Raw genomic sequence first — 144179 nt, 5'->3', positions numbered from 1 at the left:
TTGGTGCGTCCGTGAAGGCTCCTGTCTGCCAGCCCAACCTGCCTTGATAATGAGCCCCTGGCCACTGGGACGCTGGTAATGTGGCAAGTGATGGCCAATGAGGTGCCCTGTCTTCTCTTTCCCTCTGGGATAGCAAGAGGGTGAAGGGTAGGGGCGGCGAGGGAGGATAATCAGATCCTAACTGAATTTCCTGAAGACATTAAGATTGCTAGATGGAAAGAAAACTTAACATAGGAACTGAAGCACCAGTTTTGTGATGTCTACAGAGAAATAAGTCATCTAAAGGCTGGGACTCTTTTCTGAGCCATGAGTTCCTTTAGCAGTCTGCAGAAACTTACAGATCCATTCTTGGAATAATGGTTTGAAATGACTTAAGCAAAGGGCATTGAATTACCAATCAATAATATCAAAATTCATGGATCAAAACATTTCTAAAACAACCAGCGGGGAGCCTGCGTGGCTCAGTGGATTAAGCGCCCGACCTTAGCTCAGGTCATGATCTCACGGCTCATGAGTTCGAGCCCCATGTCAGGCTCTGTGTTGACAACTCAGAACCTGGAGCCTACTTTAGATTCTGTGTCTCCCTGACACTGCCCCTCCCCCACTCATGCTCTCTCTCTCTCTCTCTCTCTCTCAAAAATAAACACTAAAAAAAATTTAAAAATAATAAAAATTAAAAAATAAAACAACCATTAACATATTAATACATGAGCTTCTTTTTTTTTAAGTTTGCTTATTTATTTTGAGAGAGACAGAGGCAATGCGAGTGGGGTAGGGACAGAGGGAGAGGGAGAGAGAGTGAGAATTCCAAGCATTCCAAGAATGCCAGCTGTGGAGCCCCAACATGGGGCTCAAACCCACGAACTTGGAGATCATAACCTGAGCCAAGACCAAGAGTTGGACGCTTAACCAACTGACCCACCCAAGTGCCCCTACATGTGCCTCTTTATTAGTTCTTAAAATTGCAAGATCCAATGGTAGGGTTCAGCAGCCACTATGATTCAGAAGTGCTGCGGAGTATTACTAGCTCCAGGAATCTACAGCAGTGGTCGACAATATGTGGGTATCTGAGATTTCCATTGGTGACAAGGTCAAAGCTAGTGCGGTTATAATTGTGGTTGGCTCCTTATATGCATAATTGAAGGAAATGCTGCATTGCAGCTAGATGTTGAAAATCGACATGATTTTTTTCCCCACTCAAGTGCACGGATGCCTCTGTTAAGAGCCTCCCTCCTAAAGAAGACATTTCCAGGCAGCCAAGTGGGGCTCAGTAGCAAAGACTCGATAAGAGACTCAGTGCCGACTAATGAGATTCTTTTTTTTTCTTTTTCTTTTTTATTTATTTATTTTTCTTTCATTTTTTAAATGTATATCCAAGTTAGTTAGCATATAGCGCAACATTGATTTCAGGAGTAGATTCCTTAGTGCCTCTTACCTATTTAGCCCGCCCACCCCCCCCCAAACCCCTCCAGCAACCCTCTGTTTGTTCTCCACATTTAAGAGTCTCTTATGTTTTGTCCTCTTCCCTGTTTTTATATTATTTTTGCTTCCCTTCCCTTATATTCATCTGTTCTGTCTGACCAATGAGATTCTGACCTCAGACTTGTTCCTCGAATCTTCTCATGAAGAAAAAAATGGTAGGAACCATTTCCCTAAGAGCTGCTTGAGACACTGTGCACTTTGCACTGAACTATGCTTTAAGACCTCTCTGCAGACTATGAAACAAACACATACTCTCTTGCCCTCAGTAGCAGACGCCCTGGTCGGGATGGCAGTGGTACCAGATGGAAGCTGATGGGCTAGAGACCCATGATCTAAGTGTTAGCGGTGCTTGGCCAAAGAAGACAGTACCCAGTGGGGGTAGAATAGGCAGAAGAAAAGAAGGAGATGGGGAAAGAAAAAAAAACCCTGCAGTGTCTTCACTGGGTTGATTGAACTGGCTTACAAATGTCTTTTTCTGGGCGGGCTTGGAAATCCATGTGGTGAAGGAGGCTTCCCTGGATTGGGTCCTGTATTAACAGTAGTAAGTATCAGGAAACACTGTGAATGGGCTTTGTCGGTTGCCCACCTGGCTTCCATCCCCACCCTTCATTTTCTAGCAGTACCCAGAGCCTCATAACACAACCACCCCACCTCTGCCCGGCCCACGTGGTCTCCGTCTGGGGAAAAGCTTCAGGAGCAGGGCATGACCAACTTAGGCTGACCGTTGTGTTCCCTTCCGGCCACAGTTACTGGTTGAGGGGCAGGCATGTCACCCAAGCCGCTGCAAGCTAAGTGATTTTCAGGACTCTGGCTGGGAAGTCCGGGAAGGTGCATCCTCTTTACCCCTGAGCTGGCAGGATGGAGATATGAAGGTGAACCGGCAAATGGTAATTTTGCTACCAAAAAGGCGGCCAACCTGGTGACGAAGACAACACAGAGAGCAGGGCAGAATCGAAGGAGTCTCGGAGAAATGAGCCAGGGCCCCTGGTTGAAGCAAACCCCAAGGCTGAGCTTACGGCTGGATTTCCAGATAGATCAATGAGTTCTCCTCTCTTTTAAAGCAGTATGAGTTAGGCTTTCTGTTACTTACAACCTGAACATCCTCAATGACAAAGCAGACTTCCTGACATTATTATGCATTATTATGCAGCACTGTGTTCTCCAGGGAATCCCCAGCGTTTCCCAAAGCTTTACCCAAACGTCTACGGCTCTGTCTATTCTTCCATATTGCATCTTGACGGGGCGGACATAGATGTGCCTCAGAGTGCTAACTCCCAGTGGGAATTCTCACTTCCATCACTAACTTACCTCTCTCAGCTCTGATGTCATCATTGTAAAATTAGGCCACGATGTGGGCAGCTGGACTAATGATCCTCAAAGCCTTTTCTACTTCACAGAGATCTAGGCATGTTACAGAGCGAAAGACTGGCTCTAGTAGTCAACCGGGTTTGAAAGATGGCTTGGAAAAGTGGTTACCTCCCTAAGATACATTTGCAGCTGCGTTGCTGTTATGGAACTGAGGATTTTATGTGACCATGAATGTTAGTAGCCCAGAGAAGATAAGATGTTTCATTTAGAGATTTTCGGTCATTCATTCAGCAAGTTCTATACACCAGGAATTGCAGCAGACAGCAAGGACATAGAAATGAAAGAAAGACTCAAGTCTTTGTCTTGAAGCAGCTTGGGTGACATGCCTTGCTAATTGCAAGAAAGACGTCTGGATTGCTGTGTACAGTTATGCAGGTTGCACACTGAACAACTTTGGGGCTTGTTTTTCATGCCAATGTCTATGTGATAGCTCAGGGAGACAAACAAGTAAAAAATAATTATATAAAGAGCAAGATGTTAGACAGGATGTACTCTAGGACTCCACCTGTATAAGAAAAGGATGGGGAGACCTGGAGATCTATATCTATACTTCAGATAATCTCTATAAAGAGGTCCATGAGACTGTTAGCAGAGGTCAGCTCTGAGAAATGGGACTGGAGGAAAGGTGGGATGGAGAAAATAGAAACTGTCGCCATGTACTTTTTATCATTCTGTCCAATTTTTTTGTTTCCTATGAGAAAAATTTACCATATATCAAGATGTGACTTTCAAAAGTTAATAATCACAACCTAGTTGAGTAAGTGTTCTTTAGAGATATCCCTGAACCTCATGGAGGCACATCCAAGCTTGCCTGGAATGATGATTAATGTTATGTGTCAACTGGACTAAGTTAAGGGACGCCCAGATGGCTGATAAAACATTGTTTCTGGATGTGTTCTGGAAGAGATTAGCATTTGAATCTGTAGACTGAGTAAAGAAGAGTGCCAGACCAATGCAGGTGCACATCATCCAATCTGTCAAGGACTTTAATAGAACCAAAAGGTAGAGGAAGGGAGAATTTACTCTCTCTCTGCCTGAGCTGGAATGCCCATTTTTCCTTAGGCCTTTGGACTTGGACAGAATTATACTACCAGCTTTCCTGGATCTCCAGCTTGCATAATCTTGGTCTCTATAATCAAGTGAGTCAATTCCTAGAATAAATGAATGGATGGATGGATGAATGGATGGATAAATGGATGGATGGATGGATGGATGGATGGATGGATGGATGGTTGGATAAATGAATAAATGAATTTGGTTTTGTCTCTCTCCCTGACCAATAGACCCAGAATAATAACCAAAGGATTCTCAGAGAGGTGATGTTTTGGTTGAGCCTTAAAGAATGAATAGAAGCCATTCAAGTGAAGGAGGGAGGGAAAAGTGTTTTTGACAGAGGAAACTGCATGTACAAAGCACAGAAGCAAGGGAGGTGGTTACTTGTCCAAACACTGAGAATTTGGCATAGCTGAAGCATGGAGGGTATGTCAAGATAGCAAAGATGATACAGAGCTCAATATTTGATCACATTAAGGCAGGTGGTCTGGATCCACAGCAGCGTTTCAAATAGGGAGTGACAAGTTAATATTTGGGTCCTAGATCATTCTCACAATAATAAAGAGGCTGAAATGGAAAACAAGCATACACACATACGTGTGCACATGTAAAACCTGCATCAGGAATGTCACGGAAACTTGTAACTTTCCCTCGCTGTTTTGTCTTCCTTTGCTTTACTTTCTTTTTAATAGTCAAATCTTCAACCTACTTAGATTTTGCGCACATTTATAGTGTTAAGTGGCTTTGCTTTGCTTCCAAATGTTTAATTACTGGTCGCAGTACCATTAATTGAATAGTTTATTCTTGTTTTCACCCACCTGAAACACCATCCTTGTCACATATTAAATTTCCATAGTCACCAGGGATAGCTTCTGAACCTGTTCTTTTCCAGTACGTGGTCTATTTTGTGCCTGCTTTTTCAAACCCCAAAGCTTTATAGTATTTGTTGATATCTGATTACTCAAACTTTCCCTTATTATCTTCTTTCCCAAAACTGTCTTAACTAGTTTCATAAATGTATGAAACAGATTAACTTTACAATCAATTTGCCAAGTGAGAAAGAAAGAAATCTCTGGATTTGTTGGGGAGGGTGGGGATTGCATTTAATATGTACATTACTTCGGGCAGAATTTAACACTTTTACTATTATAAATTCTTAATTTCATTTTAATTTGAGATAGTGAGTCCATCCTTCACTTTTTAAAAAGGAAATAATAACTTTCCAAAGTGTCTTTTATTTTTTTTTTAATTTTTTTTTAACGTTTATTTATTTTTGAGACAGAGAGAGACAGAGCATGAACAGGGGAGGGGCAGAGAGAGAGGGAGACACAGAATCTGAAATGGGCTCCAGGCTCTGAGCTGTCAGCACAGAGCCTGACGTGGGGCTCGAACTCACGGACCGTGAGATCATGACCTGAGCCGAAGTCGGACGCTTAACCAACTGAGCCACCCAGGTGCCCCCCAAAGTGTCTTTTAAAAAGAGAACAGAAGTAATGGAAGTATCTGGTGCCCCCTCCCCCACCAATGTTTAACATGATCCTTCACTATGGAGGTTTGGTACCGAAACCCCAGCACTCTGTGAAATCACCAGCACAGAGCAATGATAAGCCCATTACCGCCACGACACATTTCTTCATAAAGCTTTCCAGAAGTCAGCAAATCATCTGAACGGTTGTAGTCACTTTTGAAGTGAAAGTCTCTCTGGCAAAACAAAGCCACTAAACTTTCAGGTGGAACTTTTTTCTTCTTGTTTTCCTTCCCATGGGCCGGTCCTCCCCCAAACTCCAAAATAGTGTCTTCTGTGAATAGGGAGGTCTTAGCAGCTTGGGGACAGTCACCTATGTTCTAAGGGCGACGATTATGGTTTTGTTTAATTCCAACACTTCTCTCTGCCAGATACTAAGACAATTTCACTCCCCGTGCCGCAAGTGATGGGGAGAGAAACGCTTTTCTTTAGGACTGTAGAACCGTTGCCAAATGTAATGACATCTGCCAAGCGAGTGTTGGGAAAGACACACAGAAGGTCCGCGGCCACATTCCACGTTAACAGCTGGTGGATCCCAGGTGCTGTCAGGAAAGCCTCCAGCCCCCGCTTACATGTTCCAGAAAGTTCTTTATTATTTTAAACACCACGTTTGGAGAGTGCTTAATTTGCTCGAATTCAAAACATTCCTCACGGGCAAAGTGCAATGTAAACAACGTTCCAGGAGAAAGTCACGTCAACCTAATTTTTTATTTGCAAACAGGATGGTTAAAAACAAAGTACTGAAGTGTTTTCTGACAGTGAGGTTACCACGTAGGCATTTAGGAAGGTTATGAAGGAAAAACACTCTCTTAGTTAAGCCGACCGTAATGTGCGCTCTTCGACATTAGCTGGGGAAGATAGAGGTTTCTGGACCAATCTGTCTTTGCGGGGCCAGCGTGAGGAGGGACAAGATTCACAGCAGGAGACTGCTGACTATCCAAGAGTCAGGAAGGTTGCAGCTTTCAGGGTCCACCAGCATTTGGAAGGGACTCTGGGATCTCCCGTCCCACTTCTGCATGTTGCCCGTGACTGAGCGAGTGGAAATAATCACTCAGAGGCATGGAGCCCAAGTGTTCTAAATGTCACTTTGCATCAGAACATATCTGAGACCATGTGCGTTGTCATTGTACCTGAGCAGGGCTTCCCTGTTCAGACACCTGATTTAATCTGGCCTCTACTATGACATACAGGTTCGTTCATTCTTTCTTTTAATTTTCAAATATGGGTTGAACAACTACCGAATTCCAGGCCCTGTGCTAGAGTAGAGACACACGATGGAGACCAGACACTGTCCTTATCCTTGAGGGGCTGTGGCTGAGTGAGGGACAGACAAGAAACAATAGTTACAGCACAGAGGAATCAACACTCCCAGACACAAAACTGGGAGGGATGGTCCAGGTCAGAGCCTCCCCCCTTAGCCATGTCTGTGCCCCCCACCACACTTCCAGAAACGGCTCCAGCCCCAGGGCCTCAGGGGACAATTGATGTCACCTCTCTGACCAGAGTGATTGTTCTGGGAATACCTGGTGACCAGCCTGTCACCCCAGCTGGGAAAAACGAAGGTGGTTTTCTTCTGACTGTTCCTTCTCTCAGCTCACCCTCTAGGCTGTCAAAGTCACTAACACTTAAGCTTATTTGAATTGGGACTCTGTCCCTTGTCATCAAGAGAGTGCTGTTCACTCCATGTACCAAAATATGGGTAAGTATGGGCAGGGTCATGGAGTGAGTGTTCAGGAACAGAAGTAAAGCAGGAGGATGCTTCGGAGCTCGGGATGATGTGGATTTTACATTGTTGAGATGCCTTTGGCATCTCTGTGAATGGCCAAGGTGCTGCCATATCAAACAGACCAGGAGGTGACCCCACCAGTCCTGCGATGGTCGCAGGCCCAGCCAAGCCCGTTCCTTCCAAGCACCACGCTGCCTGTGTTTGCCTCCCCAACCCCCGCCCACCATGACCCACCTCCATTGCTCCCCGGGGAAGAGGGGGAGACCCATCCTGAATGTGACAGGGGTCCAGTGGCAGGACAAGGCAGGGAAGGGCATTTCACCAGTGGGAACCAGACGTGCCAAGTCATGGGAGCACAAAACAGCATGCCGTGTCCAGAGAAGCCAAGTGGTGCTACTGTTGGGAATCGCAGGTTGCCCAAAATGCATGTGCACATGACCTTGAAAGGATGCATCGGGGAACGTGTTTTTACAGTTGTAAAGTGCTCCACAGACACCATTTTCTGTTTTGGTGCACACTGCAGGGTGGTTGTGAGACCCCAGTGAGATCACATAAAGTGGCTTGGGAGGCTGGAACAGTATCGTGCGAACGCTCATTAACAGAGCTTGGGGCGTGGCCGGATTACATCTCAGACCACAAAGTAATAGTCCGAATTGAACTGACAGCAAATTTCTCTCGAATCCATAGTATTAAATGTGTTCGTACACTGGTCACTTCAATTACAATACTTCCCATCCCCTCTTTACAGATACATGATCAATTTCAGTGTCTCTTAAAAATAATTTCCTGTTAACAATTAAGTAGACCACCAAGCTTCAGGTTGCGGCGCAGAGAGTCATTTTTGTCGACCTACCACATCACCAAAATCACTCAGTCTGGCATTTAAAATGCATACGTGTGTGCGTGTGCATGTGCGCGTATTTTTTTGTTTTCGGATCTGTAGCCACGATCATGGTTTAGGATGCCATTCCTTCCCCCTTGAGAGGCTGCAATGGTGTGTTAGCTGCTCTGTCTCCTGCCTCTGCCTGTGTTCTCACGTCTTTGTTCCCACACCTTCTCAGAAACACTGCAGCCTTTTCATCATTACACCCAGATTAGCTGTAATATGCCTTCTTTCACTGTGATCACCCGTAAACTAGACATGCAAAGCATAGCTATAAGAAGAGGAAAATTATCACTTCTTCCAGGTGGTAGGATCATTTGCTTAGATGCCCAAGAAAATTAGCTCCAACATCACTGGCACTAATGGGGAAAATTTGGTAACATTACCTGCTATCCAATAAATACCAAAAGGACCATTGTTCCCCTCCCGACATGCAAATAAGTCAGAACTTATTATGGCAAATAAAAGTCATCCGTGTTTGGGGAATCAGAGAGGTGCTGAGTGTTGACCCTTTGGGCTCCAAAGAATTCTGATTTTGCTCACAGCCTCACAAAGCCTCCCATGAAAACAGTTTCTTTGGTTTCTAGTCTCTTCTCTGACCCAGAGGCCCTGACTCAGCTCCAAGATCAAGACAGGACACAGATGGCTTACTCATCCGGACACCTCTCCAAAAGCAATCTAAAAATAAAAGAAGTGTACAAAGACGCATCCCTACCTCCTTGAGAGAAATACCTTTGTCTTTCTCGCAGAGCGATGTTAGCACCTCAGAACAGCTTCTCTGTAGCATGTGCAGACTGCAGACTCTGTTTCTACACACATCTACCCAGTGCTTCCTCGGGGTGGTTTGCTCAGAACAGAAGGACAGGCTGCCCTCAAGAAGCATCTAAGTCCCCTCCTCCTGCCAAATATCAATGCTTGAGGCTTTCAATAACAGATTGTTTTCCATTTCTACCCACCAGGTTGGCAAAATTGTAAAGCACCTGCCTGCCATGATATGGCTACAGGGGCTCCCTCCCAGTTCAAGTCCCCAGTTGCATTTAACCTTGTTTAAGAGGAGACTTGAAGGACAGAAGCGCATCCAGAGGAGGATAGGAGGGGAGGGAGAGTGGCCTTGACGGAGAACAGTCTGGTGGGAAGAAGCACACGGTGGGAGAGAAACCCCTCCGGCAGGTCAGGCTAGCTGCAACAGGCAGACTAGGTCGAGATGGAGAAGCAGGAGGGTGGCTGCTGACTGAAAGTGACCAGGGAACAGACTGAAGATACAAGTAGTAGGTCCAGACCCTAAAGGTTAAGAAAACACTACATTGTCACTTCCCTCCGTCAGACTATTTCCTGTACTGTCAGCTCTGGCTGTGCAGGAAGAGGCCAATGGGAAAATACTCTTTTACTGTCCTTGGGCTAACTCACGCAAGACGCTTCTTGGCTCTGTCGTTCTCCCAAAAGGGAATAGAGGTAATGATGACAATAGCTATTGAGAGATCAAGAAAAATCCCATGCACCATAATCCCTGTTCTTCAAATCGTAGGATTCACTGTTCCTGCCATGACAGCAAATCCGGAAGTAGCAACCACAGTCAGAAAAGCTGGCATAGATTAGTGACGTCTCAACACTTCTAGGGGAATTTTGTGGGGTTTTGTGGCTTCCCCCCTACAAAACGCAAACTTTTTGTTCCTAATGCTTGTTCTCATTGAGGCCGATCTCAACTATGGTCATTGACAGAGTCAGTATGCCCAGGACCCAAGTTGGCAATATGCACCAAGATCTTTGATACATGAATCAACTATATCAAATAGAAAATTTTACTTAAAGGAATTCGTTGTGGCAATATATAAGCTTTTTTAAAAAAGAAACAATCTCAAAGTCAGACAGCAGATAGGTTTTTTTTATCTTACTTTATTTTAATGTTTATTTTTGAGAGAGAGAACGAGTGGGGGAGGGGGAGGGGAGCTAGAGGGAACAGAAGATCTGAAGCAGGCTCCGTGCTAACAGCAGAGAGCCTGATGCGGGGCTCGAAAAACCATGAGATCATGACCTGAGCTGAAGTTGGACACTTAACCAAGTGAGCCAACCAGGTGCCCCCAGCAGATAGTTTTTAAAAATCTATCCTTCTAGTGTAGCCCCCAAATGAAAACCTGAAAATCTTGCGTTTGAGTAATATTTAACAATAGGGAACAATTCTCAAAATCGATCATGTGAAAACGTGATTATCAACAATATACTGATTATAATTTCCATCTTCCCATACCCGTACTATAGAGGTATAAAACTTAGAAGGCAATACTGTAAAATATTAACATTCATTTTCCCTGAAAACTGCAGCTTTGGGTGGTTTGCGTTACTGGCCATCCTTTTTCTGGTTCTTTCCAAGTGTTTAAAAAAAATTTTTTTTTAACTGCTACAGTCAGAAAAAAGGAGGAAAAATACGCATGCAAGCCCGTGTTTTACATGGCAAAGTGTAACCCTGACTGGGTGTTCATCTGAATCACACGGCGGTCTTCGCACAAATAAACAAAGGTCTGGTTTTCCTAAGTGCTCCAGAAAAATTAGATGTTGCTGTGAGATTATCTGTCCATGTCTTTCCATGATCAAGAAAACACAGACACAAACACACATGTTGTTTCTGTGGCACCGCCTAGAGTATTTGGGAGTTTGGATCCAAGTCCAGAATTCCAGTTACCTCCTCCAAATCTGGGAACCTTTTGCGTCTGTGAAACGTAAGCGACAGTCCCCCCGGGAGAAGACACTCCTCGGCTTCCTGCCTCATCGCAAAGAAAACTGCCCTGTGTGCACAGGCCTTACCACGAGGGCAGAAAATGAGAACCGCTTGGAAAAACAGCAAGATGCTTGCCATCGTTTGTTTGGTGTCTCCGAAAATAAAATCCATCTTTCTTCACCAGATGAGAGTCATTGCTTGCAGATGATTTGGAGGGGGAATCATTCCCTTTGCTGAAACCGGAAAGCTGGCTGGGTTTCCAGGACTATGTTTTCATAGACACGATGGAGCATTTTCGGAGAAAATGGGAAATGTGATCATCGGAGACATGATTTGTATAGGATTTTTACCTCCTGTAGATTCGCCCGGATGTTGGGGATATCCGTGTAATCAGAAGCTCCAGCGAGGGGGCTCTGCCGTCTATATTTTAGTAAGATCTACAGGTGATTCAGATATAGGGCCAAATTTGGGAACATCTGTAGAGAGACACCAAGGGGGGGGGGTTTGCTCACGCAGGAAATCCGCGTCAGTTACAGCACGCCTCAGCATTTCAAGTAGAGGTGTTTAAAATACAGCCTTAGAAATTATTTCGTTTTAAAGACCGTCTCCTTTGCTGGAAGGGGTTCCATGCCTTTATTTCACCTCATTCACAGATTCCTCTCACAGCCTGAATAGAAACAATAAAACAACCCAGGGGCACACTCAGCCCCAGCCATAGGATGCCACATAAATCAGCTGAGGGCAAACCGACCCAAGCGAGGGTGAACACTGCCGGGGCAGAACAGCCCGTCTGGTGACCAAACGCTTTTGGCCTCTTAGCTGCACGTGTTGACTTTGTGCGGGGACCTGGAGAGTCCAGTCACCACAAACCCAAGGGTCAACAGCCACTCGGCAACCTCTTTCATGGAGCAAATGCTGAATTAAATAAGACCAGCGTTGAAACAGCCCAGCGTGCTGCCAGAAGTTCCTCTTCGTCATTGGGTGAGCACACGTCCTGATGGGTGCCGAGAGCTTAAACCCATTCTCCATGTGTAATTATTAATAGGGCCCTTTCACTCAGACGTACCCAGGTGTGTGGACAAAGCACGTGGGCACCTAACATCAAGGTCAACGGCACGTTGGCTAAGGGACCTGTGGGAAGAATAAGGTTTCATGACTCCCCCAAACAGTCCTGAAGCAGTAACTAGAGCTTCCACAGCCAGCGCCCCTCGCTTAGTAAGCAGTAAAAATAACTGCTTGGGAAGCTTCCCCCAACCCTTGCTCAGCATCCCCCCCCCCCCCACACACACACACACACACTGCCCTCCACTGTATATATTGTTAACTCTTGGAGTTTCTTTACTATCCATCATCGTCTGTGCAGCGCAGGGCAGTGACTATATGTCAATTTTCACTTTGCAGCGTGCACGCTTTCTTCCCAAATTACCCCAGTAACCCAAATAAGAAAGGAGAAAACGCACAAAGAATTACTGTGGCCATCTGGAATGCATAATGTGGAAAGATCTGCAATACATTACATGGTCTGGAAAGTGGCTGGTCGAATTCCAGAGGGTAAGACAGACTTCAAAGTCTGGCTGTACATCAGTGAGACTGCTGATCGGCTCCGATATTTAAAGTGGGTGTAGATGAATGAATTTATTACAGTTTTTATCTTCTGGGCTCAGATGGGGAAATGGGATCATAGTCAGGTTCTCTTTCAATTTCATGCCGTATTTCTTTTCTCAGATTTTATTTTCCTCCTTTTTAGTGCTGTGCTATATCTCATTTTTTTCTAACTGAAACATCCCTTCTTTATCTCCACTATGATCCTAAAAACTGACTCATTTGTATGAATAACTTAACTCTGCAGAAACTGATGACCTGATCCTGAGATGTTTGTACAAAATGTCTCAATTCAAACAGCAGATATAACTTCATAGTCTTTTTTTTCTTTTGATTTTACTCTCTAGTAGAGAAAGTCATTAGCTGGGATGTGACCTCAGGGAATGTATTTCTAAAACTGAATTGGGGTGATGGCTAGCTGTATTTCCTGATTAGAAATATTTTATGAGTAAAACCTGGGCTCAGTAAATATTTGCAAACACTTAATTTGAGGATTGTTGTCAGAAACTCCCTTTAGGAAGGGATGAAACACAGTTCTTTGGTCAACAGCCTCGAAATCCCTTTGAGAAACAAGCATCTTCTCCTCTCTGCCAACTGGATTGCTTTTATCTTCATACAAATTTATCTTGACCCTCAAAAGAATCTCAACAAATAGAATTCGAAGCCAGAGAAAATGTCTGCACTCCTCCACCTTCAAGAGCTCTTAAGGTTCATTTCTAAGCGCTAAACACAAGCTCATTAGCAATGAAGAAGGATTGCATTGGGTCTCTTTTGGGACTGGGAAAGAAAGAATTACTTTTCGCACACACAGGAAGGAAAAAAGCAAGGTTAATAGTCTCACGATAGCCGACAGTGACTGCTTACTTTCTCTACTGTGCCAAATATGCATTTGAAATTTCTTGGATCTCTACAGCAATTAGATTTCTAAAACATAGCTGAAGTTCCGACGAAAATATTCAAGACCAGCCCAGAACAAGATGATAGAATCATTTAGGGCTTCGCATCCAGGTTCCTTCTTGAGTTCCTGGCCTCTTTTTTATTTTCAGGGGCTCTTTCTCTATCTCTTTCCCCAGTAATCAAAGACCAAGATATGAATTCTTCAGTGGATTGCTCTTGTCTTTCATGAATCTTTTGCCTTTTAAAGGGGAGTTGAGGGCTTAGACTATGTTTTGCCCAAAGGGATGAATCTCTCACGATAAGACATGGAAAAAGAAAATTGTGGGGGCATAAGGGCCCTCTGACATTCTTCAAATCATGTCCTGATAGTGTTTTTCTATATTCAAAGATTGGTGTTAGCTAGAGCAATGTTTAGAGCTCAATTTTGCTATTTGGATGCCCTTAGAAGGAAAACGTAGTTCAATATATGTGTGCTCTATTTCCACTTATGTGTTACATTTCCAACTCATTATAGACTTTTTCAAAAAATAGCTAACAGTGGTGTCCTAAGATGCCATAAAAACGTGCCACAAAATGGATGGCTTAAAGCAACAGAAATTAATTATCTCACAGACACCTGGAGGCCAGGGGTCTGAACTCAGAGTGTGAGGGGGGCCATGTTCCCTCCAAAGCCTCCAGAAGAGCATCCTTCTTTGCTTCTTCCGGCCCTGGCTTTGCGTGGCTCATGGCAGCATGACTCCAATGTCTGTCTCACATGGCCACCTTCAGGCCACATGCCTCTTCATTATCTGCCCTCTGTGTGTATCTGCCTCTGTGTCCACATCTTCCTTTCTTGTGTGGATGCCAACCGTGGTGGACTAGGGCACACTCTTATGACCTCATCTGTCTTAAGTGTATCTCAAAGATTCTATTTCTAAATGAGGTCATCTTCACAGGTATTAGGGGTTAGGAATTCAACATATCTTTTGACAGGGAAATGATTCAATCCGTAACATGCTCCTAGACCAGAACAATTAACAAATGAAGATGGCAATCATCTCCTACGGGACAGCCCTTAGTTCCACCTTGTTGGAAAGATGTAATTCAAACTTGAAAAGCCAAAGACAAGTCCCATGATAATTCTAGAGACTCTCGACAGCTCTGGACCAGTTAGGAGACAGGTGATTTCATGTCGGCCACATCTTGGAGCCTTAGTCTTCACGTGTGTAAAGCAGGGACCCCAAAGTTTATTTGTCCTGTTTCCGCAGAGCTACATAAATGTGACTCGTCACAACTGTGACTCACCTCTGGGACATCCTGAGACAAGCTGGAGGGGTTGATCCTGGTTCGTACTTTGGATGATTCTGGCCAAACCTGGTTTCGGTTAAAAATTAGAGATAAAATTCTGCTTCGTGGAAAAAAAAAAAATTCTGCTTAATGTCACCAATAAAAAGGTGCATTTTTTTAAACTTAGTTTTATTATTTTTCTTTTTTATTTTAGAGAGAGAGAGAGAGAGAGCATGAACAGGGGAGATGGGCAGAGGAAGAGAAAAAGCAGATCTGAAGCAGATTCCATGCTCAGCATGGAGGCTAACGTGGGGCTCAATCCCACTACCCTGGGATCATGACCTGAGCTGATATCAGGGGTCGGACACTAAACTGACTGAGCCATCCAGGTGCCCTGAAAGGTGTACTTTTTTTAAACACTACAGTCGGAACTGTCCATTTGGGTTCCAAGGTACAGGTACACGCTTCTTGAGGGCCGGAGTCATGTTAAACTCATCTTCGTAGTCCCATTGCCCACCAGGAACTCAGGAAAAGCTGGATTAATACGTCCAGGCCTTCTTTTGCAGATAAACTGGAGTTTAAGTCACTTGCCCTGGAGGCACAACTGGGAATTTGAATTCAGGACTTCTGCATCCAAACTGGGAAATCTTTTCACCATACCAGGGGTCCTCCAGGAGAATCTTCTGAAGGGCTCGTGAAAAAACAGATGGCTGTCCCCCCCCACCGCCCAGATCTTCTGATTCACTAGGACTAGAGAGGGGCTCATCATTTCCATTTTTAATGTTTCCGGGTGACACCAGTGCCGTTGCTCAAGGAATATACCACTGCACACTGGTTGCACATTAGAGTTACTTGAGAAGCTTTCAGATGTCACTGCTCCGGGGTGTGGCTTGGCTTCTGGCGGTTCCAAAAGCTCAGTGGGTGGTTCAGCAGGCAGCCAGATTTGGAGACTGCATTTGCCACTCAGCTACCTGACAGCTGGCCTCTGGTGAACATTGACCCGAAGCTCCACTTGGGAAGAAGGAAGGACTGTTCAATGCCCTGGGGTAGTCAGTGTATCCCAGGTGCAACCATTCGGCTTCTCCCCACCCCCTATTTCCCCAGTCACTTCCACCTTGACTTCAACCATTCTCTTAAGAGAAGAGAAACAGACCCCTAGGAATATGTATTTGGACTCTGTGGAGAGTGGGGAGGGATCCAGAAAGTAAGAAAGAGTATCTATTTCTCCCACATTGACATGTTGATCCCTCACCTAACTAAATACCTTCTTCTGTCTAAATTCACAAAATACCCTACCTAGTGCTCTGCAACTGACAAATCTCTCTCCATCACATCCCGATATATATTCCACCATTTGTATATCCCAGAACATATTTAGCAGAGCATATAGCTAATATAACATTTTCAGCTTCAAAAAGTCCTCCCTGATTTGTTGACTCTGAGGCCTAAAATTTTTCTGGAAGAGAACCCATCCTTCCCAGGTCAAATACTCATTGTGACTCCCTGGGGCTCACAGAACAAAACTTTAGCTTGATATTCACAGCCCTCAATAGCATGATTCCCACCTACTTCCCTTGGGCCACTGTCTGTTTGCATTGTCTCATTTCCCCTCTGTGCTGGTAATTTGGATCACTCCTCTTCTCCATTCCACACATACTAGCCCTCTTCTTTACTAAATGTTTTTCAAGTTATTCCCTTTGCCTGGGATTACTTGAACTCCAGTATACGTGTTTACATTCTGCCTATTTAAACCCCAAGTTTCTTTTAGGGTGTGCTCACGTTACCCTTCCCAGCCTCCCAATTAGAATCAATTGGTCCCACCAATCATTCATAGCAGCTGGTTCTGACCTAACATGTCCTATCTTGCTGGAGTTATTTATACTTTTCTACCATCACCACCCTTTGCTACTCTGTCAAAACATAAGGGCTCAATTTACCCATTTTAGCATCCTCTCCCTAAACTAAGCTCAGAGTTTGCATATAATAAATACTCATAAAAACTCTAGTTCAGTACTGAATAAAATTCAGCTCAGGCTTTGATCTCTGTTCCTAATATAAACTATACCAAGGTATTGGCATTTTGTTAGCCATTTACACTTTAGTATAAATGTGTTTCCAGCCTTCTATGAGACTGTGTTGTAAATATTACAAAACATGAGTATATGATGACAAAGGTGGGAAGGAAGAATTGAGATGAAATGGATTCTATTGATCAACTTTCCCCTGTACTCTTAGGAGACAGGGCCCTTGTTGAGGTGGATAGCTCATTCTGCTGCCTATGAACTAACTTGTGACCAAGGTGGGTTCACAGCTAAAGGCTTGCATAAGAAATGATTTTCTTTCAGTAATTACATTTTGGTGTTTCTCATTAGCCCCCGGAATCATTCTCTTTCTCTTTGGCAAATTTGTACCAAAGATCCCTCATCCAGCAAGTGGTTCCTTCCCATTTGGCAAGTTCTCTGTTTTACTCTCACATGATTCTTGGTTTCTGCACATTTTCTGTCCTGTGGCTGAAGCCTTGCTGATAGAAAGGGAAGGGAGCCTTCCAGTAGATTTGCATTCAACCTTTAGGACAAGTTTCACATGATATCATGCTCTATAGGAACTTTAAAAATAAAGATTCAAAGTTTTCCCCCTGGTCTTAATTACATGGTGGTATAATTTACATTCTTTCAAAGCTGCCATGTTCTGGGACCAAGGGAGAGTCACATTACCCTCACTGATTTGTTCAGGTGAAAACACCACAGACTTCGAGAACGACAAGACCATGTGATGATCTTTGAGAGAAGTGCTATAAAAGGAACTTGCCAGCTGATGACCCTTCCAATGGCCTGCATTTCATCTCATTCCAAGTGAATTCCGTTCTAACTGAGCATGTTCAGGTATATCTGTGGAAGGGAATTACAGTGACCATCTGGTCCAGAGCCATGTCAGGAGATGATCTCCAAAACATCTAGAATTAATAGTTCAGTGGGGCAGGCCATAGTGCTTGAAGCCAGTCACAGCTGTGGGGCCTGCAAGCCTCAGTGGTCTTGTGGGGATAGACCATGACCCCACAGAGCTGTGGGGATAGACCATGACCAGGTAAGTAGCATGCCTATCACAAGGCCTAGCCCACATTAAGTGCTCAAAATATAGTCTTGCTCTTTGTCCTACCATTTCTCTTCCACTGGCCATCCCTGCAGGTTGAGATTCCATGGCTTCCTTCTGTTGTCCATCCCAGGATTTTACTTTCCCAATTAGAGGAAAACTTTCCTCGTGTCCAATCCAAATCTCCCTACTTTATTTATGTTCATGGAGACCAGCAGAATAGTTCATCTTTTCCTTTTCTTCTATTCCTAAAACAAACCAACACCTCAGCATCTCTGGTTGGCCTGTGAAAATTAGGAAAAATCATTTCTATCCTGTCCCACAGCTCTGTGGTGAGATTAAATTATGTAAAGTACATGCAAATGCTTTGGAATTTGGAAGAGTTTAGGCCAACATATTATTCCCCGGCCTCACTTCCTTAGTTGAAATCTTTGTGGCTCCTGTCTGGATATAACAAGCACTCCTTATCTGGTCCCTCACACCCACTGCTGGTTCCCTCTGCCCCATATGCTCACCACACAAATACCAAACCCCACTGTCATTAATTTTCTCCCTCATTCTTCAGGCTTCTTACCACGGCTTAGAGTGGGGGGGGGGGGGGGGGGAAGAAACCTAAAGAAAATATCTCCAGTGTAGAAAACTGGCAAGGGATTTTTTAATAACAACCAGTGCTGTTCAATAGAACTCAATAGAACTCTCTACAATGAGGGTGATGTTCTACATCTGTACTGTCCAATGCAGTAGCCACTAGCCATACGTGGCTAGAGTGGCCGAAGAACTACATTTTAAGTTAATTTTTAATTTATCATTATTTTAAATTTTATTCTAATTAATATAAATTTATACAGGCTAGTAGCTACCATGTGGGGCAGCAAAGATATAGACCAATGCTTCTCAAGCTTTATGATTCACAGGGATCTTGTCAAAATGCAGGTTCTGATTTGGTAGATCTGGGTTACAGCCTGAGATTCTGCCTTTCTAACACATGATTAGATGCTGCTGGACCAGAGACACTTCTTTACAAAGAACTTTTTTTTTTTTTTTCCGGAGAAAGAAAAACAGCAACCTGAAAAAGTGTAGAGAAAGGATATGAACAGGTAATTCACAAAAGAGGAGCCCCAAAAGGCTTTTAAGCATATAAAGATGTTCAAACTTACTGATCAGGCTAGTGATCAGTATAGACCAAATAAACAGCAACGTTATATTGCTTGACAACTGAGACTGGCGGTAATCAGAAGGCTAGGTACCCCAAGTGTTCAGTAGGGATCACGTCCCGCTGATGGATGCGTAGGCTGGTGCAGCCATTCTGGAAAGAAATCTGGCGCTACTGATTTAAATTCAGTAGCTGCCTACCTATGACCTAGTCCCTAATGTCTTGTGTATATACTGCAAAGGAGTTCTCACACAGGTCAGGTAAGAAGGTTGTGATGGGGGAAGTGGAGCCAAGACAGGCATCCATCACTGGGAGAGCAGATGGTAAAGTGCGGTGAATGCCCGGCACAGGATAATACGCAGCGTTTGCAAGCAATGTCTCTGATGTGCATGTACCGGTGTGGAGGGATCTTAAAGATGATAGTGCTGAATGAAAAAATATATATATATGAGTCAGAATGAGACATACCATACGATACCATGTTCAGAAATTAAAATACTCTCTACACAATCACAAGTCCTGTTTGGTAGACACACGTAAGTTTTCAAAACTACATCGTTGTTACTCTAGATCGATTGTATACAGTGGGAGCGAGGTGGCAGAATGGAAGCATGGAACAAAATCAAGAAAGACAGGGCCTTGCAAGGACTGTGAAGATGTGGCATGCGGCGAAGGAGAAGTCTGGAATTCAGCAGCCCGGACAAACTGGCCCCAGTGGCCTGACCGGCCTCATTTCCTGCTGTGTCCTCCATGTTAACACTCCCGGGACTGCTGACAAATTGGTCCTACTGCTCTCCTCCAGACGTGCACGGGCCATTCCTTCACAGACTCCTTTTTGCAGTGTGGAATCTCCCTCAGCCCCAGAACTAAGCTGCATCCAGGTGAACCCTGGCCTCTTTCATTCATGAAGTCTCCCTGATCATCAAAACCAGAATAAACACCTCTTTCTCTGATATCTGCCACAACGGTATTCCGCACCTCTCCCTCGGCCCTGATCACATACTGATTTACATCATTGGCCGCCATTTTGTAAAGACATAAAATAAAGGAACAGCCAGAAATCAACATCAACAAGACCGGTACTCCGAGCTTGTAAGCTCCTGGAACACAGGGTCAGTGTCTCCATTCTTTTCAGGATCCTCATCAGCATCTATTAGCATATATTTCAAAGACCTGCTTAATAGGAGCTGACTAATTTGGTTAACCATGCCTTTATGAAGAGAACGCGCAGCATTTGCTTCTCAACTAGAAGACAGTGTAGTTGAACAGAGCATTCAGAGTTGAAGCAGTCAGGAGTGTGTGGAAAAATAGGGTTTGCAGACCAATGTCATTAGCCATCCTTATAAATATTTTTTTATATCCACTAAATTAAAGCAATAAAGATAACACATTCAGTAAAGATAACGTCAACAGCGCTTTATACATCCTAAACTAATCACAGTGAACACTGTTCAGTTAATTACAATTTACCATTGCCTGTTGTTCAGAATCTCTTCAGGATATCTTTCTTCTGCAGTTTTAGTGGGAGGCTTGTAAAGTTGGTATCCTCTGTTTACAAACACTGAGCATAATAACTACCATTTGTTGAGTATCTAGTCTATTTCCAGCTGTCCAGCCTTCAGCCCGTTTTTCCCCCACAATCCCTTTTTTAAGACTGAGGAGATAGAGGGTCAAAAGCAGCAAAACAACTTCTTCAAGGTTATCAGCGAGTAAGCGACAAAGCAAGCGTGGTTTCAAACCAGGTTCATCTGACACCCAAACTGAAACCCTGTCCACTCTCCACTTGTGCCAAAGAGCTGTCTAGTATCCGATTCTCCAAGCGAATATCTGTTCGATAGCATGCCCCTGAACGTCTAACTCATAGAAAAAAAGTGCTTCTGATTTGTATAAACAATGGTTCTCAAATATGCATGCACTTTGGAACCATCGGTGAATGCTACTGAATCGGTCCGGAGGCGGAGCTTAAGCATCACATCATTTTGAAAGCTTCCAGATGACTCTAATGCGCAGCCAGGGTTGAGACCCCCTGGCACAGACTCAGGATAGGTGGCCAGATGCAAGTCCACACGTGCCAGGATGGGAAAATGGTTTGCATAATAAAAACTGCCCTCATCCCTTTTTTTCAAAATTGAATTTCTGTAGGGACAAGATTTCCATCTTTTTTACGAGATGTTTACTAACTTTCTCTCATCCCTCTCCAGCTTCTTCTTGCCTCTTTGGAACACAAACAGCAATACAGGAAGTAAATATCCTACTAAGAGTCTGATAAGTGCAGACCTTCACAGCAGGGCTATTTTCTGAGCTGCCTTGGTCAGGGACGTCCACCTGCTATATGACGAACCACCCAAACTCTCGGTGACTTTACACGACTGAAGTTTGTCTCTGGCTCTCATTACTGTTCAGCAGGCAGCCTTCCACATGGTGACTCCGGGACCCAGATTCTCCACACCTTGTGGCTTCACCCCTGTAGCCACTGACTCTTTTGCCGGATCCTTGCTGTCTGGCGGGCAGATGAGGAAAAGAAACATCGCAGAGAATCTCCCCTTAGGGAGGAGGATTTTACAGGCCAGGCTTGGAAAGCTGCATGTCCTTTCTTCCTATGTTACTGTTTAATTCACCTCGAGGTCACTTAGGACCTTTGGAAGTTTTCCCAAGACTTACATTCAAGTCCTCTTACCTACTCTAGATGGAAATTAATTTAATAGTTTCTGAGTGCCCACTAAGTTGCAGACGAGTTATGTTATATACATTCTCTCACTGCATCATCACAATAATCCCATAAAGGATGTGCTGTTTTTACAGAGGACAGTGAAACTAATGGAATTTAAGTGACCTGACCATACTGAGATATTAGATACCAGAGCTCAGACCGGAACCTTGGTCTTCTATGACTTTCCATTGGTGTGTTCAATTTTGATCTTTAAGACCATTATACTGAAACTTTGATCTTAACATAATCTGATCAGATTACAAGAGAGTAGTTTTCAGAAGTGGACTCTCTCTCCCACTCTGCTTCCCAAGACCATGCAGAGTCCTCTGGCTCTCTCTGCCCCTGCACATGGTCACCTTTATTAGATGGCATCAAAACGTCTGGGGCTCCTGGGTGGCTCAGTCTGTTAAATGTCTGACTCTTGGTTTTGACTCAGGTCATAATCTCACAACTCGTGGGTTCGAGCCCCGTGGCCAGGATCCTACCTCCCTATCTGCCCCTGCCCTGCTCGCGTGCATACGCTCTCTCAAAATAAATAATTTTAAATAGACCAAAATAAATAAATAATTTAAAATAGGCCAAAATGTCTTACTCTTTGTTATTCTTTAATCTTTGTTTGAAAAGAAAAACAAAAGGCTTTCAATATCAAAATCTAGTTTGTTGTTAGGTATTAATTTCCATTTTATCAAACACGGACTAGCCTAGGATTAAGATGGGTTACCTCAGAGGCTTTCAACCTCCAATAAATCTGAGTGAATGTTTTGGCCCCATTGGATGAGAAGTTGCTTCATTCAGAATGCAGAATTCCTGTATGTAATCTGCCAGAAGAAAAGCTCCAGCCTGGGAACATTCCCCCACATGTCCAACCAAATTTCTCGTTTCAAATCTCTTCCTTCTTAATTCTTAAATATGCAAACCTGCTTTTGTACTTCTTTTAAAAAGATACTGCTAAAAAAAAATTTAAAAAAATTAAAACAAAAAGACACTGCTAGACTTTTCATTCACTCATTCAACAAATTTTAATCAAGTGCCCACTTGGAGTCAGCACAGAACTAGATTTCTGGGAGGGATGCAGTGATGGAGAAGGCCCCAGAAATCACCTTTGGTGAGCTCACGATTTATTATAAGGAAGGAATACACAACCCCCCATGATATGCCGCTATATTCACTCAAAGATAGAGGTGTGCTGGGAGGTGCAGGGCCCTAAGGGAGGGAGAAACCAATTCTGCTGGAGAGGAAAGTAATGAAGTGACATTAGACGCAGCATTTATAGGGGTGCCTGGGTGGCTCAGTCAGTTAAGTGTCTGACTTCGGCTCAGGTCATAATCTCGCAGCTTGTGGGTTCGAGCCCTGCATCACTCTGTGCTGACGGCTCAGAGCCTGGAGCCCACTTCAGATTCTGTGTCTCCCCCTCGCTGTCCCTCCCCCGCTCATGCTCTGTCTCTCTCTCTCTCTCTCTCTCAGAAAAATAAAGACCTATTTAAAAAAAAATTTTTTTTTTAATAAAAGGTGGAGCATTTGCTGTGGGCATTAAAGGGAAATGGGAGATTTTAAATCACAGGATGAGAAGAATGGCATTCTAGGCAGAAGGAATGGCAGAACCAAAGGCTCAGAAGCACATGGCCTGGAATGGCCCAAAACTCAGATTTGGCACTCAAGGAGGAGGGTGGGAGAGATTTTGCTAGGGGAAACAGTGAGAAGTCATTACAGTTTTCTGCTGCTACTATTATTTTCTTATTATTGTTTTTGATGTTCTGTTATAAAACGCAGATAGGAGGGGTGCTTGGGTGGCTCAGTCGGTTAACCACCCGGTTTCAGCTCAGGTCATGATCTCACAGTCCACGAGTTCGAGCCCCACATTGGGCTCTGCACGGGCAGTGTGGACTCTGCTTGGGTTCTCTCTCTCTCTCTCTCTCTCTCTCTCTCTCTGCCCCTCCCCTGCTCCCTCTCTCTTCTCTCTCTCACTCTCTGTCAAAATAAATAAATAAGCTTAAAAAAAATAGATAAGAAAAAAACATGGGGAGCTAAGATGACCAATGAGTAAACGACTGTGGCAGTCAGTCCTGGAAAGGAAATGATGAGGGACTGAGTGAGCTTTGGGGGGCCAAGGAAGAGTAACAAGAGGGGATCCTGGGTGGCTCAGTCAGTTGAACGTCCAACTTCAGTTCAGGTCATGATCTCACGGTTCATGGGTTCGAACCCTGCATCAGGCTCTCTTCTGCCAGCAGAGAGCCCACTTCAGATCCTCTGTCCCCGCCTCTCTCCGCGCCCCGCCCCCCACACTTCTGCGTGCTCTCTTTTAAAAATAAAATAAACATTAAAATAATAAGATATAAGAGATATTTCAAAGATACGATTGAGAAAACGTAAGGTCCCCGAGGGATCGGGGACAGGAAGCAGCAAGCTCCCATGTCCTGGGACCGGACATTGGAAATGTGGCGGCCCCCTTCACCCGCGGAGCCAAAGTCAGAGGAGGTCAGGAGAGGAAGAGGGGTGACACGAGTGCAGACAGGATGGGGGCTGTAACATGGGAGGATACACGAAACAGCTACCTGCGTAGCACCACCAGGATGGTGACCCATGGTCTGGAGCCCCATTGCAACCAAACGCTGACTGTGCCCTTTGCCGACAGCTTAGCGACAAGACAGGCTGTCGCACTTGGTTGTAAGACTAGGAACTGAGGACAGGCTCTAGCTCTGATCTGCTATTAGCTCCATGGCCATAAGAAACTCGCCACTTAACTTCTGTGTTTCAGAACATTCCTCTTGAAACTCAAGCTTGTAATAGGTCACTTCCAAGTCATGGTTCTAAAATCTTCCTCTGGGGACTCACACTGGTTCATAATGAAAGATCTACGGAAAAAAAAAAAAAATGAGGAAAATTAGTGAGTGTTCTACAGAGAATTATTTAGGTAGACTTTCCACAATTACTAGATAACTAGATAGACAGGGTAGGTGAATGGGTGAGGAGAGAGAGAGAGAGAGAGGGAGGGAACTGTTATGTGGAAACTCCAGTTTGCATTTTCTGAAAAGAACTTTCCTTTTATCCAAGAACATATCCTTCCTTCACTTTTGGTGTTGAAAAGCCCCTTCTTTCGTTCAAGACTGGTGATAGTGATAGTGATTGCTTGAAACCGTAATAGCAATCTTGGAATTTTCCAGCCTTCCATCGTTCTCACCTGTTTTGTTTGCCTTCTTAAAATTTTCTTAATCCATAACAGTGAAGAGTCCGAGAACCAATGTCCTAGCACGTCTCCCATCTGAGAGGCACGGGCCGGGCTACAACAGCAGAGCGATTGTTTTCTTTTCACAGACCCTGACCCTGTACTTCATACTCACCTTTCCGGTATGAGCGGCGGTTGTCTCCCGAGCACCACGGCCCACTGATTGTAATGTGACCCCGCCAACCCAGAAATTGGGGGATTTGCTTCTGGGGACCTTCAAAGAACACCATGTTTCCTTTCCTGACTTTTTTCTTTTCTTCCTCTTATTTTCTCCCATTAAAAAAAAAAAAAGAAGAAGAAGAAAGAAAAGAAAAAGAAAGGCAAGAAAATCAGTGAGAGGACAGAAAATTCGTTCTCCAGATGATACTCCTGTTCATCCTGGGATTCTTTACACCCCCACATCCCAAGCCACCCGCCCCCGGCCTCCCACTGGAGCTGAATTGAGGTTTCTGGTTGTACAACTGTTGGCCGGAACACTATCCTCCCTTCCAAAAAAGATGGTTTTCAGGTGGAGGATATAGAGATTGGTTATGCTAAATCTTCACTACATGATCAGATAACAGAGATTAAGTTGGGGTATGCCCGGATCTCAGTCTGTGGGGCAATTATGGGATATCTCCACTGAAACCGGTAAAGAAACAGCTATTTGCTCCCTACAGGGAAACTCAGGACTGTAGCACAGGTTATACATTGGCCCTAACCCTACTGTGTACCTCCTAGTCATGATGGGCTTAATGGTTAATAATAGCTGTTATTTTTCAGGCATTTACTATGGACGAAACACACTTATACCAACCTCTAAAGTAAGAATCATTCCTCAATTTACAGAGAGAGCTGAGGGGGAGGGGAATTATTTCCTTGCCCCTATTACACAATTAGTAATGGAGGTGGGGTCTGAATCCAGATCTGTCCGATTACAAGCTCTAATTATTGGGCATTTTGGAGTAAATCCCCCACCATCAGAAGGTCTAGACCCATTGCCAAAGCACAAAGAGACGATGGAATGAAAAAAGGGTCCCTCTCATGATCTGACAGGGGAGCTAGACTTTTCAACAATTAATTAGACTATCCGGCACATTCAGAGGTGGGCTGGAATGCTGGGGCAAAGCAAGACGCAATTGTCACCTCAGAGAAGCCTTCCATCAGGGTTTCTATCTGAGGGTCGGTTGGTATGAACTTAGATGAGAAATCAATGTTCCTAAGAACAATAATGCCATGATTATTATTTCATAAGGAGGGTTGTCAACATCATGTTTGAAGGCAGAATTCAGGCTTTTTTTTTTTTTTAAGTTTATTTTTGAGAGAGACCGAAACAACGCGGGTGGGAGAGGGGCAGAGAGAGAGGAAGAGAGAGAGAATCCCAAGCAGGGTCCCCATGCTGTCAGCACAGAGCCCAACCCGGGGCTCAAACTCATGAAACCGTGAGATCATGACTGGAGCTGAAACCAAGCATGAGATACTTACCTAGTGGAGCCACCCAGAAGCCCCGAGGCTTCCTTTTCTTTTTAATTGAAGTATAGTGGACACAGAATGTCACATTAGTTTGTCTCCTCCACTTTCTTCCTGTGCTCTGGTTGGTTTCTCCCTGGCTTGGTTCACAGTCTCTTCAGCCTTGCCCTACACCCTGGAATCGCCAGAGAGACTGTTGCATTGGCCTTCACGTAAAGGTCTTGGGAGTGAGAAATACAGGTTTCCTTGATCTGGAAAGAATTGGCTTTGAGTGAAATTCCTGGGACTCTCCAGAGAGATTGAGGTCCCTGCGCCATGGAATATGTGTACGTTGCTATTGTGCTTGTTGTTTTCATTGAAAGAGCAAGGGTTTCTGTTCTAACTTTTAAATTCTGCATGTATGAATATATGCTTCCTGTGTTTTACAAAATAAGACAAGTCTATGGAAGGGGGAAAAGGGTGAAAGTACCCCTTTGCCCACACCGCTCACAGTAGGTAAGTACAAATAATAATGACTTGGTGATTCATCAAACAGACCTTTTCCTTTGTGTTTACAGCTTTGTATATATCTGGATATGAATGTGCATTTCTGTATTCATATTTTTTAATAAATTGTAACAGATATTACATATTTCTGTGCGATCAATTTTCCTCTTGACCAGATGTCTTGGAGAAACTTCAATACAAGGGAATATAAATTTCTTTAATTCTTTACACATTTTATTATAGACTATATTTAAAACAGAGAAAATGGAGACTCTGATGTAACAATAGTCTATGTATTTGCCACCTCGATTTATAGAATTATTGATTCTCAATGTCACCAAAATTTTTGAGAAATGGAACTTTGTTCATAGAGTTCAATTGCCTTTTTTAAAGCCCATTCCAATGTCATTCCCTTCCCCAGTTTCCCAGAAGATTCCACAATCCTGGGAGACTGTTGGATATACTTTTGATAGAAGCTGTTGGTTTTTTTTTTTTAATTACATGTATATGTTTCCATAAACTAATTATGACATTGTTCTGGGAGTTTTTGATACTCAGAAATAGTCTCATACCATGCATGCCTTTCTATGACTTACTTTTCTTGCTCAGTATTAATTTTCTATAAGTATCTAAATATAACCATATTGATACATGAGAGCTGACTAATTATTTTCATTATTAGGTTTTATTGTCTGAATTTATGATGATTACTTTATCCATGGGGGGTGGATATTTAAGTCATTTTAAAACTTCTGCAGTGAACATAGTGCATGCCGCCTTGATCAGATGTATATCTCTTGGTGTCCTTTGGACTCATGCCCATCATTTGTAGGACTCATCAGAACTTGTATTAACATGAAATATTAGTTAATTGCTACTTTATTAAAGAAGTGATACGCAGATATATGCAGTCAATGAGTGCAAGGTATCCCTCTAAGTTGGTCATGTTGATTTCTTCGGAAGTGTTAAGGACTTTAATGAACTTCCATTTCCAAGAAATTGGAAATGACCATATAGTATCACCCCCTGGGATTAAACCTTTTATATCCAAACACAACAGATCACAGCAGGGATGTCCACAGTCCCTTAAGAAAATTACTCCCAAGCCAGGCGGGATCTGACTACAACCCAAATGAAACATTACTGTTCTGAAGATAGAATATAGCCATCAAAACGGGTACTGTCTCCTAGGAAGCCCAGGGGGAAACTCAACAATGCTAGTACAGTCATCGCATCAAAGAAGGGAAGCCAGAACTACAGATTTCTAAACCACGGCTGTAGAGCTGATCCTTACACGCTTCTATGCCTTACTCACCACTAAGATTCCTTTTTCGTTCCTTGATTATCAATCAAATATCATACTGACCCTTAGGACTTTGAGTGCTTCCCGTTACGTGCCATATTTTTTAATGTAAATGAATACAATGGCATTCTGATAATACAAGTCCGTCCCACGCACATGTCTTCAGAGTTCACCACAATGAGATGGTCCCTTCTCAAAATGCTGAAAGCGTCAGGTTTGAAGCTGAGACCCAGAGCTTCAGAACTGACAGAGGTAAATAGGGGTAATGAATGCCACCCGAGCAGGTCCTTGGTCACAGCACTGTGGCTCTCTTTTCTTGGGTCTGCCACACGATAATACCTGACTATGTGCACGCGGTTTCTGTAATTTGCACATTCTAAGTTCTATCAATGTTTTATATACCTTTCTCCCCCCCCCCGCCCCCGCAAACAGAAGTCACAATAAATCTGAGTCCCAGTAATCCTAGAGGCAACATGTCAGCCAAGTGGGTGAGTCTAAGCCCAAATGCCTCAGCCCAAAAGTTAATGCACATAGGGAAAATCCAGGTGACTTAATCCTTCCACTGAAAGAAGAGAGCATGGCCACCTGGAAAACTCTAAAACTTGGAGTATATTTTTTCATGGTACCTTAATGCAATTTTTCATGCGTCACACATTGATACTATCTTCATGATGAAAAATGATTATGAGAAATAGCATAAGCTTGACATTTAGGGTTGTGCGTATGTGGTTTGACTGGTATTCCACACATCAGGAAGAAAGGTTCAAGAGATGTTAAAAAAAAAAAAGCCACATTGTTATTTTATGAAGTGAGAGTATTAAATGGCCCATCTTGCAAAATGATGGAATGGGGCGGTGATTAGAGCAAGAAAGAGAGACTGTGACCATTTCCTACCCTCTGACCACTTTCCCAACAAATAATCAGAGCTGTGATAATTACTGGTTTGTTCAAGTAAGAATTTGCATCTTCAAATATATGAAAATCACTGGCAATCCCTGCTGTTGTTTCTGATGTCTTGGCATTGCATTAAAAACGTTCCTGATTTTTAATGAAGGTCAGATTCCTTCATAACAGGAAAACATCTGTCATAAACACTGTACAAATATTTATAGGACTAAACTGGCAGTATGCAGCCTCCTCTCTCCCCTTTTTAATCGGAACTGAATGTCCAAGGGCAAACACCATAAGACAGCAGCAAACAAAGAGGGTCACGGAGTGCTGATATGAGGGACATTGACACATTGTCACCTCAGAACTTGTCTCCAAGTCAGGCAAAGAAAGCACAATGTGGGAAGTTTCCAGTTATTTCAGGATCTTTGCCAGACTCTTTGGTATATGCTATTTGACAACAGTCTCTTTTCTTCTGTGTTTTTTCATTGAAGACATTCTATTTTCTCCATGGGGGATACCTGAGCCACAGATTTGTTATTTTTATCCCGATAAGCTCCTCCATACCTGTATTCTATCTGATTTAATTCAATATAGCATTTTCATTTTACCCTATATTGAAACAACAGTTCTATGTGACCAAGAATATCTAAACCAGTAATGAGAAAACAAAGGGGGACTGGAAAGACTCAATCAACGTCTCAGTAAAAAGCAGAAATATCAGATCCTAAATAAAAGAAACTGTCTTCCAACCTCTGTTTTATAGTCTCACTATCACTATCATCACACAAAATGTATCTCAGACGTGGTTCACTCTTCTCTACTCGTTCTCTACAAGTCAGTGGGTGAGGGTGAGGGTTTTGTTTTTGATGCTTTATTTCACCACAGTGATTTTAAACAACTCTAAATTTGAGGCACTAGGGTGGCTCAGTCAGTTGAGTGTCCAACTCTTGATTTCGGCTCAGGTCATGATCCCAGAATTGTGGGATCAAGCCCCACATCAGATTCTGTGCTGAGCATAAAGCCTGCTTGGGAATCTCTGTCTCTGTCTCTCGGTCTCTCTCTCTCTCTCTCTCTCTGCCCCTCTCCCCCATTCATGCACCCTCTCAATAAAGAAAGAAAGAAAGAGAGAAAGAAAGAAAGAAAGAAAGAAAAATAAAAAATAAAAGAACTCTAAATTAATTACGATTTCTCTCTGCTTTGGCTTCATGCTTTGTGAATCCATAAAAATGGCAGACTGTCACAATGTTTTACTTAGAAATCAATACCAAAGTTCACTCTAGGGAAAATTACAAGGTAAGAATGCTTTGATCTGCATGGTTCTCCCAACCTTCTGGTTTGGCACCTCTCGCACCAAATGTGGGAAGAAGATAAAATGTGTGGGTTTTGGAGCCTGGGAGATCTGATGTCAGATCTGGCACATGTTGTGACCTGAGCTCGCTAATAAATCTCTTCAGCACCAGCTTTTCACATCTCAGAAATGGGGTTTTTGTAGTGGTTGAATCAGTGTTGTAAAAGCACTTAGCAGTGTGTTTCAAGTTCAACAAGGACCCAATAATGTTTCTTTTCCTGCAATTCCATTCCCTCTCCTTCCATTTGACTTCACATTTTAATCCAAACTTGTAAATGATTCATGGGTCAAAAAAAAAAAAAAAAGGAAAGTTAGAAAATATTTTGAACTAAGCACAAATGAAAATGCAGCATATCAAATGTGTGGGAATCCACTGAAGCAGTACATAGAAACATGTAGCACTAAAATAAATTTATTAGAAAAGAAGAAAGTTCTCAAATAAATAACCTGGGTTTCCATCTTATATCTCTAAACAGAGAAGAGCAAATCAAACCCAAAATAAGCAGAAGAAAATAAATAATGAAAGACAAGTAGAAATCAATGAAATAGGAAACAGAAAAATAATTGAGAAAATCAAAGAAAGCAAATCCTGGTTATTTGAGAATATCAATAAGTTGGTGAAGATTCACCTAGCCTGATCAGGATAAAAGTGAGAAAAGACACAAATTACCAATATCAAGAATGAAGGAGGCAACATCACAACAAATTCTGTAGATACTAAAATGATAATAATAAAATATTACACACACCTTTATGCTCATAAATTTAAGAACTATATGAAATGGACAAATTCATTGTAAGATACAATTACCAAAGTTCATTTAAGATGAAACAGATATTGTGAAGGTCATATAGTGTATCTTGTTATCACGTTTTGTTTTTTGTTTGTTGTTTTTTTTTTTTTTTTGAGAAAGAGAGAAAGAGAGAGAGAATGGGAGGGGCAAAGAGAAAGGGAGAAAGAGAGAATCCCAAGCAGCCTCCACACTGTCAGTGCAGAGCCTGACATGGGGCTCCATCCCACAAACCATGAGCTGAGCCGAAATCAAGAGTCAGACACTTAACTAGCTGAGCCACCCAGGCACCCCATATATTGTATCTTTTAAGGAAACTGAATTTGTATTTAAAAACCTTCCTACAAGTGAAATTCCATGCCCAGATGATTTTATTAACAAATTCCAGTAAACACTTAAGAAAGAAATAACACCAAATCAAAACAAATTCTTCCAGCAGATTGAAGAGCAAAGCGTATTTTGCAACTCATTCTGTGAGGTGAGCATTGACACCAAAACCAAACAAATATGTTACAACAAAAGAAAACTATAGATCAGTAACCCTCATGAGTATAGATACAAATATTCTTAACAAGTTTTAGCAAATCAAATCCAACAAAATGTATTAAAAGAATAATATATCACGGCAGAAATGCAAGATTGGTTTAACATTAGAAAACCAATATAATCGGGATGCCTGAGTGGCTCAGTCAGCTAAGTGTCTGACTCTTGATTTCAGCTCAGGTCATGATCTTATGGTTCATGAGTTCGACCCCCACGAGGTCTGTGCAGAAAGGGTGAAGCCTGCTTGGGATTCTGTCTCCCTCTCTCTCTGCCCCGCCCCCACTTGCTCTCTATCTCTCTCCAAAATAAATAAAATTAAACTTTAAATGTTTATTTATTTTTGAGAGAGAGACAGAGAGAGAGACAGAGAGACAGAATGTGAGTGGAGAAAGGGGGCAGAGAGAGAGGGAGACACAGAATCCAAGCAGGTTCCAGGCTCTGAGCTGTCAGCACGGAGCCTGACATGGAGCTCGAACTCATGAACTTGAACTCATGAATGCAAGATCATGACCTGAGCTGAAGTCTGATACTTAACCACTGAGTCATCCAGGCACCCTTAAAATTAAACTTTAAAAAAGTATATATAACCATATAATCATTTCAGTCAATGCAGAAAATGTATTTGACAAAATCCAACGTCAAATTCTAATAAAAATTCTCCAAAAAAAAACCCCTTAGAAATACAAAGGAACACCCTTAAGTATCCGTAAAAACCTGCAGCTAACATCAGATTTAATGGTGAAAGATTGCACGCTTTCCCCCTAAGTCCAGGAACAAGGCAAGGATACCCACTCTCATCACTTCTATTCGACATAATACTGGACTGTAGCCAATGCAGCAAGACCAGAAAATGAAAAAAGAAAAAAAGACACCCACATTTGAAAGACAGAAATAAAACTGTCTTTATGCACAGGTGACACAAACATCTATATGGATCATTTTATGGAATCTACTAAAAAATTATTAAAATTAATAAGTGAGCTTACCAAAATTATAAGCTATAAGGTCAATAGACAGAAATTGTTTTTTTCTAAATACTAGCAATAAATAATCGGAAATTGAATTTTTTTAAAAATACCATCCATAATACCACAACAAACATGAAATATTTAGAAATAAATCTGACAACAAAAATGAAAGACTGTTAGACTAAAAACTACCAAATCATACTGAGAGACATTAAAGAAGATCTAAATAAATGGAGAGATCTACTTTGCTCCTGGGCTAGAAGACTCAAGACTTTTAAAATGTTAGTTCTCTCTAAATTGATCTAAATTCAGCGCAATCTCAATCAGTATCCCAGCAAGCTTGTTACAGAAAGGGGCGGGCTGAGTCGAAAAATTCATGTGGAGTTGCAAGAACCTCAGAGAACAAGAACCATTTTGAAAAATAAGAACAAAGTTGGAATAATCACATGCCAGTCTTCAAGGCTTATTAAAAATCCGTAGTAGTCAAGACAATTGGTATTGATGTCAAAATAGACAAATATATCAGAACGAAACAGAATCCAGAAATAGACCACACATCCATGATAACTGATTCTGATGCAGGTACAAAGGCAATTCGGTCGAGAAAGAATAGTCTTTTTAACAAATGATGCTGGAGAGTTAGATAGCCACATGAAAGCATAAATAAATTAAGTTAATCTTCATCCCAATTTCACACCATATACAAAAATTTACTCAAAACGGATCTTGGACCTAAATGTAAAACTGAAAACTGGAAAAATTCTAGAAGGAAACATGGAAGAAAATCTTTGTGACTTTGGATTAGGCAAAGATCACATACAACACCAAAAGTGAAATCAATTTAAAAAAAAAAAAAAAAAACCTGTTACATCAAGTTTCGTCAAAATGAAGAACTTTTGATCTTTGAAATACACTATTAAGAGAATAAAAAGACAAGCCATAGATTAGAAGGCAATATTTGCCAATCATACATCTGATAAAGGAATTGTACCCACAATATAAAAAGAACCCTGAAAAGTCAACAATAAAAAAACAAAAACCTGAGTTTTTTAAAATGAGGGAAGGTTTGAATACATACTTCTCCAAAGAAGACACAGGAATTGTAAGTAAGCACACAAAAAGACAGCCAACACCATTAGTTGCTGGGGAAATGCAAATGAAAATCACAATGAGAAACCACAATATGCCTATTAAAATGTCTCAAATGAAAAAGACTGACTATACCAGGGGTGCGTGGGTGGCTGAGTCAGTTAAGCGTCTGCCTCTGGATTTTGGCTCAGGTCTTGATCTCACAGTTTGTGGGATCGAGCCCTAACCCAGAGTCTGTGCTGCCAGTGAGGAGCCTGCTTGGGATTCTCTGTCTCTTTCTCTCTCTCTCTCTGTCCCTCCCCCACTCGCATGCGTGCACGCTTTCTCTCTCTCTCTCTTAAAATAAATAAACAAACTAAAAAAAAAAGACTGACCATACCAAATGTTGGCAAGTTTGGGTAGCAACTAGAACACTAATATGCTGCACTTGGAAATGCAAAACGGTAGAACTACTTTAGAAAATAGTTTGGCAGTTTCCTAAAATGTTAAACACACACCTAACAACATACCCAACCATTCCACTCCTAGGTCCCTACCGTGAAAAGCAAGCACAAAAGTTTATACAACTGTCCATCCAGCTTCGTTTGCATAATAGTGAAAACGAACAAACCAAAAACTGGAAAAAATCCCAATGGCCACCAACAGCAAATGGGTATCCCAAATGCAGTGTCTGTGTATAGTATTCAGCAATAAAAAATAGCAAGTATTTTATCATTCCATTCACATAAAACTCTAAAAAATGCAAACATACCTACAGTGATAGGAAGCACTTCAGTAGTTGCCTGGGGCTGGATGTTGAAGGACCTCGGTGCGGTGAATTACAAAGGGCACATGAAAACTTTGGGGAGGGATCAGTATGTTCACTGCGTTGATTTTGGTGGTGGTTCCACAGTTGTATATACCTTATCAATTCAAATACTTTAAATCCATGACATTTTCTCCAAGTCAATTACAACTCCAGAGAGCTGTTAAAAAATCGTTAATTAAAAAAGTAATCCAACTACCCTCAGGTGAAAATGAACCTCCTTACATTTAAAAGTGTGTCATCAGGAACAAGTGCCTTGGTAAGTTGGTCAGTGAAAACTGATTTTATTCTGACCTCTAGTTTGGGGCTCATTCTTGTTTCTTTGTGTTGAGCAACACTTGACACGGTTGCCCTATCCTCTCACCCGTTGTTTCTGTGGTTGGGGAAGTGATCACATGGATTTCTCCTACGCTAGAACCAATTTTCACCCTGAAATACCTTATTCGTGCTCCAATGACCACTTTTCAAGTGGACGATGATCATTTTCAAGCTTCCACTTATTAAGCATCTACTATGGGCCAGGCAGTTGACATGTACTAGCCCAGATGCTCACAACAATCTTACGAGATAAATTATTTTCTCATTCTCCAGATGCGTTCTCTTGCTTAAAATTAGCGTTGTTCCTAATCAGCAGGGATGCGTTCAGGACCTAGACTTGTCCACGAAAGCCTCACCTGCCAGACAGATTCTGTGGCGTGGCAGATACATCAGCGTGCCGGTGACAGCACCAATGTCATGTCTGATCAAGGAAAGACACAAACAAGGAAGTATTTAGCTGCCTGGATTTGTCCCACTTGGGGTGCTTTCCCCTTCAGGCTTCATAACGGTCTTTAAAAAACATTCAGCCAAGTCCTCAGTGTGTTTTACCAAACACTTTTCCCCTTGATTTTTAAACCCATGTGTTATTTCAGGAATAATGAAAACCATATGTCGCTGACATATTTACACTTAAATCATCAAGATGTTGTTTGGTCAGAACTTTTTGATGTCCTCTGAGATTTTTTTTTTTTTAATGGGACCCTCCTAGAGGCAGTAAGTCCCCATCACAAATAAACAAATTAAAACAAGAAGAAGCCTGAATAGGGACCCAGTTTCAGGCTGGCCGTGTGGGATGGATTTGAGACTTGGCAAACTGCGATCATTTTGGAATTGTTTAATTCTGGTTCTAGCTCAGAAGAAACCATGAAAATTTGACTTCAGTGAGAAACTCTTCACTGATCCAGTGACATTTCAGAATGTGTTCTTGGACTCTTAGAAGGCCAAATGCAAAAGGTAGAAGGCAAACCAAAGTACCAGCTTCTGAGACTTGATGAAACTGACAACTTACCGTGAAAATCCCCTAACGAAACAACCCCTTTGGGAAAGATGCAGTCACAGTTGCTCAGACAATCTGCCCCCTGTTTTCTCCAACAGGCATCCCCACACTCCCAACAAACTAGAGGCTTCCTTCTTGCTGGGGATACTATGCCGAGCTCACCTGTAGTTCATGTAAACCTGTCCTCCTAGAATTCCTCCAAAGACAAAGACAACTCCTTGATCATACTTTGGTGTTTCCAAAGCCCTTTTCACCATGCCAAGTACCTGGGAGAGAAGCCAAGCAAATCTGAGTCTAAAAGTGCCGTTTTCAGAACATCTCACTCAGGATGGCGCCAGTGATGAATGGACAGAAACACGTGCTGTTTTCCGATCCCAACACTGCTGTGTGGCCTTGGGCAAGGTCTTTCACCCCTCGCGGCTCAATTTCTTCATCAGTAGAAGGAATGTAAGAATGTTATTCCAACAGGTCGATGTGTGAATTAGTGATACTGCCACACAAGAGATTCATATAAAAACTCTTTTTCTTCTTTTATTTTTAGAAAGAGGGAGGGAGAGAGAGAATCCTTAAGCAGGAGCCACACCCGGCGCAGAGCCCAATGTGGGGCTCCATCCCACGATCCTGGTATCATGATCTGAGCCAAAATCAAGAGTTGGACACTCAATGTACTGAGCCACCCAGGCTCCCCAAGAGGGTCATATAAATTGAAGTGATTCTGGCAACTCGAAGAATGGAGAGAAAAATCTTTTAAAAAATGTTTGTTTATTTGTTCGTTTGTTTTGAGAGAGAGAGCATGAGCAGGGCAAGGGCAAAAAGAGAAGGAGAAAGAGAAAATCCCAAACAGCCTCCACACTGTCAGTGCACAGCCAGACACGGGGCTCGATCCCACGAGCAGCGAGATCGCGACCTGAGCCAAAATCAAGTCAGACGCTAAGTCTACTGAGCCACCCAGGTGGCCAAGAGAAAAATCTTTAAATGTTAATTCATAGGAACAACAATTTTCTGCTTCAAGGTATTGCTACTACACTTCATAACACATTTATAAAAATACGCAATTATGAAACCTGAGAGATGACGTCATTGACCAGACTTGAGCCTTCCCCGTTCGGTTGCCTCATACATATTACTTGGTCTCCAGACTACTCACAAGTACCCGCTTATGGCAGAGGCACTGTTTTTCTTATACCAAAGTGTATGAGGGATTGCCATATGTGTGTATTTTTAAAATGCGTGCGTTCTTAACAATTTTAGAGCTGGAACGTGGTCCAGCTTTGTAGGTGAGGAGGAAACTGAAGTCAGCAGTGTTCAAGGACTTGTCCAAGGTCACAATACTATTGTCAGCACTTGGGGAAGAGTTCCCAGGCCAGTATTCTTGCCACCTCATCCCAGTTTCCAACGTGTAGTACCGTTTTTTGTTTGCTCTTCTCTTCCTTCTTTCTTATAACCACATAACAGAACTTAAAATATAATCCAGAATCAATTTGCTCTATTTTTAAAAAAGAATACCCTGTCATCGTGACAGCTGTACCTGGCCCTCCCAGCCTAGGACTGTAGACAAAGCCCCCCAGGGAGTACTCAAGCTTGTGGTGCTGGTGGAATGTTCCGGAACGCTGCAGTCAGCTGACACATGGGGAGGCCTGCTTGTGATTACCAGAAAACTCGGGGGAATGGATGGGTTTGGGAAACATTTTTGTAGGGTTTTGCTAACAGAAAAAAGAAAGGGAATCTGGTATATGTTAATCGACAGATTATTCCAGAAGAGTGTCCAAAAATATAAAATCGAAATTGGCAAATTCAAGAATGTCTGAAACATGGAACGTTGCCGAGATGCTCATGTGCCTTGAGCAAAGTGATGACATTTGCTTTCATGCCAAATTCCAGAGAGTCTCAGTTCACGGTTTCTACTTGCTGTCCGTCCTCACTCCATCCTGGGCTGCTTCCGCAACGTGGGCTTCCTAAATTGAGTTTGGGGACGAGCGTTCCAGGTTATCTTGATTCCTGTTGCCTTGGTTAAATTTACCCCCAGTCGTGCCATCCCACTGCAACAGGCAGTGTGGACGACGCCTCTACCTCGGTGTGATAGGAGAACTCAGAGGAAGCTAAGAAAAGCTGACCTTGCCTGGAGCCAGGATTCACAGATGTTTCCAAGGAAGGAAATGGACATCGTCAGGGCGCCTGAAGGCTAGAAGTCTTTGAGGATGGGGAGAAACCTGAAAGGGCACCCCCAGGGTAACACTGCTGCTTGGGGTAAGGGAGGGCTCATGTGAAATCACAACAGCTAGAAGATGATCCCCAGCCCGCCCACCCAGGGCACTCCTTGGCCATTGCCACACTTTTCCCTGATAGCTCAGGCCAGCTGTTCCCAGCTGTGAGGGCCCGGCACATCGCATGTGGGAGCATGAAGGCATCAACCACCTACTCCCAAGGTCAGCTGGCCATTCCTCCTGAGGATACGTCTTTAAACCTGTCCCTTTGTTTCAATGTTTCTTGGCCATTAGGTATGGGGGCCTAGATTTTAGGACCGGTGGCTACTTAACATTTGGTTTGCAACTGAAGGGTAGGAGATGCCTTGGTGCCCCACCCCCATTGTCGCTCATAGGTCAATGGCCTGCTTTCCTGGTGTTGGATCCTGTGGAGGGACTGCCCTGGCTACAGGAACATGCTCTATGTGTCAGAGGGTTAACCAGCCTAGGGACTGTCCACGCCCCGTGGCTTATGGACAAATAACCCATAGGGGACACTTCCCAGCTGTGTCCCACAAACGGTGGCAGCAGGTTGAGCCCCACTTTCCCTCAGGGGTCAACAGCGCACTCACCCACTGTGCTGCGGCCTCTCTTCCCCGCCTACCCCACCAGTGCTTTCGGGCTGGTTGCCAAAGCAACCGAGTTGTTCCTGAATCCTCGTTTTAGGTCCTGCTTCCGTGGGGACCTAACGTAAAATATTCAGTAAGTATTCACGGTTAAAGTCATTCACTAAGCACCAGGCGCCGTTCTGGATGCTGGGAGTGCAGAGAAGAGAGGAGCGAGGCCACCTGAGCAAGTCCTGAGTTACTGTGTGTTTTTAGAGGAGATAAAAGCAGATACCCCAACAGCATGTATCAAATGGCAGAGAGTGCAAAGTTCCATGAAAGAATAGAAAAGACAGTCTGGAAATTCAGAGAGGAAACACACACGTGGCCACAGACTTAGAAGGGAAGCTAGGAAGGCTTAGGAGTGAGGCAGATCGGAGCTCACCTGAAGGCAGGGGAGGTATGTAGGTAGGTAGATACCGGTAAAGAACATTCTCTCCGAGGAGAGCTGACCAGGTGCAAACATCACTCCTGTGACCCTGGCCCGCAGATCCTGCTGAGGTTCCGATCTCCAGCCTGGCCAGTCAGCTGTAGGGTTGGGGGGCTGCCCGGAAACTCTGCTCGGAAGCAAATAGGCCTCACTGGACAAGCCAGCCTCCCGTGGGAAGTGTCACGAATATAAGTTATGTTAGGGGCCTGACAGTTCTCGGGAGGGGAGACTGGAGGACCCAAGTCTCTTAGTTTTGGCATTCTGATGCTTTGACATCCAGGGCCTGGCTGACATGGGAGGGTCGGCCCCTCCCAGGTTAGCCAATCCTAGAGACAGGGAACAACTTGCCCCTAAGCACACATTCCAAATACAAACCCACATCCCAACATCTCCTTACTGGGCTCTCACACTCTGGGCCACTACCCACCTGCCCTATCACCCAGGACTGAGTTCCAGACAGCCCCAGCAGTCTGCCGAAATTCTTCAGACCAGCCAATCCTAGTTTACCGTTGCTTTCTCCTGGAAACCACAATAAAGGCTCTTGCCGAAGTCTCCCTCCTCCCTCTCCCTCCTGACAGCCTCTGGTGCCTCCTCCTTGCGGCCCCTTGTGACACAGCCTGCCCCTTCCCCGTGGGATCGGTGACAATTTTTTTGGCCTCACCATACCTCCATCTTTCTACTCATGCACTGTCTTCTAAAACAGAGACTCACAGAGGGACGGAGTCTGGAGGCAAAGAGAGAAAGAAGGTACTGAGAAGAGAGGGTTGTGTGAGCAGAAACAGAGAGAGAATGGCCGGGCAGCGTTCCAGGTCCCCTGACGCCAGGCTGCCTGATGCCTGGGTCTATTTGCTGCTTTGTCTTCCATCCCCACGTGGCCCAGCACCTAACCTCCTAATGAAGGTGCAACCTGAATGTGTCTGTTTGCTCCCGTAGCAGGAGAGCAGAACCTGAAGGAAAAAATAAGGGATAGTCACTGAATCACGTAATTTTGGCATCGGGAGGGCCACTGATAATCGTCTAGCCTAAGGATGCAAAAAGTACTTTCTGTTAAGGAAAAGATGGGCAAACTGGTTTACTTTCAGTTAAGAACATGCCTTCATCAGAAGACACCATGAAGCTACTAGGTAAAAGCTAAGCCGCAGGGAGGGAGAAGATGCTCACAACACATACGACAAGAAATGTGTATCTACAATGTATAACTCATTCCTACGAATCCACGGGAAAGACAGACTGGCCAGTTTTCAAAATGTGCTAAAGAATGGGATAGGTACATCAGAAAAGGGAATGTCAGAATGATAGAATAAGGCATATGAGGGGCAACTGGGTGGTTTAGGAGATTAAGCTTCCGACAATTGATGAGGGAGTTTAGGGCAAGCTGACTGGCTGCAAACACCCCCCACCTCCAGGCAGGGTGTGCGGGATATTCTTCAGGCACTCCTGGCTGCCCAAGAACAAAGGAAAGGGGTAAACAAAGGGTTAGCTGATAGATCGTAGTCCTGCAGGACCTAAGTCTCCAACTCCCCTCCATAGTGGTGTGGGCAACAAAGGCAGAAGGAAATGGCAGATAGAACTAAATTTCCTTGTAACCAGCAGCCCGTTGACAGATACTTGAGGCTGGCGAGTAAAAAATTTCTCCAGGAACTCCCTACTGTCTTAACGCTGATGCCTTGCTAGAGGGAAAACCACCTTCCCTTGACAATAGCTAGGCTTCCACTATCCTGAGAGTCTTCTTTAGCACATGAAAATCTCACTGGAAACTTCCTCTGGCCAGCCGGTACCTCCCCCAACTCCATAGCATAAAACCAATCTCTCCTCCTGGTCCCGGGGCAGCTCTTCGGGTGTCCCTGTGCTTCAATAAAACCACCTTTTTGCACCAAAGATGTCTTCAAGAATTCTTTCGTGGTCATCAGCTCCAGACCGCCTGAACCCCACTGTCACCCCAAAAACCTCATCAATGATCTCACAGCTTGTGGGTTCGAGCCCCACATTGGGCTCTGTGCTGACAACTCAGAGCCTGGAGTCTGCTTCGGATTCTGTGTCTCCCTCTCTCTCTCTGCCCCTCACCCACTCATGCTCTCTCTCTCTCAAAATAACTAAACATTAAGAAAAGTAGGCATATGAAAAAAGCCTGGATATATGGTAATACCTACAGTTGGCAAGGATATAGGGGAGCCAGAATTCTTCTGGTAGGAATGTAAATGGATACAACTCTAGGAAACCATTTTGGACAGCCACAAAAACTGAACCTATGCAAACGTTTGAAACCCCGCAAATCCACACCCCGGTATAGTCAGCAAGTTGATATGAAGTCAGATTAAAAAGTTTGTCAGTTAAAATTTTGCAGAAGTCTTCAAAATCTTGTAAACAAGGGTGCACCTACCCTCACCAAAACACATGTACTCGGATGTACGTCACAACACTCTTTGGAATAGCCCCAGACTGAACACAATCCAAACGCTCATCAACAATAGAATGGACAAATCGTGGAACGCTCCTGACGAACACCACACAACAGGCACTAAAGAGTCATACACATGTTGTGAAGAAATTTCGCAAACACTGTGCTGAGCCAAGGAAGTCCACACTAGAGCGTTCATAGATATGCTTCTATTTACGTGAAGTACAAAACAGACATATAAAGACAGAGCTCATCTGCGGTGATAAGTCAGGACAGTGGTTAACCTGGGGAGCTAGCATAGTGCCTGGGATGGGGAACAAGAAGCTGTTTTGGGGGGGCCAGTAATGTTTTATGCCCAGGTCTGGGTGTAAGTTACACTTTAATGGACACTCATGACTTGTGTACTTTCCTGTACATATGTTATGCTTCACTATGGATGTCTACTAGATAAAAACCCCTAGTCTGCCTTCCTATCTATTTACTACCGAGGACCTTCCATGTTTCTCTCAGCAAGTGGTCATTCATTCTGATCCTGCTTTAACTCTTCTCAATAATCAGAAAGGCAAGTGGAACATTCATTCATAGAAGAATAAAGAGACAATGCGAAGTAAATTCTTCTAAGGCTCATGTCACCAAACGCCCAAGTTGCTGAATTTCCTAAATTTACCCATAATCTTATAAATGTATTCTTGAACATAGCAACAAATATGAACATACGCTTCTGGATGAATTCGTGAGTGAATCAGCCTTCACCTTCTACTGGGGTTTTAAACATATACTTTTCCAAGGAATACATATGTTCATAAGAAGTACAAATCCCGTTACATTCCTTAGCAATTCTTTAAATTGCTTCTCTGAAGAGAATTAAAAATCGGGCAAATATAATATGGCAGATTTCCCCAAAAGCTATTAAACCTATATCATCTCATATGAATTCCTGTACATTACATACATAATTGAAATTTGTAAAGAAATAAACATTAATGTACCATTGGAGAAATTAGTCAAAGATTTCTACAATTGCTAGAGTTTTGGTAAATAATAAAATGGCTTTTAAAGAACTTCAGAACAACTCGCAAAAAACCTGAAAATTTCACAAATGAATAGCTAAAGTTCAAAAGAATTCAGAAAATGTGATGGAAAAGAATATAAATATATGTATAAAATATTTATATTATATTACATAAATATAGATACTGAGGGGGTGGAAAGAAGGAGGGAACACAGACGCATTATAAGCACTGCCATCTTGCCTCCCCGCCCATAGCAATCACATGGGAGTCGATCTTCACCATATTTTACTTTCTTCAACTTGTGCATGAAGATAGAAACGAATCCGTGTTTGTGGAGAGACGGGACAAAGAAAGAGAAGAGAGGGAGAGAAAAAATGTACTGAAGGGACATTTATTCTTTTTTTTTCTGGCTTTACTGAGATATCATTGACATGTGAACAATTTGATACATTTATAAATTGTTTTTTAAATTATAAATTGCCAGTCAATACCACCATAGCAGTCGCTCCCTCCCATCACATACTTACCATTTCTTCCGTGTGTGTGTGTTGAAAACATTGAAATTAACTAAGAGGGAAGGGACGTTTTTTGAACACCCGCCCCATGTAAAACACGACACAGGTATACAAAGATGGTTACGAAAGTGATTGAGATAAAAACAACAAACACTCATACGGTCCTGATGCTCTAAGCAGGGTCCTCAACACAACACACAGTAACTCACCTGACTCCCTCACAACACCCTTTGGAAGTAGGTACTAGTGTTACATTATTGCCCTCTTTATGGATATGTTACCTGAGGTACGGGGAGTTTACGTGCTTGTCCCAGGTCACAAAACTAATACTTGGCAAAGACTGGAGTTTGAACCTTTGTACTTTGTGCTGTAGAATCTGCGTGCGTTAGGACGACACTCTGGGTAGACAGTGATCAACCTCGGGACACGTGAGCACTTAGCAGCTCCATCCAAGGGTCAGATGAGAACTGAAAGGGGACCCGGAAAAATCTGTTTAGCTACTTGGCAAGAAAATTACCTAAAAGGAAGGCAGCAGCTTCGTGCCGGCGTCTCGTCTTTCCAGGGTAAGCATACCCTTTCCTATCTTTCATTGGTGCCCTCATTACCGTGCCAATTTAAGAGCGGCCGTAGCATCTCCTCCTCTGCCACTTTGCTGCTTTGCCCCAAGCCCTGCCCTCATTCAGTGGGGTCAAACCGTCTTCCTTAATCACCAAGTGGGAGCTCAGTTTTGCACAAGGAGAGCTCGGATGATAAATTAAAACAAGGGACCTTTGTTTGGTGCGTGCAGTTGGGCATCACCGTCACCTTAATTATGCAATGACGTCACCCAAGCTGAGGGAAATTCTAAGGGCTTAATTACTGGGAGGCCTGGCAGGCCCGTGAGTAATGAGTAATGGGCATTGTGGCGTGCCTACAACGCACCTCCTCTCCTGGGCAGAGCCAGCTGCAAAGGGGATGTGGGGGCTGGGAGCCGGCGGAGCCTTCTTTCCTCTAAGGAAGCAGAGTAGAGTGCAGGGGGCCAGAGCATGGCCTTGGGATCGGATAGGTTTCCGCTTGACTCCAGGCTCAGGCATGACCTTGCTGCGTGCCCTTGGAGGAGTTTCCCCCACTCGCTCCAGACGGTGATTGTGAGGAACAAATGAGACGGTGTATTTCCGTGCACGTAGCGGTTCCCAGACAAACACTTGGTGTTTGTGTTATGAGAGAGGGGAAGCACCCTCTGCCATTAGGAATATCTGGGGACACCGGTGGGGAGGCGGGGTGGGGGGGCTCGGTTGGTCAAGCAACCTACTCGATTTCGGCTCAGGTCACGATCTCATGGTTTGTGAGATCGAGCCCCACGTCAGGCTCTGTGCTCATGGTGCAGAGCCGGCTTGGGATTCTCTCTCCCTCTCTCTGGCCTTCTCCTGTTTCCTCTCTTTCAAAATAAATAAATAAAACTTTAAAAAAAAAAGAATAGGGGCGCCTGGGTGGCTCAGTCAGTTGAGCGTCCGACTTCAGCTCAGGTCACGATCTTGCAGTCCGTGAGTTCGAGCCCCGCGTCAGGCTCTGGGCTGATGGCCCAGAGCCTGGAGCCTGCTTCCGATTCTGTGTCTCCCTCTCTCTCTGCCCCTCCCCCATTCATGCTCTGTCTCTCTCTGTCTCAAAAATAAATAAATGTTAAAAAAAAAAAAAAAAATTAAAAAAAAATAAATAAATAAAAATAAATAAAAATTTAAAAAAAGAGTATCTGCATGCCCCCAAGATAAAGCAAGACAAGGACCTTCTGTTACATCCCAGGCATGGGTTCCTGATCCTACTCTGATCTTGAACAAGTGACTCTACCTTTCTGAGCCTCAGTCTTTCCCTTTGTAAAATGGAGCTAAGGTTTGTGAGCCTTGACCGAGATCATGGATATCAGTGACCCCACACAGAACCACAGTGGGATGGGAAACAAATGTCTGGGGAGCACAGCACATGAGGCCCCTGGTTTCTTCCCACCCACGTGAAAGCGTTAGAATAACCGGCTTCCAGACAAAGCCCTTCAGACTGTTCTGTACCTCCAGCGTTCGGTCAGAGAGACGTGGTTTCTTCCTTCTTTCGTTTCCTCTCGCCAGTTTATCGGCTGCTGGGCTGGAGAATTTGGCCTCTTCCCTTCCCTTCCCCCACCCCCTTGCTCGCCCCCACCTCTGTTTGGCCCACAAGGGCCCCAACAGGAGACAGACTGTGACTGATGAGCCTGACCCCCGCTCCTTCCTCAGCGACTCCTCCCCCTGCTTCCCACACACCAGGTGCTCCACCAGCTCCTGGCACCACTTGCACCCCAGCCTGTAGTCTCCTCTGCTTCCCTCCTGCCCCCCGTCCCCTCCCTCATCCAAGCTTCCAGTCTTTCCCAAGAGCAGGGGAATCCGCCTCCCTCTGTTTGGGGGACGAGGGAGAACTCCCATGGTGCTCACTTGAGATGAAGCCGGGACCCAGGCTTTCAGAGCTCCCGTGGGTTGGGATGTGGGGCACACACGCATGTGCACACATGCACACAAAAACACACTCGTACTCACATGCAAACACGGATGCATACATGCACACGCACACAAACACACGCATACACTCACTCATACACAGGCGTGCACACTCTCATGCACAAACTCACATTCGTGCACACACACACGCACACCCCCTCCCCCAGCCACAGGGGAGACAGGATTTCACATGCAGGGCGTACCGTCAATAGATGAGAGCCCCCAGCCTCTCATGGAAGTTTCTAGAGATGATTGCACACGTGTTTTGAACAATGAGGGAAAGGGCGTGGCACGAGGGCAGCTGTGAGGCATGTTGCGGCCATGACTTGGCAACGTCATTGGATCCAGAGCCAGCCCCATTGGTGCGTGCTTCTGGGAACTATCTCTGCCACGGAGACAAGGCCACCCATGCAAACTGCCGCCTTCCTGCTTATCCGCATCTATTTATAGCGCCAGTCCTGTGAAACAAATGTCTTCAGCCATACATCTGCGAGCGTTTCTGGCATGTAGGCCCATTCCTTTTTAGTCTCAGTATGCCCTACCAGAAGATTCCCTGATTGGGTATTTCTGAGGGCACCAAGGAGAATCACACCCACCTGCAACAGAAATGGCGCTGAGCAGTGGTGGGAGGGGTGGGGGGGGGAAGGCAGGGCCATGTATGGTACGCGAAGAAAAGTCACGGCTACTGTCCCCTCCCAGGCCAACAGAAGACCCCCTGTGACACGCTGGCTGGTGGAGAGTCGTTTCCCCCCGTTGCTGGAGTGGAGGGGACAAGACAGAACACGCCCAGGGTTGTGCCAGTTCTCCTCACAAGCCACACGCTTTATCATGTCAAATGAGGAAAATATTTTGCTTTCTGACTAGCTTGGGGGCTTCCCATTCTGGCGGGGATTACACGGACGCCAAAGCAAGCCGTCTGCTAGGAATGTGAGCGAACTGGCTGAGAACGGGGCCCGCAGGATCCAGCAAGCTGCCACGTTTTGAAGGCCAGGAGTCCCTTCTGAGATTCTCTTTTTCTGGGTATTTGGAGAGGCTGCAATCCCCCGTCCTCATGACTCCAGTGCTGAAGGCAGATTCACCAGAGTTCTGTCTCTGACATGAATTTGCCGCATCCTCTTAGAAAACATCCCCCAATTTTTTGTAAACTCATTCTCCAGCTGAGGAGATCAGGAGACGACATGGTGCTTCACCTTCCATCTCACCCTCCCCGGGAAATACACCTCACGTCCCAGCCACCCTCACCCAGCTCTGCCCCGTGAGGCCACCGGGCCTTTGTTCATGCTGTTCGCCTGCCTTGAGCAGACTCCCTCCCTTTTTCACTTTCCTTTGAAGTGCAAGGCGACAGCCACGTTTCTACGGAAGCTTCCTTCAACTGTCCCAGAAAGAATAAATCATCCTCCTAATACTGTTTTCCTGTGGCTGCGGCAACAGATTACCACAGACCAGATAGATTAAACAAGAGAAATTTATTCTCTCACAGCTCTGGGAGCCGGAAGTCTGAGGTCAAGGTGTGGGCCGGGCTATGCTCCCTGTAGAGAGTCCAGGGGAGAATCCACTTCTGCTTCTCCCAGCTTCTGGTGGCTGTGGCTTCCTCGGCTCGTGGCTCCGTCATACCAGCCTCTGCCTTCCTCCTCACTTGACCTCTGTGTGTCTCACGGCTCTCTTGGACTTTTTCTTAGGAGGACATCTGCCATTGGGTTTAGGGCCCACCTGGGTAATTGTGACGGCATCTCAATATCCTTAACTTAACTACAGTTGCATAGACCTTTTCTTCCAAATGAGGTAACATCCGTAGGTCTCGGGGACTTGGACACAGACAGTTATTTTTGGTGGCCACTGTTTGACCCACTATATACCCCTGCCCAACAAAAAACACACTCAACCACCCCATGGCACACTAGCCCCCCAAAAGGATAATCATCACTATGTTATATCGCTTAGCACACTGAGCCATAAACTGTCTTCCCCTCCCTGGATAGTTAGACCTTTGAACTACATAAACTCTACTGGCTTTACCTTTTGGATTATAGAATCATTATGTGTTTGTCACAATGGACTAGTGATAAAAATAAGTCCAAAGCCTCCTACGGCCCATTCAAACCCATCTGCACAGTGAGGTCTCTGTGCCTTCAAGGTGACCAGGACTAGTGTTTAGTTTGTGTCTGCCCGACAATATTCTCAACTCTCCAACACACAAAATAATTGATATTTATATACACTCACCCATATGCATATATAAGGCTTTCTGTTCTCCTTTTGTTTTTTTTAAGTTTATTTATTTAATTTGAGAGAGAAAGAGAGAGAGTGAGCATGAGTGGAGGGGGGACGGATTGAGAGAATCCCAAGCAGGTTCCGCACCCACATGGGGGCTTGAACCCACAAAGTGTGAGGTCATGATCTGAGCCAAAATCAAGAGTCAAATGTTCAACAGACTGAGCCATCCAGGACCCCCCCCCCCCACCATTCTCCCTGCTACAAAGAAAATTTGCAAACCTCTTTTGTTACTTAAGAATGTATCACGGGCTTCCCTCTCAGTGAGATATCACTGAACCTTTCTAGTAGCTGCATACTACTCCATTGTATGGAAGCACCACGGTTTAATCCATGAGTCCCATGTGGGTAGATAGAGATTATTTAACTGTATTTTATCTCTAAACATGTAGTCATAGACATTCTCTTACAAATGTGGCCTGGGGTATTCCTGATGATGCTGATGAAAATTTTTCTTCCATTTAGATCTTGAGGACATCTAAACCAATGGTTCTCACCTGGGGGCAATTTCCTCCCTCAACTCGATGACAATGTCTGGACACATTTTCGTTTGTCCCACCTGCGGGGAGGAAGGTGCTGGCAACATCCTACGACAGAGAATTAGCCAACCCCCAACGTCAACAGTGCCAACATGGAGAAACTCTGTGGCTAACCTGCAATTTTATAGGCGGGGTAAAACAGAGATCTGTCTTTGTTTTCATTGATACGGATGGTTAGTTTTGTGTGTATCTGTTATTTATTCATCTTCCTCGTCCCACTAAAATAAAATGCTGTGTAATTCCATGCTTAGTCCACATACATCTTTCTGATCTTTCCACTAATCCTTTGTTCTATTCTTACGCCGATGCTGCCTCTTTAACGTAAGTTATTTTTCGTTACTTTAGGTAAACACATACTAGATATAAACTCCTTCTTGTTAGAGCTCTGCTACATCAGACTAAATCTGCTTTGCAAATCAAATACAAATACAATTGCAAAACCAGTAAATTTCAGATGAACACAATATGTTGCCATAACAAAGCTGTTGGTCAGCAGCAAAGACCGGTAACTCAGGGCTATGGGGGCAGGCAGGTCCTCTCGAGTTGGGTATGCCGAGAATATTATTTGTCATGCGAAGACCTAAGGCTCCTTTGTTGTTCCCACCGATGTTAACTTTCATTGTCACTGAGCCACATTGGTATTTGTCACTCAACACAAGCACGTCATCAGTGTTTTAAATCTACGTCTGTTCTTACTTGCCCAGGATTATTAAATCAGGGCCACTTTACCACCAGTGCGATCATAAAGGCACTTAATTGTAAATGCAAGTGTGGCACAGATTTTGTGGCCGTCCTTAGCTGTGGGTGATCATCAGATGACCCAGAATAGGATTATGTTTACTTTCGGTCATTATTATTTTAAATGATAAAATTACATTTTACATAAAATTACATTTTAGGTTTGCAGAGAGAATTGTCAGATCCCACAAATAGCCACAGACACCGACTTGAAAATTTCTCTCTGTGTCTTTCTCCTGTCATCGAGGTTTCTCTCCAGGGCCACTTCTTCCCGGCATGCTGAGGGCTCACTTAGCGTGTCCCTGCCCTAATTTCAATGCCTTGTGATTTTACTTCCAGAAATTTTATAGTATGTGTTCACATCCGGCTAGGCAAAGTCTCTCTGCCACCCTTCAGTATTTTCCTTTTCCAAATTTTTATTATAAATTTTTACATATTTGTACTTTCACTTTTCACTTCTAATCAAGAAGTATGATTCCTGATGTCCCACAGGAAGAGGGGAGAGTGACTTTCATGTAATCACTGATTTCATGACCGTTGAGACTTCAGTCTCAAGTTTAAGACTTTCCTCCGGAACATGGTATGTTTCTTTCTTTGTTACTACCTTAAGTCCTTCAATAAAGTTTATTCCTGGTTATTTTATAGTTTTCATATCTATTTCAAATGGGATTTCCCCTATTCCCTTATTGCTATATCTGAAAAAAGGACTATTGATTTTTACAAATATAAAAATATATAAATATATGAATTTTACATATTTATGTATTGTATATTTTATGTATATGTATTATTATATGTTTTATATATACTTATATGCACACCTACATATACATTCTCAAAATCTCTTTATGAATTCTAAATGGTTTTTTTAATAATCTTTCAAGTTTTCTAGGAATACGTTAACATCTTCTGAAAAAAAAGATTATTGTGAGGATTTTCAATTCTAACATATATTCTGCTGATTTTATTTTCTAGAAGCTTCAGCGTCAAATAGTAACAGCCATACTGCCATTGTCCCTTCTGTTTACAGAAGAAGAGAGTCTCAGTGTATTTACTCAGTTGACTTCTATTTAAACTGAAGTAGAATCTCTATGAATAACATCTTCCAAATTTTATAATGACTTCTTTAGAATCTACTGGTACTTTTAGTCTTTCTCCTTTAACTGAATTAATAATTTTGTTTTTAGATTTCCTGATGGTGAACCATTCTTTCAAATACAAACCCTCCTGGGTTATGCTATAATAGGCATTCTTTCAGTATACTGATGGATTTTACTTGCTAATTACTTAAAGTCCTTACTCATTTGTTTATTCTATAATTTTTGATATCAAGATAATAATATATTTGAAATGAACTGGGAAATTTCTATAATTTTCTCTATACCAGAACATTTCACTAACATAGAAAAGGTTTATTTTTTTTTCATATAAAATGCAAGTTAGCTGTGAAAATCAACAGAGCTGGATAAATTTTTGGTATGTTTATTTTTCTACCGTCATTGGGTCAATTATATTTTATTTTCAAAATTACTAATTTCTGGTATGTTTTATACATATTACTGTAGACAGCATAAAGTACCCCCCTATAGTTTTTTTTTTCTTTTTCGTATTTATTTTTATACTTCATGCTTCATTTTTTTTAACGTTTATTTATTTTTGAGACAGAGAGAGACAGAGCATGAATGGGGGAGGGTCAGAGACAGAGGGAGACACAGAATCCGAAACAGGCTCCAGACTCTGAGTGGTCAGCACAGAGCCTGACGCGGGGCTTGAACTCACGGACCGCGAGATCATGACCTGAGCTGAAGTCGGACGCTTAACCGACTGAGCCACCCAGGCGCCCCCATGCTTCATTCTTAATATTGTATCTTTTGTTTCTTGTCTATTTTCCATACCATTCTATGGTTTTGACTCTTTCATCTTTTAAAAAACTAGTTCTTTTTCTTTCTTTCTTTTTTTTATTTTAGACAGAGAGAGAGAGAGAGAGAGCGCACATACGCATGAGCAGGGGAGGGGCAGAGAATCTTAAGAGCAGGGGAGGGGAGAGAATCTTAAGCAGGCTCCATGCCCAATGCTGGCCTATGGGTTCGATCCCATGACCGTGAGATCATGACCTGAGCCCAAAACAAGAGTTTCAGCAAGATGCCTAACCGACTGAGCCACCCAGGTGCCCCAAAACTAGTTCTTTCTTTAGTTTGTTTTAATTTCATTTGTTTCAGGTTTTATTCTTATCAGCCTTCTTTTCCTAATCCTTTTGTTTGTTGTATTCTTCTTTATCTAATTTATTTACTTAAGTATAATGAAGACAACGTGTTATAAATTTTCCTCCCAGCATACCTTTGGCTGCATCCCCTACGTTTCCATTCTAATTTTTTTGTATGATTTGTAACTCAGACCTTGATTTACTCTTTCATATGAGAAGTTATTTAGATATAGATGTGTCCAAAATCTCAACTAATTAAACTTTTGAGTGACATCTTTCCATGAATGCTTTTCTAGGTTTTAGGACTTGGGGGTGAAGGATTATGGTCGAATAATATGATCTATAAAAGCTCCCTTATTTGAAATTTGTTAGAATTTTATTCTAACCAAAGACAAAATCAACCTTTGTCCTTATTCCATGAATTATAAAAGAAAGTGGTATATTTTCTGGGCTCAGACATAATAGGGTTTTGCTGTTGTTCTGCCAGATACATTATTGCTGGTTTTTCCTGGTCTCTAGATTTTCCTAATTTGTGTGTGTGTGTTTCAAGAAACTATTTAATCTTGAAATCACAGTTTCCAGTGACATCATCATCCTTTCTGTTGCACATCACCTAATACACATCCAGATTCATTTTACACCAAAGTTTCTGGAACACATTATCCTTTCTGCATGTAAATCCTTGTTCTGCTCTTATTTATAGTTTACAAAGAACTTTTCTGAATACTTACATATCTAAAAATGTCAAATTTATTTCTCCTTATAAAGAATGTTATCTTAGGGGTGCCTGGCTTAGTTGGTTAAGCATCTGACTCTTAATTTCTGCTTAGGTCGTGATCCCAGGGTCATGGGATTGAGCCCCTTGTTGAATTCTGTGTTGAGCATGGAACCTGCTTAAGATTCTCTCCCTCTCTCTCTCTCTCTCTCTCTCCCTCCCTCCCTCCCTCTCTCCCTCTCTCCCTTACCCCACCCATCTCTCATTTGCATTAGCTCTCTCTGTCTCAAAATAATAATAATAATAATAATAATAATAATAATTGTTTAAAAAATGTTATCGTGGCAGAATAGATGATTTTTTTAATTATGTATTTTTCTTTTAATAGTTTATACATGTGCTGCTTTTGCTTTTTAACTTCTAGTATTACAGATGAGAAGTCCAATCCAACTCCGACTCTCTAGACTTTGAAGGCAAGCTTTTGCATTTGTCTAGAATTTTATAAGCTTTTACACTGAGACTTGCATTTTGGAAATTCACCAGGAAATGTTTAGATCTGAGCTGTCCAAAGTGGAAGTGACTAACATATGACTGTTTAAGTGCAAATGTTAGTTAATTTTAATTAAGTCAGTTCCTGAGCCGTATTATTCACATACCACAAGCTCCAAAGCTCATGTGACTAATGGCCACTGAGGTGCAGAGCTCAGAGCATTTCCATCATTGCAGGAAGCGCTATTGGCCGGCTCTGATCTGGTTTGTATTACCAGTGCCATTAACATTAATACTACTATTAATCTTGCATGACATCTGCTGAACCCTTTCAATTGCAAAATTGAAGTTTTCTTTAACTCAAAATGTCTTATTTATTTATAACTTCTCCATCTATTCTTTTTTCCTATTGAAATTCCTCAACACTGCGTATAAGGTCTCACTTCTCTAAATCTCACAATTTCCCTCATTATTCTCACTTTCTCCCTGCCATGTTTCCTTAATGAAATCTTTAATTTGGTGATCAGCAAGCGATTATTCTCTGTTATCAATTCTTCCGTTACATTTCTTATCTTGCAAAATGTGTATTTTAGCTAAAAATTTCTTTTGGGGGGCTCTGTGAATCTGTCTCCTTGAAAGTTTCTTTCTTTCTTTCTTTCTTTCTTTCTTTCTTTCTTTCTTTCTTTCTTTCCTTCTTTCTTTCTTTCTTTCTCTTAAGTTACACTCTTCTTCATTTCTTCTACTCTGGAGTGTCAGCACTCTTGTTGATCCCTCAGGCTGGTCTTCCTCCCTCAGTGGATTCCCTTTCTGAATCCAATGTGCCTTTGTGCTTTTCCTTGCCTCCTGTGGCTGTGGCTCACCCAGCAGGACCACCAAGCTCTCAGGGGAAATGGGTGGCCCTCGCTCTGGCACCTGCTGCAGTGGCCTCTCAGGCAGCTGTAGAAACTGGCCATTTCTCCTGACCCCTGTTGGTACCCGCACATCACAGACTGAAGACCCACCCTAGTTCGTTCCCCTCCAGAGCCCCAAGTTTCCAGGGATTAATTGGCCCTCCCAAGTAGTTAGGAAGACTGACAATCAGAACAAAGCTTCCACATGCCATCATCTGAATTCTCGGCTCTTGAAGGCTCATGTTTTACCCTCTCTGTCATTGAAGGAGAGCCCAAGAACAGTTCTGGGCAGAACTGTGGTAGATGTTAACTCCAAGCATTGGCCCCAAAACCCAAAGGGATTTTTTTTCCCCAAAAAACATTAGCTTAGAGTGAGAAAGCTATTTCTCAAAAGAGAGTAAAACTTGGTATAAGCTTTCTGGAAGACAGTGAGGCCATAAGATTAAAAATTCACAAATACAGACTCCCTTTAAGCAAGCAATGATATTTAGGCATGTTTTCTGAGGGAACAGTTAAGGATATGTGCAAAAATCTAACTATAAGAATGTAGTTTAATACTGTTAAGACAGTAAAACATAAAAAGGTGATAGATATAGATAGGTAGGTAGGTAAATAGACAGATGAGGAAATACTCCAAATGCCCCGTAATAATTTGTAGCAAATTAGCTTCAAAACACTGTAATCTATGCACCGATATAAAATTACTCACTGAAGATAGTATTGTAGATCATTTGTGTGTATACTGATTCCATTTTCTATTGTCTTTAAATCTATAAACCTCTCTATGTGTTTATACCTCGATCCGCATAAAATGGGGAAAGATAGGATATACCCAAGTGTTTGAAAGTGGTAGATGGGCAAGCAACATTTGATCATCTAAAATTTTATTTTCTTATTTTTAAATATCAAGCAAATTTTGCTTATGCGACTTTTTTAAAGTAGCAAACTTATTTTATTTTATGCTTAAAGTTCATTTATTGATTTTGCGAGAGAGAGAAGGAGAGCAGTACCCAAGTCTCCATTTGGGCTCAGGTCGTGTTTCACGGTTTCTGGGAGGGAGCCTTGCCTCAGGCTCCACGCTGGCAGCACAGAGCTTGCTTGGGATTCTTTCCGTGCCCCTCCTCCACTTGCACTAAATAAATAAATAAATAAATAAATAAATAAATAAATAAATAAACCTTTCATGCCAGAACTCTAGTTGAACTTTTCAGAATCATGTTCAAGGTTTCCAGCAAACTGCATGGTTACCTGATCCCAGCTCCTTACTCTTGGCTTTTCCAGATTGTCTCACCCCGCCGAGCCTGCCTCCCTCACATCTCCTTCCACCATCACACGCCATTAGACGATGACGAGCTGATGTATTACACGGTCATCGTGGGCTAAGGAAAGCTCACTGAGAGGGAGGAATGGTCACCTCCCAGGTCTTCCTCCAGGTTTCTGTTTCATCAGCAAAAGGTCAAGGGAGCAGGAATGGGCCTTTCATGGGCTGGAGCTCAGGGCTGGGGACAAGCATCCTAGGCTGTGCAGACGCCTATGGTCCTGCCCCAGCATCCAGCCGAAGTGGGGAGGGCTGCAGGGCTGAGCCCATCACCAGGGCAGAGGCAATAACAGGATACCGTCAGACCAGGGCCAGCTAGAAGGCTCACTGGTGATGACTCACCTGCTAATCCGGTCTCCTTCATTGTCCCCTAATCAACAGTGACAATAGCCTCCGTGTCTAGGACGGAAGGAGAGAAATTTAAAACCTGCTATACCTATAGCTCAACCCTCTTTCTGGCACCATGTGGTGAAGCAAGGACATATCAATATCTTCTTGCTCCAGGCTCTTTGAAGAAAGTCCAGGGCTGAACGACATGAGGGAGCAAAGGAGTCCTCAGCCTTGTCGGTAACTTGCCTCATGCTGCCATCTTGTTATACCCAAGTTTTACTTTCTGATGAAATAAATGAGAAAAAAAAAAAAAAAGGGCAAACTCTTGCTGAGCAGAGGTGGCATTTATGTGCTTGGCAAGTTTTTTATAATTCATGACATTCTTTTTTTTTTTTTGACACCCAAAACTCTTTTATTGGGGGTGGTGGGGGAGCACCGGGGCCCCTCACTGCACGGCTTGTTCATTGATGCTGCTTCCTAAGTCCTGTGGCTTCATCATGTCAGTTGCCTCAGGTGAGCTAGACAAGAGCTGAAGGCACAAGACCTAGAAAGCTTCATCTTTCTGGAAGGCCAGCCTCACAGTGGCTGGAGCCTGCAGCCATGCTGTCTGACTCAAAGTGAAGCCACACTTTCCCAGTGTCTTACCATCACCCAGAAACTGGTCATACTTGTAGCTGCTGCCTGAGGATGCCCTTGACGATAATGCAGAACAGTCTTGAAAGTTGCCTCTTGGCACATGTCGGGATACTACATAATGGAGCCTCCTCCTTGAAGACAAGGGCTCCCTCCTTCCAGGTTGTATGACCTTTCCAACATTGGATCTAGTGACCAATGTATCTCACTTTGGGCCTGGGGGTCCCATGACTGTTCGCACGCATATTCTCCCTCCAGCTTTGGTCCATGACAGCGGGAGCCTCTTGAGGACAGGAATTCTCTCTCTCCCTGTGTCCAGAGACCCAGCAGTGCTGAAGGGGGTGGGTAAGAGGCCAAGGCACAGATGGGGGGAGGAACTGCCTCATAACCCAGAGCCCGTCAGAGGATCTCACTAAAGGATACAGGAAGGGACATATTTGAGTCTTTGGTAGAAAGTTTACAGGGGGTCAAAGTGGCATTTCCCCCCTCCCCCCCCCCACTGTAGAGGAAGGGCCAGGGGCTGGTTCTCTTCAATGGAAGTGACATTCTTGGGGGCTCCCAAGGGACCTTTGTCTTTTCAAGTAAAATCTTCACCATTTGCTACCTCTAGACCAGTGTGTTCCTCAAATTTTAATGTGTACACAAAATCACCTGGGGATGTTGTAAAAATGCAGATTCTCACAAGTCTGGGGTGAACCTGAGAGCTGCTGATGGCCCATGGCTCACTCTCTGGATAGTGAGACGTTCAAGAGCGCACGTCACATGGAAGCCTGTTCTTGCTACAGCTAAGTGACCTTCATCAGATGCAACCAGATTTCCTGCCCGCGGTGGGTGAGGCAGGTTAGGAAGATGCCAAGCGTACAGAGGTGAGAGGAAGGGTCTCTTTACCAGCAAATCTAGCAAATGCATCTCTCCTCTTTCAAGTTCACCAGGTTGCCACAAAGATACTCTTTATACCGTCCACGTCTACGAAGTTCATTCTGGGCATTGAAGGGGTTAAAAGGGCCAGAGACAGTGAGAGAAAGCACCCTTTTCAAGGGCATTTCTAACAAGCTGAGCCTGATCCAAACCTGGTTTAATGAGTGCTTATTTTATACAAATAAGCTCACAGGCGCGTACTCATCTCTAATTAAACCAGAAAGAAAGCATTTGTTCTAATTGGGCTGCATAGCTCAAGAATTAATTGTGAGATTGTTTAGAATTGCAATCTTGTGACCCGTTCACCAGAAGGGGGGTTGGGGGGGCGGGGTGGGGAACCTACTTTAGGAATCTCACTCTGTGTATTTTTTGCTAGGCTTTTTCTCTTCCTAATTCCTGGAAACCTTCCTGCAGTCTGAACTGATGATTTACAAACAAAAGCAAAAACTTCTAAGAGCAACTTACCACCCTGTGTTACAGAGGCGTGGGCCAAGGTGAAGATAACGCAATTCAGTGTATATTCTAATGTGCCCCTGAGAAAGTGCCCTGATAATTAAGGGTTCGCACAATTTCTATGGGGGGGGGTGGGGGGAGGGAATCATGAGTCACGTTATTTATCAATATCAAAAGAGTCACTTTTGTATTCGGCAGTCTGGCCTGCCTGAAAACAACAGATATTCTCCCCAAACGCCAGTCCACAGCCACATTCAGCCAAAAATGCAAGAGGTTTCTATGGGCACATCCGGTGCCCTTGGGTGGCGTTGATTGCCATCGAGTTTGCAAAGGATTACTCGACGGTGCTTGGCACTGTTTGCTCCTGAGCTGCCCTCCTCTGCTTGGGCTCTGTCTTCTGTATCTTGTCGGTGCAGCTCACTGACAAATGCCGGCTGTTTTCCTGCAGCCAGTTCAGCTCATCTAGCTGCAGAGAGAACAAGCTGGGTCCTTGGCCCTACAGAAGCTAAAAAAAAAAAAAAGATACAGCTATGTCATCCTTGAAGGCACACCCTGAACCCCTCCGAATCAGGGGCAGATGTCTTTAGAGAACTGGACAGGCTGGGACCGAGGTGGCCTTTAGCAGCTGGGACCCCAGTGCATTGGTGCAGCTCTATTCAGCTAGCTGTGCTTGGGTTGCTAATATTCTGCCAGGGGCAAAAGGGAACCTATTTCACTGCCAAGAACTAGCTTGAGCTTGTGAAGCTGACACTCGGAAAAGTCTTGCTTTGACTTGTATCTGGAAAGAGAACATTTCAAGTTGAATGTCAGTGATGGAGGAAAAGGGGGATGCTTCAGATGGTCTTCCCGTGAGATACCACGTTTCACAAGCGGGTCAGACTTCTGCTGGCGGGGTGGGGGGGGCGGTTCCCACCTCGCAGCCTTTGCCCCCTCCAAATGCACAAGTTTGCACAGTTGTTCACTCTTGAACACAAAACCTGGCTGCTCTTGAGTAAGTTTCAGGGATGGAAAATGCAGAGGACTTTGCCAGAATTGCATAGCGTGAAGCAACCCAAAGCAGACCATAGTAATCGCAGACAGGAAAATGGATCTGAACAAAAACAGAACCGTTTTGCTTCGGGGAATGGATTTTAATAAAGATCCAGTTGATTGCGCCCAGCAGAGACCAGGCATTAAATCAATCATCCATGCAACAGCCTCCACCCAGCCAGCATTACACCAGGGAGTGTGGGAGATAAATTGGGAAATTAAAGGCATATGGCCTTCTCGTGAGGAGGGAGCACACCCCTGTAGGGAACTTTTCACTGGACTGTGAGTCTTTAAGGGCCGGCTTAGGGCTCTGAGTTCCCATCTCCTGACGTGAGATCCCATCCCAGTCTCCACAGATCTTTGCAGAATGAATGGATCTTTGCGGAATGAATGCAAAGATAATGGGAGACCGAATATAACTAACACTAGCACCGCAGTTCAAAAGGGGACCGACCCGTGTGGGACCAAGTAAGTGAGGAAGGGCCCTGGAGGGTGAATCGAGCCTCAGTGCAGAGAGTGATCCTGAATATCCGTGGCTTCTATATCTCCTCATTTCTATTCCCAACCTTTCCCCCAATCTCCCGAACTTCCTGAGACCACAGCCTGTATCAGGCTCTTTTCACTGCAGAGAGAATTTGACTTAGAGACTCCTAATCCTACTGCCTATACTATCCTAATGCTAAGTTACCATCTTAGCATTAAGTGCTTAATTCGTGCAAAACCAAAAAGACGAGAAAAACACACAGAGATGCTAATTCCTGGTTCATTTTGTTTATTGCACACGAAAAATGTATGAGCCAAAAGTTTATAATCGTACACTCTACACGTCCACAATAATACACGTACATAAGAGTATTTTAAATATATTAAAATCCAATGGCTTAAACAAAACCTACTTAACGTACAATGTTGTATTGGTCAAAATAGCTTAAGCCATACAACGATTAAAAAATGAGCTCCGAGATCTCCATGGCTTTACACACAAAGGTTTATTTTTGCTCTGCTATGTGTTCAAGTACGTGGCAAGGACGACGTGTTAACTCTCAGGAACCAGGCTCTACCACTTGAAACATGACTGGGCCCTATAGGAAGGGAAGATACAGCCAAGAAGGGTCATGTACTGACTCTTCTACACTTGAGTCCAGAGATGACATAAACCACTTTCACCTACAGCCTATTGGTCAGAACTAGTCAAGGAAACTTACCGAGAAGTCATCAACCACTAATAATAAAGCCTCAATTACTCTCTGAGAGGTCTGTTTGATCTTCTAGGTCCCCAAGTTACCTCTCAGTTGGGTGATACCAAAGTGCCCAGCATTTCACCATAGGGTCTAAACCAAGGGCCACAGCCAAGAGGGGAGAGGCAGAGACTATGAATGCTGAGGACAGAGTAACTGTCTGGCCCAACTTTTTACTCATTGGGTCTCTGATTCTTTGTTGCCATATCTCACTAGGGATAGCATACGATTCTGCAAATACTCCAAGTAGATTGAATATTTAAAACGTAAGGTTTTTTTTAAGACCCATTTAGTATTTCCTTCCAGTTTCAAATACTGGGAACAATAAAAATTGGAAGTTCAAAACCTCAAACATCCTTGAGCCTCTAAGAGGCCTTACCAGGGATAGATAATCCAGTGAGCTCGTTGACAAAATTAGCTGAAAATACATGTGGGTGTTAGGCCCCTGGAGACGGGCTGCTCTAAGCCCAGATCAATCACCCCCTGGTCATGAGCAGACTCCACCCCACCAGGGTGATGACCACATGGAGAAAGATCCTGCGGTGGTGGTGACCTTCAAACTCAGCTTTTCAATCCAGCCCATCTGTACCTGGCCCCCAGCATCGCTGCGGGGAGGAGCTCTGGCTGCCAAAAACCTCCAAGTGTCATTGAGAGAAGTTGGTTAGATTCTTGCGGTTTGGGGATTAAGCCCGTGTGGAGACTCTAGTGTTTTTCGGTGCTGGAAGGGGGGGAGGGGGTTCCTGGGGTTGGGGGTGGGGGTCCTGGCCTGAAGCCCGCCAAACCCCGTCACCTGAACAAATAGCTCCCTGTCGCACCGATGTCACTGGAGAGAACAGCTGAGGTTCAGCGGAGCATCTGCTAATGAATCGTCTCCACGGTGTCAGCTCTCCCGCCGGGGGCCCGTCCTGCACTCTGACATTATTTTCCTTAAGTGAACAAAAGGAAAGCCGGGATGGCATTTATCCAGGCCAGCTGACTAAGTCAGCACAGCTGGCTCCACCAGCTTAAAGACACCTCACTGATCACCAGCTCCAAATAATCTCAAAACTGGCCCCTGCAAACTCTCCTCCTCTGGGAGGGCAGATACAAAGCAGGAGCCAAGTCCTCCGGGGCTCCGGACCACAGTCTGCCGTGGAGGGGAGAGGTGGGGACCTCCCATCCTCCCTCGGCTCCCGGCTGATGAGAAAGCAGAGGAAGAGGAAGGCCTGGCCTTGGGGCAGGGTGGGGGAAGCTTGCTGGGAAGCCGTGTGTGTTCGCTGTGCCTCCAGCCCAGGACTGCCTGGGAACCCAGGGAGGTGCAGGAGCCCAGGCTACAGGAGGCGTGTGGCATCAGTGTAGACGCTGAACCTGGGCCAATTTCAGCAAAGGCCAAGATGAGACTGGATGGTGAGGGCAATTGCCTCGCCCTCTCCCCACTGGGGGCAACTTGTATCCAAAACTGCATTTTGCATTAAAACAGGGACTGAGTTTCTTGGGCAAGGCAGCAGACGGGGCCGGTTTGAGGTTCTATTTTCTGAGCTAGGCAAACACTTATTTGGGCTTTCATAAAGATGTGTCCTACTTTTTAAAAGTGTGTCCAAGAGAAGTATTTAATGAATGCTTGGGGCACCTGGGTGGCTCCATTGGTTGAGCATCCGACTTTGGCTCAGATCATGATAGCGCGGTTCGTGGGTTCGAGCCCCACATCGGGCTCTGTGCTTCAGCTCGGAGCTTGAAGCCCGCTTCGGATTCTCTCTCTCTCCTTCTCTCTCTCTCTCAAAAATAAATAAATAAACATTAAAAATATAAAATTTAAAAGTGCTTGGTAGTACCTGGCCATAGGCACACTATATAACAGAATGGCTTCACAGACACAGGCCTGTGAGATTTTATTATCTGCATAGATGAAACCGATATCTTTTGTATCCTGCAAACTTGAAAAAGTTCAAGAAAGTCTCAGATGGTGAATTCGGGACGAACAATGGAAGCAGGCCTTCATGGTGACATACCCCGTCACCTCCTGCATAGACATTGTGCTTCCTAACTCTTTCCTTCCCTTCACCTCAACAAATGGTCACACACCTAGGAAATTCTTCAAGGAACATTCAGGCTGTGCTCCTATATTCAGGAACATACTGGAGAGCCCTGCTTTCTGAGACTTGGGACTGTCTGCTTTTTGAAAAGGATGTTCACTTGAGCAATGCATGTATTTGGGCCTCTCTGGCCCACATCATCTCTACAAGGACTCATTAGAAATGTGTAAAGAAAGCAACTCCAGGTTGGAATGTATCCAAGCAGAAGACCAGATCGGCACAGAATCAGACTCTCCTGTAAACCCCATAGCCTCCGTGGTATCACCCTCTGGGCTATGGACAGACCTTTGACCTAAATTACTTACTGCCAACCAGCAAATGAATTTTTCCAGTGGATTCTCAAGCCCGTCTTTTTCTTGTGGCATTGTTCCATTCTGATAAGTTTATCTGGATTATTCCTATGAGAGTAAAGGGTTGGGGTCATTCACTACAGACCATGAGCCTCAGAGTATTGGGAAATAATGATTCTACTTTCCCTGCTTGAATTAGGATTCTCCTAAGCAATGGACGTAGGAGGTCAGAAAGAATGGACAGCTGTTTTTAAAAGACACAGATATGCATCTGGGGGTCTTTGCAGTTTATGAGGCATCTGTACCACAAAGAGTTCCACAGATACATCTTCATCATTTGGAATTGAGTTACTTAAGAAATGGGCCAATGCAAGAAGAACACTAAGACCGCCCTTTGTCTCCAGAAAGAAGGAAATAAATCTCTCATAGGAAAGAGACTGCCTGACGTACCAAGGGGAAGAGAGACATCCCTACTGTCAGAGATATGAAATTCAAAACAAAGAATTCTGTATAAACAAACCTTGTTACTTTTCTTAGTTGTCTACTCCAGACCTGATCATTTTTAGAATTCCTTGCTAATGATAGTTCTTCAACGTAAAAAGCATAATCATCCTGTGAAATATCAAAGATTTATGCTTTTTCGTCTAAAATGTACAAAAGCTGCCTGCCACACTCATTTCTATGTCCCAATTTCATCACTGGACCTTTGTGAGCCTGTATGAAAACTCTGAGGTTTTCTCCTGTTTAAAAAAAAAAAAAAAAAGTAAATAAGCCAACTTATAGCACTTAACAAATAAGCCCTCAAATTCCTGCATTTATATAAAAAGGAGGCATAATGCCAAGCAATGCAAAGTAACAATTTTGCCCTTGAAGATGTAGTCGGAGAAGACACGGCTCTGGCTGAGAAGGTCAGAGATTAACTCTGCAATATAAGCCCATGCGCTGGATGCATGAAGATTCCAGATTTGCATTTAACAAATCTGCTACCGTAAGCAAGGTAGACTTGGCTTTGCTCTGGGAGTACTTAGAGAGTTGTTGACAATAAGTGAGTTTGAGCAGGAGGACACATTCATGAAATAACTACAGGGGCGCCTGGGTGGCTCAGTCGGTTGAGTGTCCGACTTCGGCTCAGGTCATGATATCACGGTCCGTGAGTTTGAGCCCCGCATCGGGCTCTGTGCTGACAGATCAGAGCCTGGAGCCTGTTTCAGATTCTGTGTCTCCCTCTCTCTCTGACCCTCCCCCGTTCATGCTCTGTCTCTCTCTGTCTCAAAAATAAATAAACATTTAAAAAAATTAAAAAAAAAAAAAAAGAAAGAACTACAAACTGTAATGAGTGCTGTGAAAAGAACATGGCATGTCATAAGGAAAGGCCTGGAAGGATGCTATCTATATTCACGCCGAAGCCTAGAGTGCCAGGAGGAAAGCTAAGAGAGCTTCCAAGCAGAATAGCATAGCCGGAGACCCAGAGGCAGGGAAAATTTAACCCATGGAGAAACCAAAAGGCTGGTGTGGCTGAACCTGAAAGACCAGGGCTGAGAGATGAAGTGCAGTAGGAGGCAGGCAAGGGCCGGATGATGAAAACTTGCCAGCCTCAGTGAGGATTTTGGATTTTACTCCATGTGCCATTGGAAGGGGTCATAACTGGTAACCAGGAGATAATCTGGTTTTCATAATTAGAAGGCTATTCTGGATGCTGTGTGGAGAACGGGTTAGAGGAGAAATAGAGAAGTGGCAAGACATTCAGGAACTGTTTAGAATAGTCTACAGGAACTGGTGGGAGAGTCTGCAGAAGCAGTAATAACAACCTGGGTGAGGTTAGAGATGTGGATATGGAATGGGTAGACCAGTTGGATGACTGAAAGTCTTGTTTTAGACACACTAATTCCGATATTTCTGCAAGACATCCAAGGACAGATCGTGAGTAGGCAGTTAGATACATGAGTCTGGAGTTTACAAATATAAATTTGGAAGTCATAGACATAATTTACACATCTGGGAATGAGTAAATTCACCTGGTATGAGACACAGTGAGAAAGGGAGACAGAATGAGCATTAGGAACTGCCAACACGTGCGTTCTTAGTAGTTGATACGTAGCCAGTAGAGGAAATAGCTTTGAGTAATTTAGCCCTAGCTCTGTCACTAAGAAGTCGGCATCCTTGGGCTAAGAGACTGGATCGTACGGACCCAAAGTTCTCTGAATGTTTACCACCCCATGATTTTACCAAAAGACATTTTCCCAAACCTACAAGCTGACGAATGTTGGGTGGGCTCAGGACTGACGTGAAAGAGGTCAGCTAGAATGACACCCGCCTTCTCTCCATCGTGTTTCTTCAGACAAAATGGTGGGCTAAGTAAATGATGGGCCTGATATTGCTGTGGAGAGAGCCCTCAGATTTTAGCGAAGAAAACTTTAAATAAGAAGGTTCCATGTATTTGTGAACGCAGAGGTTAAATTCAAGTGTGTCTTGGGGTGAGGAAACAACTGGGAAAAGATTTAGAAAGCCGGGAATTGTCCAACCAAGGAGACCTTTTCAATGAAGGAAAGGGATATTTCTTATTCTGCCTTTTGCCAAAATAGAAGCATGAGGGAGATTCCAATCCCTTGGATCACCTAAAGCAAATACTCTTCAAGTCAACAAGAGAGGACCAATCAGTGGCATTCTCTTAAGAGCTTTCAGGGCTTTGCAGTGACAGTGTGGAGCCTGCTTGGAATTTTCTTTCTCCTTCTCTCTCTGCCCCTCCCCCTCTCAACATAAATAAGCTTAAGAAAAAAGAGCTTCCAGGAAATGAATGTCATAGAAAGTTTAGTGTAGAGTACATTGAATTACCTGTGAGTTCTTTTAGGTCCTGAGTTACTCTCTCCTGCAGGTTATATAGTTTGGGAAGCTATAGGCGGGAAACAAATAATAGAATGAATAGGATCTTCTACATTTATTTTTTTAATGTTTATTTATTTATTTTGAGAGAGAGAGAAAGATAGGGAGAGACAGAGAATCCCAAACAGGCTCCATGCTGAGCCCCATGCAGGGCTCCATCCCAAGACCATGAGATCAGGATCTGAGCTGAATCGAGAGTTGGACGCTTAACTGACTGAGCCATCCAGGCACTCCTAGAATTAATAGGATTTTTAAAGGCGCTGAATGTATAGTTAGTGTATCAGTTTGCATGTGATGTGTAACAAGCTTCCTCAAAACTTAGTGGCTTAAAATATCAAACATTTTGCAGTGCAAGCACCTGAGAGTTGGCTTTTTGATTATAATGCAAGTGTCTGACATTAAGCTTTTGATTTCCAGGCAGCCTCTTCACACAGCTATCTCCAATAAACACACTGCCAGCCACAAGACTAGATAAAAAGCCAGGCCACTCCACCCCTGTTTTAGAGGTCCCTGGTTGACTTCCATAACTGACCATTTGAAAAATAAGTGTATTTTTCCCTGTCCATGCTGTAATTATTGCTCTTATGTTTTAAATTCACCAACAAGGAGTGAACCCACAAAACCCTAGACAAGCCCCATCTTCAATCCCAATAAAAGCAGAACCTCAAGCCCATGCTTTCTCTCTCTCTCTCTCTCCACAACCTCGTTGTATGACCCCAGACGTGCCATGCACTGTCCATGACCCTGCGTGCGATAAAACCTTGATTGTTGTTTCAAAATTCCCTGAGAGTTGCTGCTGAGGTGCCTCTTGCAATCATAATAAGAACCACAAGGACCAGTGCGGCTACAACACTGACTCTGAACGGGGACATTTCTGTGGGGGCTCGCCCCAGGCCCAGGTGAATGCCCTCCAGCAATTCTAGCCAATAGCCTCACCATTAACAGACTGAGACCAGCACAGCACACATTTATACTTCCTCACCATTCCATGGGTGGGCTGAACAGTTCTGGTTTGGGCATAGATGACCTCTGCTGGCTCTGGAGGAGTTTCAGATCATCTTTTGTGTGGTAGGGGTCACACAGGTCTAAGAGAGCAGACTCCAGTGTGTGAGTTCTTTTCCTACCTCTGCCTGAATCATGTGTTGACCGTGCTTGGATTGTCCTATTGGCTGAAGCAACTGCCAGAAGCAAGTTCTGACTAATGTGGATGGGACTAGCCAAGGGTATGGATGCAATGACACACGAATAAATCTGGGGCCATTACTTGGACAATCTACCACAGATATCCCCTATCTGATGCTATGGAAGAATCTGGAGTTAAAAAGGAACAATTTAGGAGCCTACCATGAGCACATGAGCGCCTGAAAACATTGTATAATTATTGAAAGAAACTTTTAAATTTCAATGTGGCCAAATACACTCTGAACAAAGTTAAAAGGTAAATACAAATTGAAGAAAAGGTATCTCCCATACAAAAGACATGCAAAGGATCAATATTCCAAATGTACAAAGCCTTGGTACAACACAATGAAGAGAAGACAAAAACCCCATACTGGGCTCTTGCCTTTTCCTTGACTGGGCAGTTACAGAAGCCAACGACCAGTGCACTGGGAGAGAGCAGTGCTCGGAGGGGGGAGATGTGTCCACTGGTGACAGCTTAATCCACCTCTACCCTCCCGCATAACCTAGGCTGTGGTTTCTATATCCAGTCCTTCCTTTGTTCTTGCTTATTTTCTGAGCCTCATTTTTCAGCCTCCTTGTCAATGACATGAGCCACCTGATACCCCCCAAAAATCAATTCTCCATCTGCTTAGATTGGTTTCTATTGTTTGCAGCTCAGAACTTCAACAGGTACACACCCTACTATAAAAATGTGCAAATATGAATAGGCGAGTCGTAAAGGCAAAATACAAAATAACCAATGAGGACAGCACCTGTCTTGTAGACCACAATGCCGATGGTGTTCATATGTAACACAACAGAAATTAGGAAATAATTGACAATATCCATCCTCACAGCGGGGAGGATGCAGAAAACAGGTACTTGCCGGCATTATTTCTGGGAATGTACGCTACATGATCTTTGCGCAAGGCAATTTGACATTATGTAACATAAGATAAGATTTCAAAAAAAAGACAAAATTTCATGCTCGCCAATTCCACTTCTTGGATTCCCACCTAAGGACATAGTCAGGACATTACGTGGAAAGACATGTATCTGGAGGACCACTGCACCAATGTGTACCATAGCACAAAAAAAGAAAAACTGAATTTATGGTGTTCCATAAAATAAAACAATACACTGTCACTTAGTAGCTAATTCAAGGTGGCACTATTTGATCTGGCAGGATATCTGAAGACTCCTAGCATGCCGAAAAGCAGAGAACAGAGCCTCAGGACTGGTGGGATTCCATTTCTGTGCATGAGACTTTCTGGATATGTTGAGTTCATTTATGACTTCCTTGAAAAACACTGATATAGTGCTTCACCCCAAGACAACCATGATTTTACATATCCTCCAAATACTAATTCATTTCTCATCATTATAGCTCTATGATAGAGGTCCTTGTATTATCTCCATCTTACAGATGAGGACACTGAGGCAAGTTAACTAGTCCAGGGTCCCAAGCTGACAAGCAGGATAAAAAGGGTTCGAATCCAGGAAACCTGGATCCATACCCTGAGCATTTACTAATGGGCCTTTCAAAACCGTACCCCAAAAATTTAGTAGGGCCTATATCTCTGTCTAGTTGGAAGTTGGATGTTTTCTCTTTTGTCTGTTGTATTTTCCTTTATTTATTATCTATTTTTAATCCATTATGTCTTTTTGTTCTGTTTCACAGTTTATGTGTATTAGCTACTTACAGAAAGACCTTCCAATAGGTCTGCTTTCACGCAGAACAATCCAACGGCCAGACGATCCCCTTACTACCATCTGAACGTCACTCTTCCACTCAGTGCCAAATGCAGCACCTGGAGTGGATGTCTACTAAGATGAAAATGGGGACAACTAAGTTGACTTGAAATCATTCCACCTTGAATGTGCCAGAGAACCTTCTTGGGAAGAAGAACAGGCATGCCAGGAACCTGAAGAGAAAATAAAATACAGAAGAAGAGGGGACTTTCTGCTAATCTGGGAGGAACATCATCCAGAGGAGAGAGTGAGTCATACACTCAAGGCTCTTACCACAGGGTCAACAAGAAGGAGCAGAACACAGGGAGAGCAGCAGGAGTGTATATTCCTCTTAAAGAGCACAAATGCCTAGTCTTACTCTTTGCTTTTGTTGTTGTTAATGGGAACACTTATAATGGTAATGACAACAATGATGTGATGTTGATGAAGTAGGTAACTTCAAAAGGTAATTTGTAATGTAGAACATTAAGCTTTTAAAAATACCTCTGGGGTAATCAACAAACTCATACAGTTTCTTATAGGCATTTTATATAGCCTTTTTTTTCACTTCTCAGTCCCTTCTCTCTTCTCACTACCCTGTGCCTGAGGCCTTGTCATACTGGAAGGGCCTTGATGGGCACCTCGAGACAAGAGAGGAAACCAAATGATTTAGTACACCAGTCTGGACAGCTGCGAGGAGGAGATCAGCTGGGTGGTGTGGAAATTCCCAACTCTCTCTCGCTGATGCTCTTCCCAGAATGGGTCATGGGGAGGGCCACTTACCCCACCTCCTAGACCCCACAGGGAACACAATAGCTGACAACCAGCATCCAGAGAAGAGGAAAAGAAAAATAGGAACTTATCGAGAGAGTGAACAAGTAGTAATATTCCATATTGTTGTATTGTTGTATTATTATTATTCTTATTTCACTGGTAAAAAAAAAAATTGAAGACTTAGAGAGGTTAAGTATCAAAGGGCCAAGGGGAGGGAAAAGCAAACCGAAGGTCAAAGGGCACAGGTTTCTATATTTGCATTTTTGAGGAATTTCCATACTGCTGTCCATGGTGGCTGAGAGAATTGGCATTCCCACCGACAGATTAAAAATGGAACTAGCATATGATCCAGCGATCCCACTTCTGGGTATATATCCAAAGGAGATGGAAACCAGATATCAAAAAGACAGCTGTACTCCCATGTTATTGCAGCATGATTTACAAGAGCCAACAGGTGGCAACAACCTAAGGGTCCGCCAATCGATGAATGAATAAAGAAGCTGTATAAATGTACAGTGGAATATTATTTAGCCACAGGACTGCCATTTGCAATGACCTGGCTGGGCTCTGAGAACATTGCACTGAGACAAGTCAGCTTGGAGAAAGGCCGAAACTGCACGATATCATTTATACTCACTCGTGGAGTCTGAACGAGCTGACTTCATAGACACAGACCGTAAAATAGTAGTGGCCAGGAGCTGGGGCTCCGGCAACTGAGAAGATGTTGTCTAATGATACAAACGTGCATGTAGCAGATGGATAAATTCTGGAGACTTAATGCAAAGCGGAGTGATTGCACTCAACAATACTGATTTTATACCTCAAAGTTGCTAGAAGGTTAGGTTGTAAATGTTCTCAAAAAAAGCAATGGCACAGGTGGTACCAGGTGGTAATCATACTGCACTATGTAAATGTGTCAAAACAACATCTTTATGCTCCTTAAACTTACACGACATTGTATGCCAATCATACCTCAATAAAAAAGGGAGCTCTGGTTTCCCTTCTCCTAAGGAAAGGGGGGGGGGGGCCCTGTGATTCTGGAAGATGCCACCTCCGCCCTGTGGAGAAACCGTGGCCCAGTCCAGAAGACTCAGAGAGCGACTCCCTAATCCACATGCCCTTGTATAACCAAATCCTCCCAAGCTCAGTTTCCTTGCTGATGCCTGGAACTAAGAACCCACCCTGTGGTTTGGGGGCCTGAGTGAGATGGTGAGTTTGAGCTGCTGCACATGCTGACGGACAGAGACCCAGTGCTCAAGGAGGAAGATCTGTCATTGTTATGATTATTAGTAGTTATAGGATTGTTATTCCAATTATTTATCTAAAATGTTTTCATAGGTACAGAGTATAGCATTGGATGTATGTACTTGATTGATTTATCTAAACCCCTGTTATGGGGCATTAATCTTGTTCACAAACCCTCTACCGTTAATCCTGTTAATGACCTTGGGGAAAGCAAGCACAAATACAACGATGGGGAAGGAACATGGCTTACTGCACCACCAGGAGTTCCTGGTTCTCTCTTGGGGGCCCCTCTGTTTCAATGATGGAGGGAATGCTCCAAGGGCCTTCACTCAATCTTAAATCAATGCAAAGGGAGCCAGGACTCCACACAGCTCGGGAGGCCTGCCCAGAGCATTTGTAGGCTGGGGAGAGTCCAAACGGAGATGCCACATAAATACTTAGAAGTTACAAACCAAGCTCACGTATTGCTCAATATATAATCTCCTCCTCTCCTCTTTCCATCATGCTCCAGAGGCCGGGTTTCAATGCAGGCTTCTCAGATTCCTTGGTGTTCCATGCTAAAACTGGCAATGAGGAGAAGCAAGCCTCAGCTCTCCACCTGCCCCTCCTCTCTTACCACTCGAACTCCATTCCACAGCACGCATAGCTGAGTGGACTCCCCAGCCTGCACATCTAAGATCTGTTCACACCTAACATCACACATTTGCCCCTGTGCCACCACCAGGCATAGGGCCATGCACGCTGGTCTGCCCAAGGAGGACAGACATGGAGAAGAGTCCCATGTAGGCTTTGGAAGTAGGCTCAAGGTCACTGGATAGGGAAATCTGGGGTCTAAAAGAGGGACACTCTAGAAGGGAATTCTAGAAATGTTATACTCCCTTCTAGACTGCATTCTGGGAGGGCATATCCCCTGAACCTCCTGATGTCTTCATCTTATGAGAAAGAACAAGGCTAGAGGAAGGTCAGAGTAGAACCCTATAAAGCAAGGATCTTACAACAGAGGTCCCTTGCCCAGGTCTAAGCGAGGGCAGAATTTCTTAGGGGAAGTCCTCTCATCTGGCTGGTAAACTTACAGACTACTATTGGGAATCGAACTCAAGTAGATACTTTCATTCATTTATTCAGCGAGTATTTTTCCAACGATCAACTACATGTCAGGTGCACTTATAAAGGAGAAACAAGGCTAAAAAGACAGTCCTTGCTTTCACGGCACTTATATTCTTTCTCCATGCCATGGTAACTGGACAGGTGATGATAAGCACTGTGAAGCTATTAAAGCAGGGTTTGTGTGATAGAATGGGGATCAGCAGGCTCATTTATGTTGAGTGTTCAGGAAAGACCTCTTTGAGGAGGTGACATTTGAGCTAAGGCCTAAACATCAAGATGGATCCAGCCTTGTGAAGTCCTGGAGGCAGAGGGCATAACAGGTGCAAGGACCCAAGACAGGAGAAAGCTTATGGTATTGGATTAACAGAAGGAAAGCCAGTGGGCTTAGCCTAGTGAGCAAAAGGGCAGGAGGTGAGGACAGAGAGGTTGCCAACACTAAATTAAGGAGGGTATAGGTAAATACCCTATAGGTACCTATATTTTATGGTATTTAGATTATTGTTCAAAATGCCACGAAAAACCACTAGGTATCCTAAGCCAGAAGAGATGTGACCTGATTTATGTTTTTAAATAGCATGCTATATAAAGAATGAAGGGGGAAATAAGGCTGGGAACAGGCACACCAAACAAGAGGCACAGCCCAGGTAAAAGGATGTGGTTTCTGGGACTAGGTCGGTAGCTTTGAAGCTAGGAAGACATGAGATAAGGAATAAGTCAGGATATGTATTTTGGAGCTACCCTTGAAAGAAATTGGTGATAGATTGCATATGGAAGGTAAGGGAGGGAGAGGAGCCCCAGACGACTCTCAGATTAGGGTCTGCTCAATTGTTCAGATAGTAGTCCCATTAATGGAGATGTGGCAAAGGGCAGAAAGTGAGAAAATCCAAGGGGGTCTGGGAAGTGCAGGGGCACATGTGGACTGTTCAGTGAACAGCCACCATCTCTGCCACTGTGGGCCATGTGCACAATTAAAGGGAGGGAATCGATCCTGGAACCCTTCCCACCCAGCCACCCATGTCCCTTTCCCATCCACCTTTCCTCTGCTAACTCAAGCTTCTCCTCTGTCTTCATTTCCTCAGGACTCGGCTTTCCATCACTCATCTCTCTCCCTCCCGCTGTTCCTCCCCCACTCGCACTTTTTCTCTCTCTCTCCCTCTCAAAATAAATAAATAAACTTAAAAAAAAAAAAAGAATTAATAGAGCCTGAAGGAGACACCGCTTCCTTGGGAATCTGCTTTCATCCACTAACGGACAAAGCAAGTCCATATAATGCTACCATTTCTGGCCCAGGAGCAGGAAGAGGGAGGTGATAACATGCAAATTGTACATTTATCTTACTTGTGTGACAATAATGGCTTCCTTTTATCGGGTGCTTACTCCATATTGCCACTATTATTTTTGTCATTATTACGATTACTTTGAAAAGTGGCACAGTCAAGTCAAATCCCAAATCTGAGGCTTCGTGACCTCAAGCAAAGTTACTTACTCTCTCAATCCTGTTTCCACAACCATTTAAAATAAGGCTAAAACCACGCCCCTTGTAGCCTTGAGACTCCAACAGTCTCAACAGTCTCGTAACAGAAGAAAGGCTAAGCATCGTGGTTCCAGGGTGGCAACCCCAGCTGGTACGCGGGCCATTCTTTCCTGGTACGCTGGTGGAGGAACAAAAGGCCGTGAAGTCATTCTGACCAAAGACTTTGAAGCAGGGCCTGCCCTTATTCCGGGTCTGTGGTGCAGCTGCAAACTGAGCCTGAGCCGCTCGGACCCACACAGAGCAACCAAAGCCCCTCACCAAATGGCCTGTCGACACCAGGTTCCCTCCCAGGACCCCCCACCGCACCCAATTCCCTATGAATCTATGCTTGGAGACCCGGAATGTTTCCGTGCAAGGGTAAGAGACTGGCGGCATGCTAGGAATATTGACACAGCAGTGGTTTAATTAAATCTTTAGTGGAAAAACACAGCTAAGAGGTGGGGCCAGCTCACCAGGCATCTGAGTCCCTGCCATCCTCTGGTACCAACACTGGAGTTAATACCATCACTCTTGCCATGATGTCACTCTCAAAGGGGCTGAACTGTCATTTGAAAACACTGCCCGGCTCTTGAAACCAGTCACCTTCTTCAGAGAAACTCCACGGGCAGAAATTCTGGATGTGACGTAAGCCAAAGCAGAGGCCTGGATGAAGTGGCCCGCTGGGGGGGTGAGATGTGAGGTAGCAGGAATGGGATGATGGGGATAGATGAGTCCCAGGAGATGGGGAACTCACATTCCTGTCCTCTCAAGTCACCCACAGCCTGGCCTCCGATCTCTCCCAGGAGGGCCCATCTCTACCTTCACTTTGAGTTTAAGAATCTGGGACTGTAAATGAGATGGCCATGTGAGGCATGTCAAGGCACAGGGAGGACACCGGCAGACGGGACCGTCGGGCCTTTGACACAAGCCTCCAAAGCCTCCATCACCTCCCCCCTCCAAACCCAGGCAAAGCATGTTTCTCAATTCCCGCCCTTTGTAATAATAATATCTGGCATTTATTCAGCATTTAAAATATATTAGACCTGCACTGTCCAACGGAGTAGCTACCAGCCCCCCAGGACTGTTCAGTACTTAAAATGTGACTAGTTGAATTGAGATAGTCTTGCTAGAAGTATAAAATATACATCAGATTCTGAAGACTGGGTTTAAAAAAATATAATATACTGTATTAGTAAATTTTATAATGATTATATGGTAGAATTCAATATTTTAGGTATATAAAGTTAAATAGAATGTTATTAAAATTAATTTATTTTTTAAATGTGGCCCCGAGAAAATTTGATACTACATTTGTGGCTTGCATACTTCCCTTAGGAACAATTGTGATTGGATTCATGATTAGAAAACCACGTTATGATTGGGGATCTTCACTCTACTGGCTTCCAGCCTGCTCCACCCTAAAAGGCTGATCTGAATTGTCTACACGGGGGCACCTGGCTGACTCAGTCAGTTAAGCATCAGACTTCAGCTCAGGTCATGATCTCATGGTTCATGAGTTCAAGCCCCGCATCGGGCTCTGTGCTGACAGCTGGGGGCCTGTGTCTCCTTCTCTCTCTGCCCCTCCCCTGCTCACACTCTGTCTCTCTCTCCCTCAAAATAAATAAACATTAAAAAAAAAAAAAAAGATTTTGAATTGTCTACACAGATTGGTTCCTGGTTCTTTGACTTCTGGTTGGGTTCACTCAATGGGGAATAAGAGATTGAGGAGAGGATATTGACTCCCCTGGCTCCCTGCCCAAGGAACACAAGCTAGTCGTGTCTCTGTGCTGTAGGGGCCTGGCTGGTGGCCCTTCCCACTAAGCTGTCTGTTTCCATGTTTTGATACATATTCCTGCCATGGCACCTAAGCCTTCCCATTCCAAGTCTCCAGGCTGATACACTATTGTTGGTGATTTCTCTACACCATTGTTGATGATTTCTCTACACCCTGTCCACATCTTTGTAAACAATCTTTTTACTAAACCCTCCCAGATTCCCCATTTGAATGTGCCATGTGTTTCCTCCCTGACTCACACAAGATTCTTTTGTGGACTGCTCCAAGAAACCAGATACCATGTAACATATTGTCCTACAGGAAAACTCATTCCAAGGAGCAAGTCAGATTGCCAGGAACTTACCTACTCCCAATGTTGCCCCAGCTGGAGGAGAGGCTCTCACCCTCCTATGTTGAGTGGATTGGGGGGGTAGGGGGGGTGGGGATGAACTGCCTCAAACTCCCAAGGTTCCAACAGTGCCATGGGACCAGATGGGAAGGCTCCAAAGTATCCAGCATGAAAACCAGCAATCGTGCATGGTCAAGGGAAGCAGCTGGATCCCTTCAGTTATTATGTTCATGTACAAGGATTGAGCTCAACTGAGAGTTTAAAACTCAGGGTTGGCTTGAGTAATATGCATGTTTATGTGCATAAAAACAACAACGCAGCCATGATGTATTTATTGAGTGACTCTCATGCACTAGGCATTGTACTTATGGGACATTAGGCCCATATCTCTTTAATCCTCAAGACAGTCAAGAAACATGTATACTTTTCTTGGTTGATGGATGTATATATATAATATCAAACAATAAGCAATTAAAATTTGATCTTAAAGGTACAATTGGGACACAGCTCAACTCTCTCCACAAACTGAGATCTGGAGAAATTAAGTAGCTTACTTGTAAAGGTACATTGGAAAGCTATGGTGGAACTCAGTGGCTTTCATGCCAGACCCTCATGATCTCCATCTGACTGATGGGCTATCCTTCTTCAAGGTGTGAGCCATTTGATATTTTCTAGCTGAGAATTAAACACATAGATAATATGCCTGTCCATGAAGAAATGCCCCCATGATAACATGCCCCATGAAGAATTAAACACATAGATAATATGCCTGTCCATGAAGAAATGCCCCCCACCCCCAGTTCAAGCAATGAATTCATCCCATTCACAGATAACACAAATATGTTATAAAAGGAGCAGAACCCAGGGGATTCTGTCATGCTCACTATGGGAACAGTCACACTGACAAACATACAGTTGAGAGTCCCTGTAACAAAGAATGCCATTTCTGGCAGGCTGGAGAGAGCAGACCAAGATGGCCAGGGGACAGCAGACACGTTTATGAAGAAGAAAAATGAGCAAGGCAAATGTGCTGTCATATTCAGTTCAATTTCAGTTTCGTCTATGGGGAAACTAGTTTCACTGTCCTCAGATGGCTCAGAGGGATCTCACAGACCTTCATGAGGAGCCATGGAATGTGCATTCGTGATGGATGCTTCAGGATCTGGCCGTAGTCTCTTCCTTCAGACTCTGTTGTCTATTTCACATGCCCTATCAACTCTTGGGAGACCTGGGGGGATTTCCCTTGCCCCCAAGCCTGATCCCGGATCCCTTTCAGGAATGGCTGGTAAGATCTCTGGAAGGGAGAAACTACCCTTTTGTCCTCTCTTCCCATCCCGCCTCATTCAACACTAAACACTGGTCAACACAGTGTGCTCCCAAGCTCTGATACTCGGAACATGCCAGAAAGAAAGAAGCCAGGAAATGTTATCCCTCTTGAGCTCTCTTGCCCTGGTCTCATGGTTTACGCAGCACTGAGATGGTGCCAGAACACTTGAGAATCCTATTAGTGTTCCCTGGAGGCTCCCCACATTTGAGCCAAAAACTGACTCATGGATGATCAGTTTCATGGTACTAAACCCCAATCCCATGACAGCATCATACCTCATCGGCTTTGACGTTCTCCTTTGTAACTGAATCTTTAACAGAATTAGGTTTCTCTCACAACCACCCTCTCGAGCAATATTGGCTGCACTGGGTAATTCGCCTATGAAGGTCATAATTTATAATCCGGGTATTGTACTGAAACGGACAGACAATACAGCATTACAGATCATGACATGCTGTAGTTAGAAATCCTAGGAAAGTCTAATTGCGTATTCATTTATTTTTACCAGGTTAGATTTCTTTTATAAGCAGGAAATTTCCTGAATGCTTGCCGCCACCCCTTCATGGGTGTTATATATGCTTGTATTTATTTTAAATTTAGAAGAAAAATAAATTAGTATTTCAGGAGGAAATTTATGTTGAGCTTTGCAGCTCATTCTACAATTTTTTTAGTTTCAAGTTCAATGCTAGCCCAGTAATACTGATATTAAGAAAAGACCAATTATGATGGGGAAACTGGGTGGCTCAGTCGGTTAAGAGTCCGACTTTCTGCTCATGATCTCATGGCTTGTGAATTCGAGCCCTGCATCAGGCTCACTGCTGTCCGTGCAGAGCCTGTTTCAGATCTTCTGTCTCCCTTTCTCTCTGCCCCTCACTGCTCACAGGCACAGGTACACACACATGGGGGCACGTACTCTCTCTCTCTCTCTCAAAAACAAACAAAATTTTTTTTCAAAAAGACCAGTGATGATAATAGAATTATAATTGCTTAACATTTAGCACTTAGTGTTTAAAAGTCCCTGTTCTAAGTACTAAACACCCATTATCTTGATTAACCTTCACAATAATTTTGTAAAAGAGGACTATTATTAAGCCATTTTATTAATGAGGAAACTGGAACTTTAAGAGTTCAAGGTCACCTGGGTGAGTGTGGCAAAGTCAGGATTCAGGTCAGGCCTTGGGCATCAGAACCCTATTCTTAACCTGTACAGAAAAGTGGAGGAGAAGAAAATGAGATTAGATTGAAATGTCCCATGTTTTTGGCTTATGTTTCTTTCCCACTTCTCACCTTTCTGCAATATCTGGAAGTCAGAGATGTACAACTAAAGTCTCAAAGCAATTTTGAGTCAGATGCAGTGGACCTCAAAAGAACTGGCCGGGTTTTTATTTGAAGCTTTATTTGTTAAATCATAGTTCATCTCTGAAGAGAAAGATTACACTGCAAAAAAGAAAAAAAAAAGATAACGCCTAACATTCAGCCCAACATAAGCAACGTGGAAATCTCTGGGATTACATAAGACCTTCCCACATGAGGGATTTATTTATGCTGCAGAAAGGTGGTGGTGGTGATGTGTGTGTGTATAAAAGAGAGCAGAGGGCATTTAAGAGAAAGAAATGAAAAACAGAGAGTTTCATTGCTTGTATTTTTGAGAGTTGAACCTATAGAACCAGACTTCCTGTCCCAGGCCAAGTTCACAGTGAGATAAACAAGCACTACTATTTAAATGATGGATGTGTGTGCATGTGTTGGTTGGCATGTTTTGGTGACAGAGTCAGGAGGAGGTGAACTATCATTCCATTACGAAGAGGTTAGTGTGAATCTCTCAGATTTCCTCTAGTTTAAAATTTGGGGAAGGGTTGTAAGCCCCCCCCCCCCCGCCCACCAAGTGGAAAATGAACCTACTCATGCATTTGTTCATTAATGGAAAACTTCATTTATTCTTCCTTAAAATACTTACGTTAATCACATTTGAGAGAGTCTGAAACTACATACCACTTAAGTTCAATAGAGTATATACATATATTTTCATACTTTTGTAGAAAAAAATAGTAATATAATGCAATACATTTTATAAAATGTTGCATATCACATCATATTAAATACCTCACCAACTATACATATGTAGTATTTAATTTCATCTTACACGCAGATATTAATAGTGTAATTTAGGTGATTTTAATTGTGTCCTTGTATTTTTTTGGTTCTTCTAAATCTTCTACAATAAAAATATATGACTTACGTGCTTGGATAACAGAACAATGAGCAAATTGCCCTACTTCCTCATTTCCCAAATGGAAAGCCCATTTGCCAAGTCTGCTGAAGTTCAGCCTATGTGAGCTTGTTGAAAACTTCTTCCTCTTTAAAATTCTGTGTCTCCACTTATCAAATACTTTCAGACCAAGTGGAGGAATGGACTCTGAACTCCCCTACACACGCGCGCGCACACACGCACACACACGCACACACTCACACTGGAGAATGGAAAAGGTATCATCCTGAGTGGCTCATTTTGACAGCCATGGCTTCCCGAAGCCCACTGTGGAAATTCGGTCTCTGAGGACTAGTGGAGCCTGTTCTATCCACGCCCACCCCTGCACCCACCACTCACTTCATATTAATGAAAACTGCAGGAGAGCCCAGGCTGCCTTTCTAACACACGGAGGACACAGCAGACTAACTCAATGTAATGTAATGCATTTTAACCCTTCCACTGAAAAAGACACTCTACAGAGAATCCTAAACTGCTAGGTCGGTGCTGTTTTCTAGAGGATTGGGGCCGTCAGCTACAGCTGGAATGAAAGAAAGGGTGAGGAGGTTGTTACTAATGGGACAGTGTATTTTCTAAAGACACACACCAAACAGAAATCTCTCTAGGCAATCAGGGATGCCGCAGACACTGGGCTGGCTCTTTGGGGTGAGTCAACTGGCTTGTGCTGACAATGTGCCAAGACACCTGCCATTCTAAATGCAGGGCAGTATTGAGAATCACGTGCCCACTGTTAGGACTAGCCGAGTGTCCCTCAGCTGCACTATTAGGTTGGTTCTTCTTGTTAAAATAGTTGGGAAATTTAAGAGTCTTTTAGTAATCTTTAATAAGCTTTCAATATGTTGCAAGCGTCAAAAGACACACATGTCCACTAAGGTCATAGCGTGAGCCTAGGTCCAAGAAATATGCTACAATAAGAAATGATCTTAGTCTCTCTAACAACTTGGCAGAAGTAAGACTAAAGAACACAAAATCATCAGAAAATGCCATAAGAGAGCATATTATATATATGTATATATATATGTATATATGTATATTGTATATACATATACATTGTATATATATGTATATATGTATATATGTATATTATATATATGTATATATATGTATATATATATGATATACATATATATATATATATATATGCACACGCCTATCTGGCAGGTATATATGTAATGAGTGTTAATTTACCCAACAATGCTTGAGTATAAGAAATGTACCACTTTCTTATTTCTCCAGAGCAAATAAATCTGGTTGCAGGCTCCTACTTATGTGACTAGCAGAACATCTGATGCCCGTATTTGTGGGTTTCCTTCTGTCCTCCATCACATTAGAGAAGAGTCCCTTGTTATCTTGGCCCCTAGTCTATGGGACACCGGGTTCTCTCCCTTCTTCTGCTTATAAGCCTGCTGCTGAGTAAGCCCACATTTATCACGAGTCAGTCATAAGCACACAATGGATAGGCAAAAATAATACAACGGTTTTCAAGATGTGGAGGAGTTCAGCCCCAGACTGGGCAATGGGAGACTCTCCCTTCCCTTTTCAAGGCTTGAGTATTGGACAGCGGTCCCCAGGCAACCACTAGACATTCCCTCAGTGGAATTGACCCCTCCTGGGAGATGTGGGGTGGGCTTGGGTCTTTGACATGCCCAGCCAATGTGAAACAAGGCAAAAAATACCTCGATAGGTAATCCCCGGGTATTTGTGAATATGTGGTAACAAGATGACAGTACCTTGCAAAACACAGGGTCTTATTTAAGACAAATGATTTCCCTGCATAATGCTAGACTGAACTGAATAGAATTAACAACAGCTTTTCCCAGGTCATGGCACATGCTTGGCTGGAAAGCCCAGGCTGGCCTACAGTACACACCAGAAAGTGCTTTGAACTTCCCCTTGGCGAATGAGAAATGCCTCTGGGTCACCAAGCCTTTGTTGAAGCCAGAGTGCACATTTTCAGGGTGCAGCCCTTCCTTCTCTCTCTCTCTCTTTCTCTCTCTCTCTAACTCCACCTCCATCTCTATGTCTCTATCTCTATCTCTATCTCTATCTCTATCATCTCTATCTCTATCTCTATCTATCTCTTACTTCAATAATCTTTCTTCATTGGACCTTTCTTCTAAAGACAGGAATGGAGTAACATCATGCTTCCAGGCCATCCCCAAACTTCCTCCAACGCTTTCCTCTCTGGGATTCTACAAGTCCTTGGTTTCTTGTATTCCTTTATCCAAGGCATGATCTATCTGGCAGATCTTGTGTGTACATCCTCCTGGGAGAGAGGGCGGTGGTGGTGAGTCTCCCCTCAGACAGACCTGGAATTAAGCATGAATTCCACTTCCAGTTCTTACTAGCTGCGAGATAGTAGACGATTTCTTAGCCCCTCAGATGCCATTTCCTGAGCTGTGCAATGCCAATTCTTCCCTCTGAGCGTGGTTGTGAGTGTGGAATGTGGTGCTCGGTGAATTCCTCAAACATCTCCCCTCCCTGACCAGGCAAAAGGATGTTATAAGAAATGCTCCCTCGTGTTTGAGTGCAGGGAATCCACAGCATCTTACTCATCCTTATTACAAACTTTTGGGGCAGAGGAAAGACTGTATTGTGGTGGGGGGGGGGGGACTGTTTAACTTTCTACAGACGATAGAATCTCCCCTCTAAATTCCACTCAGGCAAGCTCAGCATTCTTTAAAGATAGTTTTATGATGATGCTTTGCCAGCTACTTCACATTCTTAGGCTTTAGGAAGTTACTACCACCTGCAAGAAATGGTTTGGCAATGTGGGCAGCCTCCGGCCATCACTTAGAGGTAAGTGGTTAATTTTCCAGAAATACATGGTGGTCAGCCAACATAGTGTTCTTCCCCACAGATGAGACAGTTCCAATTCTCCTACTTCTGGGCAAAGAAAGAAATCTTCGAGGATATCATACCATTGGTTAATTCGGGTCAGTCCAGTGTAGCATTGTATTGGGAAATCATTTGTCTCCCATCTCTGGGCAGAGAGAAGACTTTGAAGATAGCATATCCTTCCTCTGTCCCTTTGAGAGGAGAACAAGTAGAGGACTTCTGCATAGCGTGGGATGGTAGCCTCAGTCCCTCGGGTTTGGGTCACTGGAGATGCGACACAGCTGTCTGGTCGATTTCATAGGGCTACAAAGTCTTTGCAGCTCCTCCCGTTGAAAGTGGCATCTGTTTCCCCATCTTTCCACTATCGGCTGGCATGTGAGTTGACTTGATCAATAGCATGTTATGGAATTCCTGTTGTGTGAAATCTGGAGCCTTGGAATGAAGAAACATTGTAGCTTCTGCCGTTGCCATTTTGGAATGCTACCTTGTGGCTGCCATGTCAGGAAGCTGGTCTAGCCTCCTGGAGGATGGGAGAGCACATAGAGGAGAACCCTGGTATTCAGGACAAGAGCCAGCACCACCCGCCATCTTGGACCCTCTGGCCCAGCTGACCCCCTACGTGAATGACCTCATACAAAACCAACAGAAGAACTGCTTTGCCAACCACAGAAGCTTAAAAAATAATATTACTATCTTAAGTCGCTAAGTTTGGGGGTGCTTTGTATACAGGAAAGGCTAACAGAAAATGTCCAAGAGGAGTATTTTCCATAAGAATCCAACTCTTCAATCTTGATCCCCATGTATTAAGAATAAAGGCAGAGCAAGTCTCAGGCATAAGTAGATGAGGCCTCCACCCACAGAATGAGATTTGGAGTCCGAGATAAAACTTGCCCCTAATTAATATGACTAACCTGGCTTCGTACCTTAAATGGCCACCCTCAAATCTTGTACGTTCAGCATTGTGTTTCTCCAGAAAGTTCCTGTTGAAATGCAAATATGTCAAAAGGATGACAGGGTAAGATATTAATTTATTTCAAATAATCTAGACCTCAGTTAAAATAGCTTTGTAGTTAAGTAATAATTTTTGACCACAGGGTTAACAAAGGGTACAAAGATTAAAATAACACAACAATGATTACACTCTCATGACAACAGCAGAGTGCAATCTTTTAGGGAAGAGACATGTAGGCTTTTTGTACCTTTGTCAAGGAACTGGGAGAGCAATGGAAATCAGCAGAAAAAGAAACTACTTGTGACTGGTAAAACTGGGAAGTATTCATAGCAAAAGTGACATTTGATCAGGGATATTCAAGTACAGTGAAGATTTAGAAGGACAGAAATAACCCATATAGGGTATCCATCCAAAAGGAATGAAATCCGGATCTCAAAGAGATATCTGCACCCCTGGATCCATTGCGGCATTATTCAAAATAGCCAACATATGGAAATAACCAAAGTGCCCATCAGTGGATGAATGGATTAAAAAAAAAAAAACCTGGTATACGTATACAGTGGAATATGATTCAGCCACGAGAAAGGAGGATATCCTGCCATTTGCAGCATGGATGGACCCTGAGCCCATTATGCTGAGTGAAATAAGTCAGACAGAGAAAGACAAATACTATATGCTGGCACTTACACGTGGAATCTAAAAAAGCTGAACTCATGGAAACAGAGAGTAGAGTGGTGATTGCCAGGGGCTGGGGGGAAGAGGGAGGAGCGGGCCGAATGAGGAGATGTTGGTCAAAGCATGCAAACTTCCAGTTATAAGATGAATACATCCTGGGGTGCAGTGCATAGCATGGTGCCTATAGTTAATTAACAAAACTCCATTGTATACTTGAAAGTTGCATCCTGAGAAACTTAACAGAAACCCATGTGGAGGGGAAGGAAAAAAAAAAAAAAGAGGTTAGAGTGGAAGAGAGCCAAAGTATAAGAGACTCTTCAAAAACTGAGAACAAACTGAGGGTTGATGGGGGGGTGGGAGGGAGGGGAGGGTGGGTGATGGGTATTGAGGAGGGCACCTGTTGGGATGAACACTGGATATTGTATGGAAACCAATTTGACAATAAACTTCATATATTGAAAAAAAAAGGGGGGGGGGGAAGAAAGTTGCTAAGAGAGGAGATGGTAAATATTCCCACCACAAAAAGAAATGGTAATTAACTGAGGTAATGGATGTGTTAGTTAACTCTACAGCGGTAATCATTTCACAATATATTAAGTGCATCAAATCAATATGTTGTACACTTTAAACTTACACAATGTTGTAGGTCAATTATATCTCAATAAAGCTAGAAAGAAGATAACCAATGTAGCTTATACAATTAAATATATAAATTAAATGTATATGTGATAGTGTAAGTGTAGGCAATTTTATATATAATTACATCATAATTTATATATAATTATATATTATATGTTGTATATATTAATAATGTATAATGGGATATATTCTATTCATGTATGTAATATATTATATACATATATTATATGTATATATGCATTATATGTATAATAATATATTTATGTAATTATATTTATATACTGTGTATAATACTTGTGTGTGCATATAATTAATAGTGCATAATAATAGTGTGTGTCTATAATTAATAGTGTATATAATTACATATATTATATACATTATTAATACATGCAATATATGTATGTATTGTGTGTATATATACTATATATTAATATATTATATATTAATACTATATAATGTAACATATACACATGCATAACATATTATATATACATATATTTCATGCATATAACATGTGTATAATTATTATATAATATATGCATAATATATAATTATATGCATATACTGTGTCAAATAATAGTGTGTATGTGCACAGCAAAGGCCAGAGATGAGGGGTCTTAGACAATTTTATTGACAGGGAGAGACCTGAGCAAGTGGTTTGTCTCTGAGGAGGCGGAGCCCAACTGCCGAGCCTGAAGGGTGGCCGGGGCCTCTGGGCAGCAACGTGAGCACCTTAAGGGAAGGAACGAGCTTGGGAGAAGCGGCCGGCCCGTGAAGGAGGGTGACCTAGAAGCCTGGCATTTAGCACGAGCCTTAGTTCAGAGCAAGCGGTCACATACCTGTGTAAATTGAGTTTAGTAGGGAGGATGCAGGAGCTCCTCCCCCCAGAGCGTGGAGCTACATCGCCCACGTCAGACCCTCGATTACCTGTGCCGCTGCTGCTTGTTGTCTCTGCTCCTCACGCTTCTGAGGTCTTCCGCTGTTTGTTCTTTCCGACCTTCCTATGACCTTGTCGTCTCATCCTCTGCACCAGCTCCTTATAGCACGAAGAATCAGCTTGTCTACTTTCCTCTAATTCAGCCAACAATGATGAGTAAGTACACGCACGCACACAAATACGTAGCTGGCAAAATTAGAGGGGCCGTTTTTTATTTGTGAGAAAGTTCTTTAACTTTCTATCTCATACCAGCCCTCCCACTCAATCAAGCCTTTCTTTAAGGCAAATGGTTCTCAACTAGGGACGATCTGCACCCCCTCCCCCGGCGGGGGGGGTGGGGATTTGCTAACACTTGTGACATTTGTATCGTCACAACTGGAAGGATGCTATAGGCATCTACTGGGTAGAGGCCAGGGAAGCTGCTGAAGGATGATGGGATTTTTAAAAATATTTTTAACGTTCATTTATTTTTGAGACAGAGAGAGGCAGGGCACGAGCAGGGGAGGGGCAGAAAGAGGGAGACACAGAATCTGAAACAGGCTCCAGGCTCGGAGTTGTCTTCACAGAGCCCGATGGGGGGCTTGAACTCATGAATCGGGAGATCATGACCTGAGCCAAAGTCGAATGCTTAACCAATGGAGCCACCCAGGGGCCCCTGAAGGATGATGTTTTAACCAATTCATCCCATAACAATAAGCTTCTCTTTTTGGAACAGCTTTAGATTTACATAAGAATCTTAAAGATAGGATGGGGAGGTCCCATATGATCCACCCTCAATTTCCCTATGATTAACAGCTTTTACCAGCATGGTACATTTATTGTAATTAATGAATCAATATTAGTAGATTATCATTAACTACAGTCCAAACTTAATTCAGATTTCCTTAGTTTTCATCTAGTGCCCTTTTTCTATTTGATCATGGCATCCAGTATAGTACATTATATTTAGTTATATATATATATATATATATATATATCCTTGTTCTTCCTCAGTTCCCCTTGGCCGTGATAGTTTCTCAGACTCGTCTTCGTTTTGATGACTTTGACAGTTGGAGGAGTACTGGGCAGGTGCTTTGTCCAGTGTTTCTCAATTGGGATTTGTCGGATGTTTCTCTCATGACTAGTCTGGGGTTATGCATTTTTAGAGGAAAGACCAATAGAAATAAAGCACCGTTTTCATCACATCATATCAAATACCATCAACCTGACTTAATGACTGTTGATGTTGACCTGATCACCTGGTGGAGGCAGAGATTTTCAAGTTTCTCCATTGGAAAGCTGCTTCCCCCTGCCTCCTTTTTCCATACTGTCCCCTTCGAAGGAAGTCACCACGCGTGGCCCGCACTTAAGAAGCAAGGAATTATGCTCCACCTCCTGGATTATCTACATAAATTAATTGGAATGCTTCAGCACATGAAATTTGCCTCTTCCTCTTCACTTACTTACTTAATCATTTTTTTATATCAATCTGGACTCATGGATATTTATTTTATGTTCTGGATATAATGCCATATTATTTTGATGCTCCATTTTTTCCAGTTTTGGCCATTGGGAGCTCTTTCAGTTGGCTCCTGTGTCCCTGTGGCATACCCCCATTATTAGGTTGTTTTGTTTTGTTTGAGTGTTTCCCTACTTTCTGGCACTACAAGATGCTCTTGGCTAATCTTCTGCATTTCAATACCCTGGTCCAAGAATCAACCATTAACCCAAGGAGTCCTGCTTCCTTTCATTGGAGAATGGTATTCGAAACCAAGATTCGGGCATTGGGTGTGCTTGTTACTACCAAGGCCATCTTTACTTTTCATTTAAAAAAAAAACCCTAAGAATATAGTGTGCCTTGAGATATTAGCCAGTAAGAGTATACATGTATATAATCTACAAATATATAAATAGAGTGGGAATACATGTCCCATTTTTTTTTTTTTTTAATTTTTTTTTTTCAACGTTTATTTATTTTTGGGACAGAGAGAGACAGAGCATGAACGGGGGAGGGACAGAGAGAGAGGGAGACACAGAATCGGAAACAGGCTCCAGGCTCCGAGCCATCAGCCCAGAGCCTGACGCGGGGCTCGAACTCACGGACCGCGAGATCGTGACCTGGCTGAAGTCGGACGCTTAACCGACTGCGCCACCCAGGCGCCCCTACATGTCCCATTTTTTAACCCACCCGTAATGAAAACAATATTTGGCAACCACTGTTCCAAAAGGCTGTCATTCATGAGACTCGGCTCTAACAAACCCGAGTCTCTGTGATTCTCAGTATGATTTCATATTCCCGAGAGAGAGAATCTATTGCTCCAGAGCTGAGCTGTCTGCTTCTCAGCCCAGGGTGGTAAGAAATGGCTTCCACAGCCCCACCCGTCTGAGTCAGGGGCAGGTCCCCAGGAGCTGGTACTGTGAACTGGGCAGCCTCCCCCAGGGATGCCCACTAAAGAGGGACACAAGGGCAGTGTGGTCAGAGGGAGAGGCAAGAGGAAGGTGCTGGGTAGGTGGATCTGAGCCGACACTGACGCAGACTCACTCTGATTCCTTCCTGGCCACATGCCTGGTTCCATGCCATGGTTCCACCATCACCTTGGGCAGCCATCTCCTGGATATGTGCCCCCTTTCACAAGGAACATCGAGGGAGAGACTGGGGATTGACTACTGCCTCTCTGGCATGAGAACAAGAAAGAAACTCTACGCGCCCAAAGCACTCTCTAGGCTGAGAGAGTAATTTGTATCCGTGTAAACAAGAAACACGAAACATTACAGAAATGTGAGGACAACTGGCTGGGGGATGGGTCTACTCCCCTCACCACCCTCACCTCTCACTTTCTCCAGGAACTTGGTGCATCATCTCATTTGTCTTTTAAGCAATCAGTAGGAGAAAGGTAAATGTTGGGCCTCTGTTTCTCCTTTTATAAAATACAGTGGGGGCACCTGGCTGGCTCAGTTGGTAGAGTATGTAACTCTTGATCTCAGGGTCCTGAGTTCAAATCCACCCCTGTGGATTAAGAAGACTGATAAAAGAGCTTGCTAAAAATAGATGACAGATGATGATAGATGATAGATAGATAGATAGATAGATAGATAAAAAAAAAAAAATACACTGAAAGGGGCGCCTGGGTGGCTCAGTCGGTTGAGCATCCGACTTCAGCTTAGGTAATGATCTCACTGTGAGTTCGAGCCCCGCGTTGGGCTCTGTGCTGACAGCTCACAGCCTGGAGCCTGCTTCGGATTCTGTGTCTCCCTCTCTCTCTCCCCCTCCCCCACTCATGCTCTGTCTCTCTCTCTCTCTGTCAAAAATAAACATTTAAAACAATTAAAAAAAAAATACACTGAAAAACAAAGTGCCTTCCTCTTTCAGGGAACCTACCTAGAAACCTTATTGCTACCGCTGGCTATAAATACGGCAAACCCGAGTTGCTGACTAGTCCAGGAGTTTGACCTTGATTTTTAAGGTCAAACTGGAAATTCACTGGGATCTTGGCAGTGATTTGGGTGGAGGCCATGCTAACCGGAGGGAGAGATCCAGAACATTTTGTTCCACGTAGGACAGGATTGAGTTACCCCAAAGAGCAGCCTTCTGCCTGAGAAGTGGCTAGACTTTCTCAACTTTCCTAAAAGGAGGAGGAAAAACAACATCTGGAAATTGTAAGGTGTCACGACCTGAGATGTCACCTCAGGTCTGTTGAAGAAGTATTCGTGAATACTTGACCATCTGCGCCCTGACCCGGAGTGGCCAGATCCATCTGGCTTCCAAGCTAGAACCTGCCTTCCACTCTTCCCTCTCGCCTCCCCTGGCCTCACTGAGCAGCCCTCGCGTCCCCAAGGTTTGAAGCTGGCATTCCAGCTGAGAAGACTCCCCCGCCCCACTACTCCTGCCCTCAGCGGATGCTGTCCTCACAAAACTTACTCCCCACAGCCTGGCCAGGGAAACAAATGCGTGTCTGTCAGTGAATCCACAAGACTTCAGTTTGGGGTTAAAAGCATAGAAAATCATAGTATCGGTTATCAGTGTTGTAGCTCTAATGTTACCCTAGTCAAATCACTGCTGATTAAAACCAGCCCTGTTAATAAACCGCAGGCTTTATTTCCCCTCGAATGTCTATAACCACTTTCTTCAACCCCTATTAAAAGGCGAAACCCAAAGGAAAACACAGCTTTGGAGCCCAAGCGTTGCTTACTCCCCAGAGAAAAAAGAAAACAAGAGAGAATAGCTTTTTTTTTCCCCCCTCACCTTTCCCCCCACTTAATGGAGTCAAACTCTTTTCTGAAGTAGAGAGAAAAATCTGTAAAAGGCAGGCGGGCATGATCCGTGGCCTGCAACATTGGATCAGCTGCGAACAGTCCCCCTCCACCTCCTAAAACGAAGTCATTTGCCGGCAATTCCGTGAATCTGACTCATATCCTTACCTCCTTCTCCTCTCGCTTTCCCCTTAAGGGACTGATTTTTCCTCCCATCTAAGCCAAAAAGAATTTCTCTGGATTAAGGAGACTGATGAAAGCATTTTTAATATTTGAGTTCAGGTTTGCAAGCTCCATAAAACCAACGTTTCCCGTCGCCTGCTTTGTCTTCCCACCCCCCGCCCGGTCAGTTGTTTTTCTCCTTCATTTGCTCCACAGAAACCAGCTCAGGACCTTCTCCAGATGGGGTCTCCGGCCCCCTGGCAGCTTCCCCTGCAGAGCTGCCTGATCTCCACCACCTCAGCTCTGCAGGCCCCAGATGCAGGATGTAACATCTTTCGAAAATCTTGGGGGTGGGGGTGGGGGTAACTTACATGACATCTTCCATGCTGATGCCATATGTCTTTCAAGTCAAGACTGGTTTGACAATGTGCTGAGCTGCTCAGAGGGGAACCCGTTTCAAGCCTGGAGGGGAAAGTTGTGACAATTCATTCCAGGGAAAACTGGAACCTCCCCCCCACCCCCCCCCACCCCCCACCACCGCCTCCCTGCCTTTGACTAGTAGGAGGTAGAAACGAGGGGAACAGTGTCTTCCCAGGGCAGGAAGATCATGGTCTTTGTTCTTTATTGTTCCCACATTTGCACCACGGATATACTGCTTTTCCCTCGCTTCCTGGATTAATGGTGGCTTTGCCAGTTTCACCTTCAATTCCAGAAACCTTGAACTTACCGCATGTAAACAGGCCTTTGCTGAGGTAACCTCACCAGTTGCTGAAATCCAATTGAATTTAATGGTTCTTGGGAAGCATGGGGCCTCGTTCTAAATAAATAAATAAATAAATAAATAAATAAATAAATAAAAATAAAAGTGCCAATTGGGCCACCCTGCTACTGTTCCAAGGCTGGGGGATGAGGTCTAATCACTCCATTGAGCAACAACCTCATACCGGGCAACTGTTTGGCCTCATTGTCATACCCTGGCTTCCGGGGGAAGCATCGTTGTGAAACAGTAAAAACCATCTGCCATCAAATGCCTCATTCTGACATTTTCCATCTCTTTTTCATATCCGGTCCCATCACTGTCCACAGGATAATTGTTTTCAGATGATGGGAATGTATTAAATGGCACACTAACTGAAAGAGTGGGGTGTGTGTCCGTGTGTGTTTTATGATCAGCTCTTCGAAAGAGGGTGTGACAGATGTCATCTCCAGGTACAATGCCCTGAAGAGACTTACTGACACAGAACAACCAATCGGCGCAATGAATCGTGGGACAAGATGGTGCCTCTAATGCAGGAGGACGAACCCTTTTGTCTAGATGAGTAGATGTTAAAATGTGAGTCCCCTGGGTGGCTCAGTTGGTTAAGTGTCTGACTCTTGATTTCAGCTCAGATTTCATGAGATCAAGCCCCACTTTGGACTCTGTGCTGACAGCACGGAGCCTGCTTGGGATTCCCTCTCTCCCTCTCTTTCTGCCCCTCCCCCACTTGCTCATGCGTGTGCTCTCTCTCTTTCTCTCTCTCTCTCTCTCTCTCTCAAAGTGAATACATAAACATTTTTCAAAAATAATTTTAAAAGTGGGATTCCCCTATTTTTTTCTCAGTGGGTGTGCTCTAACAATGTTAGAATTTATGACATTAATCATAGCTACAATTTTCATTGTAAATATGACCTGGTTTTTATTTGAAGTATTTTATAAGCATAATTTCTTTTTTTTTTTTAAATTTTTTTTCAACTTTTTTTTTTTTTTTTTTTTTTTTTTTAATTTTTGGGACAGAGAGAGACAGAGCATGAACGGGGGAGGGGCAGAGAGAGAGGGAGACACAGAATCGGAAACAGGCTCCAGGCTCCGAGCCATCAGCCCAGAGCCTGATGCGGGGCTCGAACTCACAGACCGCGAGATCGTGACCTGGCTGAAGTCGGACGCTTAACCGACTGCGCCACCCAGGCGCCCCTATAAGCATAATTTCTAATCGTGTCAATAACACTTCAAAGCAGGTTTATTGGATATCACTTCATAAATGAGAAGTTAAGTCCCAGAGATTCATCAACTTGCCCCCAGCAATGCAGTTATTAAGTGGCGGACTTGAGATTCACGTCAATATCAATGAGCTCTGAGGCTCGTAGTGTGTTAGTTTTAAAATATCTCTACAGGGGCGCCTGGGTGGCGCAGTCGGTTAAGCGTCCGACTTCAGCCAGGTCACGATCTTGCAGTCTGTGAGTTCGAGCCCCGCGTCAGGCTCTGGGCTGATGGCTCGGAGCCTGGAGCCTGTTTGCGATTCTGTGTCTCCCTCTCTCTCTGCCCCTCCCCCGTTCATGCTCTGTCTCTCTCTGTCCCAAAAATAAATAAAAAACGTTGAAAAAAAAAATTTAAAATGTCTCTACAAATGCTTCGATACTTCTCTCAGCAAAGGCGGACGCTAATTTTTGTCCCCTTAAAAGTACATTGTGCTTAGCAGCTCGTTTCTAATAAAGAGAATATGGCAGAAGGCGGGTGTGTGACTCCCAAAATTAGGTCAAGCCACTGTGGCTTCCCGCTTGCTCTCCATCTCTCCTCAGTTCACTCTGGGGGAAGCTGGCTGCCATATCATGAGGACACTCAAGCAGCGCCATGGAGAGGCCCATGTGACAAGGAGCAGAGAATTCCTGCGACAGCCCTGTGACAGAGCCACCTTGGAAGCAGATCTTCCAGCCCCAGCCAAGCCCTCAAGTGACCACAACCCCAGCTGACATTGTGACTGCAGCCTCGTGAGACACCATGAGCCAGAACCACCCAGCGTGGCCACCCTAAATTCTGATCCACAGAAACCATGCAATAATTCTTTGCTGTTTTAATCTGTTAAATGTATGTGAAATTAGATCACTGATGCGCATGTTTTTCTCCTAAATCATATTCCCTCAAAAGCAATTCCATTTGCCCTTGTGTGTCCAACGGCATACAAAATTAAGTGGGACAGGGACATAAAAGCCCCTTTCCATCCTTCTCTGGATTTGACACATTTGAAAACATTTATCAAGTGCCCTGTCTGATCACCACGCCTGTACAAAGAATCACAAAGAGCTGAAGTTGACTGTCTGTGTTTGAATCCGTTTGCCCATAGTCCAGACCAAAGACACAAAGCAGTGTTGAGTTCTTGACTGGGAGTTTCAACCTTCCAAAATTTCCAAACAATAAAAGAGAAGGTCTCATCCCACTAGGCCTTGAATGTTATGGCAAGACCCTTTGTACTGGACTGGTACCACTTGACTAAGAGGCTTGGAGACTGACCACTTGTGATCAGTAGAACACTTCCCCCGGATGGAATAAATGACCCCCGCGTGTCTCTCAAACTCCCACTGAAGGCCGAGGAAATTTGGGCCAGACATCCCCATGCTCAAGACTCTCTCAGTGCTACCTTTGCTCCTCTGGGGCTGGGCCCAGCCCTTGATAAAAACACCAAAATAGCCTGAGAAATGTACACGCTGCAAGTGAACTTGCTACCACAGACAGAATCCGATATGACACAGCCAAAAAGTTCAAAGAGCCTGGACAAGTTCCCAAACTTTATCAGGATTTCTGAGACATCCAAACTCATTCTTCCTGTGACTGCTTTTCCAGTGCTTAGAAGTTCTTGCACGGAAGATTAAAAATGTGGAGGTTTTGCCTCTTTATAGAACTGCAAATAAAATATCCCCAAGAGAAGGTCTCCTTAATGAATAAACACATGACTTTCATTTGCCTGGCTCTGCAAAAGTGCTTTTAAAGTAATCCAGGCGAAATCTCCGTAGACCACCACTCGCAGGCTGTTGGCTCCCCCCCAGTCTTAGCATGAGGATAACACACACCATGGTTTTTCCCTTTCTTTTTTTAATCAAATGCATTACACCATGCTATTTCTCCTGGGGCTGGGTTTCTCCAGATGGTTTTCCAGCACCACTGTGGACTCCATTCAGAAGGAAATGGAACAGAGTTTCCCAGTGTAGTGCCTTAAATCAGTTTGTTTTTCCCAGGTCTCTGTGCATGCTGACCTCACGTTTCACTGCGTTCTGAGAGAATTGAGTCTCTGTCACACCACACTGGATCACGCAAGTCTGGGACTATACATTAATGCCAAAATGAAAGTAGCTTCCTTTCCTCATGGTGGGGCAGGAAGAGGGAGGCGGCGAATAACCTAAGGCCAAAACAATGCCTTGAGCTTCTTTTGTGCTAGATTCAAAGTAGCCATTTAATAGTTAGCTCAAACCATAAAATATATCTAGGTAAGATTTTTTATGATTCTGTCCAGTTTGTAACCGTCTCGCCTTGAAAATCCTATGACAGCACAAGTAACACAGCAACCTGTTCATTCTGCACGCACCCCCCACCCTCCATACCAACAGCTCCAGACTAGTCCCAGGCAAAGCTCACGCCTCTCTTTCCTCCAGGATGACCATGGGCCCTAAGTGAAAATCTCCCTTCAGCAGCTGAAAGTAACAGTGGACCCGTACCCTCTCCTCAAAATCCATTACGTCAAGCCCAAAGCACAGAAGAAACCCTGCCTTCTGGTGACATACATACACAGTCCCTGACATCTCCAGAAGACAATTCTTTTTTTTTTTTTAATTTTTTTTTTAACGTTTATTTATTTTTGAGACAGAGAGAGACAGAGCATGAATGGGGGAGGGTGAGAGAGAGGGAGACACAGAATCCGAAACAGGCTCCAGGCTCTGAGCTGTCAGCACAGAGCCCAATGCGGGGCTCGAACTCACGGACCGTGAGATCATGACCTGAGCCGAAGTCAGCCGCTCAACCGACTGAGCCACCCAGGCGCCCCTCCAGACAATTCTTATCTGCATCGATATTAGGCTAATAGATAACATCAACAGACAGCGCCGTTTATTAGATAGTTACACTGTGCTGTAGGTATCATGTTAACCCCTCATAACAATCTGTGAAGTGGGCCCCTGAAGCTGGCGGCGGGGGGGGGGGGCGGGGGGGGGGAGGAACGGGGGAGGTTATATAATGTCTCCAAAGCCACGGAGTTAACAGGAAGTTGAGTGTAAGGTGCAGGGAACATAAACCTGAACAAGACACAGGTGAAGAACAAAAGGGTAGACAGCGAAAATTCCAGCGCCCTATGATAGATCCCAGAGTAGAGTCAGGTGGAAACTGCTGTCCCAGAAAAGGGTGTGAATAACTGGGTCGGATGCATGGATGGGAAAGGGAGAGAGGAGAAGTTCTCAGAAGCCGGGATGCTTGAGCTGGATCGTGAACACTGAGTAGATGTTGACAAGGCTGACATGGAGAAAGGGCATGGCAAGAGGCTGGAGGCGTATTCTAGACGATGACACATCATGCCTCGAGGCCCAAAGAACGTAATGGGGTTCAGAACTGCACATGGCTTGGTTCCATGGGAGCACAGTATATCTGAAAGTAGAGAACGGAGTGAAAACACCGTCAGGTGCCCTGAGATCAGATTTCAAAGGCTTTTTATGCCCTCCTAAGGGTTCTGCACGTACACCGTGGGTGACAAGCATGTTCTCCGAGGCAGTCACTATAAATCTGTATCTCGAGAAGTTATCTCTGGAAACAGCATGAACTTGAGGCAGGGTGACCAGTTGTTTGTTTTAAGGAATCTGTAACTGAGACTGAGAGGAGGGAGAAATACATAATATATTTAGGAGGAGACAAGATAGTGCATGCGAGCGCGGAGGCAAGGCAATTAGTGGTGGAAAGCAAGTTGGATTCTAGGGTAGCAGCAATGCTGCGGGGTGGATGGTAGCAACCTAAAGAATGCAAGGGAAAACAGTGCCGTTTTTGTTGGGGGCGGGGGGGGCATGTAGAGTCAAGGTTGTATTACATTGCGTTTGCTGTGAAACACTGACACCTTCCATCGGAACACCATCAGGAGGTCCCTCTGAGAGAATCTGGAAGGTACTGGCCGAGACAGAGCAATCAGTCTGATTCTGAAACCCTTCAGGAGGAAAGCTGACATCCGAATCTTTCGCATCCCTTGAGAGCAGAGTAGAAAGGATCTGTGCGAAACCTGCATCACTCGATGGAGGACGGGGAGCGCTTGGAGCAGAAATCCCCTGCTTTCGCAGCCATCTTCACTGTCCTGCTCCTGTCTCAGCCCCTTAGCCAGACGCTGCGGTCAGGAATCCTCGGTGCACTGAAGAATGACACCCAGGTAGGACCCACAGCCCCTCTGCCCAGCCGAAGCCTATACTTGGAAGCAGAGACGCTGTAGAAAGGTCTATAGTTCAACTCAGCGTACATGAATTTGGCACCTGCCATGTACCAGTCACTGCACAGAGCATTGCAACTCGGAGCCAAGACCACGATCCCTGACCTAAAGGAGTTCCCAGACTGTGCAGAAGAGGCGAAGGGTGGGAATAAGTGAAAAAGAGGACATGGAGGAAAAGCAGGTCTGGAGGAGCGCATTAGGGGATAGAGTCCTCCTTGTCCAAGCTCAACCTGACCAAATCCTGCTCACAGTCAAAGACCCACCCAAGGCCTGGAACCCGAGACACAATCAGAAAAACTTTCATCGTCATACCAAGGTGGCCAAAACATTTATTGCCGCGTGTTTCTCCTTCATGACGTCCGTGGTATTTATCGCAGGCAAAATCACTTAACCACTTGGTGACCATTTACCTCATTTGTCTCCCCAAGCTGGCCTGGGTATATCTTGCTCGTCACCGTATCCCCTTTGCTTGGCCTAGTTCTGGGTACCGAATTGGTGCTTAGGAAAACACTTGTTAAAGGGAAAGCTTCTAGGGGAATTGAGGGAGGAAAGAGACCGCTTCTTAGGCAAATGGAAGAATATCGTGCCCCTTAAAGGCCAGCCAGCCCCCTCCCCGGCAGACAGATGCCAAGGATGTAGCATTTCACAGGTCAGACTGGCTTCTCAAGTCCTTTCTTCTGGCCTGAAATTTCTCACAAAGATTACCACTCTAAGCAGTAAAACTTAGGAATCCGCCTTGAAACAAACATACTCTAGTAAATATTATTCCTCTCCCTGGGATGCATTCCCCATTTATTTCTCCTCTTGGATTTTCATTCCTGAGACTTTATCCTCTCAATGCTTTCTGCCTGTAAATCATCTGTGTCCATTTCAAAGGCTCCAGCTATCCATGACCGCTGGAGAATTACAATGGAACGCAGCTCTTGACTCTGGCCCCTCTGATTCTTGCATGCTGTCCTGGTAATGTGGCTCACTGAGAACAACATAGAGCCTCTGTGGTTTAGGTTGGAGCCCAGCTTGCACGGGGGTGAGCTCGTGTGCAGGTGGACTTCTAGGACCTGAAGTATAGCACAGGGGAAGCGAGAAGGCAGAATTAGCTGACATGTGAAACTTTATTCTGGTTTCAGACATGCTCCATGAAGGCGAGGCATGCAAATTGCCCATCTTTGTTGAGACAGGGCCTCACCCAGCACTTGGCATAGAGTAGGCCGTCGGCAAATGTTTGGTGAACTGAACTGAGCATGTACCACTACCTCAAAGGTTCTAGACATCTGTCTATGGGACCAAGATAGCAAATATCTGAGATGAAATGAAAATTTTCATCCCTAAAAAGCTTATACGGTACTACAAGGCCATACTTCAACTGGTGGAGCCAAGAAAGTTAATAAGCTTTCCACCAAATGTCTTTTGGCTCCAAAGAATGTAGAGTGCCCCAACACACACACACACACACACACACACACACACACACACTCTTAAGTAAGTACGTGCACGCACCCTCAGGGAACATGAGAGTTCCAGATAAAGTATGTTCAAGCAAAGGTAAAAATCGGTAAGAAAAGTGAGTGCTGCCTATTACAGGTACTGAGAACGAGCTGACGGCAGCCAGACTCTAGCTCGTGGATTTCCTTTCTCCACTCCCCTTCTCTGCATGACCAGCACATGCTTAGCTTCCACCACAGAGACTCTCTTGACCATTCTCACACTTAGGTGTGCTGCTTTCTTAGAACCACGACAAACGTTAAGTCAGGCGAAGGGCCAAACAAGCGGGCTCTAGAAAGATGATGCTAGTTGGTGAACCCATGAGACAGGCGCTTAATCTCATATGCCTTTCATCTTCAGAACCTACCAGATGCTAAGTGCTTCCTCTCACTTTGTCTAAAATCCAAATGACAGGCCACACAGAGCATTTCCTCCTCCCAGCTGACCTCACTCACCTTCTACCACTCGTCTGTGCTCACTGTGCTCCACATACACTGATCCTTCTTCAGTCCCTCGAACAAACCACACGTATCCCACCCCAGGGCCTTTGCAAGTGTTGTGCCTCGTGCCCAGCCTCCCTTGCCCACTTCATGTGACTGACTGCTCATCGTTCAGGTGGAAGGTCACTCGTCTCCTCCCCAGAGAGGTGCCTCCCGACCACTCCATCATCCCCTGGACACCGGTTACTCTCTATTATACTGTGCTGATAGCACATAGAGCTCATCATCATTTAGAATAATGGTATTTGTCGATTTACTTATTTATTCTCTGCTTATTTTCCCCCACTAAGTTGTGAATTCCATAGAAGCACCAGCCTTGCCTTTTTCTGTTAACCTCTGTAACTCCAAACTTTGGTAAAGTGTTGGGTACATAATCAACTCTCAGCGAAGGTCTATTGAATGAATAACTTAAGAACAGATATTTATGTGATGATATTGACAAATGTGTTCTCTAGATGAGTTAATATATGTAAAATACTCAAAAGAGTGCCTGGAGTATAGAAACCACACAACATGCTATATTTTATTACTATGGCTGCACTTGGGGTGGGGTGGGGGGTTCTTATTAGTTTCCATTCCCCTCTCAGACACCTAGTTACAGCTTTTTTTTCTACCCTCCTCTTATCAATCCTTTCTTCCTATCCCTCCCTCTATGCATGTGGTCGAAGAATTCCTCATATTCACTGATGGGCTAAGAAGTATATATGGGACCACTACTTTTTTTCTTAGTATTCCACATATCACACTGGGATATTATCACACCTTACAGATCAGATATTTCCTTTAAAGTCAGTGCTAAAGACCCAGCTTTGGCAAAAGTCTAATAATTATCTAACTCTCCTATATTCACTAAAACTATGCATCTACAAAAAGAGCAAAATAAGTAACATTTGTCTTGCTCCAGGCCAGTCCAAGCTTACTGTGTGTTATACCCTCTCCACTTTCCTGGGTAGCCTGTGCCCTCATTACATGATCTTTCCCAGCTATCCCATTGGAATTCACTTTTGAAAATGAATTTTGTATCAGTCATTTACTATTTAGTAAGAACTTTAGTCAAAGTGCTACATCTGTAGAAGTACTTGTCTCTCATATCTCATTTTTAAATGGTAAAATGAAAGGAAGTCACTGAAGAAGAAATTTCAAGAATCTGTGAGCATATAGGGCAGAAAATATTTGGGAGGAGTGAAGGGAAATTTTTGACTTCTAAATGAGTCATCACTGACCCATCCAACAGATATGAAAAGCCAACGTGGGTCCATGTTTCCTCAGGTGTCCTTAGGTTTTTTGATATTTCAGAGACAACACCTTTGGGTAGAATTCTTTCTAAGGGATTGCCGAATTTACTAATTAAAATCATGCTAAGTGTACTCATCAGATGGGATGGCATCCCATCGTCTATAGCCCTTTTACAAATATGTGAGAAAAAAATGACTATAAACTCAAAAGGTCCTAAGATACTTTTAGCTTGTCCCAAACACTGCATTTTCTCCCTGCTTATATTCAGAGATAATAATAGTTAACAAGCTTATTTTGGAGCAGTCTTTCCCTTTCTTCTAGCTATGGGCCCATCTGTTCTGCATATAAATTTGGCCTCTACCTCCACATCATTACATTGTGAAACAGCGCTGTCTGTGACTTCGCTGCAGCACGCAAGAGATTTCATTGTGAAATTCTCTCGTGGGTGGAGTTGTCTGTTTCAACTCTAGCACATTCTCTGGCTATATAAGCTGAGATGGAATCTAGGATTTAGACAAAGTTTCTTATAAATTTGGTTTACTCAACAAACACACATAAACCCCCTCTCCTCTCCCCAAATGTTTCATCAGGATGGATGAAGCTCCTTGCTGAATAGGTCTTGGCCCTCCCCAAGGAGCATTCTAGAACAAATAAGGAGATGCACACCTACCCTATAGTGCTGACCCCTGGAGTAGGTAAACTGTAGAACAAAAATCATTTATATTCACTAGTCAGCCTCCCTCTCCTTTAAATTACAGGATAGAAAGGACCTTAACATAGATTCTTGGGTTCATTAAGAATGTCACACAATCTTGTAACAGGAGCTTGGAGACCATCTAAATCTTCTCAGTCATAGATGCCAGCCGCTCTGTCACTTCTCTGAGATCATCTGCTTTGTAAGTGGCAGGTCTGGACTCCAAACCAAGTTTCTGCCTCCTTGCATTCAGGGTCCTTCAAAAGCCAAGTATTCTTGGGGTTTTTACTACAGAGAATATATATATAGTTTGTCAATGCCACCTCTACAGAGCAGGAAGTGAAACAGAAAGTTAGATCACTCTCTAGAATGTTCAGGCAATTCAGGCAAGATGAGAGGATTATTTTCCCTCTAACTGATAAAGAAAAGTCAACTCATGCGAACTCCAACCAAGAAAATGTAAGGCTGTGGGCTTTTATGTTATTTATCTATTTATAAGAAAGTTAATACACTTCGAGAAAGGTACTACAAAATGTGAAATCTCCTGAATATAACTGGTCTCATGGTCATCGTTCCAGGAAGAATATTTGCCTTTCTAGCCCTCAGCTCCTTTTTGCATTGCGTTAGTCCTAGCAAAAGGGAACATTTCCAGTTCCCGCTCACAGCGCAGAATGCCTTCCTTGGATGCTTGCACTTCCAAGTAAGATTTAAGGCCCAGAAGCAGACTCCAATGAATATAGAAACCACACACTCACTGGAAAGTTCTTACTTATGCAGGGACTACACCATCTACAGCCAAGGGAAGGTAAGCATGGTTGTCTTCTCCCACTGCCTGCAGGAGAGGTCTTAGGAGGTGCTACCTCAACACTGTGGACTGCAGAAAGTGATTTTCTTCTCTTTCCCATCCTTCTCACCCCTTCTCAGAAGTAGAGCCCCTTCTAAACTAGAAGTGGAAGTGGGGATCACCAGCAGGAATAGGCTGTGTCTGACTTACAGGTGGTATTCACTTTGGGGTTTTGAAACAGAAATCCAGAACAAGGCAATTCCTGAGTTCAGCTTTTTCTTGTGAGCAGGTCCCTCCTCTAAAAATTCATATTCTCTACTTTCAACCAATTCTTCATTCCCTAAGTCTAAGTCACCCATCCTTAGGCCAATGGGTGGCATAGCTCTTTGCCTCATCTAGGGAGAACCATAATTTCTAGTGATCATTCACTCACTCACTCAACAACTATTGTTTAACAATCATACTCTTTGTCAAGCACAAAATAGACACAGTCCTTGACCCTACAGTGGCTTCTAGAGACAGACAATAAACAAGGACAAACACTAATATAGTATGTATTTTATATTGTAGACATATATATTATTAAATATTATATTTCATATATTCATATATTTCATATATTCATATTTCAATTATATATACACATGCATATTCACCCTCAAAGCCTGTATTATATATGTATGGCTCTCTATATATAATATTAAATTATGATATGTGCTATAAGAATAATTTTTTAAGTTTTAGGAGAAAGAATAACTGAGGAAATCCACCTTATATTGAGCGGTGAGGAAAAGGAGGGGACTCTTCATCTAAGACTCACAGAGTGAAGCGGATGAGAAGAAGGATGACAAGACCAGGCAGTGGGAGCAAGATGCACACAGATCCTGAGGAAGGAGAAAGTGCTTGAACCACTTTCTGACCCTTATCGAGATCATTCCTCCTCCTTCTGTGGTTCTCCATATTCTTCCCTTCTTTCCCCGTACCCCTCTCAGCATTTTCTCTGGGCTTTCCTTGGGTATTGATCTAGATCTCTTAGCTCCTTTGAGTCTAAGGACTCTTGAAGGTGTCTTCCAGCCATGAGCTCCTTATTCCAGCCTTTCCCTATGAAAAGTCCTCTCCAGCTCAAGGGTATTCAAGAAGACATTATTTTGCAGAGAAACTTTTCTTAGTAGTCTTCTGGATGTGAAACAGGTAAATGGCCTGGTCTTGGCTGAGGACAAAGCTTCTTTACACACATCGTTGTGTGCAAGGAGAACCCATTTCAAAGGGCCATGAAAAGACAGCTCTTTGGAACTGCCTACATATGGAGATATGGAGAAAACCCAAACACGTGAGTATAGACAGATGGTGGCTTTCTTTCTTTTTTTTTTTTTTTTTTTTTCCTTTCTTAAGTAAAAGAAAACTTCAACTAAGAAAGCTTTCCTCAAAGGTTCTTAATCTGGGAACCTATAGAATAAAGATCCAAAAAGATCATCAGAATCTATGAACACCCTAAAAATTACATGCGAAAATTTTCTCTATGTCTTGTATGTGAATTTTTCTGCAGAATAGGGGTCCGAAAGTTTCACTGTGTTTCAAAGAGGTCCAGTGGTTTGTGTGAAAACCTGACACTTAAAGAAAAAGATGTTGTTCTGCAGGAAGACATTCTAGCCCTTGTCACTTCCTTCATGCATACCTCTCCTGAAATCCCCAAAGGGATTCCATGAAGCCCCAGGACTCTGCAGAGCACAGTTTTTAAGCTCTTGCTATAAGAACCACCTAAATAAAATCCTAAAATCAAGAGTTTCGAGCTGTTTTTTGTCCATAGACATTCCCTTCAACATCTTTGGATGGCATATTGCAGGCGTGCCAAAATAAGGAACTTATAAAGCACTTAGGGGAGACTAATGTTTGCTAGTAGCTTGGGGACTTTCGCTCAATCCTTTGTCTAGAAGCAGGCTAGTTCATTCATGAAAATAGGTTAAATATATACCCCAGACACATCTCTTAGTTAACTACAATAGCAGGAATTAATGCATCTTCTGAGTCAATAATACCTAAATATTTTAACTTCTCTTAGAGTTAATTTTTTTTAAAAAGCTGTTTTATAGTCAAATAAAAATTTTACTTCAGTCCTAAATATACAGAAGATAAAACATGAGGATGAGGGGGAAACATAGGATAGTGTTGATCAGGTTGATACTACCCAAATGATAAGAAAGACCATCATGATCACTTTGATCATTTTAAGCATTCAAAATATTTATCTAAAAAGATTTTGAGATGCGAGGCATATGCAAAATGTTGGTAGCAGTCTGGGTTCTTGATGGCAAACAATAGAAATAGGCATTGATTGACTCAAGCAAAACAAGGGATTCATCAAATGGGTATTAGGTATCTCAAGGAACCTAGGAGAAGCCCAGAGAACAAGAGTTGGAGAGAACCTAGGAAGGCAAAGGACAGCCACCAGAACTATCTCCTTACTGCATGCCCAATGGCACCAGAGACAATGGACACTTGCTGTCATCACCGCTCCACCAAAAACCCCTCCAGTCCATGGTGCTGGACACTAGTCTCTGCAGCTGCACCCAGGACTAGTCTCCAAAACCCTGATCACAAAGACCCTCTGGAGATTCAATATCTGACTCAACTTCCACCCATCCCGGAATTCCTTCCAAAACAGGAAACTATTGGGATAGTGGGCAGTTAAATTTTTTTCTTCCAAAAGTCCTTAGCAATATTACACTAGAAGTGAGTGAGGGGGTGTTTGGGTGGCTCAGTTGGTTGAGCTTCTGGTTTAGGCTCAGGTCATGATCTCATGAGTTGAAGCCCCACATCAGGCTCACTACTGCCAGCCCACAGAGCCCACTTCAAATCCTCTGTCTCCCCCTCTCTTTCTGCCCCTCCCCCACTCATGTTCTTTCTCTCTCTCTCTCTCAAAAATAAGTAAACATAAAAAAAGAAAATGTGAGTGAGGATATAGATGTGGTAAGAAAAAGAACATTTTATGATCTTCACATGGCACTAGGATCTCTTCTAGGAAGCAGCCATAAGTTGAGTTCAATACCTTGTTAATTGCCAAGGTGGAGGGTAAGGCTTGTAAACCTCTCTGGGCCTGAGCCAGGCCTTACAGGAGAGGGGTCATCATGCTGCATAAAGAAAGGAGGCCAGCTGGAGCTGGGACCATCTTTTATTTATGATTTCTATTCCCAAAATACCTAGCTCAAAAGAGATATTTGTACATCTTTAATTGATTTTATTAGTAGTAGAATAAGCTACTTCTGGTCAAATATCAACTAATTTTCTTCTTTCTCCATCATCTCCTTACAGAAGATTATATCCATTTACATCATTTGTGGGATTTCTCTTTCTTGTAAGTATTGTAAATCAAACCTCAAACCACTAAGGTGGATAGGTCAGGGATCGAGAGCTCCATTTTCCAATAAATGCACCCAAGAATTAAGCAATGGAACCCGTGAAATTTAAAAATCATGGAATTCTATTCAGCTCTACAAGAGAAAAAAATTCTGCCATTTGCAACAACACGGATGAATCTGGAGGACATTTGGCTAAGTAAAAAACAGCGAGACAAAGAAAAACAAATACTACGTGATTTTACTTATATATGGAATCTAAAAGAATCAAACTCATAGAAGCAGAGAGTAGAATGGTGATTGCCAGGGGTGTGGGGGGAGGTGGTAAGGGGTATCTAATGTACAGCAATGTGACTATACTTAACAATACTGTATGGTATACTTGAGATTTACTAGGAGAGTAAATCTTAAGTGTTCTTACTACAAGAAAAAAAGAAAAAGAAAATCTATGTGATGTAATGGATTCATTAATTAGCTTGATTGTGACCATTATCTCCCACAACCCACAACCTATACGTATATCAAAACATCAGGTGGCACACTTCAAGGACATACAATTTTATTTGTCAATTATACATCAGTAGGAATGGGAGAAAATCACACACACACACACACACACACACGCACACAATCACACCAAACATAAAACTGGGAAGGCAAAACTCACTGGGTAATTAGCAGAGAAACCTCACGGAGAGCATGACATTTTGTTGTTAGATGATTCACACGATGCACATTAAGGGCTTGAAGTGGAAAAATATTAAACCACCGGGTCAGTCAGTCCTTCCACACTTGCTGCCAATGTTTACTTCAGTTCCGGTAACACAGTAGACTTGGGTATTTTTCTTTTCAGTAGATTGAAGAATATGAATAACATCTGTGTGTGTGTGTTGAATACTTGTGGAACAAAAGCTCAGAAATGTCACACTAAAATGAACAAGACTTGGAGGAGCGTGGCTGTTGGACAATCTCAGTTTCCAACTCTTCTGAGATTCAGCACAGAGAAGAAGCAGAGGCCATGACCTGCCCCTCCTAATTTTCAGAGAATGGACAAGGCGTCTATTGTAACATCACACTCCTGGCTATCAAGGCACAGAAAAAAATAAGTATTTCATTTTTCTGGGGAGGAGAGAGAAACTCCTGAAAACAGTTAATGGAAGAAAGTATTTTGTGAAGGCTGGAGGCGGCTACAATTGCTTTCGTGCTTTTACTTCTGCATCATGGAGCCATGCTTGAGGAGAGGGGCTCAGATTCAAACGAGAGGAGTAGAGTTATTTCTGGCAGCAGCCATGAGGGGTTTTGCTGTCCTTGAGGACAGGACGGTAGAGGAGGAAATGATGCCCTCAGAAAGACTCTGCTGCCCAAGATGGGGAAATAGGTGATCAGGTAGCTAGGGAGAAGGAGGGAGGCAACAAGTTCTCTCTGAATATTCTCCAAAAGTGGCATCTTTAAAACAAGTTTGTTTGGGTACCACACTGCTATGGTTGTTGTTGGAGCCACGATAAAAAGATAGCTCTTTTATCACTGTGCGAAAGACAGTGATAGAAGATTCTGAGACCCACAGAGAAGGTAGAGATAAGGTCCCTTATCGCTGAACCTATTTCTACCAGCCCCAGATCTCCCTAGCTCTCCCCCTGCTCACAATATAGCAAAAGAGAAAAACCCAAAGTAGATCATTATATTACAAGGTGGCCACCCCGGTCATCAGGAGTGGAGCACCTGAGGTGGAGAAATGAGTAAGAATCGGGGATTAGGAGAAGACCTTTATTATCAGGGATAACATAAATAGGACTTCAATGATGGGTAAAATTTAGGACTTTCAGATTCTATTAGTCAAGCAGATCCCTACAAGCAGACTGGAATTAGGCTCTGGGCCAAAGAGACTTGCATGTGTTGGACTGTTCTGTAGTTATTTCCCATCCTTGAGAAGGCCAGATGAAAATACATTCGTAGAAGCAGAAACCAATTCTTTCTTTCCTGGGACATCAGAACAAATGGACTCAGAATGCCACCATTATATTTCTGTTGATTTAAAGAATGGCTTTGTAGGGAACTGTCTCTGAGTTTTCTGCCTTCCTGGGAAATATCACAGATGTGAACCATCTTAAAGAAGGACAGGGATCAAAGTGTTTTTGGATATGCTGCAGAAAACATGAATTTACTGAGGCAACAGAGGGCGAAGGTGTTCGAAAAACTTGTAGCTTTAGCCATAGGCTGCAAGACTCAACACTGATAATGTGGTGTTGGCACGATCTTAACAGAATCCATGGGCAACATGGTTAAAAGACCAAATCATGAATGTCGAAGCTGAATCTGGTTTGTTCAGAAGGTCCCCAGGATGGTGGCCCTAAGTAAACTCCGGTTTCATCAAAGTGTTTCTGAGATTATTAACAAAAAATTCCAGAAACTGTTACCAATTTTTCCAGGACAATCTGATTTCAAATTTTTATTGGAGGGGCACCTGGGTGGCTCAGTTGGTTGAGCATCCGACTTCGGCTCAGGTCATGATCTCGCGGTCTGTGAGTTCGAGCCCCGCATTGGGCTCTGTGCTGGCAGCTCAGAGCCTGGAGCCTGCTTTCGATTCTGTCTCCCTCTCTCTCTGCCCGTCCCCTGCTCATGCTCTGTCTCTCTCGCTGTCAAAAATAAATAAACATTAAAAAAAATTTAAAAAAAAATTTATTGGAGTCTGCCTTCAGCCAATCATTTCATGTCTCTGAGCCCCAATTTCCTTGCCATAAAATGAAAAGTATTAACTAAATTAACATTTTGCAAATACACCATCCCTCTTTTAATATGCCATACAGTCTGTAACGCATCTTTCAGACACATTGCCTTTATTTTTCTACAGCAAAAAATATGAATTACATGGGTAATACATGAAGATATTTTCTTTGTAAAAGAAATAAAACATCATCAATTAAACTCAACTTCACCACTTACAATCCCAGTTTTCTTCTCATCTCTTTGAATTGCCAGTATTAGCTTGCCAACTTTATAAATATTTTTACTTACACATATTTGCTCCTGGGAAATAGATAGCCCTGTTCTGTTTGTGTATTTTCACAGGAGTTGTACTCTATGAAACATATCATTCTGTGATTTCCTTTTTATTTATTCCACAATATACGTGAAGCTCTTCAGTGCCTACAGATCTACCTCATTCCATACTGTGGATGTACCACCATGCTTTTGGGTCACACTCACATTAATGAACATGGACTTGTTCTACGGAACATCTTTGAAAATGCCTCCTTGGGCACACATGAAAACTTATGCTGGAGTAGACAGTGCAAATGAATTTTCTGGGTCATGGACATGAATCCTTTAGATTTGGGGAAATACCAAATCATCCTCCAAAGTTGCTAGACCAGTGAATACCAGCCATTCATGAGAGTTCCCTTTTTCATGGAGAATATTCTTGCTGATACTAAACCTTAAAACCTTCTGCCACCCAGGTGGATGGAAAGTAGCATTTTATTGCATCACCCTGATTACCAGTGACATGGAACACCTTTTCACACACACCTCTTTGATTTCCGTTTACATGTAGTGCCTGCTCACAGCTCACTGGGTACAGTCTCAGAAACGTCTGAGTTCAAATGTCATCTCTGGTATTTTCTGCTGTGCCAAGTCACTGAATCTCTACGCTCACAGTTCCTTCAGCTGTTCAAAAAAGAAAAGAAAGATGCCTAAACTGTCTTCCTCAGCAAAGAAAACTGAATTATTCTTGAACACTCTCATAGGGTTTAGCTTGTCAACAGCTATGCAACTGTACCAAGTAGAGTATGATCAGAGGAGCAGAATCACTAACACCAAGAGTGATATAAAATAAGGGATTTATTATGGGGATTTGATCTTACACAATTCTGGGTGATGATTAAACAGTCCATGTAAGGCTGTGCTGTGTGGCGATGACCCTATAGTCAGCAGCGCAGGCAGCTGGGAGAGAAAGATGGAGGAGAAGGGGGGTGTGGCAAGGACAAACTGGAACCCCCGATACTGAGCTGGAACCCATGAAGGCAAACCGAAATCCACACCGGTCTCTCCAAAATGTCGAATTAAATTATGTGACTCCGGTGCCTTTCATCAGAGGGCGAAATGTACTTGGCCCAGAAGTTGAAGAAGCTGAAGGATAACCCAGTGGATCTGGAGAAGCTACTGACAAGGAAGATGAGCGGCCACGTGTGTGAGAGCAACAGCAGCACCAGAGCTCTGCCCCCAGCTTCCAGGGTTAAAAAGAACACCGCCAAACATCGCTTCGTCTTCCCACGCCTTGCAGCCCCGCCAGCCTGGAACTATGCAGGTGGAGAAATCTGGGAAGCACCTGAGCGGAGCACACATGCTACCAACCCGGGACAAATGACAAGCGTGAAATTTGTCGGTTGCGGACCCATTGTCGAAATGTTTGATCTGCGCACATCCTGGTCATTCCGTTTGCCAGACTGTGTCCTTCTACGCTTGTCCATGAGGAGTAAGATCAAGGGAGCCAGGTGGTCAAGTTTCTACGTCTTAGCAGGTCAACGAAAAAACTAAGATTAAATCTGGCCTCTGCGTGCCATTTTGCAGAGTCCGAAGAAGACAGAATTCCCTTCCCTGTGGATCCCAGCCACACATGACCACCTGAAGAATCCCAACTGCATGGATTTTCCCTACTGCCGAGTGAAGTGCACCTTTGTCTTTTGGAACAGACCTGTTTTACAGGAAAAGAATTAAAAGTAAGGGCCATGGAAGTACTACACTAATTATGAGCCGGAATGTGTCAGCCAGAAATGAGTTACAAGCTGGCCAGGGCCTGCAAACTATAGTTAGATATTTAATAACGTTCAGGCATGCAGCTGCGAGGACTTCTGGAAGCTTGCCACCTTTTATTATGGTGGCGCCTGGCAACACCCTTGTAGTTTAGAGTCTGTCAGTCTTTCCAGTAGAAACTCCATTTTTTTTTTTTCAGAACTCTCTAAATCTCCTTTTTCAGTTATATAAATTAGAAACTTGCATGTAGCACGGCCAAAAGGAGGATGTTTTGTGCTGGTTCTCACTGTTATTGTTTTGCTCTTCAGATTGGAATAACCTCAATCCGGATCTACCATTTACTGTACCAAGAAAGAAAGAAAGAGGAAGGAAGGAAGGAAGGAAGGAAGGAAGGAAGGGAGGAAGGAAGGAAGGAAGGAAAGGAGGAAGGAAGGAAGGAAGGAAGGAAGGGAGGGAGGGAGGGAGGAAGGAAGGAAGGAAGGAAAGGAGGAAGGAGGGAAGGAAGGAAAGAAGGAAGGAAGGAAGGGAGGGAGGGAGGAAGGAAGGAAGGAAGGAAAGGAGGAAGGAAGGAAGGAAGGAAGGAAGGGAGGAAGGGAGGAAGGGAGGAAGGAAGGAAGGATGAAGGAAGGGAGGGAGGGAGGGAGGAAGGAAGGAAGGGAGGAAGGAAAGAAGGAAAGGAGGAAGGGAGGAAGGAAGGAAGGAAGGAAGGGAGGGAGGAAGGAAGGAAAGAAGGAAGGGAGGAAGGGAGGAAGGGAGGGAGGAAGGGAGGAAGGGAGGAAGGGAGGAAGGAAGGAAGGAAAGGAGGAAGGGAGGAAGGAAGGGAGGAAGGGAGGAAGGGAGGAAGGAAAGGAGGAAGGGAGGAAGGGAGGAAGGGAGGAAGGGAGGGAGGGAGGGAGGGAGGGAGGGGGGAAGGGAGGAAGGGAGGGAGGGAGGGAGGGAGGGAGGAAGGAAGGAAGGAAGGGAGGCAGGGAAGCAGGGAGGCAGGAAGGAAGGAAGGAAGGAAAGAAAGAAGGAAGGGAGGGAGGAAGGAAGGAAGGAAAGAAGGAAGGAAGGAAGGAAAGAAGGGAGAGAGGGAGGGAGGGAGAAAAGGCAGAGTTAATAGATAGACTCTCAGCTTGGTTCCAATTTTTCCTACAGAAATGACCTGTTCTTTCCTTTCCCTATCTGGGGCCATATTGAAAAAGGAAAATACACTATAGGCAACGTGTTTTGCCTAAAAAATGATACCTGTCTTTAGATAAGATAAAAGAAAGCTAAAGATGGGGAAATGTGCCTTCTCATTTCTTAGTTTGGTATAAAATTATTGACCTGGCAACAAAAAAGAAATCAAGGAAGAGCTTTATGCTTCAATATACATGCTTAAGAAGCAATTTGTCATTAGGAAAATTGCATACATAGTTCAGGAATCCTGGATGAAACAGAAAAACCTGCAGTAATGTCTCAGTTCTGATTATAAGATACATTATAGATTTAATAGCAGCTATTCAGAAGAAAGGTGGGGGGGGAAGAAAGATACCACCTCCATAAATGTACACTGGGGTTAAGATGCATCCCAATTTCAGAAGAATAAATAAATAAATAAATAAATAAATAAATAAATAAATAAGTGTGTGTGTGTGTGTGTGTGTATATATACACATATATGTGTATATATACATATTTTATATATGTATAATGTATATATAATATGAAGAAAGAAATGTCTTAGAATAAGGGAATAGGGCATATAACTCATTATCATTTACAAAATGCTTTCAATCACATTTTGCTGTATCATTCTTCTCTGCTCTAGATGAAATACCAGGCAGATTCGATAACTTTTCTAGTGATTTTTCAGGTATCAAAAAGCCAGTTAAGGAATATCTAGGTGACTCAGTTGGTTAAGCATCTGACTCTTGATTTCAGCTCAGGTCATGATTTCATGGTTTGTGAGTTTGAGCCCCACATCAGGCTCCACACTGACAGTGCGCAGCCTGCTTGGGATTCTCTCTGTCCCTGTCTTTCTCTCTCTCCCTCCCCCTCTCTCTCTCAAAAATAAACTTTTTTTAAAAAGTCAGTTAAACGTAAAGTCAAACTGCCACAATCTTACGCCATTTAAAATCGCATACCTCTGCTTGTGTCTGAACCAGCTTGGATGTCGACAAAGGTGGAAGGGATAGGATGAGTTTTTCTGTGATTTTTTTTTTTTTTAACCTTGCTCTTTCTCTTCTCCTCCTCCCATCCTTCTACTTCCTCTGGCTTCTCCAAGTTTGGAGTGAGGTAAGGATTAGGAGAGAGAGAAAGGTCTTATCAGGCTGATCTTACAGCCAGTTCATTCAAGACAGTCCCAGCTTACTTTGGGAGCTCCCAGTCATGGCTGTTGTCTACGATATTTCTATGAGGTGTTTGTTATGAACAGTTACACGAAATTCATGAGAAGGGGTCTGGTGGACCTCTGACCTCTACTTCCAGCTCCTGCCATGGTTTTATCTGATAGCATGAGAGAAATACATAGCTAACTCTGAATGGGGACCTGACCTTTTTCGGACACAAAGTGACACTCCCTCTATGGGGACAGCATGCAGTGCATAGTTAGGGATGACCCTACCGGCATCTTGGTATACCAGGTAGCTATGCTGTGGCCCATGACATAAATTATACTAACAGCCTTCAACACACTGAAAGCCATTAGGCTACCAAATGGAAGGATCGGTGGAAACGCTGAAAATTATGGGCTGCGTGCATGTGAACTATGCATGAGAAACAGGGGCTAAGAAATCTTGATGTGTAGAGAGTAGTGTGAAAGCTAAGGTTTCCTATATATTATATAGTACAAATCAGCCACTATTTATTTCATTCCTCTATTGTAAATAACAAGAGCCAGATTTCTCACTGTTGTGGACAGAAGTAAAAGTTAAGGAAAAGGGAGAAACTAGAATGAACTTATTTGTTGGATTGGAATCAAGTTATGAACGCGTGTACTCAGTATGAACTCATATATATACAAATAGATAGATATAGAAATGTATATCTGTTTGCTTATATATACGTTTCCTAGTTCTGTCTACAGAGAGAGCCTAGAAACACTATCTTCCAGCAGTCTGAGCATACCCGGTGCCAGATCTTGGTTTCTATATTCCATTCTCCAATAAAAGGAATCAGAGCTCCCTGGGGGAAAGAATTGACTCTAGAGATGGGCCAGGAAAAACACAAGAGCCTGGACGATCTTGTGGTGCCAGAAAATAAGGAAGTGTTTGAGAAAGGAGAGGGGCACATCAAAAGGCAAGGACACATTCCAGTGTGTGCGTGTGTGTGTGTGTGTGTGTGTGTGAGACATCTTCCTTACCCATTTGTCTATCTATAGACACTTTGGTTGCTTCCATATCTTGGTTATTGTAAATACCATACAATGTAACTCATATTTGGAATCTAACAAACAAAACAAATGAATAAAGAAAGAAACAAAAATTAGAATCAGAGAATAAATACAGAGAACAAATTGATGCTTGCCAGAGGAGAGGGAAGTAGGGGGGTGGGCAAAATGGCGGACCAGTGTGGGAGATGCAGGTTTCCAGTTATGAAATGAGTAAGTCACAAGAATAAAAAGCACAGCATAGAGAATATAGTCAATGATATTGTAGTCACCTTGTACGATGACAGATGGTGGCTACATTTATGGTGAACATAGCATAACGTATAGAGAAATTGAATCACTGTGTTGCACACCTGAATGTAAAATTACATGGTGTGCCAACTATACTCAAAAAAAAAAAAAAATTAAGGGCAAGGACACAACCTAGGGGACTCCCCATGGTCAGAGCTGCAACAATTTGATTTAAAAAAATAACTATAGTACTGGGTTATAACCCATAGAATAAAATAATTATAAATGCACAATAATATTAAGGAATTATTGAATCAATAAAGGGGGGGTGGGGAGTTCTTCTTTACAGAAGAATCCCAATTTATAAATGTAGAAGGAACCAGGGAAATAAAAAAAATCACCGCTAAGGGGGCACCCGGATGGCTCTGTTCTTTAAGCGTCCATCTCTCGGTTTTGGCTCAGGTCATGATCTCACAGTTTATGAGTTTGAGCCCTTCATCAGGCTTTGAGTTGACAGCTGCTTAGGACCTGACCTGCTTGGGAATCTCTCTCTCTCTCTCTCTCTCTCTCAAAATAAATAAACTCTTCAAAAAATCACCATTAGGCAAATGCCGCAGTAATAATTGTCGCAGGCAAGAGGTATCAATGTATGATGCAAAAACCATTGAGCAAAATTTGAGGAGATTCAAGATACCAACATTGTTTCAAAGTATCTCACCCAAGATATTTATCAGTTATATACGGGAAAATAGTAACTTTACAATAGACAAACCCAACAGACACCCTAACCAACTGATTGAGGTTAATATCTGGAGTAACAAAAAAAAATGTTAATATCATGCATGCCCTGACAGGATGCCCTAAGAAGGACACACAACACTTCTGAGATATTCCTGCCCAAAATGCACGTCTTCAATATGATCACGAGAAAACATCAGACGAACTCAAACTGAGAGTCGTTCTACCAAACAAGCGACCTGTACTCGTCAAGAGTGGGAAGATCATGAAAGACCAAGAGTGTACAGCTGTCACGATTGGGGGAGGCCAAGGTGACACAGCAAATGAAGGTCATGGGGTTTCATCCTGGAACAGGAAAGAGGGTGAAAGGGCTCTCTCCTGAAATTTGCATGGCGTCTGCAGTTTAGTTCACAACATTGTACAAATGTTCATATCTTGGTTTGGACCACAGTACTGTGGTTACCAAAGGTGTTAACATTAGGGGAAGCGAACTCTGAACAATTTTTCCAACTTGCAGTTTTGCAATTTGAAAATTATTTCAAAATAAAAACTTTCTTTAAAAATCCCACCGATCAGAAGGATATTTTGTCTCGGTTGTAGGGCACGCACAATTTAATTGCATCCAACATGTTACCATCAATATAGAAGCTAGAGTTACAAAAATTTACAAAGATATATTCCCAGCTAGACAAACTGAATCTTAAAATTTTTGTGACAAAGTCGATGCTGAATTAAAAAAAAAACAAAAAACAAAAATGCAGCATGATAGTGCACACTTTTTTTCTTTGCTGCTCAGTTTTATAAATGTTTGAAATTTTGAAGGGTTATTTTGCAAATTGACATGAATGTCCAACATTTGTATTGAGCTTCTATGTAAATAAGTTCTTTAAGTTTTGGTTGGATTTATTTAAGGTCAGGTGGGGAGGGATGCTTGGGTGGCTGCGTCGGTTGAGCATCCAACCTTTGATTTCGGCTCGGGTCATGATCCCAGGCTGGTGGGATAGAGCCCTGAATCGGGTTCCGCCCTGAGCATGGAGCCTGGTTGAGATTTTCTCTCTCTCGCCCTTTGCCCCCCTCCCCAGCTAGCGAATTCTCTCTCTCTCTCTCAAATAAAAAATAAATAAATGAAAAAACAGGTGAGGATCTTTCTTCAAACTATTCAATAAGGCCAAAAGCTTCAGCATTTAAAGTTTTTAAGAAATTATAATCATTGAAAAAAAAATTGCAAACAGGCAGTCAGTAACATTTATCACTGTAAAGGCAAAAAAGCAACTAAACAGGGACACCTGGGTGGCTCCGCCAGTTAAGTGTCCAACTTCAGCTCAGGTCATGATCTCATTGTTCTTGACTTCGGGCCCGGCGTCGGGCTCTGTGCTGACAGCTCAGAGCCTGGAACCTGCTTCAGATTCTGTGTCTCCCTCTCTCTCTGCCCCTCCCCTGCTTGTGCTCTGTCTCTCTCTATCTCAAAAATAAATAAACATTAAACATTAAAAAAAATTTAAATGAAAATAAAAAAGCAACTCAACATATTAAAAGAGCTCAGGTAGCATACAAATTGAGCGATTTCTATAATTGTATTTTGGACTTCTCAACATGTAAGAAGTGTATTTTGAGGAAGCTTCTATTTTTAAATAGATGAATTTCTATTCTTTATCAGCATAAAAAGAAATTGAGAATGCCCCAAATTTTCACATCTCTAAGTTGGTGAAACATTTACATGAATCATAAGTAGAAGCCATTCATTTTATGAGTTTTGTCCTATAAAATATTAATTGAAGAAATGTATTACTCTGAAAATAGTTTGAGAATTTGCAAATATTCTCAAATTTAAATATTTTAAAAGCTAGAATTCAGACTATCTTCCATTTAATTGAATTTTTTGTGCACTTACCACTTCCTGCCTGATGTAGTCAGAGCATTTTCTCAATCAAAAAGATCATGGTGTCATAAAAGTATCACTTGAAAGTGTTTCAACATTTCCAATTTTTAACTTCAGCCTTGAGAAAGATTGCAGGCAGTACTATTAAAAAAAATGTAAATAATGAGACTATTTTGAAAACTTCATTCTTCAGAAAAATACAAATGATACAGTATTAGAAACAGAGACAGTTCAAAAGCTGATAAAATTAGGTACACATGTATCCAGATAAATTATCCTGCTTTTGTTTTCTTTAATGTGCAGAGAATTGATATAAACATGGCTATGTTACATTTACTTTTCTGTGAAAAGAAGTTTTATATTCAAAATAGTTTTTTAATAGAACTTGAGGTCTACCAAGATGATAAAACTAATTTGTACTGTTGATCAATAAGGAAAATGTCTCCAAAAATTATGCAATTTCACTTATTGTAAAAATAATTTTACCACTTTCAGTCTGAAAAGTACCCTGGTTTGGGTGATGTGGTGGTCAGTTTCATGTGTCAGCTTGGCTAGACTACAGTCCTCAGTTAGTCAATCACACGTTAATCGAAGTGTTGCTGTGCAGATATTTTGTAGATGTGACTAAAAGGCCATAATTGGTTGACTTTAACTAAGAGAGATTATCCTAGACAGTCTGGGTGGGCCTGGCTCAATCAGTTGAAAGCTTGACGAGCAGCACTGAGGCTTTTCAGCAAAGAAATTGCACCTGTCATCTGCAGTTTTAGCCCCTACCTACCCTTCCTGATGGCCTGCCTTTCAGGGACTCCAACTTGCCCAGCCAGTCCCCATAATCAGTAAACCAATTCCTTGCAATAAGTCTCTTACTCTCTGTCTCCTGCTGGTACTGTTTTTCTGGTGAAACCTTGATTGATTCAGATGTTAGATTCTATGGTCACCTTCATCTTTCCCTCACAGGGACATCTGGTATCTGGCACGAGGTCCTCTAGGGAGCCCGATGTCCAAATACTGACTCTTACCGACCGAGATCACCCAGTGGGAACCCCCAATTTGTAATTCTCTGATCTCTGAAATGCCTTTCCTAACTTGCTAGGTACACCTAGAGTAGCTGTTACATAAATTATCTTGACTGGGGACATTCATCTTTGAGAGTGAAAGAGGTGCTATTCACTGGCTGGGGGCCAGAACATGAGCATAACCCAAGCAAGTTGCATCTCCTATATGCCTCTCTTAGCCTGTGGCATCCAGCCAGCCATGCTGGCTTCCTCGGGGCAAGTACGTTCAACAGGCTCCTCCACTGGCCCAGGGAAAGCATATACCTTTGCACTTTCAGCGGGAGTGCAGATCCCTCCCACTGCAGCCCTGTCTCCTTTCTCTGCCATTATGGCAGCTTCAGCCACAGCCCGTCCATTTTTTTCCAGGGATAAATCAAGTAATAGTCCCAAACTTTCAAACTACAAAGAGCAGGAGGCAAGCTTTCTAGTTGGTGCTCTTGAGTAAATCATGTGATAGTCCCAAACCCCCAAACTCTAAAGAGTAGAAGTCAAGCTTTCTAGATGGTTCTCTTGAGTAAATCAAATAATAGTACCAAACCCCACACTCCAAAAGGTAGAAATCAAGTTCTCTAGAGGTTCTCTTGAGTAAATCAATTAATAGTCTCAAGCCTCCAAACTCTAAAGGGTAGACGTCAAGCTTTCTAGATGGTTCTCTTGAGTGCCTCCTCACTTGGAGGACTTCCTGCCTTCTCCATGGTGGGTATTCAACAACTCTCACCAAAGAACTCCTCCCTGTCGAGTTCTTCCTTCAGTCCTCTAGCCTTCCCTTTTACATTCTGAAGCTGCCTGCCCAATCTGCTAGCATGCTCCATAAAGCTGGTTTAGTCCTAATTGCTTTTGGTTTGGGGGGGCCTTTGAAGACATTGAATCAGCAAGATAAGTTTCCCTTAACACCACCACCTCTATCAGTTAACCCCTACCACAATCACATCAGGCAGGTAGGTAAAGTCCTAGAGTCTTGTTTAAAAGTGAGAAAATGTGTGTCTTATAAAAAATCATACAAAAAAAAAAAAAAAATCATACAGCTGGTAAGAGACAAAGCCAAAATGAGGAATCAAATCTTCTGACACATAGTCTAACAAACTTCTTATACAGCACATTTCTTCTCACTGACAAAACAATTGAAAAACCCAATCTCATAAATATGAAAGATGGGGTCAATCAGCTGTTGACCAAATGCACAAGAAAGAAACAACCTGCATTCAAATATAATTAAGTCTACATTCAAAATGTGCAGATTGATGATGTAATTTCTCCCACACTAACAATTGCCCTATCATTCAGAACATTTCCAGTCTAACTATCCAACAACCAAACCAATATACCTACCAGGGCGGCAACTTCAACTATGAATCAAAGAAAAACAAATAGAAAACAATCTGCTGTCCCTCTCTCTCAATCCAAATAATTAAGCCCCACATACTAATGCTGTCCATTCCAACACCCTATTTTTATTAGTGTGGGTCACCTTCAATGTTCTAAGAGAATTCTAGACCAAAGTTAAGATGGCAATGGTGTCATTTCATCATCCACACCTCAACACAGGCAGGACCCCTGAGAAGTTGCTATAATGTCCCCTCCCACGGCATGAGGATGGGCACCCATTCCTAGGATAGAACTGAACTAGTTCAGAGTGAACTTCCCTCTGGGCTTGGGAAAAAACCGAACTCTGACCAGTTGTCTCAGGGAGACTTCCCATGGGCCATTGATCTAGACCATGACACAAAATGGGGCAGGATCCGTGAGGTATGGGTGTGAGAGACAGGGACAGCCATTCCTCTCTACAAAATCAGAACAGTGGAGCGCTGAAGATTCTCTGGGGAATTACCTTCTCAGCCTTCAAGCTGAGGTGAGGACCAAATACAGCATTCTAAGAAGGAAGGCTGACACATTGAAGGAAAGCATAGAGAGAGCAAACCTGACCCTGTCTGTGTAACAGTGTCTTCTTCTCAGAAGGATGGTCCAGGATCCTCTACCTTCTCTCCACATCTTGCCTTTTGCAAGAGTTGTCACCTGTATTTCCTCAAAACCTTCCCCTTTCTGCCACCTTTCCATGCTCCGAGGTATCACCTAACTAATTCAGATTCTCCTCACCTCTACTATACTATACATTCTCAACAGGCCCACCTTGAGGGGGGTGACAATTGGGTTTGGGGGCGATGGGAGCATCTTTTTTTAAGTCTCTTTTTATGTTTAAAGTACAAATATAGATACACTATATAAACATACATACAGTATATCTGAATTTAAAACGTCATGGAGTTGGCAATTAGAAGGAAGGATGTCTAAAAGACTTCTTAGGGAAGTGATAATGAAAAAAAGGATGAGACGGGGCGCCTGGGTGGCTCAGTCAGTTAAGCGGCCGACTTCAGCTCAGGTCACGATCTCACGGTCCATGAGTTCGAGCCCCGCATCGGGCTCTGGGCTGACGGCTCAGAGCCTGGAGCCTGCTTCTGATTCTGTGTCTCCCTCTCTCTCTGCCCCTCCCCTGTTCATGCTCTGTCTCTCTCTGTCTCAAAAATAAATAAAACGTTAAAAAAAATTTTTTTTAAAGAAAAAACAGATGAGAGACACTGAAGCAGAAGTATCCTGACTGGCCTCCACTTCATTCTCCCCCTCAGCTGCCCAACCCTCCCTCCCTCCACCATTCCAGTGCATCCTACACTTCCTGACCAGGGGTGCTTCTGGAAGCACCAGTCAAGCCTCGAATAACAAGGCTTACATCTTCCTCAGTCTTACATCTTCCTACTTCAGAACTTGACGCTCATGTCCAGTCAACCTAGAGGACTTCTGATTCCTCCCATACTTTGGATCAGTTGCTTCCTTTTTAAAATTTTTTTAAATGTTTATTTATTTTGGAGAGAGAAAGGGAGACAGGGCATGAGCAGGGGAGAGGCAGAGAGAGGGGAGGAGGACACAGAATCGGACACCTCTGCCCTTGAAAGAACTATAATGCTATCAGTGCTCATTGCAAGTACTAACTCCCTTATGAAATCTCTCCAGGACCACCCCAATAAAATTGGTCTTTCCTCTGTCAGACACCTCAGAGCACTTCGTACATTTCTACCATAATCGTTGATGGCATTATATGGGTCTATTACGTATTTGTTTTAGCCACACCCCCCCCCCCCCCCCCCGAAACCACTCCATGTAAAGCTAGGCTTCCTGAGGACAGAAATGATGAATTGAAACTGGTACTGCAGCAAGAATGACCACCTATCCATTTTACTTACTCAACACTTAGGAATAGAAGTAATGAAATCAAAACCACACGCTAACATTTAAGCAATAGTCATAGGTTCGAAAATACAAAATGATCAGGCGGAAGAACTAGACTATTGTGGTGACTTTAAAACAATGACATAAATAATCATAGAGATTTAATAACTGTTTGTGCTCAAGAAAGTATGAATTGTGACCATCAACCAAGTTGGTGATCATGTTGAAGATGGTACACATCATCTGCAATTCATACAATCTGATTGGGGTGAGGGGTGGTTGAGGGGGCGTCATTTGAATTTTAAGGAAGAAGAAACTCAACCTCAAACTAATGAAAAGCAGAAAACTGAGTAGAACTGACTCTAAAAGGCCAGGTTCTTCCGTCCATGATATAAGTCCTCTGTAGAGAAGCTAGTTGTGTACAGCAGTTCAGAGGAACAAGATATCTTTGGTAGATGTCACTTTAATGAAGAGCCTCAACGCGCAGGCTCTAGAATCAAGTGGGTTGAGCTTAACTCCTGGCTCTGTCACATCTCAGCTGCAGGACTTTGGAAACTGAACCTTGTTTTTCTCATCCACAAAATAGGGAAAATGGATAAAGTGGCTCTGGAAGCTTTAGGGGAGAATCCATTTCCTTGCCTTTCCCAGTGTCTAGAGACTGCCTGTATTTCTTGGTTTATGGCCCCTTCTTCATCCTTCAAAGCCAGCAAAAATTGGGAATCCTGGCTCATATGAGATCACTCTAACCTCTTCATTGTCACATGTCCTTCTCTGACTCTCTTCTGCTTCTCTTTTCCACATTTAAGCATCCTGGTTGTTACATTGGGTTTGCCCAAATAATCCAGGATAATCTCCCTATTTTAAGGTCAGCTGACTAACAACCTTAATTCTATCCTCCGCATAACCTAACATAATCACAGGTTCTAGGGATTAAGATATGGGTATCTTCATGGGCCATTATTCTGCCTACCAGACTGTTCCACTAATTAAAAAGAAGAGTAGTTAGTAGTAAGGAGTTGTAGGCAGAGTTGAAGGAGCTAAAGGGAAGGAAATTCTTTCCTTGACAATTACCTATGGAGAAAGGCTAGTGCTCTGGCTAACATAGAGTATATATAATGCAATTATCTCAAGTCAATGGGTCTTTTGAATGGAAAATAGTCAACCAGAGTTCTGAGTTATGGGTTACCGTGCTAATCGTGTTAACTTCAGCATAGCATATACCCTTTCTGGGGCTTGGTTTTCTCATTTGTCAAATGATGGGACACTCACGGGGAGATTGTGTGGAACAAATAGTACAACATGTATCACTTTTTAAGGCAGCAACAGCAATTAATAATAAAATAAAATAATAAATAAATAATAAAAACAAGGATACATGGTGTACTTAACACCAAGTGCTATGGTGAGACCTTTAACATTAGTCCTGAATCTTCACAACAACCCAATGAGATAGTACTTATTAATTTATCCACTTTACAGGAAAGGAAACTGAGGCTCAGAAAGGCTAAGTAATTTGCCCAGTTTATGTATAGGAGAGCCAGGACTGGAACACCGTTCCATGTTACCCCAAAAATCTCTACTTTAAAAACAGTTATGATATAGAATAAAATAGAAATCTAAGCTATAAAAATTAGCTCAGGAGTACTTCATTCTCTCACTAAAAAAAAAGAAAAAAGAAAAAGAAAGAAGAGAAGAGAAGAGAAGAGAAGAGAAGAGAAACTGAAGTCTTGCACCTGTCCCCCTGTGACATAATTACTGGAAACCCATAATTCCAACCAACCCCCCAGCCAGGGAGAGATTCATTTGTTAACCACCTTTAGGGTTCTGCACAGAATGAGGTAACGTGAGGCCTGAGTGTTGTTTGCTTCTGAAAGGGCCGTGAACTGAGGCTCCACGTTTCCATCTCAGGGAGCTCTTGCCTCAGTCACATTGCCCTCTCGCATGTAGTTTTCTACCCAGAACAGACGTGTGTGTTATGCCCAGAATTCGTGATCCCCAAAGACCACTAGGGAGCCGAGTCCGATGCAAAAGCAAAGAGCCTTTATTCGAGCTAGCTCAAGCTCAATCCCCTACCTGCACCGACGCAGCGGTGAGATACCAGGGAGAGAGAGCGAGTTTCAAAAGGACAAAGGTTTTATTGGGGCCTAGGGGCAGTTGGTGAGGTAATGGCTATGGCCTCAGCCGATTGGCTGGGGAAGGGTCCTGGGGAAGGGTCCGAGTCCTGTTAGGCAGGTGAGGGGGGGTTACTCAAGGGGAGGAGGTGTGGTCAAGGTGAAGGACACAGAACAAGATGGAGTCAGCAGGCATAGGCCCGCCCTTTCAGTGTGATTTCCTTTCTAGCCTGAGTCTGTCTTGCCTACTCCCAGGAAAGCCCGCCATATTGTTTTCCAGGACATTCTTTTTGAACAACAAACAAGCCAAAAATTGTTTCTGTTCTTCACTTCAGTAGAAATTATAAAGCTTCCCCTGCATGCACAATGTCTTTTTTCATGTCTCTGGTAAATTATTTGCACGTGTTGCCACCAGACCAACTGACTCTGCTGAAAGCCCACCCTTCCTCATGCCTGGGATGACCTCTCACCCAAGAGGTCAGTGCCCAAAAGGCAGCATGTGCCAACTCTGCTGTGTGCTCCATTACCCATGAGATTCTGAATAATTGTGGGTAATTACTGAAGCAAATGAGTTATAGCTAATTACTAATGTGGTCTTAATCCCAGCAACAAGCGAATGCAAAAATGCTCACTGACATTTCACTCTCTACTATAATGAATACAGCTTGCAGTTTTAGTTGATTCCAAAATATTCACTGTTATGAACGGAGTCTGAAATCCCAAGGGAATTAGATAGCTGAGTGTTTAAACACGCAGGATTTTGCTTTCCCCACTTCTAATTTGCTATCAGATATTTTTAAGGGCAACTTCCTTTTTGTGGTACACAACTGCGTGGGCTTTCTGCTGTAGTTTGCAAATGTTATTAAGAGTTACCTAACTCTAGAACCTGCTGAAAATGCCATATGATAAGAATTTAAGGCATCACTCGGAAGGATAAAATGAACTAATAGATTTTAAAGTCCTTTGGGAGGATAAAAGCACAATACAATTATAAGGTATCATTATTATCCCCCCATAACTATGATCTATAATGCCCCATAAAAAATAGAATTTGCTAATTGTTGCATCTAATGTTGTCAGTGATAATCAGTACATGCCTGGATAACTGTAAAATGTAGCCTTTTTTGAACAAGTAATCCAAGAGTATTTCCTCTCATTCCCTAAATCCATATTTTAATTGCTCTGATTTGGGGATGCTTCCAACTTCTTAGGAGAGAGTTAACTTTGAGACTGAACACAGTGGAGATAAGAGCATGGAACATGATATATAGCAAAGCCAAGACTAAAACCCAGGTCTTCCGATAAGTAGCTAAATGCCCCTGGGCAAAGCATGTATTCATTCTGAGTTATAGTTTTCATATCTTCTAAAAATGGGACTGATAACTGACACCTAAGAATACTGCAGGGATGAAATGAAATATAAAGGAAAAAGCACTTTGGAATGTTAAATGTACATGAAATCAAGACTTCTATGAACAGCAGAATATGGTACTCCTAACAACACTAAAAGCTTCATCATGAAATGAGGACAATTAGCTTCCTTTCCTGTCAAAACTGCTTTAACACCACGTTTCTGCATGTCAGGGTTTGGGCAAGAGTGAAAGTTTTGTTTGAGCTGCAAAACCAAACGGAAGAAATGACATTGTCAGCAAATCTCTCTGATTTGAGACCAAAGGAAGAATGCCTGTTTAGGGACTTGCACATCTCCAAAGTTTGTTGAATTTGGTTTGCAGCCTATGCCACCTTTTACATCCAGAAGTTTCTCTGCATTGTGAAATAAGTGCTATTCTGTAGAGACGCTGGCTTCCATCAAACGAGAGACTTCCAAAAAGAATCCCTCCATCTTAATCTTTTTCAAGGCCCATATAAATTTACAGGGGAAAAATGGGGAATATAAATGCAATTGCTAACGTGTCCTTACTTGCGTTTCCTATCTTGCCAGAATCCAGATGTTAGTGAACTCTCTTTTTCCTAATGTACATAAATAAAAACAAAGCTGGGCTCAGGCAAATTTGCAAAGTATACACTCACTCAGACAATGAATATTAATGGAGTACCTGTGTGTGCAGGGCACATTCTAGGTTCTGGAGACTCAGCAGTGGACGAGACAGACATTTGTCTTTTATTCCAGCAAAGCATGCTCAATAGGAAATAAATCAATAAACAAGAAAATGTCAGATTGTAACAAACCATTTTCAAATCATTGGAATAAGGCCATGTGATGGGAGTAATTGGCTGACCAGGCAAGTCCGTTCTGAGATGACGTTTTAAACTGAAATCTCAATGACAGGAGGGCTCAGGAAGATGAACACCCCATCTTGGTGAGCCTTCCCCACCTATACACGGCTCCTTTCCTTCTCTGCTTCCTCTGTTACAGATCAAGGTTCCCATGTTAAAGCAGCCTGCCCACACCAGGCCTTCTATCAAGCTGGCCAGCTTCGTGGCTTCTTAATTCATTCATTTAACAGACTCTAAAAGGGTTCTATGCTTAGGTCATGACCTCGATCCTAAGTGTTGAACAACCTCAGACCTGTGCCGCAATGTCAGTTTTATGAAATCTGTTTTGCTAATAGGGCTCATAAATAACAACCACAACAACAACCAACATTTACTAGATGCTTACTACGTGTCAAAATCCAACAGACCAAAGCAAAGGAACAATGGCCACAGCAATCACCAGAGACCTAGGACCAGGGGCCTTTGTCATTTTTCTGGGCTACAGAATCTGCAGGGATTCTGTGCACCCAAGGGAAAGTGACAAAGTGCCACAATCAACTGATAGCTGCCTTATGTCAACTGTGGCAGTGAGGGATTGATCCAGATTCATTAAAATATATATATACACACGTACATATAATCACTTATATGGATATATTTTATATAGTTATATAATACATAATTTATGTAAATATATATTATACTTACATGTATGAAATAATATACATAAAATATTACTGGATCTGGAGTGCTTTGAATCAGACCAGTGTGATCAAATCATTCTCCAGTTCAATAAACTTTCAGTGACTTCCCACTTCCCCTGGGAAGAGCAAACAGGTGACCAACAGGCCTGCCAGTGTTTCAGTGGGCGGTCGGGGAGAACCCACACAGTGCTGTAAAGATCAGAAAGCCCTCATTAAAAATACCAGGTTCCCGGGATCCTCTGAAAAGACTCAGAAGTTCTGGCATCTTTGGGACCCCATTTCTATGTGGCATCACCAGCTGGCATTGAATATCAACTGTCCACCAATTTCATTAACTGTCAGTTTCACATAATTTATAATTTCCATTTTGGTTGCTTCTTTGATTCATGAGAGGTTTCAGAGTGCATTTTTAAATTCTCAGCCTATGCTGTGTCTTCCAGTTGTCTTTTGTGTTATAATTTCTATTTGCATTCTGTTTACACAATGTGGTCTCAAATGACACTCATTTTAATTTTTGTTGAGGATTGCCTTATGTCTAAAAACTAGGTTAATGTTTATAGATCCTCGGTATGCTCTCCAATTGCTGGGGGAAGTGTTCCATATATGTCTGTTAGATGCTGTTAATACTCTAGATACCTAATGAATGTTTATCTGGCTTATCTATAAATATCTGATGGAGTAGTCTGAAAGTCTCCCACTAGAATGGTTGTTGTTTTGTCTACTTTGTAATTTCATCAACTTGTGAATCTTTTCTCAGTAGGCATTATATAATGATCTCCCAAATGCCTTTTGTCTTAAAACCAGCTTTTATCTAATATTAACCTGGCTATTCCAGTTATCTGGAGTTTGTACATGCCTGATATAATTTTTTCCATTCTTTTAGATTCAACCTTCAGTATCTTTTTATGAGGACTTATAAATAGTCCATATCTGAATCATCTGCTGCACTGATATGTATTTGTTATCAACAGTCCATATCTGGGGCACCTCAGTGGCTGAGTTGGTTAAGCGTCTGACTTCAGCCTAGGTCATGATCTCACGGCTCGTGAGTTCTAGTCCCTCGGAGGGCTCTGTGCTGACAGCTCGGGGCCTGGAGCTTGCTTCCAATTCTGTGTCTGCCTCTCTCTTTCTGCCCCTCCCCTGCTCATGTTCTGACTCTCTGACTCTCAAAAATAAATAAACGTTTAAAAAAAAAAGTTCATATCTGAATCTACTGCATTGATGCTTATTGTTGGCTTGTTCATCCAGTGTGAGAGTATTTGTCTTTTTTTTAATTTTTTTTTAATGTTTTTATTTATTTTTGAGACAGAGAGAGACAGAGCATGAGCAGGGGAGGGGCAGAGAGAGAGGGAGACACAGAATCCAAAGCAGGCTCCAGGCTCTGAGCTGTCAGCACAGAGCCTGACGAGGGACTCGAACTCAAGAACTGTGAGATCATGACCTGAACTGAAGTTGGATGCTTAACCGACTGAGCCACCCAGGCACCCCGGTATTTGCCTTTTAACTACATATTATAGTCTGCTAATATTCGTTTTGATTAATGATATATTTGGATTGATTTTTACCACCTTGTTTTGTATTTTCTCCTTGTCCAGAGCTTTTTAGTTTTTGCCCCTCTGTCTTGCCTCTTTTTAGCTTTGCTGTTTTTTTCTCTCTCTCTCATTTCATTCTTTGCCTCTTCTGATTTGAAAATTACATTTTGGTTGTCTATTCTGTTAGTGGTGTCCTATAAATGACCAACATGCATCTGTAACTTTAAAACCTAGAAGTTAACCAATATTTTTACCTTCATTTTGAGCACCATATGAACCTTAGGGCACTTCAACATTGACCACATGCTTTTGACTTACATGTTATATATTTGAAGGTTTTATTTCTACACTGATGTTATACACTGTAAATTAGATTTTAATTGCTTATGCAGTCAGTGTTTGTTTACATTTACCAAGACGTACACCATATTATTTATTCCTGTTCCTTCTTGCATCTCAGGTGCTCCCTCTGGGGTCATTTTTTTTTTCCTGAAATATATTTTTTAGCCTTTCATGAGTGAAGACCTATTGGTAGGAGTCTCCTGCAGGGTCTTGGGGTTTTATTTTATTTGCTTGTCTTTGTCTAAAAATGTCTTTATTTTGGCCTCATTCTTGAAAAAATAGTTTCACTAGACGTTCGATTTTACCTTTAATTGTCACTATTGATGTTTTTTAGAGCCAACATCCCTGGGAATGAATATGGAGAAGAAACCTAGAGATGTCTTTGCTGGCATATGTTTACCACTTGTTATCTAAAGTGACTCATCGGATGGGGGCTGATGTCAAGACTCGTGGACCTGAGAAATCTTTGTATTGTAAAACGCATAGATAGACAACTAATTGGGCATCCTTTTTTTTTTTCCACTCATAATTTTGGCTACAGGAGTAAAACACACTTAAGCCCCTTTATGTCAACAAACACAGCACAATAGCATCTTGTCAACTACATTGTATTCAAATAGAACCATGGGACACTACAGTAATCTTGAACGTCTCTACAGCCCAGTAACGCCCCCCAGTAACACTCCCCAGAGTCAGTTGCCTTCCAGCTGCTTTAGATTAAAACCCTTCGTCCCACATTGAAATTGTTCTAGAATGAAGGTACAATGTCCTCACTCTTACTAACACAGAATTCCCTTTGTACACCTTCTTGCCCACCCCACAGTAAGCTTTACCTTTGGTAGATGCTCAGTGAGTATTGGCTGAGCTTAAAAAAAAAAGAAAAAAGAAGACTCAGCCTTGTCCTGAGAGAGATCTCAATCTAACATAGAAATAGGTCAGGAAATAGTTACCTACCTGTACCTGCAATACGGACAGCCTTGATAGTGACCTAAATAATGTGTTTACAGAGAAATGAACTATTGCATCGATCGATTCCCTTTATCTGTGAGTGCTTATGGCTAGAAACTGAAATGGAGTTCTAGATTATGAGCCCTAGGTGCTGAGAGCACAATATTTTGATGGAAAAATGTTGTATATGGGAATTGATGCAGAGAACAATAATCGGAAATAACTGCACGTTGACTATGTGTCAAGCATGGTGTAGACCACTTTCTCTATATTATTACACTTACTCTTTACAACAACGCAAAATAAATACTATTATCTGGATTCTATAGTTTAGGGAACTGAAATTTAGAGACAATCTAACTAATAGCTACCTTCCCCACCACCACTATTCTCCACCATCACCAAAAAAAAAAAATTAAAGGCTGGAGTGAGGTTGACACCCCTTATTTGAGACCACTGGGCATTCTGCCACTCAGTATGATTCTGGAGGATTTCAGTGACAAGACCCGCCCTCCTGACCCCAGGGGTGGCCCATCAGATTTGCTCTCCGAGACCCTCCAATGTCTTGCGAAGTCATAGAAGCAACAGTGCTGGGGGTGAGTCATGAAAGCAACATCTTGAAACGAGCTCTGTGCTCTGCAATTCACACAACTTCCCTGGCTCCTTCTTAGGGCCTGGTAGGCAGCTCTTTATTTTTTCCCTTTAGTTAGGTTTGCCACGCAGCATCCTTCCAACAAGTGTTCTTTTACCAGACTGAATTTCTGTTGTGTTCAAACAAATAACCGTAAGGGATAACTTAATACTGAATAACACTGGGAAAGAAGCATGATTATCATCCTGAAATGGACACAGGAAGTGAGATTCCCATCTGTGATGCTGGAAGGTCGACAAGCACTGATGAACCTGATCAAACCAGTGCCTGTGGCCCTGGACACAGCACTCCTACGGTGGGTGGGCTCTCAGGAACTGGGCAGTTCACTGCTCAGGGGGAAGAATGCCAAGACCACAGGCCCAGAGGGTTGCTTCTGAATGCACAAGCTGAATTAAAACTACGGAATACATGCTCAAACCTTGGAATTCCCACCTCCAGGCAACAAAGAAAAAAACATGGTTTTTCTGTGAGTGCTAAAAGTATTCCTTTATCAGGTTAGAGTTGACCTGATAGAAAACCAAACCCAAATGATTGACAGGCTGTTATTCGACGAATCCGAATACCAGTTAAGTCCACAACATAGCGAAGTCTCTTAGTGAACATCTGGGACTTGATCAGGAAGGAGTGGAATTCTCCCAACTGGAACAGTGACATCTAGAGGGAATGAGGAAACCAGAGAAGCCCATTTAGTTCTTTTCCCACAAGAAAACAATGAAGAAGACCATCTTTTACAGACCAGAAAATACTTTATAGACAAGAAAAACGTACAGGTTTCACACGGTAAGAGGCAGAGCCAGAATTCAAGCCAAGAAAGTCTGATCCAAACCCCAAGCTCTAAACCAGGGTTCAGCAAGCTCTTTCTGTGAAGTACTTTCCAGGCCTTTGCCGAAGGTCTAAGCTCCACCAGGGTAAGCAAAAGCAACTTCAGGTAACACATCAGCAAATGAGGGTGGACAAAAATTTTATTTGTGGACACTGAAATTTGAATTTGATGCAATTTCCACAGATCACTAAATATTCTTCTTTTGGTTTTTGGAAAGAATTTTCAAATATTGAAATCATTCTTAACTCATGAGCCATACAAAAGCAAACATTGCTGTCATTTGCCAACACTCACTCTTAACCATACTATGGCAACAGAGGTGACACAGATTCAAACTGTACTACAAAGCTGTAATCATCAAGACAGTATGGTACTGGCACAAAACAGACACTCAGATCAATGGAACAGAATAAAGAACCCAGAAATGGACCCGCAAACGTATGGCCATCTAATCTTGGACAAAGCAGGAAAGAATATCCAATGGAATAAAGACAGTCTCTTCGGCAAATGATGCTGGGAAAACTGGACAACGACATGTAGAAGAATGACCCTGGACCACTTTCTTACACCATACACAAAAATAAACTCGAAATGGATGAAAGACCTAAATGTAAGACAGGAAGCCATCAAAATCCTCGAGGAGAAAGCAGGGAAAAACCTCTTTGACTTTGGCCACAGCAACTTTTTACTCAACACGTCTCCGGAGGCAAGGGAAACAAAGGCAAAAATGAACTATTGGGACCTCATCAAAATAAAAAGCTTCTGCACAGCGAAGAAAACAATCAGCAAAACTAAAAGGCAACCGACGGAATGGGAGAAGATATTTGCGAATGACATGTCGGATAAAGGGTTAGTATACAAAATCTGTAAAGAACTTATCAAACTCAACACCCACAAAAACAAATAATCCAGTGAAGAAATGGGCAAAAGACATAAATAGACACTTCTCCAAGGAAGACATCCAGATGGCAAACAAACACATGAAAAAATGCTCCACATCACTCATCATCAGGGAAATACAAATCAAAACCACAATGAGATACCACCTCACATCTGTCAGAATGGCTAACATGAACAACTCAGGCAACAACAGATGTTGGCAAGGATACGGAGAAAGAGGATCTCTTTTGCACTGTTGGGAATGCACACTGGTGCAGCCCCTCTGGAAAACAGTATGGAGGTTCCTCAAAAAATTAAAAATAGTTGGGGCGCCTGGGTGGCTCAGTCGGTTAAGTGTCCGACTTTGGCTCGAGTCATGATCTCGCAGCCTATAAATTCAAGCTCTGCATCGGGCTCTGTGCTGACAGCTCAGAGCCTGGAGCCTGCTTCAGATTCTATGTCCCTCTCTCGCTCTGCCGCTCACCTGCTCCTGCTCTGTCTCTCTCTCTCTCTCTCTCTTAAGAATAAATAAGACATTTAAAAAAAATTAAGTTAAAAAAAATTAAAAATAGAACTACCCTACAGCCCAGCAATTTCACTACTAGGTATTTACAAGGGATACAGGGATGCTGTTTCAAAGGGGCACATGCACCCCCATGTTTATAGCAGCCCTATCAACAATAGCCAAAGTATGGAAAGAGCTCAAATGTCCATCGATGGATGAATGGATAAAGAAGATGTGGTATACACATGCAATGGAGTATTACTCGGCAATCAAAAGAATGAAATCTTGCCATTTGCAACTACATGGATGGAACTGGAGGGTATTATGCTAAACGAAATTAGTCAGAGAAAGACAAATATCATATGACTTTACTCATATGAGAACTTTAAGATACAAAACAGATGAATATAAAAGAAAGGAAGCAAAAATAATATAAAAACGAGGTGGGGGGGGACAAAACATAAGAGACTCTTAAATATGGAGAACAAACCGAGGGTTGCTGGAGGGGTTGTGGGAGGGGGGGCTGGGCTAAATGGGGAAGGGGCATTAAGGAATCTACTCCTGAAATCACTGTTGCACTAGATGCTAACTAATTTGTATGTAAGTTAAAAAAATAAATTAAACTAAATGAAAAAAAAAAGAAGGAGAAGAAGAAGAAGTGCCACAGGCTTCCATGATTTCTTGCAACTGTGTCCAGGAAAGGCCCAGTGTAGATAAATATAGCACGTGCTTACTCTTTGGTTTACGAGCAGTAGGACATCACACTGTCAGGAATGGCAGCCTGCATTTTGGAACTGCCCGTATGGGCCACATGGTTGGCTGTTTAGAGGACAGAAAGTCAAGTATTCATTTCAAAAAAATAAAATAAAATAAAATAAAATAAAATAAAATAAAATAAAATAAAATATCACATTAGAAGGAGGAGTTTGAATGTTTGAGGAAAATACTCATGCTGATGTGAGGCCAGCTGAAACGCGTGTTATGCCAAGGAAGTAAAATACAAAGAGCCAGGCATGTTTACTTTGCATCTCATAAATGATTTATGAGAACTTTAATACGGCTACTGAGTGTACTTTAGGCTTGTTAGACGTTTTATTTTTTGACCAGGGAAAACTTTGTAAATGAAGACCCTGATATGTTAGCTTGGATTCCAGAGCCAAAGATATGTTTAAGTACGTCGGGGCACCTTTCTCTCTGACCAGTCCACTCCCTGCTGCCATTCTGATCTATGTGCGTTTCTCCGTGGTCACTACAACTCTGACATTAATCACATAAAGAAAGACTCCTTGTCTACTACGAATTCCACATCTGCTTTCAAGAAAGGCTGGGAAAGCAGATCTAGGGTGGAGGTGGGGGATCAGAGCAACGTTAGACTCAGTCACAGATGTAAGATACATTCAACCAAAGCACGAGCACAATCTTATTGTCATCTTCATATAAGTGGCTGTGAGTGTTGAACACTTTAGAAAGCCCACACAAATCCACCATGTTCAGGTTCATCCCAGGACAGCAGGTGAACACATTTGTGCCCTGCGTTCCCAGGGAGAGCAGCCTTGGGATTTGGGGAAAGAAATGAAACTATGTCTAGAGAGGTAGATATATCTTCCATCCATCATATCCCACTTTTTCTTGGTTTCCAAGAAAGTCTATGTAAAAGAATTTTGAAGGCGTGTTCTGGTTGCTTTCTATTTGCTAATTTATAGATAGAATAGTAGAAAGGAGTAGAAATGGATAGAATGTGGATAAAGAGTGTTGGTTGAGAAATAAAGGGTTGATAGGAATTCTTACGATCAGTTCCTTTCAAAAGATTTGAGGACTGAATTTGTACCAGACATTTGGATGGATGATGCAGAGACACTAGGGTTTTAAAAGCCCTTATTTTCAGGAAACTAATTATATGGAGTCAAGTAGAATAAAATATGTACAATAAACAATGATGCTTTAAATCAAGACTGGAAGGAAATACTCCTTTAATGTTGTAAGAAAAACACAGAAGAGCAGAAAGATCAGAAGTTCTAATCTTGCTTTTTGTTTGTTGCATCTGAGATACTTACCTGAAGGCCAGAACATTGTGAGAGCCCTTCTGCTTTCCCTCTTCAGACCCCAGAATCTGAAGATCCATGCCCCAGCTCCACCCATTATAAGGCAAATAGAAAATTGCTGGCAACTTCATCAGGAGCCAGATACAAAAGGATGTGAAGTTGGGGGGAGGGCAGGGGTTGGTACCTATGTTCCTTAGGCCAAACTGGACCACTGCCTAATTTTGTATGGCCCACAGGCTAAGAACAGTTTTCACATTTTCGAATGGGGAAAAAGATAAAAGGAATCAAATTCAAGTTTCAGTGTCTGTAAGTAAGGCTTATTGGAAGACAGACACCCCCATTCATTTACACATTGCCTCCGCTGCTTTTGGGGTGAACAGTTCAACAGAGACTCCATGGCCCACAAAGCCTAACACGTTTACATGCTGGCCCTTCACAGACAAGGTTTTCCAAGCCCTAGGTGAAGAATAAAAAGCCAAAGAACTGAGGAGGGAGAGAAAGATGGTGAGGAACCGGTCCCGGCAGCACTGTCATCACCAATTGTAAGAATATGCGGCGGGGGGGGGGGGGGGGGGAGGTGGCACCAGGAGAGCCCACAGAGAAAGCCTTGTGCCCTCAAAAAGGTCGAAGCGAGGTGGAGAGACTAGGAAACCCATTCACAAATTTATCTATGGGTTGCCCTGTTGTTTAAATCCAAATTAAAGGACAGACTGAACATTCTTTGAAATTCTACACGTGCTGGAGCAGCTGAAAGGAAGCCTACTTTGTTCTGGATCGAAACTCCCCCCCAAAAGCACAATAAGTCTGTGTGTGTTTAGGAGGAAGGGGTGGATATGTGGAGACATACATATTGCAAATACCTTTTGAAAGGTCTATAGTGGGGAGTGAAACTGACATGAAGGACTGAGGTTTCACTTCTGACCATATCTATTTCAGTAGCGCTTAAGTATTGTCATAAGCATTCTAAGTAAGTGAATAAAGCAATAAAAATGGAAGAAAGCAAGAAAAAAGAAAAGAGAAGGAAAGAAAAGAGAAGGCAAGGCAAGGCAAAGCAAAGCAAAGCAAAGGAAAGAAAAAAGAAAAGATGCTCCATTAAAGAATTGTAACCACGAGTTTTGTGGGTTCAAAGGTAATGGCAGTCAGAGTTGACTATTCAGGAAAAGGGATATGGAAGAGGCAAATCAGGAAATGCTTTAGGAGGACATGACATTTGTAATAAACCTTTAAGGATCAATAAGATTTGACAGGGTGACGAGGGCATGGTCAGCCAAAGAAACATTCAAAACCAACAAGAGTAGGAGTTCTCTGGCCCCAGTGAAGAAAGGGTCTTCCCAAATGGTCTCCAAGCTTACTGATATGGGAAATATAGTTTCAAGGCTGATTTGGTTGTATGCACAGGGACACATTCCACAAAATAATCAGCTGTGAAGAAAGGCTTGGCTACTTATTAGCACAGCTTGCAGCTTATAAGAAAATAACGAAAGAAGAGAAGGAGGAATATTTCTATCACAGTAAGATAAATGCTGAACATACCAGGCCATCCTGAATTCCAGCCACACTTGCTCAATGCTTCACAGTAAAGTGACCAAAAGTGGATCAATCCGGTTTCAGAAGTAATTAGCAGCCATGCCTTTCTCGGATGCAAATGAACTTAAAACAGAGCCAGCTTGCAGGTTTAATGGTGGTCACTTTGACCTTCCTATCAGTACAGTCTACCAGCAATTCTCACCTGATAATAAATGTCCTAAATTAGTGTCTCTGCAGGTGGAGACTGAAAGTCTCTAGTTCTGTCACACTTCCAGGTGAGATTTACGGATGAAAATGTGAGAGCCTCAATTCTAGAATGTGCACAGCATTGCTCCATGGCGTCTGTTGTTGATGACCCTACTAAAGACAAGTTGAAACGTTTAAAGACGTAGCTTCCAATTTGACCTTTCCAATCTAGCAGCTTCGAATTGAGGAATTTGAAACCATGTTCTTTCTGGCTCATCTGTGCTCCGTTGAGGACTTCTTAGACTTCACGTCCACATTTCTTCCGCTTCTTTCCCCAAACTTCTTCCTCCAGTTGCTGAGGGAGGTAAGAGGAATAACCCTCATAAAGCATTTAGCACGAGGCCTGATACCTAGAAAAGGTCAAAAAATGTTGATTGCTTCCCGCAGTTGGATTCATCTCTTAAATCTCTTGGGTGGTTTGTCATAAGACTTCTCAGAAGAAACGGGAGAATGATCGCAGGTCCTTAAAGTGCAGCTGTAGTGAACCTCGTGGGCACTTGTGCTCCAGGCCATTGGCTGAAGACAGGGCACTCAATGGTGCTGACTTTCAGTGGCTCTTTGCCCATTTCCAGGCAGTCAGCCTGGAGCTGCTCTCTGGAGCAGTGGTTCTCAGCCTTTGCTCAACTGTGGAACCCCGGACTCTGACAGAATCTGACCCCAAGGGTAGCTCCGGAGCCGTGCCAAGTCCCTGTGGTCGAAGCAGGGGTGTGAGCGCCCGGAGTCCGCCCTCACCCCCCCCCCCCAGGACCAGCTTCCCCACTAGGGGTCCATTTGGAAGCCAACCTTAAGTCTCAGAGTCTCTCAGAGTCTCTCAGAGTCTGCGATGGAATAAATTCGGTGTGAATGTTATAAAAGTGTCAAGAAAAGACTCTTGATCACTGGAAAGAGCAGAGTCCTGCAGTGAAGGCAAAAACCACTCTGAAACACTGCTTCCGTTATAAAATGAATGTTTAAAATAAAGCTAACCTGCCCAGATACGTGACAGCTTTGCGAAGACTTCCTGCTAATTCCACGGCCCTAACACAGTGCCATTACTTACTTGGTACTTTTGGAAAGTTGGTAAGTGGAGAGAGAACAGGGGTGGAATCATACAATGTTCAATAAGGCCCTGGGCATAGTGACACAGCAGAGTTACACTACGGGGTCGACTCAGAGCTGCTTTGCCATACAAAGTGAAGAACCGGACCTTTCTCCCAAACCACGGGACCTGAGGTTCTGGCTCTTCCACTCCAGGTGGAGCCAGGGCCCTGGGGGGAGAACAGAGGGGTAAGAAAAGCTGAGGGATGGAGAGAAGAAGAAGAGGGAGAACACAGAAAGCCCACACAGAGAAGGAAACTTCAAGAGGCCCATCAGAGGGGGGACTCAGCCGGGGATCAGGGCATATTCGTTATCAGCTCATTGCAAGGCCTGCTTTCCAGCGAAGAAGCGTGCTTTCATACTTGTTCATACTCCCAGCACATGACTGAGAGGCTACATGACCACACTGCCGTTAGCAGCCCCTGAGGACGTTTGGGATGAAGCCCGAATTGCTGAACGTGACTGACGAGGCTCCTGTTGACTTCTCCAGACATGTCCCTCACCCCCCACCCCTTCCCCGCCCTCACCACCCTCCTAGTCACTCCCCACAGCCACACTGTCTTCTCCAGTCACACTTCGTTCCCTTATTCATTGATTTACCCAAGTGTCCATTGAGCACCTGCTACGTGTCATGTACGTAGACTCTGTGCTAAATACCAAGGAGTCCCCAAATGTCCACCTGGAATCATCCGTTCTCTGTCCCTTCACTCCTGCTGTCGCACTCCCCCCCTGCCTGGACACTCCTTTCCCCTCTGCTGACCACCTCCTGCACCTCCTTCAGATGGAAGCATCCAGAGGCTTTCCTTCACCCTCCTGCCCTCCCTGAGCAAGCTGGCTCTTCATCCGTGCGCTCCCACAGCACGCACCCCCTCTCCTGATCTTTGTCACACCCCCATGACACATCATTGCCAGACCCCATGGTCTTTGTCGCCTTTACATGCCACATCATTGCCGGGCCAGCTGCCAGTCCCTCTGGGCTATGGCAGGGCGGGTGGGGGAACAGCATTGTGCCTGTGGCCCGGCCTTCACCGGGGATGTTACCTGAGAAATTAAGCCCTACAGAAAAAGAGTCCACGTGTTCTCAATCCTCCTAGGGAGGGCACGTTGCATAGGAAACGAGCTCATTCCTGAGCCACTGCGGACACCGCGGACATCCACGCTCAGTTCTCTCAGGGAACCCCCAGGGAGGGCCTACTGTCCATCCAAGCACAGAGCCCAGCACCCAGCATCTCTCAACAAATGTTCGTTCAACTGTAAGTGAGCGAGGTGTCCAGGTGTGGGGACAAGGGGAAGAATTCACTGTGTTCTCAGTCGCCTCTAAGTAAGGTCAATATCAACAATACCCCTTGCCCGCCTATTGGACTAAAACTCGCAGGGAAGATCAGAGCTAGTTAGAAGAAGCCGGAGAAACCGTAAGATCTGCGACTCTTTCAGCACCAGAGGAGCATTGTTCCCGTGGGTTCCAAGGCGGAGAACGACTTCTCACCTTGCCTTCCTTCACTGTCAGCCTTTACTCCTTTACTGGCTGGCTGCTTTTATTACATTCCCTTGCAGGTGCCTCTGTTTCTAATTAGAGCCCGGGGCCTGACCCCCTGAGAGCTGATAACAATTTTGCCCCGAGACATACCTGACCGGCTAACTGGAAAAGGCAGGTTAATGGTGTCTGCGCGGAAGGTATATTATTAGCAGTGAGTCTGTGAAGCAAATTCCCCGTGACTCTAATCTTCGGAATGCTGACTCCTGAGGTCAGTAATTGGGCCCCGCAGAATTCACCAGAGCAGCAGGCCTCAGCCTGTCTTCAGACCTCTTTGAAATTCAGTTCCTGAGGTCAGGGAAATAATTGCTTCATTTGAAGGGGGTGAAAAGAGACGAAGGGAGAAGAAACAGCCTTCGTTAATTCTTCAGTTTATCCATGCACCATGTTCTCAATATCCCGGTCTAATTAAAATAACACAGGCTGCTTGAGAAACTCAATCATCTCCACGGTGATGCTTGTCAGTTTGATCCTCCTGCCCGCTCAGAGATGCCTAATGGCAGATAAGCCTGGCGTCTGGGACTCCCTCACTTAGTCATTAATTCAGCAACCAGGGTGCCACGATGCTCATTAACGTCCTTTGCCCCTGCTCTATTAAAACCTTTCATTAGCGGGGAGGATATTTTAATGTCACTGCTTTGCAACTTTCCAAAGAAAAATGCCAATGTAATCAACTTGAACTCTTGACCACCACGCCTAACGCAAATCTGCCTTCTTCTCAACCAGCCTGACTCTGGGCTCGGTTCACATTCCAGATACACTGACCATGATAATCTGGGCACCTGGTACCGCCTCGCCCGGAAGTGCTTGAACGTGGAATCATTCAGAGGATCTCTCTGAAGTTTGGCCCCTGGTGTTGCGACCCTGGCCACCTGAGAAAAAAGTTCCAGGCAAGATCCAGGGATCCCCTTTTTCAGTTCATGATAAAAGAAAGAGGGGTGAAGAGGAATGGGGGGGGGTTGTTGTTCTTTTGACTAAATCCCCATAACTCCCATGGGTCAGACTTAACTCCAGCTCACAATCAAGAGAAAACTGGGCACAAAAGAGATGTGAAAGGAATAGACCAAAATTTACACTCCAGGCAAGAAAGGAGTCGGGGGAATCAGTAGCAAGTTCCTTGGCCAAGTGAGGCACCCACGCTGACAGAGATCCCGACATGTATCCAGTCCGGCCCAGCATCTGTATCGAGGACCCACTGCAGACATGAGGAGGCAACCATTGCCCTGCTTACTGTGGAGACCTGAGGCATGGATCTCTAATCCCCATGGCCTTGGGGCTTTGGGTCTGGTCCTTCCATACCCACACGAGCCTCCGCATCTGATTTGGCACCTGGGCTCAGGACTCTTCCTCTCCCCACACCATTACTGTGAGAGCCAGGGCCAAACAGGCCCCTGGGCCTCAGTTTCCTTCCAGTATCCGACCCAGAATCTGCCAGCTTGGCCACTGAAATGGCCCCTTTGATCTGTCTTGTTGACAACCTGTTAGCCTTGGCGAGGGCATACGATCTCGACAGCTTTCAGAGGCAGTAAGCATGCCTAAGTGGTGGGGGTGACATGACATGATGACAAGACAGGGTAGTGGGTATAAACCAACTCCACTTGAAACAAGAAAATGTTTTAAAAACCAGATTACCGTTTCCCTCCCTGTGCCCTAAAAGGCCAACATTTTACATGGGATTATAATAATTGTAAAGACCCTTTAAAAGTTTCCCCTTCTGGTAATTGCAACGCAGATGCAAATATTCCTTTCGCTTCTCAGGCCACAGCAGAAAAGCACTAGAAAGGAAATATATCAAAGCTCAGAGGCTGGAATTTTAAAAACGAGATTCCGATGTGTCTATAAATCTGACAGAAAGATGCAAAGAGACCCTTCAAGCCGGCGTGGGCAAAACATGCCTGGAATCTGGTCTGTGACCTCACCTGGCCACTTGCTTCATTAAATCTGCTGCTTTGGGGCACGCACAGGTCTGGGGTCAGCTGGGATGTTTTCGTCCCACGTATACCACGCAATATTGTTTGCTCGCCTTGGGGCTGCCCAGCGTCCTGCCTCCTGCTTAAGTGTCGTGACTCGGCCAAACTCAAGAGGCAGGAAACTGAGCTGGATGGATCACTGGTTTGATCTCCAGTGACAAATCCCTTGTTGTGACGTCTTTCAGAGACAGGAGATTGCCCAGGGGTGGGGGAGGCGGGGAGGAGGCTGAAGCGGGAAAAGGGCAGGAGATGAGTCTTCACCAAGATGGCTCCTGCTCCCCCAAACCACCTGCACGTGGGCACATCTGTCCTGCTTTCGATGCTACCTCATGCATATCTATCCAGAGAGAAGGTGGAAAAAAGTGCCCAGGAGTGAAGCACAGGGAGAGACCCCGAAAGAAATTTGCAGGTGTTCAGGAGCCAAATAATTCTAGGCTCAATGCTCTCATTCCCAAGATCAGGCAAGAGACTTAGCCTTCTGTGTCTTCGTTTTCACATCAGTGAAATGGGGATACTAACACTCATGGGTCACGGTTGTCAAGAGGAATGAATTCAATAACATACGCAAAACGCCTCTCATAGACAACTGATCCTTTATTAATAAATGCCGGATCCTTTCGCTTTCCTTTTCCAGATTATCTGCTACAGGTTTGCCAATTTAGTAGGGCAAGTAAAGGGAAGACCTGAGAAACATAATTCTGTTCTCTTAACAAGGGGGGAAACACAGACAAGATGAAATCAAGGCTCTTGAACCTGAGAATCATTCCCAGCGAGAAGAGATATGTATGATGAGAAGATTCATGAGGCACCATCCCTTTTACTTTAAAAACCATTAGATACTTTTCCAACCCAGTCACCCAGATGAGTGACTGACATGATCACAATCTGTTGGATTCATTTTCCCAAAAGGCCAGCTAGTCATGGAAGTACCATATGGATGACCTTGTTCAACGGGTGTATTTGCTTAATAGTCTAGCCCACGTGCTTACCCTACTCGGGTCCTAGGAATTCCCTTTCCTGGCTCCTACTTTACCACCATGTCTCAAAGTCCAGCTCTCCTACTTTCTTTCTGGAGTGCAGACTTTTGCCAGGAGGACCTGAGAGAAGGCAGAGACAGAAAGAGAGAGAGAGAGAGAGCCCTCCTCCTGTGGCCCAGCGCACCATCCCATGACAAAGAGCAATTTCTCCCAAGGGGATTGACATTGAGAACCTCCATTCCCTTACTGCTTGCTCCTTTGCAAATCAATGACACCTAGTGATTGCTGATAATATTTGTTCAACTTCAATATGTAAAGGAACGGTCATATTTACATATAGCTACATGTAGACCAGTTTGTTGTTATAGATCCTTCTGCTGCACAAAGTGAAGGATGCACGCCTTAACTCCATAAGCTTCCAGAAGTCCTCACCATATCAGGTCTGAGTCTTTTGGAACACAATCACTGCACAAAAAACACCCACAATTTTATAAGAACAGACAACAGTTTGTAACACACACACACACACACACACACACACACACCAATTCTCCCAAAGATACCCAGCTAAAATATAAAATATGCAATAGATGTTGCCCAAAACAAAACAAATATGATTAAAACCTCATTCTGGTTATTCCCAACTTTTTTCCAACAGTGTTTGGGTATTTGCTTATTGACTCATTGCTTATTTACTCATTCATTCAACAGATGCTATTTAGAGACAGGCACTGTTCTACAAAACAGGGACACGGCCTGTCCTCACAGGGTTTAAAATTAATAGTTCATTGTGATCCTTTCCCAGAACTAAATGCATGTGTACATGTATGCATACATTTAAAGAAAACAAAAAAGCAAGCTTGTTTCAAAGACTTGAATCAAAGTCTTAGATTCTGTTTGCGTAATTCTTTTTCCATGTATGCCCATTTAGGCTTAAAAAAACACATGAGGGACTGGGCACTGGATATATATTGCCTTATCCGGCACTTGCCCGTTCTTCTAACACTGCTTCCTCTCTGTGTCCTCACAGACCACCCATTTAATGATCGATTGCATTCTCAGCCAGAACTTACCTTTTTTATTTTAAAATAAATATGTTCACCATTTCTAATCTAATGCACTTCCCAGCTTCACAGAATATGTCTGTATCTGTATTATTAAAATGTTCACAAGAGCAGGGCTCCTAGGTGGCTCAGTTGCTTAAGTGTCCGACTTCGGCTCAGGTCATAAACTCGTGATTTGTGGGTTTGAGCCCCGCATCGGGCCCTGTGCTGACAGCTCAGAGCCTGGAGCCTGCTTCAGATGCTGTGTCTCCCTCCCTCTCTGCCCCACCCCCGCTCACGCTCTGTCTCTCTCTGTCTCTCAAAAATGAATAAACATTTAAAAAAATTAAAATGTTCCTAAAAGCGATTATAATTGCAAGTATAATGTTTTCTGGCATGCCAGGTCAGTCTCCCTCCACCAGTGAATGTGCCCAAGGATGTAGGTGCTAACATTCTGTTGAGTCTTTATTTAGTTTTGATTTAGTGACCATCACTGTGCTGAGATCGCCATACTCACTTTCCTCTTTACTTCCGATAATAGCCCCAAAAAGTAATTTATTGACAGATGAAGACGCTGGGGCTCCCTGAGTAGCCCTCTACCCAGTGAGTTGATCGCAGAGCCAAAAGTTAACCTCCAGATTGGATATTGAGAACTATTGCCCCAGGAGAGAGCCTGGGGGAGGAGAAAACATGGGCCTTTGAACTACAGTCATGTCTAGATTTTTAGAGGTCTTTCCAAGATATGTCAGGGGTTTTCCTGGGTTTTCTTTTCAGATAAATGCTCCAGTGTTGACTCCTCTGTGTCTAAGCTGGCTCAAATGAAAGTATATTTATTTCTGTGGGAATGGTAGAACATGGGATGAGGGAGATTCTTTCTCTGCACAGCTGTCTCTAATCTCAGAAGGTCAAATCTCCAAAGCTGATAGACCATCATTCAAGTTGGTGGGTCCACCAGAAAGACCTAAGCTCTCTCATGATCACTGGGATTTGGTACCAGCACAAAGAACCTTTTAGAACCTTTTGCATAACAGAACCTTTCAGTGGGTTAAAAAGAGAAACTGAGCTTATATCCTCTTCTTGCTGCCATGGTTCAAGAGCAGAACTTTGAAGATTCCTTGTCTGAAACAGTCCTCATGGTGGTCCTTTAAGCAAAGTCATCCAGTTGGTGCTCAAAACAAACTCTGTAAATATCTTGCATCCTAGGTTGAGTATTAAAATATAAATTATTTGGAAACCACAACCAATTACAGATTCATAGCATCATGTTGTGTGACGGGCAGATGATATTTGGTAACAGAATATATCCCTATTTCTGGAAATAAAAATCCTGTCAGGAATACTAATTTTTTTTATATAAATGTTTATTCATTTTTGAGAGAGAGAGATGCATGAGCAGGGTAGGGGCAGAGGAAGAGAAGTATAGAGGATCCAAAATGGGCTCTGTGCTGACAACAGCAATCCTGATATGGGGCTTGAACTCACAAACCGTGAGATCATGACCTGAGCTGAAATTGGACACTCAACTGACTGAGCCACCCAGATGCCCCAGGAATACTAACTTTTTCACAAACTTTTTCTGTCCCAAAATACCTGAGGGATAAGACACACTCCCTCAGTCACAGCAGCCATCTCTAGGCATGATTTAGGAGTAAGGAATTTGGTGTCCCGTATAGGGGTTACAGGCTCTACAATATCACAATCTGTCAGGGAGAGAATGTACTTTACAAAGCCCCACAGACGATTAGAACGTGCCCATTCATCTTGCCCAACACTTCTCTGCTCCTACCTTTGTATAAAGATATAAAGTGAAAATACTCACTCTCCCCAAAACAACCAAACACCAAGAGGCTACTGAGGCATCTATAACTTATAACAGATACTTAAAATAATCATTTACTCAGCTAAGCTATGTTTACTGGGAAGGGCCACAAAAAAACCCTAACATTAATCCATTAAAGAATATAATGTGATACATCCTGGTACCTTTGGACAGTAATTATCACGGTCCTACACATGCTACCAAACTTGAAAATAAATTTACTATTTGCTTTTTAGTGATTGCAGCTTATATTTACAAAGCCAGATTAGCAGACTTTACTAAGAATATATACATTCTCCAGGGAACCTGGGTGGCTCAGTCAGTTAAGCGTCTGACTTTGGCTCAAGTCATGATCTCACGGGGCTTGAGCCCCGTGTTGGGCTCTGTGATGACAGCTCAGGGCCTGGAGCCTGCTTTGATTCTATGTCTCCCTCTCTCTCTGTGCCTTCCCCACTTGTGCTCTTTCTCAAAAATAAATAATAAACATTTAAAATTTTTTTGAAGAACATATACATTCTCCTTTTCACTAGTATTTTAAAGATTTTCCCTTACGTGAATTCTCAATCATTTAACCAAATTTTTATGTAAAACTATTAGAGAAAAATGAAATATTTTACTCACACTATTTTCTTAAATAATCCCTAAACATAATAAACATAAATGGCCTAGATTTTTTTTAGATGCTCTAGAATCTGAACATAAAATAAGCCATCTGTTGTTTAATGACTTTCATTTAAAGAACTTGCAAATAGGGGCACCTAGGTGGCTCAGTTGGTTAAGCATCCAACTCTTGATCTTGACTCAGGTCATGATCTTACAGTTTGTGAGTTCCAGCCCCACATCAGGCTCTGTACTGACAGCACAGATCCTGCTTGGAATATTCTCTTCTTGTCTGTTCCTAGCCCACTCATTCTCTCTCTCTCTCTCTGTCTCTCTCTCTCAAAATAAATAAATAAACTTTTTTTAAAAAAGAACTTACAAATAGATTTATTCTGTTCCTACCCTCCCGTCATTCCCATTTGGAAAAATAAAAGCAAGGAAGTTTTTTTGAAATAAAATACTAATCTTTGTTGCATTCATTGCTGCTAAGAATACAACACATAGTCAGCAAAACTTCCTGGGATGTGAACAGGTGAATTTAAGTCAAGTAAGTAATCAAAGGAGCAGAGTTTTCCCAAAGTGAAAGTATGACTTATACCTTTCATTTCTGAAGAGACTTACTTGCTGTTTTCATCTTAAGTCTTCAGCCATTACTAGAAGAGAAGTTAAAGGAGTCTGCAGGAGAATTTCCATTCTAGGCCAAGCAGCACAGCTTTGGGCTCGCCTCATTGTCAGTGTGCTTGAAGTTGCACAACCAGGGGTTAAGCATGGGATCCACTCATGTGTTTGTCATTGTGAGGAAAACTGGTCCCATATGCCCACACGCACTCGCACACACCTCATTTCATGTCTGGACTTCAGACATGTGCAACAGCACATAGCGATGTCAAGGAAATGGCAACCTGTTCCTGCTTAAACCCACTTACAAGAGAAAACTGCATTCAGATGACCTATTCAAAAGGTGCTTTAACTTTATTCCAAGTGGCTGGCAGGAGAGCTTGCTTGAAATGAGCTGATTTTTACCTTTTTAAAGAATTTGAGTTATCAATATTTTTAATTATAAGATTCATTTTGATCAAGTGTCCAAATCAATCTCCAAGGAGTTTTCCTTGCTTTTTCCTAGGTTTACAAATATCATGTGTCCAGGGCGCCTGAGTGGCTCAGTCAGTTAAGCATCCGACTCTTGGTTTCAGCTCTGGTCATGTTCTCACAGCTCTTGGGTTCCAGCCCCACATCAGGCTCTGCCGCTGGCAGTACAGAGCCTGCTTGGGATTCTGTCTCTCCCTCCCTCTCTCTCTGCCCCTCCCCTGCTTGCGCTGTCTCTGTCTTCTCAAAATAAATAAGTAAACTTAAAAAAAAAAAGTTACCTTAAAAAAAATCATGTGTCTAATAGGGCAAAAGCATCAAGTTGAAATCACAGTTGACCTTCAGGCATGAGAACTGGGAGGGTGTTGGGAGCTAAGAATGCCATTCAGTAGAAAGAGAAAGGGATTCTGATGTAAGTGGTGGAAGTCATATAACAATTTGGGATATGGGTTCTTACACACACACACACACACACACACACACACACACCTGCTTCAGCAAAGCTGCCACAGGATTTCTCCTAGGGCATTTTCATTCCCATAGCCCTAACACTAGGCCAAATTATGTGAACTGATCCATTTCATCTACTTTGAGCCAGTGTATCTGATTCACACAGGTTCACAAGGTTTTGCCAACTTTCCATGGTATTAAAGAGTCTGTTGCCCTACAATGATTGAATATCTTAGTCCTCTGAACTCACCAGCATCTTGGAGGGCACTGAGAGCCTTTGCCTTCAGTCCACCCCAAACTACCCCAACCCTGCCATCAACAAACACGTGTTCTGTCAGTGTCCACAGTGAATTATTGGGGAGAACTGGGGATACTCCATTGTTCAATGTCACCGTACAGCAATCCTAACTTGAGGTCCCCAGGCTGTCACCTTTTCCACATTTACTTACGGCTCTATGACCACAAGAAGTATATAGTGCTAAAAAAAAAAAAAAAAAAAAAAAAAAAAAAAAGCCAGGCTGCATTAACACTGAGACTGGTCTCACATCCCAAAAGGCCTGTGGCAGAGTCAGCAACAGACCAAAAGATACGTAAGGGTAAAGCCATTTTTCTTCCCCAGGTCCCCTTTCTGTTGATGAAATTGGAAGCACAGTTGCTGGTTCAGGGGGAAGAGGTGGCAATTATCCCATCCACCTGGGTCCTAAATCTGCTACCTCGGTGATGACCCCTTGATGACTCCATGGGCGCAATTTCCCATCTCTCAAATTTTGCCTCTTCCCGTAGACCCTGTGTGGATGAAGGCTGAACTCGGGAACCAGTTTCTGATTCCAAGAACGCAATGTTCTCTCTCACACTGTTTCCAAGACAAGGGATCAATGCCAGTTATGAATCTGAGCACACGGATCCAACAATCCTCTTGAAAAAAAGGCAAAAATACCAATTTTCAGTCCAGCAAAAAATGCATGCCTTCAGTTCAAGTGATTGATGAAAATGCATTCCTGTTCGACACGGAACGAAAAAAAACACATTTTTAAAGATGAAGTACCCTGGAATCCCTGCTAGCAGCTTATCTTCAGCTACTCCTGTCACAAAACTGCCATTATAAAGCTAGTATTAATCAGTTAATTAATGTATTATTGTTAATCACGTTCAGCATGTCTAAGAGGCTCTTCAAAGACACAACTTAACTATTCACGCGCCATCTCACTACTTTTCTCCGCTAAAATTAAATACCAAGACGGCAATGGTAAAACTAAAGCATCCTAATTAGATGCCACAAAAGACCTGTGCCATTCGGCCAGAACTCATCTCAATTCTTTTCATACGTAAATACAATTTAATTTTGGGTGTCTGGTTTTAATTGTATTTTTCCCCTTAAAAATTTTTAACTAAGTAACAGGACATTGACAAATAAAACATGTTTTTCTCACCTCTAGACTGATCTGATAAAGGGGAGCAGAGGAGCATACACCTGGGTCTCAGGTGGGAGGAAGTGTGGCAAAAGCACTATGGGACAGCTAGGGTGGAATATCGCTGGCCATGAGACTTTA

This window comes from Panthera leo, chromosome D4 (genome assembly GCF_018350215.1).
Source record: "Panthera leo isolate Ple1 chromosome D4, P.leo_Ple1_pat1.1, whole genome shotgun sequence".
In the NCBI taxonomy this organism is placed as follows: Eukaryota; Metazoa; Chordata; class Mammalia; order Carnivora; family Felidae; genus Panthera; species Panthera leo.
The sequence above is the reverse complement of the archived record's forward strand: the minus strand, read 5'-3'. Positions refer to the sequence as shown.